The sequence below is a fragment of the Eleginops maclovinus genome, chromosome 15 (genome assembly GCF_036324505.1).
Source record: "Eleginops maclovinus isolate JMC-PN-2008 ecotype Puerto Natales chromosome 15, JC_Emac_rtc_rv5, whole genome shotgun sequence".
NCBI lineage: Eukaryota > Metazoa > Chordata > Actinopteri > Perciformes > Eleginopidae > Eleginops > Eleginops maclovinus.
The window spans coordinates 14,319,394-14,463,572 of NC_086363.1; the positions used below are offsets into that span (position 1 = coordinate 14,319,394).

Here is a 144,179-nt window from a genome sequence, read left to right on the forward strand (position 1 = left end):
TAATAATGGGTTGTGGAAAAAATAACTATTAAAAAAGGTTACTAAAAAGAGGCAAAAAATCTATTTCAGACAGGGTTGAGTAGAGTTCAATCCTTTCGTTTCTCCTTGAATGAGGCATCTTTTTTTGTTCTGGCATGTGTATGCACATTTGTGTGCTTTTTACATGCTTTCTTCGCCATCGACCAAGCTTTCTGCCTGGCCTCGGGAAGAAGTCGAGCACCATTATCCATCTTCAATATTTAAAGCAACGGGAGGGCAGTGTGTGTGCAGAACCAGAGAGAGTACGTATTTTCTCATGACTGAGGAAGAAGAGATGACAGCCTAATGAAAGTCAAGGTCAGGGGGAAGAAAATGTTTGAAATATTACAATCTCCCCTCAAGAATTACCTTTCTATGAAGCCACATTTTAACATGTTTTAACTGGATATGCAAGGCTTTGTGCATCACTTGGTTGGCAGCCAGAGGGGGTCTTGCTAAAGAGTGAAAGAGAGCACATTTCCTTTCTGCTACATATTTAATAAGGCTAAGCATGCAGGGAATTACTTTCCCTTTAGCTCCCACATTTCCTTTCAGAATGACCCTTTTACTCTTACAGGAGCCAACCTTTTTCATTTTGCACATTCCTCTTCACGCATTATCAGAAACATACCTGTTCTAATGCAGGTCATATGCCTGACTTTTCTACTGCGGTGCCTTTTTCATTGTCAGTAATGTGGTTTTGGTTGAAAGGCTTGCATGCTTGGAATTTATGCAGAGGTCTGGGTTCACCAGCCGAGGTCTCCATGACATGTTTGTTGTCATGCTCTGAGGAAAGCTTACTGTGGAGAGAAAGAGTCTGTATAAAAGGATCCACTTATGAAAGTAGAGGGGAAAAGCATGAAAAGCATGCAATATATCATGAGTGAAGACTGAAAGAAGAAAAGGGCCTTTTTTAATGAATGTAATATAACCAATAGAAGACCATTCATTTGGGACTTGTCCTTGGTAGAACTTCACTTTTTAATGTTTTAAACAAGCAAAAAACGAATTATGCAAAAGCCTATTTCTTCAAAACAAGTTTTGTATGCTAACCAGCAGAAGACCATTATTGTGTTATTAGTGATTTTGGTTCCACTTTAATGTATGACAAAGAAGTCTTTGAATATTTGTGTTGCACTTTGTGGACGGTCCCTGCGCACACTTGTCTCCTCTGGCTGCAGATATCCTGAGAACTAGCATGTTTTGATGAAAATTAGCTTGTAGCTTGTTGTCGACTACGGTTGATAAGAGACGTAGTTTGTGGTTAAGCACCATTTTGTTTATGAGTTATTATAGTTTGTGGTTAAACAACGTTTTGTTTACGAGGTAATAATCCCTCAAATTCGAACCGGTGAATAACTTTCTAACTACTGAAGTACTCAATTATAATCATGATGCAGTCTGGGAAATATACAGCTAGACGCTTGGGCGCATTTTTGAGTTATTTTCACACACAACTCTCTGGCTTTGTTAAAGAGATTATGCATACACAGGTAATTGTGAAATTATTAATTTATTGTAAACTCAACTGCATTTTAGATATTCCAATTGCACCTCACCACTTCAATGGAAAATAACTGACATGCACGACCGAAATATTATTCCACCTTTGGACCTTTCATACAGAGATGTGTCATTAAAATACCACGTGGTGCTTATTTTACTACTATATAATACCAAAGGGATGGAATATTGTAGGATTGTTTATCACATGAGATTAAAAATGTGATTTTTCCCCCTCTGTCACTACTATAAGCCGTTATGAAATATTATACAACAGTATTTTCGTTGCGTGGCCTCATTGCAATGTTTCCCCATCCACAGCACACTGCTGGTGTCAAACGCTTGCCTGCCATAATCTCCTCACAGATGCACACGCACATGCATGAATAGCCTACATGCATGCAGTCCGTTTAGTGTCATACACCGTGACGGCCGCTGCAGGGCGCAGCTCCGTACTGCACACTGAGCACACACAAACACACACACCGTCTCCATCCTCCGCAGTCTCCTTCTCATCCTGCCCCGTCTGGCTGACTGGCAGATCACCGAGCAGGCAGAAACTAACTTACAACCGCTGACAGCACCGGCTGATTTTTTCACCTACACGGGGTAAGAGCATACCTGGGTTTCCTCCTATTTTTGTTGATATAACCTTCAAGGTTCTGATAGGGTGTGAGTGATTGTTTATTGATGCACTTTATAGTAAAGCGAGGGAAGAATAGACACTCCTGCACGGGACATGGTCCCTGTTTTCTCTTTCTCAGCTTTAGTCTAATGCAAACTGTCCATTATAGTGGATGACGGTTACCAGAAGGAAATTTGACTTTAAGATGGTTATAAAAAAATGAAAAAATGTTTGCTTAAGGTAGAGTGTGAGCAAGTGTGTGTGGCTTGTGTGTGTTTTCTTAGCCTCATGCATCTGTATTCAACTGTACCAATGTGCATTGTCCTATTTATGTTTTTGTGCATGCTTCCAAAGTCATTGTCTGTGTTTATGAGCCTGCATTCTTCAGCTTGTATGTTGCAGTACATGCCCTTCATTGACTGTCAGTATGTGTGTGTGTGTGTGTGTGTGTGTGTGTGTGTGTGTGTGTGTGTGTGTGTGTGTGTGTGTGTGTGTGTGTGTGTGTGTTTGTGTGATTGTTTTTTTTTTTGCATATGTCTGACTTTGCCCTTCCCTTCCCTCCTGGCCTCTTTCCAGAGCAACAACAGCATGTGAATGGCGACAGAAAGTGGCAGAGTTGTCACAGAGGAGCAGCAGGAGGAGCTCCCAGCAGCCTCTGGAGCCGTCACTCATGTGAACCACCAGCACCACACACACACCCGGAGTCAGAGCCACATCCAGTTTCACCCTCTGACACACACCACCCAGTGGCAGCCGGCGGCTCCTCGTGCTCTCGCTCACACCAGGAGTCACAGTCACACTCACTTCAACACTCCCTCGCACACACAGCCGCAGAAATACGGCTGCCGCCTCACACACAGCCTCTCAGCCATGGCCAAGGGAGAGAAGGGAGCTCAAGGGAAGCTCATCAAACCCAGTGAACCGCTATTCCCCAAAACCCCTCAGCAGGTAAGATCATCAGCTTCTTATTTGGTATTGTTATTATCATGTGAGATGGCCGTATTTTACTGGTGCTAAAATCAGGATTTCCAATATCATCTGTCCATGTTTGCGGCACAGTTTGGCTGCGAGTGAATTCCCATGATTGGATGGAGGGTAAAAAAGAAGATGGAAAGTGTGATCTCTTTGGTCCCTTATCTGTCAGTGATTAACAGCTGCATTGTCTTTCCTGTGAACTGTAATCCCTCAGATAATAGCTTCAATGCCGGGGAAGTTGATTGTTTTCATTTGAGAAAGGTTGTTCCCATTGATGAGATGTCCTGCTACTGATGATTGCTTTCTTTTACCTGATCAGTGGACTAAAGTGATGAAGACGGTTGTATTCACAGCAGTAATAGGAAGCAATACAGTGAGTGCAAAGTAGATAGGGATGACTTACTCAAATTCTTCAAACACTGGGTGTTGACTTTCCTGTCTTTTTTGACTTATCTTAGATTATTCAGCTTTATTGGTGATTTTTGTGTGGGTTTGTTTTTGTTTCATACTATATTATGCAGACAGTGTTTGAAATATTGTCGTAATGCAATGCCATGGCAGTTAGTCATTCATTTTCAGTTTCTACATTGACTCAGATTGCCAATAAAACGACATGACATCACTCCATCTAACCTGTTCTGCAACTGTCTCCTCTCTGCGAAACCTCTGTGTAATCCAGAATGTATTTTTATTTTGGATGTCATTCAGACAAAGGATTGGGAATGTAGTTTTTCCTGAAGACGGCAAACCTTTAGTCATGGGAACTGGAGAAATTGATATTTACTATGAGCAGTCAGCTTCAGTCTATATCTGAAAATAGTTGGTGCTCAATTTGGGTTTAAACTTTTATTTTTTAATTGTAAATACATTACCGCAGAAGTTACTCTTGCTGGAGCCATTTATTGGCCAGAGCAGCAACAAACTAAGACAGAAGTAAACATTTACTTACATTGGTGTATCCTTTTTTGAATAGAATCTAAAGGAATACAACCGACATGTCTTAAATATACAAGAGCAGCTTTTTCATATCAAACTACAAAAAACCCACCATATTTGCCCCCAAACAATGCATGACAGAAAGCCTGCACATATACTGTATGATATCCATTTCACAAGTTAAATAAAGCTTACAAATGTGAATGTTTAAATATAAAAATTACCATTAAGACTTGGATGTTTATTCTGAAAGACTGTGACCACAAAATGAATTTTCAAGAAGTATGTATGAGAAAAATCACTCGAGGACTACTCAGTTCGGACATGGTAGATGAAAGCAGTTGCTCCCTTGGTAAATGGGACTAAATATTAGATCCACGGACAGTAATCTGCCACAGCAGATCTACAGAGCTCTGTCACTCTGATGTGCATGTGGAGCATTTTTACGTAGGACTAAATGCCTGGCTATGAATATTGTCTCTCGCTTGATGTTCTGGATTGACTCCCTGGGAGTTAAGCCAGGGGACTGTTGACATATTAACAGCCTGCTTCCATCACTGACATGACCTTTTCAATTTATAATCCATAATCTGACTTGAAAACACAACTCCTATAGCTATAGAACCCAGCTTAACATTAAAAGCTTGCAAACATTCAGCAAACACATTTATTTGGGGAATATAGCTTAACTAGCCCTTTGTTCCCCTCCTTTCTTTGCACTCGAATTATCTATTCTCAATCCTTATTTAAATCACTCGCGGTGCAGTGCAGACATTTTAAATAGTTTTCCCTCCAAGGGTTAAGGATTCATTAACTTTGGAGATTAGTCTTATCTGTCCTTGTCCCTGGCTTGTTGACAGTCTGAACTTTGCAGATGCTCCCTTAAGTCTGATCCAGTTTCTCCTTGTATATATGTGTGTGTGGGTGGAATTGTGCTGTTTTTGCATCCAGACAACAGTAGACGGGATATCCTGTTTATCCTCTCTGATGATAAGAACTCAGTAATGAAAGATTGAGTGTATGGAGGGAGAAAAAAGTTGAGAGGGATAGAAAGAAAGTAATTTTTTGCATATCATCAGCAAAGCAGCATTCTCCAGACACCAAAGACTTTAATTTCTCTCTCCAATTAGGGGTAATTGCAGTGAGAGTGGAAGAAAAGAGAGTTTTGAAGTCGGAACCGCCGCGCAGCCTTTACTTACCTCTGACCCGCTTGTCCTGAGATTGAATAATTACATAGCTCCCTCCTGGTAATTGTTGTTCTCGAACCCCTCCGTGTTTTGATGGGAAGAAAAAAAAGGAGGAAGAGAAAACGTGAGCCGGATAATAACAGTGTGTTGGTCGCAGGCTGTGGTTACTTTGGTGATTTCCCTCTTTCATAAAGCTTTGAGGGGAGTAGCTGTGGGCCAAGACTAGGCCACTGGATGTGGAGTGACACTGTTGTGTGGCAGTGGTGAAAGAAGTACTCTGATTATTTACTTGAAGGGGCCATATTTTGCTCACTTTCAGGCTCATATTTGTATTTTGTTCCTCTACTGTGACATGTTTACATATTTTGATGTTCAAAAAGCTCTTTTTTTTTCTCATGCTGCAGTACCTGTTTTTACCCTCTGTCTGAATCCAGAGCCCAGTCTGCTCTGATCGGTTAGCTGGCAGACTCCGTTGTGATTGGTCAACCACTTAGAGTTGTCCCACCCCTTACCCTATCATGTAAAATGTGTTGGAGCACTAGCCAATAAAATTGTAAGTATTACATAGTGATGTCACTATGGTACAGAAGTAAAAAAGGAGTACAATGGAGGCGTTTAAGGTGAGGGGGGGGACTCCATCTGGAGGAAACTTTGGGATTTTAGCCTTTGCAGTCCATTGACATACACAAAGACCTGTATAACACACTACAGGAGAGGGAAAACCCCAGAAAAGCATCATAGGGCCTCTTCTTCAATTAAAAGCCCGCAATTTAAAATGTTAATTGAGTAGAAGTACCTAAGTATTATTAGGAAAATGTACTTCAAATATTAAATGACTCTCTCTTTTCCTCACTATTACATTTTTACAAAATACTATATTATGCTGTTTTCATAACTAACAAATACATGTAGGAGCATTTAAATGTTGTAATTTAGCAATGTGAGGTTAATTTACTTTGTAAAATACTAATATTTGTAGTATAGTATTGTATCTTTATATGTAAAAAGCAACACGTGTGAAATAAATAGTAAAAAAGTACAATACTGGCCTCCGAAATGTAGAGTAGAAGTGTACAAGTACAAAAAATGACTTAAGTGCAGTACTTGAGAGATTGTGTGTGTGTGTGTGTGTGTGTGTGTGTGTGTGTGTGTGTGTGTGTGTGTGTGTGTGTGTGTGTGTGTGTGTGTGTGTGTGTGTGTGTGTGTGTGTGTCTGACACCAAAGGTTTTTCAAAAGAGGGGAACGTGCAAAAGTTGTGCAAAGCCCGGAGACAGTCGTAAATATTGGGCTCCCTAGACTGTGGTGTCTCGTCTTATTCATGTGTGAAGATGAAAGCTTGGTCACACACACACATACACATATGGCTTTGGAAGAGCAGGGTGAGGGGAAACGGAGCTGTGGAGGACACGGTGGGTTTCTCATGCTCCTCCATGTGCAGTTAAACCACAATGCAAACTCCCTCTGAGCCTCCATCTATTTAACACACACACACACACACACACACACACACACACACACACACACACACACACACACACACACACACACACACACACACACACACACACACACACACACACACACACACACACTCATATATTTTATACATGAACGTCTCTCTTGTCTGTTAGTGTATCAAGGGAGATGGAAATTCAGGAATATGGATTCTTCAAAACTGAGGTTATGAGACTATTTTTGTGCTTTAAAGAAGAGAAATCATACATAGGAAATGCTGTGTTACGTGGTAGATATTACTGTACTTCTCTTTGCATTCCACTGAATGGTTGCGACATAAAGATGAGAATAGAAGTTATTTTCAGAGTACAATTCTATTTCATTCTATTTCTAAGAATGATTACAAGCTTCAATATGTATGATTCATGTATCTTCTCTCATGACTTCATTTATTGAAAAGTGACACATCTTGCTTCAGGTTGTTTTTGTCTGGTGTCTTAAGTTTAGGTAGACGTTTTTTTGGTCCTTATGAAATGAAAATACAAAAAAGAAAGTTTGTTTAGTTGGGTGTATTTCAGAGCCTACAGTTTCAAATACTATACATAGTAACATAACCGCTCAGTTGAATCATCCATTCTCATGGGCCAACAAGGTGACACATTCTTTATATACACTGCTAACTTCCTGTTCCAGGAATGGGTCTGATGAAAATGTAAGGACTTCAGCGATTGAGGCCTCAACCAAGGCGGTGTCCATAAGTGAAAAATAATGAGTGTATTATGCTGATCCACTCCAAAATGTAATGGGTTCTTTCTTGGCCCACGCTTCAATCTTACACCAAGTTCTATAAAATGTGGCCAGTAGTTTTTCTGTTATCCTGCTGACAAAGAGACAAACAAACAATACAAACAGAAAAATAAATAAAAGCACACTCAATATGATCTATATATATATATTTTGTTATTAATTGGTAACATCCATTTGTAAGTGACTTGCAAACCCTATTAAAGTTTATATTTCAGCAGTTATAGTCCATTTTCCAGTGGTTGGCATCCATTATTTCCTGTTCCCACAGAGAATGAGAGTTGTTATCAGAATGCTTGCAGTGCTGAAAAGTTAATTTGCTAATTAGCAGCCTGACCTGCAGGGCCACCATTATCTTATTAACATTTTTTCTCCTCGCTTTTGTCATCTTTGTGTTCCCAGACTGTGTTGGGCCAGCAGTTAACATTAAGCAGTAAGCTGTGCTTCGCCATCGGTGGCGCACCCAAGGAGGTGGCTGCCAGCGCTACTGCCTTTTTCCTGCAAATCTACCTGCTGGATGTCGCTCAGGTAATATCTTTGAGGACAAATTGAATGAGAAAGTTGGTGTGGCTTCTGTATTTGAAATAATAAGTATATGTGTGCCTTCTCTTAACTCAAGTCTCTCCCTGTTCCACTCTGCAGATCAACGCCTTCCAGGCCTCCATGGTGCTGTTCATCGGTAAAGCCTGGGGTGCAGTGACCGACCCGGTTGTGGGCTTCTTCATCACAAAGAGCAGATGGACAAAGATTGGAAGATTAATGCCCTGGTGAGCTCCATGTTTTCATAAAAGACTGCCATCATTGTTATTTGTCTAATACAGTTCCTGCATTTCCACATTTTTTCATTGGTACAAACCTAGGACATCTGATTGCACGCACTAATAGAGAATTATTACTACTATCAAGATATTGGCACAACATAAAATTAAGCTTTGTTTACAAGGTCAAAATATTATATTGTTTAACCATAATGCAGACCAGTGAGGATGACATGTAGGGAAGTCAAATAAAAGATCAAAATAATATTTATTTGTTATCTAAACAAATTAACTTTGGCAAAATGATCACCTTCTCTTAATTAACACACGGATAACAGCTGCTGTTGACATCCAGCAACGCTTGTGTAAACGACTGCAATTTGTCGACGTATTTCAAAACTTGTTTTGGTCTGCTCCCACTCTCTCAGACATAATTATGGCCTGTACATCATGCTAATGTTTGTGCAAAAATCAAACAAAAACAAACAAACAAAAAAATTTGTGTGCTCCAGTTTTTGACGGTTTTGAAATTATTCAGAGCCTCTCACCTGAGGATTATACTGAATAAATATTCTCTGTGCTTTAATTACACTGCTCCCTGGAACCCTTACTGTGTCCTCCAAGGGCGTAGGCTCTTTTTTCTTCTTCCTTAGAAGCCAGTCAACAAAAGACATTCTTTCATTAATCATAATGCCACCGTTCTGCTCGTTGACATTTATTTTTGGACATTATCCAGCTGTCTTTGTATTCAAGACGCTCCTCATTATTAATGTTACATTGTGGGTTATATCAATCTATTACCACCATCCCATAAATCACCATTAGCAAGGATGATTTTATAAGCGGCTATGCGTGTTTGTGCGGTATATATCTTTTGAACAAACTAGCGTGACACTTACCATGATTACACATTCAAAATGTAATGCCTACTGCATTATAAACCATAGATTGCACACAATCTAAGCCAGAGTCCACTGGGGCCAGCCAGCCGCGCTGTACAGCAGACAGATGCTGATGGCTGTTAAATCAGCTTTGATTACACCCGGGAAGCTGTGTGTGTGTATGTTTGTGTGTGTGTGTGTGTGTGTGTGTGTGTGTGTGTGTGTGTGTGTGTGTGTGTGTGTGTGTGTGTGTGTGTGTGTGTGTGTGTGTGTGTGTGTGTGTGTGTGTGTTCTTCTTTATGGGTATTTTTAAATGTGTGTTCATCAGTATTTGTGATGAGATTGCAGGACACTCCCACAGTTTTGACCCTGTTTGGAAACTCCCCTCTGCCCATCCTGCAGGAAGTGTTTTTCCCCCTCCTGGCTGTCACATCCACAACCAAAGTGATTTCTATCTTTAAATTCTTGAGAATGGATTCATTTGTCTCAAAATGTACTCTTGGGTGTTGCCATGTTTATTATTTTGTGACTGTAGTGATGTTTTTTCTCAAAGAAGATTGTCTCTGCTAGAGAAAAACAAGGTGCAAATGAAAAGTTACAGTACAAAAATGTTGAGTTAAATGAGTTAACATTAAAAAATGCACTTAGGAACCAACAGAAGTAATAGTATAACAGTATTATTAAAGCATTATTAACAATGTATGTACATGTACTTGGTCCGTCGTGACTGAGCAACACATTCTTACTTCCAACTGGTCACATATGGACGCTTGGTCAAGACTTTATAAAGCATTGGTTGCAATGTGCAGTGTAGCCTGAAAAACTTTGGCAAGTGGTAACCGTTATTTCAAATCTGTGATGAGTATGTTACGATGCTACTTGGTTAAAATTAGGGAAAGATTATTGTTTTGATTAAAATAGATGTTGTTTTTGTTTTTTGTCTTAACATTAATCCTAAATGGAGCAAAAGTATGAATTAACATTAAATGTAAATACTAAGAATTACGAAAGTATTAAAATTGGAAAGTACAGTAGTTTAAGTACATCACTTGAACTACTGTTCTTACCAACACTAGGGTGTATGAACACTAACCATCAGCAAAGAAAGCATACTTTCACCCACCAGACCGCTTTCTAAAATCCTTTCTGTTTCACTACACATCATCTAATTACCATGCTGCAAGTGACTTGCCAGAGAGCAGTGTGTGCCAGCTACCTATCAATCAATAATTAAGAATGTGCAAATTACTGGAACAGATGTGAACGTGCATTCCTGCATTCCTGATGTATGAGAAAATGTGTGAGTGTGTTTTCTGCCAATGTTGCCTCTCCTGTGAACACAGTCATCTTGCAGGAACATTCTCACTGTCCCATTCATCAATCCCGGGGCCCTGTCAACGCTCCCATGACCAAGCGGTCAATACTGCAGCACCAGCGTTGTCCAGCCACCTTTGTTGAGCAAACAATCAGGAGGAGAGTGAGGTGGTGGCTGGGGGGGGGGGGGGAACTGGACGATGCTAGAAAGGACCATTCCCTGCCTCTCTCTGCCTCTTTCTCCCACTTTCTCTGTTTATTACTCCTGGTGCACTGCAGGGCAGGGGTCAGAGCCCCCGCAGGTTTTTGTCACAGTCACCACAATGTCCTCAATTCCCTTTTTCTACCTGTCGATGTGCTGGTATTATTACTGCTGCAGGCAACACACAGCATGACAAACACACTCCATTTGCTCTTTAAAGCATGAAAAAGAAGAAGGCGGATGATATATTGGTATTTGGACATAAGTAATACTGTTGATGGACCCTAATCCGCCCGTTACGTTTCATTTCCAAACACACAGCTGTTCACTTTAACCATAATGACATATACCAGTTGTTTACCTTTCCAGTGGTTTCCTAGAAAAGAACAACACAGCATAATTGCTTCCTGCTATGTGTGCTTGAGTGTGTATTGCATATTCATATATGTGTTGATTTTTGGGGTTTCAATTACTGTGGAATTGTCTTACTCTCCCTGTAAAACTTCCTATCATACTGACGACATCATCATTTAGCATACTGACGACATAATCATTTAGCAGGCAGCTAAGCTTCAATATAATCTGCCAGAAATATGTCCTGATTTTGACACTGCGCTGATATGTAATTACATAACCCAACCACTGCTTAACACACGGCTTAAAAATGGCATTGATGGCTGTTAAGAGATAGTTTGGGACCATAATTGCTTGAAATAAATGTGGGGTGTTATAAAGCTAACTATATATATTTAAAAAAAAGGGATATGAGTACATGAAATTCACAATTCAATGTTTAGTCTAACTTGATAACATATTTGCGTGTGTGTTTTTTAGGATGGTCGGATGCTCTCCCTTCCTGGTCGTGTCCTACTTCTACCTCTGGTTCGTTCCTCCTTTCCTCACTGGCAGATTCTTCTGGTACCTCTGCTTCTACTGCCTCTACCAAACCCTCATCACTGTAAGTGCAAATGCTCTTTTAAAAAGAACATTTCATGTTTCATGAATCCTGTGCTTCAGATATAGGCTACATCTCAGCAAGACTTCACACAGAGCGCAGGAGGGACGTCAAGTGAGATAAAAGCTGCTCTGATTGATGCAGCTCATGGCACATTCCATAATATATAGATAAAATGCTGCAAAATAACAAAGTGGAGACGATTACAGTCATCTCATGCCAGACTCCGACAGCTCCTGGTGGGAATTTCACTTTGATTTGTGAGACACGCAGCAGATTAGAGCCCAGAGCTCTTAGATGCCTCACCTCAAAGGGGAAGTGTAGTTATTTAGGCTGCCTTTTGTTATAATGGGCCAGACCATTCATCTTTCTCTCTCCATTTCGGCTCTGGGGTAACCCATATAACATGTGCCACAGAGCGCGTAGACCACTGCAGCCACACTGCGGCTAGCAGTAATGGCATGTCATTCTAACTACTTGATAAGTATACGGTCAATGCTGCCAGGAACCTCTCGCTGGCTAAATGCTGGTTACCGCTTTTAGCCTTTCCTTCATTGTCTCTGGATGTGTGTTTGTGTGAAGTAAGCAGGGAGAGGCCAGCTGTTATCATCCAGTGTCTGTAAACAGAGGTTAGCATGCAATATATCAATGTTTATGTTCCAATAATGGGCTTCCATCAGATTTATTAGTTCTCACTTCCATCTGTAGAGCACGGTTAATCACGCTGATTCTATAAATGTTTGCGTCTACTAAAGGCCCCATAAATGACATGCTGTATAGAACCAGTGGCTGGAGAAAATCCTTGCAGGGCCGCGTTTATTTTCGTCGTGACTTCCGCAGTGCTGACTGAGCCCTTGTGTAAATTACAAAGTGAAGCATTCACTGGGTTTGCTAGTCTATTCTCTGGGAGAGGTGGTGTGGAAGAAGAAGAAAACAGATAGCTGAGGTTGGCTGATGTTGGAAAATGCAGAGATTGCTTTTGATATATTTACACAGTTTTTGCATTTTCACAGGCAATATACATGAAAGATATCTAACATAACTTGGGTGTAACCTTTTATTGTGAGTAAAATCTTATACGCTGGCAATTCAATACGACTAGAAGCCTTGCTGGCAGCTCTGTGAGGCTAAGCTAAATGAACACAAGGATGCTAACACGCTCACAATTACAATGCTAATTACAATGCTAATTTATAGCAGGTAATGTTAACCCAGTTCAGCATGAAGATGAAGATGAAGATCAACTTTTATTGTCATTGCACAGAGTACAAGTACTAGGACAACGAAATGCGGTCTCTGCATTTGACCCATCCTAGTGTTAGGAGCAGTGGGCTGCCATTATGTACGGCGCCCGGGGAGCAGTGTAGGTAACCAGTGTCTTGCTCAGGGACACCACGGTGGCACTTGGTCTTTCGGGGACTTGAACTGGTGACCTTCCAGTTCCCAGGCCAAGCCCCTATGGACTTTGCCACCACCGCCCTTATCTTAGACTAAACGAAATGTCAGGCATTTAGTTAAAAAATCAACCTTAAGATGGCACTCGATCAAAGTTTTTGGTTTACTTACTTAGTTTAGCTACCCTCCTGAAATCCATATGCGATCAGGATTTTGATCAGACTTCACCAAAACATTAGTAAAGGTCTGTCCTAAGGTATTTTTTCATTTTTAGTCACTGGGAAAGTGGGAAAAACTGTCCCCCCCATGTGATCTCCTTCCAACAGTAATAATATTTTATCACTTCCATTCACTGAGCCTTCCCTAAACTGTTGGAAGCCCCCCCCCCCCCCCCCCACCCCCCCCCCCGGGGAGGCCTGCTTCCCACTTCTAAAATCTTTGCTAGATGAGAGGTTAAGTAATGACCAAAGTGATTACAAATCATCCTGAAGGAAACATGAACTTTAATGGTAATCCTTTCAAAAGCTGTTAAAACAGTTCACTCTAAACCTCAAATGTTGAATTCGTGATGGTGCTTGTGGAGACCCATGTCATTATGAATCATCTTGTGGGAACCATGAATGTCTGTACGCAGTGTCATAGCAATCCATTGAATAGGTGCTAAGATATTTTGGTCTGGATCAAATAGAACCAATACATTTTGATCAAGATACAAGAAAACCCCTGAAAATTTATTATTTTTCACCTTCTGAGACTGCACTTGTTTGACTTCTGCTGTGATAGACTTATCTTTCGTTTTTCTACCCGAGAAAATGACTGTCTTTCTGCTTCTTTGCAGTGCTTCCACGTGCCTTATTCTGCTCTAACCATGTTCCTGAGCACAGACCAGAAGGAAAGAGACTCAGCCACTGCTTACCGTAAGCTCCTTTGATTTGCAAAAAGCAGTTGTTAGGGCTGCAATGTGTAGAAATCTTTGGTTCTTTTAGTTGTTTTGCAACATTTTTGAATTTCTTTGAATACTGGATCCGTTATCTGGACTTTTTCTTGAATCATGCCAGGAATGACATTTGAGGTGCTGGGGACTCTCGTGGGCGCTGCCATCCAGGGACAGATTGTGGCCAGTGCTCACACGCTGAAGCACTGTCCGCCTTACAACATGACCACCGGTTACCTTGGCAACAACAGCGGGGCAGAGATTGTGAAAAAACTGGTGCGCTCCCAGGACTACCTGTCACACTCGGTAAGTATCAGTGAGCCAAACTAGGAACCCAGGTGTGCTCAAAGTAGGTCACAGAGTTGTTTTGAAAATAACTCGGACATGTCATCAACATTATCCTTTATAACCCGGAGTTGCGGTGTGTGCTCAAGGCAGTTTGCTAAATATCCCGGGGTCGAAAAAAGCAGCCTGAATGAAAAGGGGAATTGTTTGAAATTGGCTCCATATTTGCAGACTGTGTAAAGGTTACACTGAAAATGGCCTCATGTTTTAACCCGTGGGATAGAAAGGAGACGCCACTGTTTGATATGTGAACCCAACATCCTGAGCCGGCTCCCCTCTCGCAACCACAAAGGGGGTTCCTCCCTCACATCAGGCTCCAAACTGTGGCCCCCACTTCGAGGGGTCTCCACAGTCTGTAAGTCATTAGGCCTATTTATATCCCACCCTTTAACATTTGGATCAAGGCACTTCAATATGTTGGAAATAGTGTCAATATGTCAAGTTTGCAGAGCTGTGAATAAACTGCTGCTGTGATTCCATCATGGGAGTTTTTAGGAAGATAAAAAGAGTCCAAAGTGTCCTGCGTTGGATTTTGGTCGGCCGCAGCTATTTGGGTTTCAAAATGGTTCTTTTCCAATGGATTTTGGGTGAACCTGATCGGGGTGACCCACTCACCACGCCAAGCCTTCTTCAGCCAACCGCTAAATTCCTCCGTGGTCGCTGGTGAGGGTGGCACACCGTCTAGGAAAACTGGGTCTGCCCTCGGAAACAGGGAGTGTTTGATGTGCTTAAATAATAATGAACCGCCGGGCTGAGCCACACGGAAAAAATAGCAAACAAACAGAGGTTGTTTAAAGCACAGCAGTTCCTGTCAGGGTACACCATTAAACGATTTAGGCTGTATTTTGGGATACAGATGTACTTGAGGTTTCCTCTTGTTTATGCTTGTGTTTGTACACTGAAATGTGCAGTTTAGAGTGGAAAGCAACACCGCAAAGTCCCAGTAGATAAATCACACACAAGCATTGAAAATAACACAATAAATGTATCCTTCAATAGAGTAAGAAACAAACACATACTGTGACAATTTCTAGAATGAACGTATAGCATGTTGAAATAATGCACTTTAATTGCTAAGGCATTTGAGAACATTATGAATTAAAGATTGAGGAAAGGCTCAGAATAGCCTGGATTCTGCTGGCTGTGTGAGAGGAGGGGGATTGATGTTTCTACATGTGCGTTCTTTGTCTCTGCAGAAGGAGGTGTACATGATAGCTGCTGGTGTTATAGGAGGAGTGTTTCTCGTTTGCACACTGGTCATGTTCCTGGGAGTCAAAGAGAGAGAAGGTGAGACTTTTCCTTTGGGGTCTGAAAACTATAATGCTAAAATAACTACATCAATCTTCATTCGTTAGTTTTTCTAATCACAAAAAGTGCTACTATGCCTGTTAAAACAGTTGTAGAGTGTCGTCCTGTCGTTCCAAAAACCTGTTTTTTAATTTTTCTTTTTAATGTTTTAGAGTCCCCCGACATTATTGCAGTCCACAGAAAAGTGTTTAAATACCCCTATATATAATTCATAAAGCAAAATATCAGGTATGAGTTGATTTCTTACCAAAAGTGACATGATATTTCACTTTTCCTTTTTAACAGCAAAGTAAACTTAATGTATTTTGGTTTTGGATTTGGCTAAATAAAACAAACCATTGGTGAAATACAGTGGTTTATTCTGGCGGTAATATTGCAATCATTTATTTGAACAGTACATGTTCTTATTTAAACTATTCTTACATTTAACACACTTACAGTAAGCTTACAGTAGATGATATTACAATTGTTTTTTTGTATTATTCATTTTGTATACTGTTATATAATGTGATCTAGATATTCTTTTATATGTATTTTGTGCTATAATGTTGTTTGTTTTTTAAATACTTATTTCTTATTTCAAATATCTTATAACTTCTCTATGTTTATAAACTGAATATTTTTCTTTTATACAATGGAAGCAACTGCAGCATACCCTAATTTCCCCCCAGGGATCAACACAGTGATTTTGATTCTTTAAAGTCTGAAAAACCTTATTTTAATCTGAAGATGTCACCTTTCTTTTAATTACTATTATTTTAACATTTTATCTACATTTTATGAGATTGATTCAATAATGATCATCATATGAATAAAGAAAGACAATAAGTAGCCTTAATGAGCTATTTCACATTTGGTGATGAATTTATAATCTTGACCAGTATAGTTGGAGTAACCTGAGGGCATCCCTTTGGGTTAGTTGTGTAAGATGCATACCACATAACAGCAGTGTTCATTTTCCTTGCATTTTCTGTACTTTTCACACCCAGTGAGTGTCACTGAACTACTTGGAAATCTGACAGTTTTAGCTCTAATTCTCTGATCTCTATTAAAAAAACTGAAAAACAGCACCTACTGCAATGCAGGGGCAGTTCCAGGATTGTGAGATCGCAAACATTTTTCTTTTCTCATCCTGCATGTAATTCGATATGCTGCATACTCATAATTCTAATTCCTGGTGTAACTGTTTCAGATCCGTACGCCCCGAGGACAGAGAAGCAGATCCCCTTCCATCAGGGATTCATCCTGGTGATGAGACATGGGCCGTACCTCACTCTGACCGCTGCGTTCCTCTTCATCACTGTCGCCATTCAGGTAAAAGCAAATTTCTCCCATCTCAGACACTCAATGTTACAGTAAATGGAGTCCTGGCTGGGTCCTGTCAACGCGGGAGAATTGCTGGCGCTCGATGTTGATTCGATCAATATAAAGGAGCACTTACTGAAAGCTCCTGGTTTAAAGCAGGTTTTAAGGCTCTCCAGAGGGATAACAGTGCAGCACATTCCCGCTGATGTCTGTGACTTGTAGGCCCATGCTTTAGTTTTGGCACCTGGGATTTAGGCCGTGTAAATTATTGCAGACTCTTCCAACTTTTGCATCGTATCTATTTCTGAATATCTTCGCCCCCTCATCTCGGTGGAGGTGTCAGTTGTCATCCATGTGAGCCCCGGAGTGGGAATAAATCACTGCGAAATGCCGTCAGCAGCTTCTCCAGTCACTTCATTTGGCACTCCAGCGACAGTGCTGAGTAGACAAGATGTGACTGAATATCTGAATGTTTGATCTCTAATTTCTGCAGCTGGTACAGAGTAACTTCGTGCTCTTCTGCACTTACGCCGCCGACCTGAGGGATCACTTCCAGAATATTGTGCTGACCATCCTGGTAAGTGTAGCTTTATATCACAGATTCACCTCAAAAACACCCAAAGATACACTTATGTCATAAATCATAGTGGTATGATTTGAAAAACAACATACTTCAACATTGTTAACTTTTAAACTAGCAATTTTGCACATTAGACTGAATCACAATCAAAAGTTTTGTCTTTCTATGTGTAGCTCATTATCCACTTGCACTGGTTTACCAAGGTTTCTGCAGTGATAAGCATGCCGATGTGGCAATGGTTTCTGGAGAGGTTTGGGAAAAAGACAGCAGCTTTCTGCGGCATCACTGTGAGTATACTGTTTTTATTTTGGTTGTGTTTTAACGCTGACTATTACACTTCTTGTGCCACCCTGTGGACAAAGATGGGAATGTGGTATCCTTATCTATAAGACTTTTCCTTTCTCCCTGTCCAGTGGATCATGCCCTTCACCATGATGCTGGTCTTCATCCCTAACGTTGTGGTGGCCTACGTCGTGGCCGTCTCCTCTGGACTCAGTGTAGCGGCTTCGCTCCTTTTGCCATGGTAAGACTCCAGAGCACACTAAATTATATTTAACTAAAGAAGATCATCCCTTTTTTGTAGTTTTTGAAAGGCATTAAATATAATGAACTGTAATATTTACCTCCCACATCCTACCCACACTCAAGCTAGTTCCTCAACCTCGGGCCCCTTTAAATTATTAAGTCTAAAGGTTAACAGACAAACGACATATGGAGACATAGTAAAGTTAAATTATAATAAAAAAACTCAAACAAATTAGGGAAACAATACACAATAAGCAGTACATGCGATGAACATGAATGGGACAAAACATAAAATAATTTCCTCCAATTTTGGGAAACTCTTCCCAACTTATTCTACAAGACAAATGTCACATATAGGATCAATCCTGAAAAGCAACAAACACTTTCTGAAATACACGGTTTATTAGAGGGTTTATTGTGCTAAATGATCTAGTCTGATATCACATGAATCGTCTTCTCTGGCGCTACAGTTCCCCCTAGCAGTTGAAAAACAGGTCATCCTGAGTATTAAAATAAATATATTTCAGCTTAATTTATATTCTTAGAAAATGGATTGATGTAATGAAAATCCACTAAGCCCCTGACATTGTTTTTGTAACTGCAGTCCTGCTATAACTCTGTCGGTGGTCGTGCTGCTCGTGTTAGTTTCCCCCTTTGAATTGATGCAAAGTGTCATTAGTTAAACCACAACCCTGCTGTTAGTGGTGACTCCAAGTCTAGAGGCCCAGTCCTTTCACTTGGGTCATGTCAAGGTCATGAGAGTGATGTCATTTTTAAGAATTAAAGGCCGGCGTTCACTATAAATCTCCCATAACATCAGAGAGCTAATACACCGCAAGAGGTAAAGCAATATTCTTCTCCGTGTCTGTTTGTTTTTCAACCGTTTCTATGGACCTCTCTGCTCCTCACTCATCTCCCGTCCCCTCCTTCTAAACCCAAAATTACAGGGGCCTCCCTTGGGGGCATGTTTATTTTGGAAGGGGCCGTTTGTTTATCCTTTCTGTGGGCCGAGGCTGCTGGTACCGCCTGCTGCTCATCATCTAATCGTGTTATTAGCTCTGTCATTTAGCTATATGTAGACACAACATCAGCGGCTATCATATGTATTAAATAATTAAGTTAAGAGTGTGAGGGAGGTTTTAACCGGGCTTAAAAGTGTTCTAAATCTTACAGCGATATTAAGTAACAAAGACAAAAGCTTACAGAATCCTGCCAAAACAAATACCACCATTTGATGATAATTCAACTCTGATGTACTTGTGTGTGTTCAGGTCTATGCTGCCAGATGTGGTAGATGACTTTAGACTGGCCAACCCCTACTGCAAAGGCCATGAAGCCATCTTCTACTCCTTCTACGTATTCTTCACCAAGTTCGCTGCTGGAATCTCCCTGGGAGTGTCCACCCTGTGTCTGGAGTGAGTGTGCATTTTATCCCACATTAATTTACACACTTGTCATGATACCTGCAGGAATGCACTAATCCTCCGACCTAATGAATGAGATTGTTCATTTGCAGCGTCAGAATTGGATGTCGATTTCCAGTAACCTGTTTAAATTGGATCTCTGCGTTTGTGTGTGTGTGTGCGTGTAGATTTGCAGGCTATGACACCGGTGCTTGCAAGCAGCCTGCTCCTGTAGTGTATACCCTGAAGCTGCTGATCGGTGCTGCCCCTGTGGCCTTCATTGTGACGGGGTTATTGATCCTGCTGCTGTATCCCATCAGCGAAGATGTGCGGCTCAGGAACAGACTCCGCCTGGATGAGCTACGGTGAGCAGAAATTTAGAAGAGCACCCAAAAAAACTTGAACCATTCAGTCTTTAGAAGTGCACACCGTCAATGTAAGTCATTGATTTCAGTTCACTAGTCACAAGGAGTTCTATTCAGCCTGTAAAAACAGTGGTATAATGCCTCCTGTAGAAGTGGAGGGAGCTGTTTAGAGCAGCTTATTTTCCCTCAAATTAAATCTTTAAAGCCGTCAATAAAACAGCGCAGATTACTACCCATCTACTATTCTATTTAGTATGCTAGAAAAACATGTATTATGTCCAAAGATACAGTATGTCAAATGCAGCACGCTGAAATACCAGGATGTCCTACTGCATCCATTTTGTACTATGCAGGCCAGCATGCTTTTCTGTCTATTCTGACCCACAATCCTTTGCAAAGTGGAACAAGGTCGAAGTTCAGAGCAATGACTAAATAGTATGTCCCCATAGTATGCATACTACATGCAACAGTGTGTACTTTGTAAGGGCAACTTCAGTACGTAGTAAATATAAATATAAAAATATATGATTTAAAACCCAGCCTTCTAAATAATACTAATGATGAGACAAAATGAGTTGCATTATGGGAATTGTCCATGACCAATACCTAAAAATACAAATCTGGATAAGTCAGTCGCTGCTGGATCAATTCTGATTCTTCCTTTATAGTGACTTTAGTTTGTCCCCTTACATTTCTGGAGTGTCCCTTTAATTCATGACTAGTCAGTTCCTCTCTGTTTTATGTTACACAATAAAGATACACATTGAATAAGGAGGATTTCTACATAAAGGCATACTACATAAGTTCTGAGAAATGTTGCCTCTACTTCTTTCCTTATATATGAACCAGGGAACACGTTTTTATAAGCCAGAATGTTTAGCTGTGCCATAATGCTATTAATGCTATTTCATTTACTATTGATCAGTGGTGGAAGAAGTATTCAGTTGTAAATCTACAGTAGCAATGTTTTAGCAAATCCTCCTGATGTTTGGTCATGTGTCCTACAGGAAACAAAGCATCAGCTCCAGAACAATGGAGGACTTGAGTAACGTGTGACCTGGATCCTGAATGAAGTGAATTCACAAAGCCACGTGTTCCAGTGTTGCCGCTGGAAAGTTTTCCTTAGTGTATATTACACTGGTAATTAGTTCAATTGTTTTAATGTTAACATTTTTGTTTCCTTTTCACATGTACTGTACAGTCATCTTGAATATATAAAAAATATAATAAGATAACCTAATTTATATAAATGAATGTATATCATTTCTTGCTGTGTTTAGCTCTACAACACTGTTATTTATTTATGATATGTGATTATTGAGGGCTGATGATATGAAATGAATAAATGTTGTAGAGGTCGGTTGGTAGACCAAATGAATGTGGGTATGTGTTATTTTGTTGAAGTTGATTAAGTAACACAGACAAGAATGCACATGTTTTATGCTGATTTAATATCCAAAGTGTCAAAAATATATTTATATATATTTCTCAAGAAGCTACATTTACACTTATTTGGTCTTCTATTGAACACTAATCATTGTAACCAGTGTTTCTGTTGAGTGTTGCCCCCTCCAGTGGTCAGTTGTGATACAGAGCTTGGCATTACAAATTCAGCAGTGTTAATATTTGAAATATAATTAAATATAACCCAGAGTGTTGTGTAACAAGGTTAAATTACACTTGAGTGAAACAAATGTAAGTGAGACTACTCAAAAGCCAATCCAGAGATTAAATCTGAAGTGGGAATTCCTCTAGTTCAGCAGTTAACACAAATACAGACCAACAGAATTATACACATCATAAGTGAACCTCTATCAGTTTCCCTACCAGCAGCAGCATCCCTAAAACATATGAGTAAGTAGAGCACTGCATTCCGTCAACCAAAAATGTAAATAAAAAACATGGCATGGAGCTCAGACTTCTTTCAGGTAAGCTTTCATTTTAAAGCAGCAACATGTGGACATTCAATATGAATAGGCAGCGGTTTTTATGCAGAGAATAGAAAAATAGATTTTAACTTATTGTAAATGGACTGGATTTATAAAACACTGATTATCTGCATAGGTGAGGCAATAGCTCAATTTCCGTGCCATACCTACTGACTTTTGGATCGATTCAGATATATTTCAGAAACCATTATACTGCATTTTTAAATACATTGACGTGTGTGTTAAGAGAATTCTGTGATTGTGTTGTTGATCTGGAATGGGGCCGGACTGGATGGGACAGAGTTGTCTGGACTCCCAGGAGTACGTAGCGTATTTTTTCGCTTCCCATTGCGCACTGTGAGCTCCTCTTTAGGCTTGAACGTCAGAGGAACAAAGCCGTCTGCATCTGCCACAAGTACAATCCACAACGGACCTGGGAAAACAACACAACACTATTGAAATAAGCAAGGATTTCTACACATCTGAGATTATTTATCAAATGCAAAATGCAGTTTGTGCTTTTACTTACTAGTGTGTCACTTAAGGACAGATATACACTATGCTCATTAAAAAGTAGTAAGCTGCTTTTGTTTATACCTCGTAATCTCACCTAGGCTTTTAATCACTTCCAATTATAGCTAACGGATGCTAAAGGAACAACAACGCTAAAATGTTTTGTCAATGATTGTACAGGTTCTTTATTAGTTAAGATACATTCTGATTGGGTTATTTAAAGATTTAAAAAAGATTATTTTAGGCAAAAAGAAGCTTTGCATACCATATGTCATCTCAATGATGGTGAGGTTGAAGAGCTCTTGGAGGGCACGCAGACATAACTTCCCATCACACAGCAGCACTGGCCTCCGCTCATCAATGAACACATTTTCTGATAACTGCTTCTGTATATGCACAAATGAAAAAAGCAAAGAGAAACAGTCAAAGAAGTCAGATAACAGATCTATCTTGACATTGAAACACACCGTAATTGTGTTACTGGAGCACATTAAACAATTCCAGGTATTTACGTTGTCTTATCCTTAAATTCCCGCTAATTAAGCTCTTTAAGCCTATCATTCAAAAGCCGCTAATGGAAGGATTGCAGAAGAAAGGGAATCTACATCTCTCTAGCTGGGTAAATATAATCCAAACACTTACAAATACGCAGAGAAAATGTAGGTTGACATTTTAATAAAACCTTACCTGACATGTGACATTGACGTAGGGGGGTTCAGAAGCATGTGGGTAGACACTCAGGGCCTTCTTGCCATTCTGGGAATAGTCTCTGATTTCTCCCATGCACTGTTGTACATCTGCAAAGCGAGTAAAAAGCCTCTCCATGTTTTGAACGAGCTGCTCCAGTGTGCGCTCCTTGGCCTGGCTGGGTGTCTTTTCAGCCATTGGCAGCGTGGAGTCTGTGGGGAGTTTGTCCGCCGGCTCGGGGCGAGGAGAGTTGGTCCGGCTGCAGTCCCTGCTGGACTGGCCGGCCACAGCCAGGCTGGTCATGCGATTGACGTGTTCCATATCAAAATTCTCTACTGTGATGGAGGAGGCACTGGACGTGGCTGATGTCTGTTCAAAGAACTCAACAGAGCTGGTGACGGGGCTGGGCTCTCCACTCTTCACTTCCTCCACCAGCCTACGCCTGTTGCCTGGTGAGCGAACAACTCCCCCTCCAGGCAGAACCAAATCCTTTATCCCTCGGTGCTCCCTGTTATCCTTAGATTGGTGCTCTGAGTGCCTTCTAATCCCTGGGCAGAAATTAGATGTTGACTCACGGTTGAGAGCAGAGGGGGAAGGTGGGACAGGAGTTTCTCCATCAAGCATCAGCTCTTTAACTATGAGTCTGAGAATATATTTATCCGTGTTAGAGGATGGAAGAAAGGCAGGGTCGTTGGACTTCTGCTTGCCCACCATCAACAGCAGCATCTTGTCATTGAGGAAGCACACTCCTTTAGGTCTCTCATTTGTCTGCAGAGAGATCTGCTGAATGTTCGGCATGGCAGAGGCAGTAATGCAATACACAAGCACCATGTTGCAGGTGTTGGAAGCCACGGCGACAGTGGAGCCACGAGGGTCAAAAGCCACAATGTCCGGAACCAAAATACCCGGGATACTGACTTTGCGACTTGTGGTGACTTTACGTTCATAGGTGACCAGGATGAGATATGAGGAGTCCTGACCAGAGCCTGTCAAGGTGTCTCTGCGACGCAGGTGAATAAGGGGGCTGGGGTCAGAGCGACGATGCCTCGCCAGGAGGTGGGTGAGATCTAAGGGGCCTGAACAAGGGATGTAGGACCTATCTGAATCAAAAGATCTTCTTCTCGAGTCCAGAGGACTGTCTTCTTCCGACACATGCGACCCGTCACCCTGCACAGACTCTGCCTCTGGCTGCATGTCGAAGGCCATGCCTGCATTTAACCCACATATTTTATCCAAAGGCAGCTCTGTAGCTACAGCTACTTGAGCTTCTCCTGTGGCCTCGATAGCACAGATGTAGCCTCCTACATCAAAAATGGGGCAAAAAGAGCATGCAGCAAGACTCTTCTGGATGTCATTCCATATGTAAGAGTGTAGAGAACTTCCTATAGCCACTACCAGGCGCGTACCATCCTTAGTCCAACATGCGCAGTGGATAAGTCCACTACCTTTGATGTCCGCTTTAATTCTCCTGTTGTCCACCCTGACAGAAAAAAGCACATTAGTGTCCCTCTTGGTAAGCACAGCCAGGATGTCCAGTTTAGGATGCCACACACAGCCTTGGGAGAGCAAGGGGAAGGGCTCGCTCATCTCACAGGTCTGGGTGCACAGCAGCTTGTTCTGCTCCAGTGCACTGAGCTGCAGTTGCCACACGGTAACATGTTTCTTGTGCTGAACAGCCAGCAAGGCAGGAGAGTCAGAGCAGCACAGCGGGCCCCAGTAGAGCCCAAGGACATGCTCAAACTGCCCAATAACGTTAGTGTCTCCGAAATGCACCTCACCATTGACGAAGAAGAGAGATGTCAGGCAGACCTGCTTGCCGTCTGTCCATGCTATCCCGTGCACAGGGTGGATTGCTTGATGTAGAGTGTTGAGACCCGTCCGAAGCAGCTTTGCCTTACCAAGATCCATCCTGGCAGGTATGAAGAAGCTTGTTCAAAGAGAAACACAACAATTACTCAGAACATTGGTGACAACTGAATCTGGTGTGATCAGGTCCTGCAAAGGAGTAGCTATTGTTGCCTATGCCTTTACCTATGCAGATTAAGAAAAGCCTCTCGTGTCTCCTTCCAAGTACATGCCTTAATCCCTTCTGCCTGAGCTGAGGCAGTGGTGACGAACACTTATAGCTGCTTACGCCTGAATGACCTTAACAACACACTGGTCTTGTCAGGTCTTGAGGGCATTAACAATACAATGTGTTGAGAGGGAGTGCCTTGCCACAGCATTTCCTATTTTAGATGAGGTGAATCTGCCTTGATCGCTTTGAGTCAATTAGGTCGCCTCCTTATCAAATAGATTTTCTATATTATCAGAGGTCAATTCAGAAAGACAAGCATTGCATTCCAATGTACCTTTGCAAGTTAAATAGAATTGACCACTGATAACTACAGTATGTAAATATGAGTATAACAACTGTATGGAGAGGTTATAGGAAATAACTTAATACAAATTTACTAAGGCAAGGATATATTTACTTCACATAGAGGGTCAAAATGAACGGACACACCATTATGAGACGCAGTATAAAAAGTCATACCAATTGCAACTCATTATGTTGTTAACATGTAGCGTGCTAACTAATAATTGCAGCAAAAAATGACAGACGGACATGTTATTTTACTTTACGTACCTTATAAAACCACAAGCATTTCATGTGGAGTCTGCGTGAAACAGTGAAAACGACTTTCCCATCCTCTAAATCACGTTTTGCCGGTTGAAATGTGTCTGAAAAGTTGATATCAATTTGACCCGGAAGCAAAACCAGCAGACATTGTCGGTGCATTCTGGGAAATGTAGTTGGATTGTAGCTTATTATGTTTGCCACTTTGCCCGCTCGATGTCGCTTCTTGTCTTAATAAAAAATAAGGGACATGTAAAGGGGAACGAAATATTTAATGTGAAAATAATTCAGTTCAAAAATTGAAGAAGAGAAATAGCACAGAAACAACTGCTTAACATAAGCACACCCACCATGTGGCGAAAGTGTGTGCACAATGCTGAAGACGACGTACGTGGTGCAGTTGATGATCTCGACGCTGTCTCGCGATAGAAAATATCTTGGCTGCCCCACGGTTGGCTGCAGCTACGGGTCGGTAGTATTGGGTCAATGCATGGTTCCCAACGATACAGTCCGACTTGTAGCCGCAAAACGGATAACATTGGCTTCCATAACGGCGTTTACGGTTGCATGGTTCAGAGCACATTTTTGAAGTAGTACAATCATGGGCGTGGACGTCGAGACAATATCTCCCGGTGATGGTAAGTTGATTATTCCGCTTGTGTGTGCTTTGATGCGGGGGTGGTGGTGGTGGTCTCGGGGCTCTGTAGCTCGCCGGAATGTCTGGTTGAATATCAACAAGATTTACATTAAATATTAAGTTTAATGCAATAGCAGGAAACGTAATTCACATGTTAAATCTTCAGCAACATTCTAACAGTAACGTAGTATTCGGGATATAATAAGGGGTCTGTATACCCCATTTATTCACCATCACTGACGGCTGCATGACTCCTTTCTAGAACGCTCCATACTGGTCGTTGCTGCTGTTAAGCGAATGAACTCTGATAAGTATACCCTGCAAGTAATGTGAGCTATCTATAATTGGGCAGACAGGATAAAGGTTTGATCAGGTGCTAGACATGGAAGACTCCTCAAAGGTTATCTCTCTCTGTCAAACACACGAATAACCCATTTAGAGGCTTTAGATTGCCCCCTAAAAAAGAAGACTCCAGTGTTAAGTTTCAAAATTAGGATGAGACTAATAACAGATGCATATCTGACTTCAACATGTCTGCAGGCATGAAGAGAGAATGGCATTCCTGCCAGGGACACCTCACCAGACTTAACCCTGTCATTGTTAGTTCCAGTCTCCCAGGTGTACAGACAGACAATAACAAATGTTTCTCTTTCTTCTTTTTGACAGGAAGAACATTTCCAAAGAAGGGCCAGACATGTGTTGTTCATTACATAGGTAACACTTTCTTTGCTTCTGGCAACTGGATGTAGACGCTGCTCCTGTCGCCTTGTTGAGAAAATACATTTGTCGCTGAGTGTGAGTGTGTGTGTGTGTGTGTGTGTGTGTGTGTTGTTTTGAGAATACACACAACAACAAAACTAAGTTTGCAACCCACGTCTCACAGGGTATACATTCTACTGGACATGCATGCACCTGTTTGTCGCCTAAAGTTTCAAAGAAAGGTATGAGCAGCAACCGCTCCCAGGACATATTAGTTTATTTGGTTTTGTCGAGAAATTCAATGTCTCATTGTGTCAATACCATTTTACAGACTGTTAAAACTTGCACAATGCATATAGAGTAATCTAGTGTACACAAGCAGACACACACACACACAAACTTGAGATTGCCTAACTGTAAGGCGGGGCAGTTAGATGCTGAGATACCTCGGAAATACATTTGGGTTATTCAGTGCCTCAGGGTTGGCAGCCCAGACAACTAGGCCAGACAGAAACTAAACAAAAGCTCATTCACAGTCATCAGTCTGTCTGTGTATCAGTGTTATTAATAAATGTGTGTAAAAGTCACTGCACGCTTCCTGGCATTGGCTCTATAGTTTAAGTATAACAGCTTTAATTGTGTGTATGTATTGTTGTATTGAATGTTTGTGCATCTGACTTTAGCCAACTTTTGCAAGTGCCTGAAGCTGGGGCTGTCTGTCATTTCAAATGGATTCATGTGGATTTCCTAATCGGAAACCGTTGGAAATTGTACCTGGCTCTTTTTTTTTAGTGGCGAGTTGAATAGACAGATATCTGCTTTGTTTGAGTATTGTGTATCCACCACCTGTGGATAACAAATGTTGTGTTGTTGACTATTAAGGCTATTGGAAAAAGTAACCACATTTCCATTAAGGCCTGATCTCTTCTAAGATTATTTGCAGCCTACTCTGTACTCTTGTAACAGTTTCATAGTCTCTTGCCCCACTCTTGGAATCATTTTTTCTCTATTATCACAATCACATAATTAACATAATATTCCTTCCTGAATGGAATAAAACGGGTCAAACTGTCATGTCTGTTACCAGAACTTTTTTCTTTTTCCTTTTTGACTTAGTATCATGTTCGTTGAAGGCATGTAAACGCATAGTTAAGCCCGAGCAAGCACCTTGTCTATGGAAAACAAAAGGCACTATAAATATGTAATTGTATCAGAAAGGGAAATGTGTTTGCTGGTCATAGATCGAAAAGAATGCACCAGTGTTTACACATAGAGCTGTGTGGAAATAATACCTTATTGTTGAACTCAAGCCAGGAAATTAGCTTAAGAATGAGGTGTTGTTAAAGATAATTACAGCATTAACATCGTAATAACAAGTACTTTTAGACTGTATGCAATTGTAAGTAAGGCCCCAATCATTTGACGATGGTTTAAAGAGGTATTTCTCATTTATTAGAATTTTCATCAGAAAAAGTAAAGCCACATGAAATTAAATCTATTAAAGTAATCCTTATTGGTATTGTAATAATCAATGTAGTTAAATGATCAAGGAATATGTGTGGAAGCTATACTGAAGAGGATTTAAATGACTCGCTTATTTTCAGCACAGTAAACTGTAGTACAGACAGACATTTGTTGTTTTACTTTTAAACTCAAATACAAGATTAGTTGAAGATCATATAAAGCTAATGGAGGTTAGCAGTCGATCTGGGACATTCTTGCTGAACCCCAGACCTCACCCTGCCTTCTTAGTTTTCCAGACAGCAGGGCTAAGAGAAACATTAAAGGTAGAGAGAGAGAGACTTCCCAATATATAATGGGGTTAGAAACCACTCTGTAGCCAGAATTAAATATTAGGGAGACTCATTCTCAAAGAGGCTCTATTACACTTGCTCACTACCTTTTTGAACCACACTTTCACCTTCGGGATTTTAAACATGCAGATACACACATTGCAGAGACAGATATGTGAGTGACCCCCCCTTCCCCCACTTTCAGCTATGTTGCCCAAATTAGCAATGAGTGCTCATAGCCGCAAAGCAGGTAAGGGCTTTGCTCGGACAAAAATAATTGGGAAAGTTGCTCACTCTTCACACACATTCTTGTTCCTGTCGCACCTGACTGACTGCCAGTCTGCAGCTCTATCAGCGGTCAATCTTACTGCATTGTTGCACAGACAAGTGTCTGGTGTGGGTCAAAGACGTGGACGTAGACGAGTTACCATCTGTTGGATTATCTATCACTGGCCTTGCTACACCACCAACACATGTACACACTGTGCAGTTACCGATGTATAAATGGCCAGAAAATGGAAACGCTAATGGTTACTTCAATGCCTGATACAAGGACAGATCAAAGGGGCAGGTGGATGCTGTGAGGTAGAGTGGTCGGCTACCAATTGGAGGGTCGGTGGTTCTATTCCCAGCCCCTGCAGACAACAAATATATGTTTCCTTGGGCAAGATACTTAACCCCAAGGTGCTCACAAGGGCATGGTCAATGGTGTGAGAATGTCTGTCAATGTTATTCTCCCTGAGCAAGTGGCGCCTTGTAGGGCATATCCCTGTATGAATGTGTGTAGTATGAGTGAAGGCTGACTTGTATATGTAAAAAGCAGGCACGCAAAGACGAGAAAACGAAACATAAACACTGTTCATTTACCAGTCACATTCATAGATTTGAGAAGCTTTTAGGAGAGGCTTCTGTTCCCTGTTTGTGTGCCAGGCTGAGCCATCAATCCTGCCATCACAAGCTCATTTCTCTTAACTGCTGAAGAAAAATGGAAGCAGACCTGAAATCAGTCAATATGAAAAGAACTTCAGCAGCCTGTGGGTTTTGATGATGGATGGAGTATGGCTCTCTGCTACGATGATAAACAGCTTTGCCGTCCTCCACTGACAAGACTCATGAGCCTTGTGAGCAACAGGCTTACTATGATGACATGCCTAAATGTGGACGTCCTTCCTTACCATGTTTGAGCTCCAGACTTACCACAAAACGTGCTGAGACCTAACGGCCCTCGGTGTGTGAAACAGAAATAGATGGAGACTAAAACGTGGGGTTGTATGTCAGGAGATGCCTTACTCTCCTTTCAAGCGAGAATGTTGTGATTAAGTACCGTGGGAAGTGTTCAATCCCAACATTGTCAAGTTAAGGAAAGCAACAGAGGAGTTCATACAGCTTCTATATGAAGACAGAAAGAAATTAGCTTGAGCTTTTGCTGAATTATGGTTTCCATGAGCCCTTGTGCAGGATGCCACTTCATTCTATATGAAGTTGCCTTTTTGTTTGACCCTTTAACAGCTTGTCTTAGGTTAGAGGGGAAGAACAATGTCTGCTTGGAGAGCCCTTACAGAATAGATGGGCGAGGGATATAAGGAGAAATAGGACAGCGGTGTTATAGGGCATGAATAATTATCCAGCAAACCCCGCTGGTCCATGGAAGAACCGGGACACCCTGTAGCTTCTTTAGAATGTACTCTTCTTAAACAGGAAATTTAAATTGAACTGGGTTCAGTCTATAATAGTCACACACGTACACAGTTATGCACACACAATCAAGTGTAGGGCCCAGGAGGCCTCTCTCAAAGTAGCAGTTCCCTCTTCATACTTGGCCTGTTCTTGGACTTGAACCGGCGACCCTCCGGTTGTTTACAAGTCATTACACTGTGTGTCTAACACTGTGGTTAGCAGCACAGGGACTCCACAGGGAACTGTTCTTTCCCCCTTTCTGTTCACCCTGTACACCTAAGACTTTCAGTTCCTCCTCAGAGTCCTGCCCCTTGCAGAAGTTTTCAGACGACTCTGCAATTGTTGTGTCAGCGAGCAGAAGGGTGAGGAGTACAGGGGCGTCGTGGACTCATTCGTTGAGTGGTGTGAGACTAACCATCTGCATCTCAATACCACCAAGACAAAGGAGGTGGTATTACATTTCCGTAGGAAGAAATCTGCCCCCATACCCATTTCCATCAACTGTGTGACTGTGGATGTTGTCCAGGATTACAAATTCCTTTGGAGTACACCTAGACAATAAACTGAGAACACTGAGGCTGCTTACATGAAGGGCCAGAGCTGACTCTATTTCCTGAGGAAGCTCTGAGCCAACAAGATCAGTTGGCAGCAGACGCCAACAAGATCAGCAGGATCATCAGGAAGGCTGGCTCCGTCCTGGGGGTCCAACTGGACTCTATGTTGGTGGTGTCTGAGAGGAGGATGCTGAGTAAACTGCATAGTATCCTGGACAACAACGTTCACCCTCTCCACCAGGTGCTAACCTCGTACAGAAGCACCTTCAGCAACAGACTCATTCCCCCCCGGTGTAACACAGAACGCCAGAGAAAGTCCTTCCTTCCTGTGGCCATCAGACTATTTAACTTATCTACCTCAGGTCAGAGGGACAGTGGAGACACTGCGTCCTGAGGCCAAATGTCACTTTATCCAATTCCACTGTATCACTTTATTTAGTTTATACTATTTTTATATGTGCTGCTAAATTGCACAGTGCGTATTGTTGTATATTGTATATACCTACGTATTAACTGTAATTGCGTTGCATTTACTTACTTACTTAGTATATTTTATGTTAGTTTGATTTTACCTCTCACTTTGTATTACTTTCCCAGCAATTTCCCTCGGGATAAATAAAGCTTCCTGAATCTTGAATTACACACTGACTGCCTTCATTAACATGTGCAATGATATTTAAAGTAACGTTTAATCTGATTGAAGGGCTTTAGGATCTCTACTGCAGCAGTGAATTTGCTGTTTATCATCTTTTTGTCTGATGTGTATACACCAAATAACGCATCAATCTGGCACTTGATATATTAATGAATCATGGGCAAGATTGTAATCAGGCTTGCAGCTGTGAAACGCGGAGACACATTTAAGTTTGTTGCAGACGGATAGCTTTGCACGCATCTTATTTCATCCGCACTTGGGCTGGGGGGGTTGTTTTGCTGGCAGGCGTCCTAGACTGGGGGTGAGACAGGATACAGTAAACTTGAGTAAAAATAACCCCACCCCTGTGTGCCACAGATTTTTGCAGATCCAGCCAGAGCACTACCAAGTGAAAGCCTTTCATGAGGAGAGAGTGTGGGAGTCAGCCGCAGGAAGGGATTGGCCCTGCTTTATTTTTGCAGAGACCCCACCCATGCTTAAATAGTGATAACGGAGCACAGATACAAATGGGGAACCCCTACTACATATGTATTAAATGGATGTGTAACTGGCGCTACAAAAATGTGTAGGGCTGTCTAAAGTGGTATGTAACATACCCTTTAAGGTGCATACAATACTAGGTTTCAAAAAATAATCTAGATAGCCATAGCTTACTAATTGGCTGCAAAGTGATTAAACATAGGTTAGCTAGCTCACATGATATACATTACAATGATTCATGGGTTGTTGCTTTTTATGAAAAGGGTGACAATACCCCCCCCCCCCTGCAATCATTGGCTCCTGTTGAAGACCCATGGATTACCATTCTGCTGTGTATTTGTTTTCACAGGAAACAATGAGCAGGTGGTGTTTTCTCCACTGTTGTGTTTTTCTTTCTCAAACTGGTTTAAGCTAGTTGCCACTGTGCTGCTATTAACCCGTCGCTGCCTCCTCCAATACAATTTGAGTTTTTAACAGTAGCTGCTCCTTTTAGTGTAGACATGGAGAGATTTCACAAATAGTGTTAAAATATGTCACTTAACATCATCAGTTTCTATGCGGCCCCCCCTAAACTAACCAGTAGAATGAATTGTGAAGTGCAACGGCTAGGATATAATTCGTCACCGGCTTCCAAACTTTGGACATTGCCAGTAAGTGTTTCCATCCAAGTGGCACCGACCACTTCCAGAAACTGGGCCTGCTTTTCTGCAGTTGCAAGAGGGTTTTGCCTCTCTGATACTCGGGTGCCCTGCAGCAGGTGGTGTTGGCCTTGGTGCGTGCACTTGATGACTCCATGGTTGGACCGAGCCCACCGCACCAATGTCTGGGCTACTGTGGTTCTTGGAAATGATGGACCTATTAAGTTAAGGGGGAATGAAAGGGGAGAAGTACAGTACATACATTCATGTGATGAGATGACTTCAGTTAACGCACAACTTTCAATCCCAAGTATTCACACTTGCTGAATTAAGACAGGGAAGGATAAATCAAAGGACTATCCCAGAGCGAACTCCAAAACGCAAGTGGATGATCTGGACAGTTTTAGCATGACGCCACTTGGACTCCTGTTACGTGACTTGTTTTAAATGTATTTCATTTGCTTAGGCTTAACGTAGGATGTTGACAAACTATCATATATGTTTTTATGTAAATTGAGACTGATCATGTGAGAAACACAAGCATAACAAATCCATGCCTACGTTTGTAGAATATTCTGATTTTTTGGTTCCTTGTGTGAGTTGAAATCTTGCTTCATGTGGCAACAGTGGAGTTTTTTTTTATCAATTATTAAATATGCCGTATTGAACACGGTTTGCCTACAGTCTGATATTGCTTGTTGTCCACAGAAATGAATAGACTGCATTGTTGATGTGTCAGTAAGTTCACTCGAGGTATCAGTGCGTCAGCATTACTTCCATTGGCAGCTTGGATTCCCTCAAGGGAGAGTGGCTAAGGGAAGTCAATAGGGCATGTTAAAAAGCCTGATGAAGTGGGCCCAGTGCCTTTAGCAGTGTATAATGGCTTCAATGTTATTATCATGTCTGAACAAACAGTGGTTTAGTGTTCTGAAGTAGCGGTAGAGTCCTGCACCGCTCCGCCTTTCTTACCCTTTTCTCCCTGCAGTCTGAATACAGGCAAGCCATGGCCTAGTTAACTTTAAAAATAATCTGCTAAACCAGGCCAATGCTTCCTGATTCACATTCCCTTTGTCCATTTGCGTAATTGAAACAGACCCAAGACCCTGATAAGAAGCCCAGACCGAATAAATTCTCAGACTGGAGCCAGAGTTACTTTATTTCTTTAATGTTCAAATGTTAGCATTACATTAGCTACTGAGGAAAGGGTGTGTATTAATCTGGAATCCCACTGTGAAAAGAAACGATAATGAATTAAAGTTAGGAACAGTACTATTGGTCATAAGAACATTTAATTATGCAGATGTGTGCTTCGTTTTGTTTATTTTGCATCAGATTACCAAAATGCGTAGTTTCTTAACCACATGCTTGACTTCTCTCTTTGGCAGGTATGTTGCAGAATGGGAAGAAGTTTGACTCCTCTCGAGACAGGAACAAGCCATTTAAGTTCAAGATTGGTCGGACTGAGGTCATAAAGGGCTGGGAGGAAGGAGTAGCACAGGTAAGAGCAGACATTCAAAGCAGCGACAAAGAAAGAGTTAAATTGTAAGGCTTTTTACTTTTACTTAGATCTGTAATAATTAAAGGAATCATACCAATCAGTTTGTTACTGCTCAAATTCTTTTCAAACCTGTATTGTTCTGTGAAAATAAAGAAACGGAGACATCTGAGACTTAAGTGTCAGAGAGAATCTGCCATCCAGCATCCTTTTCAAAGTGATACACCTCCCATAACTTAAATTTGATACCACCTTTGAAACCTAGCTGGTACTGCTTTGGTATCACTTTAAACTATCAAACGTAATCCTTTTCTCAATGTCATTTCCTTCCATATTGTCATTCATCAGAGATTACATATCTACCGAATTTGTAATTAATTCTGTAAATGTGTCACATGTTTGACATAGGATTTCCCCTGAGGAACTGTTAACACACTCAAAACAAAAACTGTACTTGAAATGACATTTCCATGAGTAAAAACAAAAAAATAAAGACAAAGTTTGCTGTGATCTTTCTACATCACAAGCAAATGTAATGTTTGTTGAATGTTTTAACATGCTGAAAAAGAAAAGAAGGCAATTGTGAATAGGGTTGTAAACAGCATCAAAAAGTAATCAGCAACATGCAGGGTAATTTTTCCCTTTTTTTTTGATCATCAGATGAGCCTGGGCCAGAGGGCCAAAATCACCTGCACACCAGACATGGCTTATGGAACCACAGGCCACCCAGGAGTCATCCCACCGAATGCCACACTTATATTTGACGTGGAACTGCTCAAGCTGGAGTGATGCCAGAGGTTTAATAAAAGAATTGGAGCTTATTGAGGCTGCTTCGCCACAACCTGCTTCCACAGGGAGACCATACTCGGCTGCTGCCTCCCACCATCCACTTATTATTCTCTGAAATCTACAGTCTTCTTTAGTTCAATATTTATACATATTTACTGCTGCTTTGTTATTGCAATTCTGTCATAATAGATGACAATTCTAATCATGCAAGACTTTTTCACACACACCACAAGTAGGTTTTTATTTGTTAGTCAGATTTTTCTATGTTGTTTAATTTCAATTTCAAGTTGTACATTTCGTTGAAACCATGAGGAAATCAGTCATCTGATTAAAAAGCACTTCTACTTTGCAATCAAAACATATACTGCCTTACAGTTTCAACAACAGAGGAAGGGTACATCATGTTGAAAATAAATACCTTCTACTCTGTATCTTAACTGGGCATTATATACTACTGTCTGCATTGCCACTTTGATAAAGGTTTGTCCTGCTGAATGCTCTGAATAATGCTATGTGTAGTATATTTTATATCCCTCATAAACATTGACTGCAAGCATACCGTATCCAATCTAACCCAATCCAAAACTTTACAGAACTCTATGAGATCCGTTGCTACTATGACTATACTATATACTGACCAACTCTTGAATAAAAATGGCATGTATTGTGTTGAGAAGTCTGTGTCCTGTGTGTGACTGGTGAGTAAGTGATAATATAAACAATTGATAAATGACTTACATTATGTTCTATAACAGGGGTGTCCAAACTACGGCCCGGGGGCCAAATGTGGCCCGTTGTCCATTTGGAATCGGCCCTCAGCAATTTCTAAAAGTATAATGGAATATGGCCGAATCCTGAAACGTGTGCTTGTCTTATATTGTACTTCTTAAATGTATATTTAAACATACAGTAGCATTCATGTGTTAATAAACCCCCTTCAGTCAATTAAAGCTGAAACATATTCTAACAAATCTTAGTTTATAAAGATCACGTATTTACATAAGCTTGAAATTTACTCTTCATATTTCCCCTTATTTGAAGCAATCTGAGGCTTCCATTTTAAGGAATGAGCTTCCAACACTTAAAATGAATGTAGCATTTATTAGATATATAATTGACTTACATTTCATTGATTTTGCTAACTTATAAGGCAAAATACCTCACCTCTAGTGAGGGACCATCGTATGGTTTCCTATATGTGGCCCTCAGTGAAAAAAGTTTGGACACCCCTGTTCTATAACATGTTAGTCAGGTGCTGCTGCAGCAACATTGCCTCCTAGTGGCAGATGTTATTAAAGCAAATCCCAGTCTGATCACAAATGTTTATATTACTAACAATTCCGTATATTCTGTGAATGATAGTATTATCTAAACTACAAAATAAATTCGATTAAGACAAATCAACATTATATAGTATAAAATAACACATCACTGGTGTAATAATTGCAAATATACTGCAAACAGCTGAAGTTGCTTATCTCTACGACATTCAACAATCTTGGATGTAACATTTACTTCCGGTGTCGCAGGTCAAAGTTGACAGCTAGAACGTAGAGCGCTATTGGCTGACCGTTAATGTTATGAAACTTCATTGGATAGACCAACACACTCCTTACGTCAATCTGAAAAAGCACAACAGACGGCAAGGTCAGCAAATGCTCCTAAAATGTGTAAAAAATATCTGCTAATAAATGTACTTACGTGCCTTTAATGTGTTATGTTAGCGGACACCCATCTGGTTCCATACATTAATGCTAGTTGTCTAAGCTAACCTACATATTTAGGTAGAAGTAGAGCACTTCACATTATGTCAACAATAACTTGCAAGTTGTGCGTTTGTACTAGTTATTGAAACATATTTTATTATATTATTGCATAGAGATTTATTCATCCTATGACTTTTTGACATCTCTATTAAATGATATCTGTCCTAGTACGACAATGCTAAACTAGCAGATGTGCTAGCTTTCCAGTGAGACAACAATGTCAGCTGTAAAGTGTCGATATCACGTTTAAACATGCCCAACCATGTACTAAATAATTTGAACACAAGTGACTGACAAGAAAATCAGTAAAGGTAACTTCTGTGTCAGAGTATTCTATGTTAATGCTATCCAAGTTTCCACCAAGACAAAGTTAACTGTAAAAGGTGTTAGCTAGCAGACCAACACTAGCATTTCTCACTGTAAGATGATAAAGCAGCATTTATGAAAACATGCTGATAAAAAGGTTTGCCCTGTGACTAAAAAAAATATGATATAAGCAACATTACGATCACACAGTTTTAAAGGATTTGTAACACTATCCCCATAGGAGCTGCAATAGGATGCATAAGTCAATGTGTTTAGGCATCACTAAATCACCCCTAACCATGCTAACCATTACAAGTGTGTCACCTTCATACCCACCCTCTTCCCCAGCAGCTGGACAGACTGCTCCTTCTCTAACAGACTGCTCCAGCTCTGCTGTCACAAGGAAAGATACAGGAAACATTCCTGCCTACTGCCATAACACTTTATAATAACTCACCTCTGTCTGGCAGAGAACTCACTGCTCCATAATTTCTCTTTAGTTAACTGGGCTAATAACTTCACACTGAACATTAAACATTTCATTTAATTTGCCATTCCTTGCTTACTTAATGTAAATAATATCCTACTTTTATATTGTGTTAGCTGTATTTGGCCCCTCAATAGTATTTTATTTGTCTGATAGTTTTCAGAGTTTTAGCTTCGCGGTCAACTTTTATATGTTCACTGTTTTGTTCTGTTTTTAACTTATATTTTGACATGTTTATATTGCACAATTGTTTATTTTCTACTCTTTTTTATGTGTAATTATGTACAATACTTTATTTCATATGATGCTGTAATAAAAACATTTCCCAGTTTGGGATTAATAAATGATGTCTTCTTATCTTATCTCAGGAATTCCATGTGCGTCTGATTGTGTCAACAGTAAGCATGCTGACCGCACAGAGAGCATGTGCAGCGATGGCTGCCCGGCGCCTGGTTAGAGCTTCCGTTTCCTCAGCACACACACGCCACTCTCTCATCCACACTTCCATACCACGGCAGGACCAGGATGAGCTGCATCCTGAATGGGCCAGTCTAGCTAAGAAACAGCTGAAGGGGAAGAACCCGGAGGATCTAATCTGGCGCACGCCTGAGGGGCTCAACATCAAGCCTGTGTACACCAAAGCAGACTCAGCTGACAGGCCAGATGAATTGCCAGGAGTATTTCCCTACACTAGGGGGCCTTATCCTACCATGTACACCTCCAGACCTTGGACTATCAGGCAGTATGCTGGCTTTAGCACAGTGGAAGAAAGCAACAAGTTTTATAGAGATAACATTAAAGGTAAATGTGTTGCCTTGAATATTTTTGATCCTTTTAGGAAGAATGTGTCTTTTGTCAATGCACAATTGTGGACATCATGTTCCTGTAACACATCTGGACTCAACATAGTTGTAACATCTTCCTAAGACCTTGCTGTTTATTTATTCATTCATTGAGTTATAAGGTGAAACACAAACATCAATTGAAGAAGATGAAAAGACAAAAACAACATTCAGGTTGAGGAGATTTAACCTTGCAAGGGACAATCATAAACACATTTTATATTCAAACCTACAGTCAATAAAATAACAATGGAAAATAATGCAAAGCGAAAATATGACATTTTTTGCTGTCTTTCATCATTCAGTCTTGTTTAGGAGGAGGCACTAAACTTTTGAGTTTTAGAGCATGCAAACCTAACAGTTGAGAACAAAGAGTAATCAAAACTGAGTACATTAAATCCTCCCACCACTATTGTGAGCGGGGTCTGAAAGTCAGTTCTTTCCTCAGCCTTTGTAACACAAATTATTTGATGTTGTTCCAATGCTGAAATCTTTGTACAACACCTTTACCTTAATCCCTTTTAATTAAGGAATTATTTTATTCAAATATACAAATCTATGACTCCCATTCTTTTTCTGTATCTCCATTTCCTTATAGACCCTTACCATTTTCTGCTCTTTAATTTCAGCTGGACAGCAGGGTCTTTCCGTGGCATTTGACCTCCCGACGCACCGTGGCTATGACTCGGACAACCCACGAGTCCACGGAGATGTCGGCATGGCCGGAGTTGCTATAGACACAGTCGAAGACATGAAGATGCTCTTTGATGGAATTCCACTGGAGAAGATGTCAGTTTCAATGACGATGAATGGAGCCGTTATACCTGTGTTGGCGATGTTTATTGTGACCGGAGAGGAGCAGGGTGTGTCCAAAGCAAAACTTACTGGCACGATTCAAAATGACATTTTGAAGGAGTTTATGGTACGCAACACCTATATTTTCCCTCCAGAGCCTTCCATGCATGCCATCGCAGACATCTTCGCCTACACCTCCGAGGTAGGTACAACTAAGAAGTGTTCCTCACGTATTTGGGTAATCTGCTTATATGGTGGTCATCATATTGGGAGTTTGATTTCAATGACTGTAATGTTTTCAGAATATGCCCAAGTACAACTCCATATCCATCAGTGGCTACCATCTTCAAGAAGCAGGAGCTGACGCCATCCTGGAAGTAGCCTACACCATCGCTAACGGCCTGGAGTACTGCCGCACTGGTCTGAAAGCAGGCCTCACCATCGATGAGTTTGCCCCCAGGTACACCAAGCTTTACTTTTCTTTTAAATTAAAACTTTTTTTTTCTTTAAAACAGCACAAATTGGGATGCATTTGTGCCAACCAGACACAAAAAATCTAATATTTAATTTAAAAGAGGGGGATGCCTCTTTTAAATTAACAGTGAATCTACATTTCATTGGAATTAAAACAATTAAATTGAGGATTTTAATCAAATGAACTTACAATCATCACACATGTACACAGCACAGCACACAGTGGAATTTCAAATCTACATTTAGACCCATAAATATTTGGACATTGACACAATTTGTTTGTGTTATTTCCTCATTAGTTCATTTACAAGGAGCAGAAAAAAAGTCTAGGATTAATTTCAAGTGTGTTATTTGAATTTGGAATGTGTTGCTGTCAACTATCAATATGAAGTCCAAAGAGCTGTCACTATCAGTGAAGCAAGCCATCATTAGGCTGAAACATAAAAAGAAAAAACATCAGAGACTTACCAAAAACATAAGGTGTGGCCAAATCTACTATTTGGTACATTCTTGAAAAGAAAAAAATGCACTGTTGAGCTCAGCAACACCAAAATACCTGGAAGACCATAGAAGACCACTGTGGTGGATGACAGAATAATTCTTCTCCTGGTGAAGAAAAAGCCATACACAACAGTTTGCCAGATCAAGAACCATCTCCAGGACGTGGGTGTGTCTGTGTCAAAGTAAAAAATCAAGAGAAGACCTCACCAGGGTAAATCCACATGATTTAAACATTACTGATCCTCAAAAACAGGAAGGCCAGAGTTAAAACCCATCTAAAAGAGCCTGTACAGATCTGGAAAACATCCTATGGACAGATGAGACAAAGCTCAACTTGTACCAGAATGATAGGAAGAGAAGGGAAGGAACTGCTCATGATTCAAAGTGTACTCTTCCTCAGCGAAGCATGGTGGAGGTAGTGTTATGGCGTGGGCATGTTTGGCTGCCAATGAAACTGCCTCCCTTATATTTAATGATGATGTGACTGCTGACAAAAGCAGCAGGATGAACGCTGAAGGGTTTCGGGCAATATTATCTGCTCATATTCATCCAAATGCTTCACAACTCATTGTGTGGAACTTCATAGAGCAGATGGACAATGACCTGAATCATACTGCAAAAGCAACCAAAGAGGAATTTCTGCAATGGCCAAGTCAATCATCTGACATGAATCCAATAGAGCATGCACTTCACTTGCTGAAAACAAAACTGAAGGGAAACTGCCAAAAGAACAAGCAGGAACTACAGAAAGACAGCCGCACTAGAGGCCTCAGCAGGGATGAAACCCAGTGTCTAGTGATGTCTATGGGTTCAAGACTTCAGGCTGTCATTGGCTGGAAAAGATTTGCAACCAAATATTAAAAGTGACTATTTTATTTATGATTATGTTACTTTGTCCAATTACTTTTGGTTCCTTAAAAAGGGGATACCACGTATAAAATGTGTTGTAATTCCTACACCATTCATCTGATTTGGATGTAAATACCCTCAAAATAAAGCTGAAAGTCTGCACTTAAAACACATGGAGTTTTAGATTTCAAGTCCATTGTAGAGGATAGGTCCAGACAGAGCCAAAATAAGGAAAATTGTGTCAATGTCCAAATGTTTATGGACCTGACTGTACTGGCATAGGATGTTTATATGTACTCATTCATATCACCCCGCAACTATTCGATTTTAAAAAGGAAGATAAACCCTTAGCGCCAACTACAAATAAAACTTATAATTGACACATGGTTTAGCTATTTTAAACAGTTTCCCTCAAAGGCGTCAATCAAAGTTTTTAGTTTATTTGTTCTCTCTATTGTGTATATGTTGTAAACTAAGTTGATGTTGTATGGTAGGTTTGTTTATTCAGTGCAATCTTCTGCTTAAGTCTCATTTGCACATTTTTTTTAATTTTAATTTACATATTTGTATCTTTATTTAGTTGTTTTTTTTGGACATTGTATCAATTAATCTAGAACTGGCAGACAACAGATGAAAATACCAATATTTTGCTCAGTGTTTAGGCTGAATAAATGAAATACCAGAAAGTGATAAATGCTTTGTTGGGGAACATTCATTAAGGAATGTCATGAGGTAAAATTCAAGTCTGGTAATTTAATTGACTTCCAAGTATATAAATCAATACATATGGGAATAAATAATTACCTGATCCCATTTGGGTAAATTATGCTAGAAACTGCATCAATCCTAATACTGAAAAGCAAGCTAACACTCCAGAGATACAAGATGTCGGTCATTGACACCTGCGTCTAAAGTGTGGCTGAGCTCTTAGCACCATGAGTGTCAGAAAAGTGCTTCACTTGTTGAAATTGACAGGGACTGTATCCCATTTACACTTATACCCTTTAAACAGGAGTTTTGGCCACCACTCAATAACTACTCAGTACAGTATTCTCCTCAGCCTCAAAAGCCCAATGTCCTTTTAATGACAGCACTCCCAAATACCAAAACACTTAGCCCTGCTATCCATGATTTGTGTTTGTAACAAAATACCTTTGTCTCTGTTTGTTCAACCACCAGAGGGAAAAGCAGTTTGTAAAATCAAACTGTAAAGGGGTCACTTATACAAGAACGTACCATTAAGCCCAAAACACAAACTGTGTATTACAGATATAATGTAATGTTTTATCTAAGGAAATAGAGTAAAATCAGGTCAAGCTCTATGTTCAGCATTTTTGCCTTAATTTGCTACTATTTTCTTCTCAGACTGAAAAAGGTTTGGCAATTCTATTCTCACTGTTATCCCTTGTTGGGTTAGGTTTAGGGTTAGCTTTATATGATTCTGATTGACTCCGTACAATCACTTTTTTTCTATCCACTTCAAACTATATTGTCTTAATTTGGAGCTGATGTAGACAATAATAATTGTTTCAGTCAGTTACACAACTGTACCAATTCAACAACCCTGCCCTCTGCAAGCTCTGGTTCCCAGCATTGGACCTCCATTATCCGCTTTTCGTGTTCCAATTACTGGGACAATGGTAGAGTAACGTGTGCATGCAATTCCCAGGAACATCTCTTATGTGCCATTCTCGCTTTACCTTTCTCCAACGTAACAACTTCAGAGACGAGATTCGCAGGCAGCCACTTTGAATCATTATAGAGATGCCACTCAATTGTTTGAAATGGAAGGGTTTACACCCTAAGCTATTACCTCCTATTGTAGAGACTCACAAGCAGTAGTTACCCTTAGAATCACACAAAGCATGGAAATAAGTGTTGATATTGTGATTGTAGCATCATGCCTTTAGACCACAGTGGAAGAATTGTAATTTACTGTTTCATTGTGTTTTCAGAAAAAAAACAACGTTCTACGCATCAAAATTAGGTGAAGCTCAAAGGTTACTAAAATAGATATTCACACACTGTATCACTTACCTCAAAGCATTATTTATTGTCTTATTTGATACATTATGAAACATATCTACCTTGAGAGAATTATACAGAGCACATTTGTCATGATGAATTCCATCTGGAGTGTGCATCACTACTTTGGCCTGCTTTTTTTGTCCATTAAATTACTCGACTGACATTGAGATTATTTTTTATACTTATGAAGTGGTATTCGTTATATTTGTTTAAGGAATATAACTTTTATGTTACTCGTTAGGATTGTATTTATTTGTACTTTTTGCTGACAGAAAGGATTTGCTATTTGCAAATTTCTCAAGTAGAATGTATACACCCAGCTCTTCAGACTGGGATGCAGTCCATGTGGTTGGACAAATCTACATTGGGAAGCAATCATCTTTCACAGAATCTCCTATGTTTCCACATATCCATTGCTGTAGAGGATTTATTCTTTTGGAAATATAATTGTTTATTTTTGGCTTTGTGTATGTGTGTGTACTGCCAGGTTGTCATTCTTTTGGGGTATTGGAATGAATTTCTACATGGAAATCGCCAAGCTGAGGGCAGGCAGGAAGTTATGGGCCACGCTCATTAAAGAAAACTTCCAGCCCAAGAATGCCAAATCTCTGCTCCTCCGCACACATTGCCAGACCTCAGGCTGGTCCCTCACTGAGCAAGTAAGTATGTGTGAAAATGTCCAACTCATTCGTAGCAAATGAACAAAAGGAAATGAAGAACTTTCCCTTGTGAACCCTCCTTTCAGGATCCGTACAACAACGTGGTCCGTACAGTGATCGAGGCTATGGCGGCTGTGTTCGGTGGAACCCAGTCACTCCATACCAATTCATTCGATGAAGCTCTGGGATTGCCCACAGTAAAGAGCGCTCGCATCGCCAGGAACACTCAGATCATCATCCAGGAAGAGTCAGGCATCCCCAAAGTCGCTGATCCCTGGGGAGGCTCGCACATGATGGAATCTCTCACCGATGACGTCTATAACAAAGCCTTAAAGGTTTGTCATGGCGACAAATTGGACATTTTCTAACTCGTAACTCTTTTCCGCTAAAAACCCAATCGTACCACACACCTTATGGCTAATTTAGGGGAAAAGAAATACAGAAGTAATCTATCATCATTGAGTCACCAGTTTACAAGCTGTGTTTTCCTTTGTATAGTTCATTCAAGAAATTGAAGAAGTGGGAGGCATGGCCAGAGCTGTGGCAGAGGGCATTCCAAAACTTCGTATTGAGGAATGTGCCGCTCGCAGACAGGCCCGCATTGACTCAGGTACTGTATGATTCCATCCTCGGCTTATTGCCTTAAAGCCTGTCAATCTCTGATCTTTTGATATTCTTCCTCTTAATGGAAATCTTAAGGCTCTCTACCTCTGAACTTCAGAGTTGCAATGAAATGTCAAATGGAGATTTCTTTGTTTCTTTCCTCTGAAAAAAGATAGAAATCTATTGGATTAACTTATTCTTGGTCTTATTTGTCTTTTAAAATAGTACATTGAATGTTTTGTACTATGCTGAATCTTTTTGTTCAACCCAAAAGCAGTGTGAGTTTTCCCAGAGCTTCCGGTGTTCAATCAAGGTGATGCTTGTTTCTGCCTTTTAAAACCCCCTATCTACACTCTCTAGGTGTTCCCAACCTTTTGGAGATGGAAAGCATCCTGAAGGGTAGAGGGTGATATAAAGGGGCTACTTGTTTGGATATGATCTTCCAGAACAATATTAATTTGCTCAGAATGGTATATATTCAGATAGTCTATGTTTACCGCTAACTGTTTCATGTCACATTTGTATAATTTGTCGAGTTCACCAGAGCGTATTATCCCAACTGAAAATGCTAGACACCCTTCTGAACATAACCAGCTGTGAACCCTTTGGAGGCGCACTTTTTTTTTAGCTTAGGCGCTTTGCTTGCTATGATACTGAATATCTGAGGAAGTACAAATTACGGCACAAGGTACAGTGCATGCACTGGTCCTTGCACTTGATGAAGGGTATGCTTAAGGAAGAGGGCGGATACTAGGTACTTGCCACTCTGTGTGTTCATGAAATTATGTGGACCAGAAAACATCTCGCAGTTACGATTTGTTTGGTTCAAGGACCTGAAGTTTTACGAAGCTTGTTCTTTTGTATTTATCCCAGAAATCCAATGACAGTGGAAGACTGACATTAAATTACATTTTATAACTGTTTCTATCAAAAACGACTGAAAGAACTTAACCCAATGCCATTGGTTGAGATCAATATAACATTTTGCATGGTCTCATGGTGCCACGGGAAAGACTACAGAGTCTTGGTCAGAAGCTCTTCTAGCCGTTAAATCTCTTGCCAGAAGAAGGGGGGGTTAACCGAGGGGAGGGGGGGGCTGAAGATCACTCACCAGGGAGGGAAATAAGGGTACTGTGTACTGCCCTCGCAGCGCGTTTCTGTGCAAAGCTAGACATGTAGCTAACAACTTGAATCCTCCAATAATCACAACGCTTTGTCTTTTCTTGAAGTTTACTGTAAGATTCTCATTGTGAAACTACAAATACAATACAGAAATAAAGCATACATTAGTACATATATTACTGATATACAAACATTAATTCAATTAGTCTCCGTCTCATACACACACTCATACATACACAGCATCTGTATGTCATGCTATTAATTAAACCCATGTAACCAAACAAAATACAATTCACCATTCTACCATCAAAGGCATATGAAAACAACAGCTTACTGTAAATGTAGGTGCAATAAGCACGCCAACATTTAAATGCAATAAGCCTAAACATAAGCGTGCATTGACAATACTGCTACTACTAGCGAGCTAAATGTAAAGCTAGCTGCTAACTGCTTGCTAAATTAAGCATGTTCTAACAAACTCTACATACAGGGAACATTTTTCTACATTTTCACATTTTCTACAACGTATTAATGTTACACAGGTTAAACATTATGTTCTGGTACTTATAGATAAATAGTATCCATAGCAAAAGACGCAATGAACTCTGCAGCACCGAGAGCCCGCTGCATGTCTTGACGTCAACAGAATAAATTCCCCTATCACATGCACACATCCTAGGTACCGCAAACGAACACAGGGGGGCAGTATACACAATGCAAATCAACCTTAATGATTTATATTGAACAGTTTTACTTTGAAAATATTAATCTTTAAAGAAAGGCAACACATACTGAATACACTTATATTGTGTGTATGTGTGTGCGTGCATGCTTTTTTGCATGCATACGTTCGTGTGTGTATGTATATGTAAGTATATGTGCATGCATGTTTATAAGTATATAGGGTTAAGTTTTGTATATATATGTTCAGCTTTACGTCTGTATCTGCTTGTGCATGTAATGCCAATCTAAGTTAATGTATATATGGATATATGTATATAATTTGCAAATTACTGGGTGTATGTACATGCACAATATACCATGAATTTATTTAAGATTTAATTTAAAACGATATCTGCATGTGTATAGATGCTCTTTTCTGTTAACATTAATTAATCAAAAATAACAATAAAAAGTTGTTAACAAAAAAAAGAGATAGCCTTTCTTGAGATTAGTTTATGGAATAAAGATGAAGGTTAAAAATGTATATTTAAAAGGATTAACTTACTTTGTCACACATTCAGTATTATTGCTCTATATTAAGTTGTTATTTTAGTTTGAAGTTTATTATAATGTATTGATGTGCAGCCCGGCTCTTTAAACAGAACCTATTCGTGCAAGTCGATATGTCAATGTATTGAACGTCTCAAGTATTAATAGTTGTTGTAAGATATGCCATCAGTTTTGCTTACTTACTTAGGTAATCCTATGCTTTAATGCATTACCAGACGTCATCATGTTAAACAATCACATTGATAAAGATGAATTACTCACTATAAGACATTGATTCACCACCCAAGTTGTAGTTGTTCAGGCTATGTTGACTTAATGCGATGTTACAGTAACACATAAATCGGGATATTCGGAAATATAGTCCCCAATCATATTTCATGCTACATCTGTTTCCCTGGCTCTTCTTCTTGTCATGCAGATACTCGGAACCGCTATCAACGTTATGTTTGAATGCCCTGATCAACAAAATACAACACATCCATAGCGTTTATGTTTTTTCTCAGTATCAAAAAGGACGACAGAATAATGAATCCCAACTCTGGAGCTCTGGGTGATTCAAGAACCCATGAATGCACCATTAACCTGCTGTTCTATTGACTCTATTCTGATTCAAACAACTGTCCGTCATTCATTCAGTCCTGTTGGGCTTCTGCACGCAGCTTCCTACGTATTGATCAACCACTGTACAATATGTACAATCAAAGCAAGTGGGAAAAATGTTGGATTCATGAGCACTGGGTGCATTTGAGAGCCTGGTCCAAAGCGGACATTGAAAAGAATGATTCAGAAATATGTCTTACTTGATTTTTGCACATTCCAATAACCACGCTGTTCCTATGACCCGCTGACTAAAGAAAGGGCCATTTATCCAAACATGTGCCCTCTGAGCCCTGCTTGACCCAATTGACTGGAGCAAGGCTACCACAAGATGATAGCAAAGCAGCCAGATACACGCAAGATGGTATCTGATGATTTAAACTGCTGTGTGTATTTTGTAGAAGCACTAGGTCGTGTGTAGGCACTTGGTGAGGTTGTTATCAGAGTTAAACGGAATCTTCTTTGTGCCTCTTTGGAATAGATTTAACTTGCGTCCCATGAGGTTAGAAACAACTGCGATTGAGCAGAGCAGACAGTCATTGACTGTGTAGCTTTCCTCCATAATCCTCCTGATGGAGGCTCTCATTGATATTCATTGGCTTTCTGAGTCACCCTAGCAGCACATCTCAACCTCCAACATTTGTCTCCAAGTCTGAGGGGCATTGAATCCTAATCGACCATGTAGCTCTATAATATCTTTTGGTTTTCTACATTGAAGTAAAATTGAGAGGATTTAAACAGTTTGGAGAATATAGAGAATTGTAAGCGTCCTTTTGCTTTCTGTGTATTTTATTTTTAACACTATTTCAAGATTAGCAATTCTCTGTATTTTGTGAGATAGCGTGGAAATGTCTACATTTTAATGTGGCCAAGAAGAATATTCTGACTAGTTATTTTAACACCTAACTATCCCCGCTGTTGCCCCTACACAACTTGATGTTCAATGGGGGAGGGCTGCTACAAACGACTATTTTCATTATCGGTTAATCTGCCAGTTATTCTCTAGATTACTCATTTGGTCTAAAAATTGTCAGAAGCAGGTGAAACATGTCCGTCACATTGTTTTGTAAGTCCAAACCAAACAATAATCAGGTTAATATATAATGAAACAGAGCATTCAAGAAATATCTGTATTGGAAGTCTGAAGACTAGGACTACACAAGTATTAGAAATATCATCGCAATTGCAATACGGAGAAGTGCAATATCCAGATTGCAACGGACGCTAAATTTTATAGGCATAATATATGAATACTATTCTGAAATTAAGAATTGTGCGGCTGCAAAGGTTTCCTAGCCTACAAACTCAAGAAAATGTCTGAGTTTGGTACGAATCCTTGCAAAAAAATGACACCATAATCATTGAAATATATTTATCAAAATGTTTTAGATAACACTGCAAAAATGACATTCCATCTAATGTCATGAATCACACTGCAACTGAAATATTAGTCACAATCAATGTAATAACATATTATTTACAAATGGTTCAGCCCTACTTAAAACTGCATTATCTGCTATTTTTAAAATGACTTTAACGATAATGAATAACAATCAATTGCTAATAAAAATTGTTACTGTTATGGCCACAACATGACAACAACCCTTGTGGCTCACGTGGTGACCCGAAAAACAAATATTTTAGCCGATTTCAACCGATAGAGGTTACAACAACAGTTTGTGTTATTGAACAGTAACAAAAATTGCATGAGTATGGTGGGCTGGCCCAAAAATCTAAAAATGGAGGGAGCCTGGGCCAGCCACACTCCCCCCACAAAACAAAAATAAATGCATAAACTGAACCAAGAAAGCAAGCCGAGAAAATTGGGCTACCAGGTCCTCCACACCAAAACCAAGCCAAAATAAACCACAGAACAAATCGAACACAGCATGAACAAGGATTCTTTGTTAGTCGATAAACAAACCGACATGTCGACTTACCATTGCAGCTCTACAGAGAGGATAAGTTCTTAAGAGTTTTAATATATGTTACATATACCGGCAGTTTAATTGCTAAAGGAAAAGAGATGAACGGAGATGCGGTGGGATGGTATGTTGATTTCGTTTTTTCATTATGTTTCTGCTCTCTGTTATCTGTTGTGTTCAACAGCCTTTTATCCTGCTTTTGGGAAAAAACCCTGAAGGAAACTTTGCATTGTAATTTGATCCACTGATTAATGTTCCTGCATTCCCCTCCCCGTTCTCCTTCAGGATCAGAGGTCATTGTTGGGGTTAACAAGTACCGTCTGGAAAAAGAGGAGACCGTCGAAGTGCTGGCTATAGATAACACTACTGTGCGCCAGAAACAGATTGAAAAACTAAAACAGGTCAGTGCTCCTTTGAAAAGGAAAAAGACAAATATGCCGTACCTAATGGAAAACACTGCTGTTATCGCACCCTGAGGTATTTCTTCAAAGTGATGCATATTGAGCACCACGGATAGGAAAACATTGATACTGCTATGACTTATCTCACAGTAGGAGTGATGCTGCTATATAGTACACATACAAATCATCCATTAGTTGTGTGGTGTGTTTGTTTTGGTTTGTTACATTGTTGACAGTAAAGACACTGAAAATAGTGAAAGGAGTCACATGCAACAGAGGTAGAGACATTAGAAGTGAAAGTTGAATTACATGGAACACAATGTGTCAGGTCTTAACAGTTTATATTTTCAAGTGAAACTGTTTATTATCTTCAATCTACAAATAAATATACATGTACCATAATCTCTCAACATAGTATCATGTATATTTGTTTCAAATGATCTCAAGATGTTGATCTAGTGATAGTTAAACAATTGGAGTAATTATGAAATTTGACATTTTACAATTATTTTGAATGCTTCATCAGATATCCTCATATTCCAACGTCATACTTTTTAGGAAACTGCATGAAGTAATTAATATGCAAGAGGATTGTGAATTACATTTAAAATGGATGATGACAGGAAGATAAATTAACCATTTTGTTCTATTCTCTACTTGAATTAATACTTACAATTGAGAAATAATTAAGAGATATAATAATAATAATAATAATAATAATAATAATAATAATAGGTCTCAACAAATGGAGAAGGAACTCTGTCTCATCCTCTCTTTGTATTATGTCTTGTGTCAAATTCCCCAAGTAGAGTATTTTACACGTTTTTGGTATCCCATATCCTATTATTTTTTGTAAATCCCTCCATAGTTTATCCCAGTATCCTTTTAACTTTTGGCAGGACCAGAATATGTGTGTATGGTCAGCATCCATGTGACCACATGCTCTCCAGCATGGTTGTTGAATAGACACCACTCCTTTCCTAATCTTTGGAGTTATAAAAAATCTGACCATATTCTTCCAGTTAAATCCCCTCCAGATCCTGGAGCTAGTGGACGTGCACTGCATTTTACAAATATTAAACCACTCTTCCTCAGTAATTTGTTCTTTCAATTCCTTTTCCCATTTTTCTTTGATATAAAGAGAGGAAGACCTTCTGCATGACATCAAACTTCTATATAGGACTGAGATTACTCTGCATTTTTTACCTTCATAAGCTCTCCGAAATACCTCAACAACTTCATAATCAGTGTCAGTTTTTATCTCCTTCTCAAAATAGTCCTTTATTTGCAGGTAGCGATATTGTTCGTATTGATCTAATCCAAATCTACCCCTCAACTTCTCAAAACTCTGCAGCTTACCCCGTTCAACCATTGTACATATTGCTGTGATCCCTTTTCTCACCCATTGTTTTATCATTTATCCCGAGTATAAACCTATCATCAAACGTAAACCAACTCAAAATCTTTATTTCTTTCTCCAGTTTATACTTTTCAACAACAGTATTCCATATTTCAAGTGTAGTTTTGGTTATGGCGTCTAATTGGTTACCTAATTTTCCCAGTAGGCCTTTATTTGATATCAAGTTTCGTACTTCGGCGTCCATCTGCCCTATTTCTATGCTTTTCCATCTTGAGAAATACTCATTGTTGCACCAATATATCAAGGGTCTGATTTGTGCGGCATAGAAATACTCCTCGAGGTTTGGCAAAGCCAAACTTCCTTTGTCTTTAGGGAGCTGCAGAGTTTTGTACCTGGTCCTAGGTTTCTTTCCTCCCCATATAAACCTTGATAGCCACCTATCCCATTCCATAAACTGCTTTGGTGGGATCGTTACTGGCAGAGACTGAAACAAGTATAAGAGTCTCGGTAGGACATTTATCTTAATTATCTCTATTCTCGAGCTGAAGTCCAAAATAATAGCTGACCATCTCTCCAAGTCTCTCCTAATTTCTTGATTTATTTTAGTGTAATTTGCATCATATAGCTTGTCTATTCCTTTCGTGATATTTACTTCCAAGTATTTTATTGATTTAGCATTCCAATTGAGTTTATATGTATCCTTTATCTCTTGGGACGGGGAGTAGTTTATTGACAAGATCTGTGTTTTTGTGACATTAATTTTGTAACCCGAATATTTTCCATAATTCATAATTCAATCAATATATCATCCGCGAATAATCCTATTTTATGTTCCTCCCCTCCTATTTTCACCCCTTTAACTCTTTCCTCCTGCCTAATCATTTGGGCTAATGGTTTGATAAATAACGCGAATAGACTTGGAGAGAGGCTACACCCCTGTCTTGTCCCCCTTTCCAGACTGAAACGTTTTGTCAAGCTACCACTTATTTTGATCCTTGCCATAGGTTCCTGATATAAGGACTTAATGCAATTCACAGATTCCTCATTGAATCCAAATTTTTCCAATACCTTATACAGAAATACCCAATTCACACTGTCGAAAGCCTTTTCGGCGTCTATGCTATATGTTCTTGATTTTAATGCACAGCGACTTTGCAGGGCAGCTATCGAGCATACTGTATGTAAACTGTCAGCTACAATCCTGTACCGGTTGTCATGGAGTTAAATATCTCATGCTCACAGCTTTCACAAGTTTTTTCATGTTTTCACAAAGCTGACAAAACAATCTGCAGATGAATTGATCGCCAAAATATTTTATAGTGAGTCTTAATTTTTAGGGTTGGTAGACAACTGAGGTGCTTGAGCGCTTTCTTAAATGTATGGACCCAGTGATAGAGGCGTTTGTCTGGGAAGTGCAGATACTATACGTTATATTCACAGGCTGAATCACAAACAAGTCATCTTTATGTCGTGACCTACCTCTAAATGATTATTCAGGGGAGGTCTGTTGGAGTGTCTGGGTTCAGGGCCAATGGGGGAAGGGCTATAAAGTGTTGTAAGAGGGAGACATTATGACATGCTGCTGCATGTGCCGATGAGTCACACATATCTGGGCCCTTTCACTTCTACTATCTAACATTTTTTACTCAATTTCATAGTAAGTTCTCCCTTTGTATGTTCTTATTTTATAGTATTGTTAATGTGATGTTTGCTACAATTTTTACTTTAATACCAAAAGTTTCCCTTTCTATTATTCAGTTTTCCCTTATTACCATCTTCTTATATTTCCGTATTTATAATGAGAGTTTTGAATCAGATGAATCTTATGTCAGAATACCTTTCTACAGGGCAGCACAAACAGGGAAAATAATGTTTTGCTTTCCATACTAGTGATGCTAATAACTTCCATTAATAATAATGGCTGCATTCCACTCCACTCTTTCTTTACCAGTCAGTAACCTTTCTGAGTGTTGAAGAGTACTGAAACACATTATTTTATATCCCTTTAAACCTTCATACGCTATGTATAATGAATTCTATTGGTGTTATAACTTGTTTGTGACTCCTGTTTCTGTCGCAGGTGAGGGAGAGTCGTGACCCAGAGGTGGCAAATAAGTGCCTGGCAGCCATAGAGGAGTGTTCCCGAACCGGAGAGGGCAACCTTCTAGGCCTGGCTGTGGAGGCAGCACGAGCCAGGTCAGAATTCCCTCAGTCACTTAAGCCTCTATCTGTACTGACGCATCTTTTTGTCTTTGCATCTTAAAGATGATTCTGCTCATTATCAGGTTTGTATTTGTATTTTGTTCCTCTACTGGGACATGTTTCCATGCTTTAATGTTCAAAAAGCTCTTTATTTTTCTCCTACTGCCTGTGTTGCAGCATCTCTTTTCACCCTTTGACTGAAACCAGAGTCCAGTCTGCTCTGAGTGGTTAGCTGGCCAGCTCTGTTGTGATTGGTCAACCGTTAGAGATGTGTTGGAAATATCCCTCCCTTAGCATATCACATAAAATGTGTTGGAGCACTAGCCAATCGAAGCACGAGTACTACAATGTCATTATATTACAGAAGTAAACAAAGCAGTCCAATGGAGACATTCAGACATTTGGGGATTTTAGCCTTTTACACACACAGAAACCTACAGTGTAAAGGGAAACCTCAAAAAAGCAGAATAGGGGTTCTTCAGGCTTTTAATACTTAATGTTATGATGAATTCCCAGATCAAAGAACTGAAACACAAGCCGAACATTGGAGTGCCTTAAACTGATGTCAGACACTGAGGATTTATAACTACGGCCGGAGAATCGACTAGACATTTGCTTAGACACGGTAGTTGCATAGTCTTTCACCAACCAAGTGTGAGATCCTCTTGCCTTCTTCTTTATATTTAAATAATAAAACAAAACAAAAAATCAATATTTTATGACAAGCTACTGCAAGTTCTGTCACTCGCATAGAGTAGCTAGCTCCAGAGAGGTATCCACCTCAGGACTCCCAGAGGTCCCTTCTCCTCTTAGCCCCTCTGGGAACTTTGTCCTAGTATAATCTAAAGGAGAGATTGTTCTATGACTCTGCCTTCGGTCAAGCAGATCCTGGAGGAGTGAGAGGAGAGGGAAAGACTAAATAATTACGACTGAAGGTCCGTCCTGCTAAATAATTCCTTATCACCGTTCACTTGTGACATATCATTCCTTTCCTTCATCGTGCATGATACTTCACAAAGATGTTGTCTGATGATCTCTGCCCCTGTGAAAGAAAGTCCCCCTTTGTTTCAGTCTCTGATGCTGTGAAGATAGATAGAATCGGAGGATGAAACCCTCTTTACTAGAGCACACACAGTGAAATTAGTCCTCTGCATTTAACCCATCCTAGTGCTAGGAGCAGTGGGCAGCTATCGTGCAGCGCCCGGGGGGATTGGAGGTGTCCGGAGGTGAACTGGGACCTCTCCAAGTAGCAGTCCAATTTCCTTATTTCAAGTCTGTTCGGGGACTTGAACCGGCGACCCTACGATTCCCAGTCCAAGCCCCTACTGACTGAGCCACTGCTGGACACATATAGATACCTACTCACGCATGCTCCATGCAGTAAAACAAACTCCATCCTGATAATCATATTTTTACTTCAAAGCTCTTTTTGTTCATCCACCTCTGGGAACATGTCTTGGTTAATTTTCATAAAACTTGAGGCTGTCATGCGGAAAGTCACATCTGAGACAAACTCATCTGTGGCAATACCGCAATCGGATTTGAGTTAAGTAACTTTGAAATGAGATGTCTTTAGATAGCGATTTTTAATAATAATCAAATGTTTTTTTCGGTTGTATTTTACAAAGAACTAGTATTTCTATCCTGTAGTGTTTTGCTCACTCCTGACCAAAGTTATTGCAGGTTAACGCAGGTCACACGGGAAATGAGGTCTTATTGTACTATCTGACATGTGTGTGAGGCAAACACACACATGGATAAACTGACTATAACACTGACATGGTTGAGCTGTTTCCACAAAAAAAGACCTGGCAAAGAGCCCACCTGCTGATCACAACCCACAAGCTGTGAGGCGCTTGCAGAGCATGAGGCACATTCCCTATAACCACTTCAACATCCTCTGCTATTTTAATACCGTTGGACCTTTACTCCATCTAAATACTAAATACTTACTCCATTTTAAGTTCAAATGACTCACTCCTTTCTTATTCAGGAGCTGACATACCAAACACCAAAGCTTCTTGAGCATTGCTTTTTTATTACCCTTAAGGCAACACTGATAATGTGGGAAATTAGACTATTGTAAATCTTTATACCATTTGACACAGAAGGCACTTGTATAAATAATAATGAAGCATTCTGCAGTGAAATGAAAACGCACAGACATCTGCTTTCAGTCGAAATGATGTGGATGTCTTAAACTGAATTGCAACATATTGTCCTTGAATTATTGAGCATCATTTAGTGAAAACACACTGAGGAAGGTCTTCTTTTTTATTTCAGGTGTTCGGTTGGTGAGATAACTGATGCCATGAAGAAAGTGTTTGGTGAACACAAAGCCAGTACCAGGATGGTGAGCGGCGCTTATCGCAGCGAGTACGGGGAGCATGAAGAGATCTCCGGTGCACACAATAGGTAGAAAATGCACCTAATCAGCATCTCCACATTCATTATGCTCACACTGATTGCTGGGCTGGATGAGTTACATATGTTTTTCTCCCTATTTCTTTTGTCCTCCAATCACAGAGTTGAAGAATTTAAGAAGCATGAGGGCAGGAACCCCCGCCTGCTGGTGGCAAAGATGGGGCAGGATGGTCACGACAGAGGGGCCAAAGTCATCGCCACAGGGTTTGCCGATCTGGGCTTTGATGTGGATATTGGACCACTGTTTCAGGTCAGTGTTAGACGATAGAGGGGGGTTACACATCTGCTTCAGTACAACACCTCAGTTAAAATCTTTCCAGAAGCAGTTGCTATACCCAGATGCTACCTTTTAATCAAGAGTTGGTCGCGTAAAAGCATCAAAAACCTCATTGTATTTTAGCAAAAGACTTATAGTCAATATAAGATGTAAAGGGTAAATATTAGTGATTAAAATATATGCTTTGCTTCGAGATACTATGTAAAGATGGCCTTTTGATGTTTAATCAAACATCTCTTCAAGATACTTCAGTGATATTATGTAGGTGTCTACTAGAGTGTACGTGGTAGGATATTTAATCATTCTTTTACGACTGAAAGACATGTTTCTTCTCACTGGTTATTCTTCTAGTGATGTACCAATTATCCCCTTGTTATTTTCTGTAAGAATGTAAAAGTTGGCAGCTCGTAGATGCTGAAAGGAATCTTAATTGGACTTTATTGAAAACAGATGCACTGAAAAATTGAAATACTTCACCCTGTGCATAGTAAAAAATAAGGGCATAAGGTTTACTGTATGTTCACTCCTTCAGATCATTTTCATTAAATATTAAATATAAAACATTTCCTTTCTAGCTTTTATATTTTTTATAAAGGAGTTTTGAATGACTTTTAGATTTCTTGACATTTGGATTCTATGTATGTTGTGTACATGATGCCAGAATGTATACTACAGTAACAAGAATTTCTGAGTGTGAGCTTCATACATATAGTAAACTGCCCCACAATGCACTGCGTCTTCGTGCATCAAGGTTTCAAGGTTTCAAGGTTTCAAGGTTTTATTGATCAAGACCGGTCATCAGTCTTGTAAGATTGTGAGCGGTGGCAAAAGATTTTAAATTCTACATTCTAGTTTTTTTGGGTAGTAACGCCTGCTTGCAACGTTTTTGGCAATGTGAAGGATCCTTTGGATGCATCTTGCTTGTGTTTATGTCAGTGTGTACAGTCTGTGTGTAAAATCCTGATTAAGCATGTACGTATTCAGTCAGCAGTGAACATTATACTGATGGATGCACCTGCTATTTTGAGCACAATTTTAAACGTGTCATACGCAGGTGCAGCACATAAACCCTAATATAATTAATAATGAGTCCATTCCATTCAGGTGTGTCAGTGTGTTGTTCCAGTAATTGTGCATGTTAACTCACAGCAGAGCTTACAGGCACATTAAGATGGCACAAAGGCGTTGTTAATCTTATTAGTTGCACCTGTGCTTTCCGTTTTATAACCAATGAAATATTTACTGAAAGAAAAGTAGAAAAGCCTTTTTATTGCTTCCTTTCTCCACATAAAAGTATAATTAAATCCCCAAGAACATGCAACACATCTTTTGATGTCATACCAAACATTTTAATGTGCAACCTGAGCACAAAATATTCTCACAGAAATATACATTTTTTTAATTCGGCGAGAAAGTGCAAATTAAAATTCCCAATATGTGGTTCGATATTTGGAAATGTACACCAGTGTTTGGAGCTGCTGGGTGTGTGAAAGTGGCTGGTCAGCGCACAAAAAGCAAATGTTGATAATGTTATTGTAGTGACTTAATGGTAGAAACGGATCCAGACTGTGTTACTAAAGAGTATTTAATAAAAATACTAATAACATTTTTGACTAAGAGCCATACATTTGGCGGCAGAGCTAGTTAGATCACAGGCTATCGTTAGCTAGTTAGATACATAGCTAATGTTAACTAGCTAGCCTGTTAGACAGATGGTTAATGTAAGCTAGTTTTCTAACTGCACACTGACAAGTTTTATTTTGGTCTCCAGATTAATATATGTACATTTCAATACTGTCAAAGTTATTTTCTTCTTTTGCAGTGACCGTTATTACAAATGTAGCTTTAGTATGGCGCGTCCGTCGCGCTGATATTCCTTGTGCTTTTATAGCTTCCTCATATCTACAGGAATAGACACTACAAAGTTACCTAACAACATTGTTCTCACATTTTATTTCTGGCCATTTTTATTTTGTCGACATCTATAGAATGCTCCAATTGCAGCAAAAATATAATTCATTGTTTAGAAAGCTGTCAGTGCCAGCACAATTGCGTTTAAAGCTGCAGATGACAAAACGGGTGCGTGGCATAAGGTAAACTTTGGTATGATTTTCAAAAGCACATAGAAGGTGGGGACATGCCGAAGGGCGGAATTACATTGCTGAAATGATAGACACACTTGCATGCACAGACACACAGTCGGTTTCTTGTTGTTATGTGGATTCAATCATTTACTGGTTCAAACTACTTCTTGTGTTATCTGCAAATTCACCCCAGTAAGTTCAGATTCCGATAATGGATCTCACAGAGCGCAATAAAAAGTAAAGACTCGCTAAGCTGAAGTTGTTTTTCATTCTTTTCTGTGTTTCAGCTCACATCATTACCTAAACTGTGTCTGTTGTTTTGACTTCTTTTTCAAATGAATTAGTTAAATAATGAATGGAGCATTGGATAAAAATCTGACGAAATAAAACATTTATAAAGCTTGTTGATGTCTGTTGTTTATCTGTACTTTGTGATGTTGCTACTTTTTAAAAGTTTCTCTTTCTTATGTCTGGTGCTGCTCAATCAATGTTTTTTCTCTGTTTTTCCATGCTTGACTCTTGGGTAAACAGACTCCACTTGAGGTCGCTCAGCAGGCGGTAGATGCAGACGTACACTGTGTTGGGGTCAGCACGCTTGCAGCAGGACACAAGACCCTGGTACCGGAGCTCCTCAAGGAACTACGAAAGCTGAACAGGCCAGATATCCTGGTCATCTGTGGAGGCGTCATCCCACCACAGGTAACCTTTGACTTTTACACCAGATACCTCATAATGGGATATCTTGATACATGTCGTTTGACATTGACCCACCTTTTGTGTTTCATTGTCTCTTCAATTCCCTTCAGAAAGAAGGTTATGTTATCGGTTCGGTTTGTTTGTCTGTTTCTCAAAAGCGTTACGAAAAAAACTTCTGCCCACGTTTTGATTAAACTGACAAAGAAACAACCCATTAACTTTTGTTGAAAGTAAAACCATTTGATTGATGGAGACGGTCTTCAATGCTGTCTGCGAAGGGTATCATATAACTCTTAGCACCAAAGTGACCTAGGGTTCCTATGCCTACAAAGACTGATCAACACTGTATCCGTACATCTATACTGTACAAATGGAAACAGCCTTGGTGGAGGTTGGCGTACTGAACGTATCCTTCTTCTTTGGATCAGGTTTTACTCTTTCGTGCATGATTGAAATTGTAGTTCATGCAATGGTAACTGTTTTTGCCTGTATTTGGCAGGCTAATATTTAAAAGTCAGGCCTGATGTTTGATCAAAGTCAGTAAAAGCATCACACTTTCCCAGTACAAGTGAGGAATTTTCAATAATTAAAGCTGTATTATAATTATAAATAATTAAACCTTTTTTTGTATCTTCTAATGAGCCTTAGAAAGGCTTTGAGGTGCTCTTGTCTGTTGGAATACAACATTCCACACAGGGAGCTGGTAATCCTGTCAAAAATCCCACCACGTTGTACAACTTTTGCTGTGCCTTTTTAGAAGCTGCTGGAAAATATCTCGACAGCTTTTCTAGACAAGCTTAGTTCTTAAAGCCTCCGACATGATGAACACAATTTTGTAGCATTCCTTGGAAACCACATAAAATGCTGTCAACCCGCTGTCATGTTGAAGAAGATCCAATCTGATGATTTCTACTCTAGAGGATTTCCTTGATTGCACGCAGTGCTGTCTCATTTCCTGTCATCCCGTTGCTGGCAATCTCATTTCTCTGTAGACACATTTCATCCCTTTGCTTTTGAGGATACGTCTAGTTGAATCTGTGTAGCATCATTGACAACCTTATTACGTAGGGACTGTGCACGTTCTTTACATACATAGAGCTTAATATCTCATTCACTCCGGTTCATATATACTGTTTTCCACCTCTGTGTGTACGCAGGACTATGAGTTCTTGTACAAGAGTGGCGTAAGCGCTATTTTTGGTCCAGGAACCAGGATCCCACAAGCTGCAGTGGATGTTATTGACAACATCGAGAAGAGCCTGGAGAACATTCGACAGGCCATGTGAACTCGAGCTATAACTTAACAAATGTTCTGTTCATGTTGTATCAATATCAAATCAGCAAGACGCTCACACTTCTGTAAAGAATCAGTTGGACTTGTGGCATGGGATTGTAAATGAGTGACATTCCCTATCATGAGAACACAGCATACAGCATTAAAAAAAATCTGTTGGGGTGTCATGGTTGTATCTACATTGCATTCTATGTTTATGACATGTGATTTCTTGCCCTCACAGTTTGCCTTTTGCAGTCCAGTTACTACTACATCACTTTTGCATTTGCATCCTTTGCAGCATGCCTGTGTGTAAATTGCAGTGGTTGAAGGATTAATAATATCCTAGAGATTACAGAATATGAGAAGGAAGTACTTTTTGGTTAATACTATGGAGTTCAATAGGAAATACGTTAATATTTCTGATAGAAATTTGACTATATTAGGGTTTTTTATACCATAACCAATAGAAAATAAAACATTGTCTTTAACCTTTTTAAACTACATTTCATTGAAACATTTGCTTGAGATGAAATGAGCTGATTAGGTGATCTTTTTTCAACATTACATCAAAGCCCTATAAACCCAATTGGAACGTAATACTTTGAATCAAGGAATATTTGTGTTTCTCAATCACGTCATAGGGTGTTATTAGCGCAGTGGAGATGAAAAGATAGAGATTCACATCAAAACAAGCACTCATCATCACCTTGGGTTTTCTGCTTGCGGATATTTTCATCTTAAAAGTGTTTTTCTGTTCTGTCTTGATTGCCTGAAGCTCTACATCATTCATTTGACTTCTATTAAAAAATAAAACCACAAAAACAGTGCTGGTAATTTATTTGGGAAATAAATACAATTCTGTATTTGTGATTCTCAGTCAGATTAAGCTTCTTTGGTCGAAATAAAGTAATGGAAATGTCCCTAAATATCTATGGTATTAACACTATACATGTCACGTAATTAATAATTTTACAAGCTGGATAGCAGACAGACTTTTTATATGAATTGGTCCATTCCGTGCCCTCTATGTTGCAACACTCGCTGTCCTGTCAATCAATACTATCCAAGGATCTGAATAGAAATACTGTATATCCAACAAATCTAGTGGGATATTACGTAAATAAGGACGATTATTTATTTTGACACCGTTTAGACTTAATTGAAGCAATTGGCTCAACGGTGGTGAACCAAACGAGCACAGTAAACCATGATTCCACATCCTTATCATTAGCTTGAAATCACACGTGCCGGTATAAATGTCAAGAAAGTTATGTAACCTTCACAGAAAAGGACTTCTGCTATTTCTTCGGATAACACCCCCAGTTTAATATTTAAAATCCCATAATTATACTAGAACATTGGTTTCCCCAGCTATTCTGATTCTATTGGAACTGTTATTTTCAGCTGGCAGACATATCCCACCAATGATTCCTTGGCAAGAATTGTATTCACGTTGGTTATCCTTGAAAGAGTAATCCACTGATTTAGCAATGCATTGATATCATTTTTTATTTCCTATGCATTCCTCTTTGAACATGGTGCCTACATTACCCACAATGCAACTAGGCCACCATCAGCTTGTTTTTATAATCAGGTGTGAGGCTAATGCTAATGTAGTCTCGAGCAGCTAGCATTGCAGGCTGTAATTGTCAGGTAAGCTCACTTCTTCCCCACCACAACCATACATTATTATTTTTTTCTCACTTGTAGTCTTTAGCTCAAACCAATGTTGACATTTCGGGGGCCACAAATACATAGCTTTTTTTTAAAACCTGATTTGCTTCAACCAAATACTTATTGACTCAATGACCCATTAGCATCAGTTGTTATTTATGTTAAGCGTTAATTAGCCAATATTAGCATGATAACAGGGCTTAGCTAAGATGAATATGGTCAAGAATATACCTTATCGTGCAAGTATTGGTATTATGAGCATGTTAGCATACTCCCCATAGCAAACCATGCTATGTCTAAATACGGCCTAACAGCTGTTAGCATCTTGTTGCTGATAAATGATATAACTACAGGTTGGGGCAACAGCCTACTGCAAACCTCTTATGGATGTTCATAAGATGTAATGCATGTACATAATGTCCTACAGTAAATACATGAAAGGGCTTTCAACCCTCTGGACACAATGTTAGCTCTTAGCAATCAAGGAGGCAAGATTACATTTAAACTTCACCCAAGACTTCACTGGGGGATGTTAACCTCAACATGATTTCATAGCTGAAACAAATATTGTGAAGAATTTCCCAAGGTTGATGAGGCATGTTAAGGTTGGTTTTCTAACAGTATGGTAATTTTAGGATAAGGATTGTATGCATATTAAATCGGCGAGTTCTGACTATCCTGAAATTAGACATTTAAGCTCAACAACAGAGACTGACATGTCAGAATTGAAGAAAGATTCTTTCAAGGTACATGCAAGTCCCACAATTGTCAAGGTTATGGTAACAGGACCCAAATGCAGTGACACAAGGGGAGGCTGGTATTGGGGTTTAACGAAAAGCAAGCTTTATTAAACAAAAGCTGTAACAACAAAACCCGAAAAACGGTGCAAGCAGGCACGATCATCAAACGGAAAAGTAGCAAACAAAACTAAATCAAACCAGAAAGATAGGAGGATAGCCGAGGGGAATCCAGACAGGCTGACAGGACCGGGAAACAAACAGAACTGGACCACGAGACAAACATGGGAATGACAATGACACGACAAGGAACACAAAGGGAAGACAAGACTAAATACACAGGGACTAATCACAAGACAAGACACAGCTGGAAATAGAACAGGAAACAAAACTCTATAATCATGACAACAGTTGCAGTGCCAAACTGGAATCGAGATGTTTGGTATAGAAGTTAATCAGTTGAATAAAAAACTGAAAAAAAATAAACATTGACTGTCATTAAATGTATTATTGGAACAGGATCCACATAATTGTATTCAATTGGTTGAAAAATAATATTTAGAATTTAGAACCTATTATTTGGTATTGAAACTTAATATAATTGAGTTCAACTAACCTCACAACTAGGTGTCATCTGTTAACATAGTATATTTATTTAAGTCAACGTTTCAAATTTGTTTCAGTGTGAGATTTATGGCTGTAGCTCAAAGTAGTTCGCAAGGACTTCAAAGTAGCAGAATATTATTTAAGGCTTTGTAACTTTTGTTCAGGTCTGCACTGTGAGACACAGAGATGTTAAATACCTAATGAGCATGAGACAGCTAAGTAATGCTAGGGGCACTAGTCTCTCTTTTGGGCATTGTAATTTTTTTAAAAGACCCATGTAACGTCTGATCTTTTTTGGTCTTCCTTCCACTTGTATTCCCATGTCTTTGGTGAATGAGTTTTTATGTCAGTCTTGCATATTTCTTTCAACTGTTCAAAACAACACATTTCCCTGTTTGCATAATCTATCAACGTCATATGGTCTAAAGTATGCCTCCTGATGACACAATGCATACTGGATGTCTAAAATATTTCTGCAGTCCTCAAACCACCGACCATTACATAGATATGCCGGGAAATGTCAACATGTCTGAGGGTAGGTATATAAAAAAAACAGCATTGCAAAATAAAGCAAGAGTAGTCAAAATATACATTATTTTACATATCACTGATGCATGGTCTATGCAACACAACATTGTTATTGATACCATATGTGCATGGATCATGCTGGAAATCTAATATCATGCACTGTACAACCGCATGAAAGCAGACCTCTTCTTTAACCTTGATGTTGTCGTACCTGTAGAAATGTGGTTCGGGTTATGGACCGAATGACTTGCTGCACATGGAGAGAGCTGTAGTGGTCGAGGTATTTCTGCTTGTATGGTGTATTTAATACAACAAGACTCTACTACCCTTTGTCAGTTTTGAAATAATGGCTTGTTGGATGTAGCAGAAGAGCATAATGTTGTTCTCACATAGCTTACATATTTTTGTTGTTGAGCAATATTGACTACTTATCGTTCAAATTTCTTTCTATCGTGCTGACACTTAATCTATTTTTCCCTCAACATCTTGCCTAACGCATTCGTTTGTAGATAAATCAAAGTAATATCTGCAAGGTCTCAAATGGAACTATTTATTCATTTTATGTAGGAAAACTTTTCTTTTCTTAAAACAAGTTACACACTTTAAGTTTGATCTTTTTATTATTTTGACATGCACATTATCATTCAATCCCACAAAAACACAGTGTTTAGTCTATTCCTAACAAATGAAACAATGCTCAGGAATAAATGAGACAGTGTTTAAAATGCAATACACATTTTAAAAATAATTACAAGCTTTTCAATTTTCAATTACAAGCCAACAACAAGGCATTTAAACTCTATCTGAATGAGAAATGACAGACAATGTTAATGCAATCCATTAAAAAAAAATCAATACAAGCCTTTTTATTTTTACTTGTGTCACTATGTCATCGACGTCCCAATTTACCTATTCAGCTTCAAAACACACAGATCAATACCAAATGCAAACGCTCTCGTTGAAGTGATCATTGTTTTAAGGAGAACACTTACAAGAATGGTCGACTTTACATCTTATTGCCAAATGTTTAGCTATTTGTTAAAACTTTTCAATTACATTTTTTAATCAACACAACACTGTGTTATCTGCGTCATAGAGTTCATTATTTAATATGTTTTTTGACAACAACACACTCATCCTGTATTGGCTACGCTTCCAGTTCTTGGCGGTTTTCTGTGTTCTTTGACTCAAGGTGTTTAGAGATTCCTGTGTTCTTCCTGTCTTTCTTTCTTTTTTTTACCTTTTTTTTAAATTTAGATATTGTAATTTCATAATAAAAAGGAGGGTTGTCATCCACCGCTGTTGGACAATCAAGACTATATATTTGAGCAGTATGATTTTCATTCAAAAGTTTTTGCTTTGTTAGCGTCCAAGCATTAGTGTGTCAGCACATGTGTGTCTGTCTTTTGTGCAGCTCATGCAAATAAACACAATGTACATGTCTTTTTTTTATGCATTATATATTCAGTTGTTATGGCTCTGTTACCAATCGGCTACAAAAACGCTTCAACCTGGGTTTTTTTTGTAAGATATCTTTTCTTTTCCCAGCATCCTTCAAGGTAACATCATTTGCACTCTCATACATAGGTCTACATACATAAGTTTCATTAGGCAATGATCCATCCTCGTGTTGTGCAAACCTATTGGTGTTCTCAGCTCTTCACACATGTTGTTTCTGAAAAAAGCTCAATTTTAAGTAGGAAAAACAAACATTTGACAGTGTTGGTAGAAGAAATGGTTCCTTTGTATGGGATAAACTATTCCTTATCAAACAAGGAAAATGTTTCCTCATCCTGCAGGGACCGTGGATTTTGCTTGAGAAAATCAATCAAAACATTTATGATGTTTTTAGAAAAAAAGACACCTAAACTGATACACCACTATGGTTACAACACAGATGCTTAGAGAAAGCGTCTAAATGTCAGACAAATTATGCAGCAGTCAGCGTCTTACAGCCACTCTTTAAAACATTTACTATAAGTAATGTTCGAAAGGACATTTCCCACGCCTGGAAGTGTAAAAAGATGCCCTAAAATGTACTACTTATACCCTGGTGACATGAAAAACGGCTACACGCTAAAAGAGCCATTATTTTCACAGTTCTCAGTTCACAGAGTTGCAAGTAAATTATATAAGAGGATGGAGCTTATTTCTTTTTAATTATTAACAAATCCAATTATAGGAAAATAAATATTTATTCTACTAACAAGCGCTGACAGTATAGTCAAAGCCTTATTTCTTTGTGCTTCAGAAAAACCAGTACTGTGCACTTCAACTGTATCATGTGGTTTCTCAGTTATTTTCCCTGCATGTGTTTCATCCACTTAAAAGTTTCTAGGTCTATTGTAACGGAACAAACTCTTATCTCCTAATGAGGACTATGCGATACGGTCAAAAGCTCCTGAACAAAAGAGTTCCTTGACTGTTTTGTAAAGCACATGTCTATGAACTGTCAAACTGAACTGTCTAGGTAATCTGCATTTATGTTCAAAAACTGTTCAAACAGACTTTTAGCTTTCAAATTAAGAGTGAGATGAGAGAACTGACACCACTCTCATATAAGTCTACTTAATATGAAGCTACTACCAGCGGTTAGCTTAGCAAAGTTTAGCACAAATCTGGAAAAAAGGGAAAAAGCTACAAGACAAAAAAAGGAATGAAAAGAAAATCGTCCCACCAACAAGTATAAAGGTAAAAAATGAATACCAAACAATAAGTTTACCTTGGAAAGTAGCCAGGCATGCTTTTTGTCCCGTTTACAGTGTTTATGCTAGGCAAAGCTAATGGGCTGTAGCTTCATACATTATAGAATAGAATAGCATACGAAAGCGGTGTTGAATTTCCCATCAAACATTCAGCCGGAAACCAATTCAATTAGAAAATCTCGTGGCAAAAAAGCAAAAATGAATTCATTGAAATGAACACCACTGTAGATGCTATACAGCGTAATGCTTGCTGATAGAATAAATTACATGTTTGGTTTTTGGACCACATGTGTTGGTAGGAATGAAGATGTAGTTTGCTGCTTAAAATTAAAAGAGAAGCCAACACACAGTACATGCATCAGACAGGGTAAACAAGGAAAATAGGTGTTACTTTTGTAAACACTATAAGAGGCAAACTTATGAAACATGAGCAGCTGTCACTTAATTTAAACATTTAGCACGTACAGTAAACGGCAAATGTCATCCCTGAACTGTTATTCCTTTCTCTGGATTTGACTGATTTGGTGACTTATTTTTCCAACAAAGAAGTACATCTGTTACAGATTAAACCTGAAGTATTGGAGTAAACATTTCTTCTTCTATCTGTGCTCAAAATAAATGTTTTTGTTGTGTTCTGCTGTACAACCTTTGGTATGTGATGTGAAATGCAGACTTTTTATGATATGTGGGCGCCACTTGTCGCTTTAGCTTCTTTCACATCTTGCTGTTACTCAACAGTAAATAGCTCTTTTTTTCTGGGCTACATTGGTTTAGGGGTGTAAAGCACATGGTTAAGTCTTAACAATAGCTTAGTTGGCTCAACTTTCAGCATGTAACTCATTCATTGTGACCACACGTAAAAGAAGCCATTATTACCCTGCTTATTTTGTTACAACATCACACAAGTTGTACCGGAAAAATAAAATACAAATACAAGTGTTTTCTACTCGTAACATTTGTGACATCATTAGACCACTATTTTTCCCACATAACCAAAGCAAAGTCTTTCTTGTCTTTTCAACTCAAACGTTTTTCACTCCACAAACTACTGCAAAGTGGACAGTACTTCTACGTTGGTCTTGCCGCCAGCATGACTCATATCAATGGTGTTGTCATTGAGGGTGTTGGAGACATGGCATGGGCTAAAGCTGAGGCACCACGAGCCCAGCTGCTTCACCTCCCTTCTGAAGCTCTTGCTGAAGATGTAGTAGATCAAAGGATTGTACACAGTGGAGCTCTTTGCAAACATGCACGGGAGGAGACTGACTTCAGGTGGAATGGTGCTGCTGTCCCCCAAAATAGACCACAGGCTTACTGTGGCGTAGGGCGTCCAGCAGACTATAAAGCCAAAGCTGATGAGCACAGCAATCTGCAATAGAACAGAAGGATAGTGAAAATGTCATCCTGAATTTTGTCAGCTAAGTGCCCTTTATATGTGTTGTTTATTATAATAATTCAATTCCAGTATTTGACAAATGTTTGTCCTTCTCAGGGCAACAATATACAGCTTGTTTTTACATGAAATGCATTTACTAAGCAGCTCATCTGAGATTTAAGAATTTCATAAAACAAACAAGTTATTGTTAGCTATCCTTAGCCTGAGTGGCTTAAAGTCCTCTATACTATTGTTTTCCAACCAGGGGAAGGCTAATTGAACTCAAGAGTCTTTTTTCAAGGTTATAGAGTAGTTAAACTTACGTTAAAGAAAAAAACAATATCTTTACATATTGAGTTGGGTTTATCACTAGGTTTTACAGACGAGTGTGAGAAAATGTACCCCAAATTGACTCTCAACAATAGATACATTATTGAAATAGCTAAAAGTAATAAATAAACAGTTCAAATAGTTATCTAAATGGATGAAGTAATTGAAAAAGTTAGCTTAAAGTAATATTAGCGTAACAGTTCTCACAATGCACGACTAAGTTCAGACTTCTTTTGTTTTTTAAAGACAGGGCCATTACACAATAATGTGATTAAGTGTACTTGTATTGCATAAGCAGCCACTGGGACTGTTTGTGTGCATTTGTGAGCATGATGCTTTTTCTAAATATCCATATGAATCATTAAATAACATTCCACTGTTAATATAATATAAGAACTATTCAATTAAGGTATGAAGACAAACAGGAATCTGAAGTACAATGAGAGTTGTCTCATCGAGGAGAGTCACTTACCACCAACAGCCTTCGATGGAGCTTGACATTATTTGGAACTCGGTGGGTGTTGTTAATTGACCTTTTGTAGGTAAAAAAGAGCTTGATGGCTATGCCAAAGTAACAGCAGAGTATGAGGAGACTGGGCAGGACAAGGTTGAAGCAGAATAAAGTGACGACGAAGGTGAAACCCTCATCTTTCATTAGTCCCCAGGCAAGAGAGCAGGACAGGCCGAAAGGCTCCGGGCCGTAGCGTCCCCATCCCAGGATGGGGAACAGGGCCCAGATCAGACCATACAGCCAGATCCAGAGACATAGAATCTTCACCTTTCTCCAGCTGATTTTCTGATCTGCAGAGAAAAACAAAGGTGTGCTGTTGTTATTTGTTGCTTTTTTTCCCATTGTAGACAGGTAGTTCTTTATTAAGGCACTTTGTGTAGTTGTTGCATTTTATTCAAAAGAGGGGCTATGTTTCTGAATTTTCCAAAACTGCATGCAGACTGTAATGGACAAAAAGAGGCCAAAAACATTTAAATGGATAAACTGACTGACTATGGACACCCTTTGTTTTAAGACATGTAGGAAATGCTGATATAAGAGCGTCTCAACTTCATGGCAGTGTCTTTTCTTTTAACGCAGGCTGTTCAATCACACACATTTTCCTACCTTCCACCTGACTTGTCTTGGCTGTATTACTTGGTCCGGAAACTACAAACTAAAATTAGATTCTGTTTTAATGAAAAGCTTTTAGTATGTGTTCTAGAATGTGGGTATTTTCTATATAATAAGACTCTTCCACTTGACTACACCCACCTGGTACCTCTTCTTGGGAGTCACGAGCCTAAACCTTTTCACAGTTAATTAAGACATCTCTTGCAAGGTCAAACCAGTCTGTTAATCTCAGCCACCAGCGTGCACGTCAGCTTACAAAAAGGTCTGCTGCAGTGTGTTCTGATACATTTTCAAGTCTCTAGGAACAAAGATAATGGGATAACCTGACTAGGTAGAATCTCAGTCAAGTACAGATGGTTACCATATATTCTCTGACAGGATGCTCAAACAGATTTCAAAATGTTTTAAAAAAGGAAATAAGAAATTGAAAGTCTTTTTAGATATCACATATTGTCGGAAATATGAAGTAAAAGCAGCCAATCGTCATAATGAATACAAAGTACATTTGTTGTTTTCCTGCATGATTCCGTTGTCTCCTGGAGGATCTAAAATAAGGTCTACAGGGGTGAGGTAGTATTCCTAGTCGTGCTTCCAACCATGAATTACTCACTGGGTGACTGCAGATTGAGGGACACAATTAAGCGCACTATTGCCATTATAGTCAGGTTCATTATGCTGGCGATCCCGAAGAAAAACCCTGCCAGAGCGTAGTATAAACAGGAAGCATCTCCCCCGAGCCAGTGGTGGTTCCAGGCCGCGGCCACAGAGAGTGGGTACATGGCAACAGCTGCTCCCAGGTCTGTCACGGCAAGATTCACACTCAGCAGCTCTGGTGGTTTCATCCTTGATGACCTTTTGACTGCCATGATGAGAACAAGCAGGTTTCCCACGATGGAGAGAACAGCTGAGAGAGACCAGTGGAGGAACAGGAGACAGGGAGGGGAGAACAAGAAGGATACAAAATAGTTTGAGTGAAAAGTGATGGTCTATTCAATTCACATAATGCTTAATTTACATGTAATCTAGTTTATATTTCTTGTAGGGTATCAGATTGTGGTTTTGCTGTCCCTATGGACAAACCTTAAAAGGCAATTTACCAGACACAAAATAACACAAAGCCTTTTATTCCAGTTAAAACTCTGTAAAACTGTTACATGCTTAAACAGAATGGATTTGAGTGGAATGCTATGTTTAACAAGCACATTTATAATATCATTATTTGGGCCCCAAGAGACAGACTTCTTAAATGCCAGGGGAAGGTGAATCTTGTAAGCTGAGTAGCCCATCAGATTTCTCTTACCAATGTGACCTGCAAATGAATTACACATACTAAATCGTCTGAAAAGCCAACAAGGTCTGACTACTGCCAAAAGTCCCGGACACCATAACTAGGGCAACAGACGCTTGTAGGCCTAGTGAGTTTTTAAAACAGCATTATTTTCTTCTGGACTGATAAACAGGTGAATCACACAATGACGTTAACCAAACACGGAGATCAAGTGTGTAAAAAGGGTTGATTTGGTTGTGTGTGAGACAAAGTGTAAAACAAACACTAAGTGAAGGTTGCTTGGGAGCCAAGCAGAGGAGGCAACTCCTTGGTAACACACTGGATTTATAATGAAGGAAAAAAAAGAAATGTTTTGGCAAAATCCAAGAAATAGTCCTGACCTTAATCACCCTTAAAACTACAATTTGGTCTGATCAAACAAATCACATTGTGTTATTTAGCAGCCTTTAGAGGTTCCAGTATGCATTTTTTAGGTTAGTTGTTTCCCCGTGTCAAGTCTTGCTGCTATGCTAGCAGTATCTTGGCTGAAGCTTCAAAGAGCTGAAGTGAAATCGAACCTTATTACCCTGACATTTGTAAAAACAAAGACAGCTCAAATAAAAAAAATGTGTCGGTTTTAGGCGGGCTTTAACAAGCACTGCTTCCCATAAGCTCTAGAGGCAACTATAATAAAATGCAGCAGTCCATGGGGTGGAGAGGGGCAAGAGTTCAGACTCTTGGTGTTGGAGTTTCAATACAGCAGAGATTATAGCTTTGAAAAAAAAGAAAATGGCTTTAGAAGAGGCTTATAATACCTTTTTTAAATATGGAATAAATAGAGTCATCATGACATCAGTGCAGAGCAAGACTTCTTCAAAAAAAAGGTCAAATTAAACTATTGAGCTGGTTTCAATGAAGGTTTCAAGCTCTTATTGAATGATTAAATGAACACATACAGTGGCTACAACCTCCAATCCAATCTGATGCCAATCTGTTGCTGGGACCCTCCAAGGTGACACTATCAACAACAAAGGAAGCATATTATGATGAAGGAAAAGCAGAAAAAGGGAACAGGACTCAAAGCAGGGCTATAGGCTTCCGCGGAAAACCTTTTATAAATTTAAAGTGAGATTGTTACCTCTATTGGGTTAGAATGTAAAACCGGCTTAATGTGTTGCTTGGAAAAGGAAATGGGCAAATGTCTAACACTATTACTGCTATTACTTTTACAGTACGAACCCCTGACCTTGTTAACCCACCCAACCCAGGGAAGTTACAGTTGCAGATTAGTAAAATGCCAGGGACGTCTTGTAATCCCCTGAAATCCATATATCACACCAAATGTAAGAAAACTGTGAATTTATACAGTGACATGGTAAGGAGTGATGAATCTTTTCTCAATATCCTGAACCCTACTGCTCTGCCGTTTTCCCTACACTCACATTCTTGCTGAAACGACCTTGTTAACTCTCCTCGTGAAAGTGTACCAGGGGATATACAATACTTCTGCAGGTAGAGATTCACTCAGGGAGGTTGTAGGCTAACTGTCATTCCAACTAAACCTTTACCATCATTAGCATCACATCTGTGACGCTTAATTGAAAACTCTATGGTTAAATTAGATCAAATCGTATCAGCATACACAATACAAGTACATTTTCTTGTCTTTTCCCCCAGCATTGATAACCTCGGCTCTGCTCTTACATCTTCCTTTAGTGGGACTATTTAAGCGTAAAGCCCAGTGACCCAATCAACTTCCAGCTCGCTGATAATCACTTTCATGGAAGTGCTGCCTGGACAATTTCTCGAAACCACTTACAAAAACACAAAAGAATCAATGGTGACACCTCACTGCTTAGGTTTACAAGGAAAGTGGGTCTTTCACATTCACTGGGGAGAACAGGGATGCAAAATTTGAACAACCTCTGTTTACATGCAGCAATAGAGATGAAGAATGTTCTGAAATTTCGAATCTGTGACTTTTCCTTTAAATGCTGCATTAAGCACTGATCCTGAATTAAGTCTATGACTTCTAACATTCTACCCATTATTTTTAGGTTCGCAGAACATTTCAACGAACATTAAGTATATTTGACAGTGGGAGGCAGGCCACCCTCAGAATCAGAAAGCAGAAGTAATTTGAATGAATATATTATCCAACACTAAGCATAATCATGAATGTTTACAGAGGGCATCATGGTGTATGATAATAGGAGATTTTTAGGAAGGGGCATCTGCTTGCAGAAATACGTTTTTTACACTTAAACAAAGATTAAAGAGTCAGTGTAGGATGCTCTCTTCATTCTAATCCTGAAGGCTCAATAACGGAATAATGGTAAAACATTTAGTGAAAAGGGATTACATGTGAGTGAAGGGAGCTGTGGGGGAGGGTTAAGAGTGAATACAAAGAAGATAGAATACACCTGGGAACCTGCTGTCAGTCAAAAGCACCAACATCATTCTTTGCCATTCAAAATGAATCCATATCAATCAATATATTGTATAACTATTGCAACTGTTGTATGAGCAAAAATAGATATTGTTCCAAAGCAGCTTTTATTTGCTACTGAACATTCCAGCCTTAAATAATGGTCACATTAGGAGTTTAATTTGCATCCATGTGAGCTTATTAAACTGTTACCCCCAAGATAAATGTGGATGTTTATGTAACTTAATGACAAAAGAGATACGATGCATTATTCAAACACATTGCCAAAAGATCCCTATAACCTCTAACTCCCTCTGTGTCATGGCCCGAAATAGCCATGACACAGAATTAGCACCATTGGGCTAAGTCAAACACATTTATTTATGTTTTTAGTAATTACTCATGAATGTATCTATTGGATCTGTGTAGCCGCCAGCCAAGTCTTAACATGAATCAAATGTCCCCCCCCCCCCGCACCCCCGGGTCAAAGGCCTGTGTTTGTTTGGCAAATACATCCACTCCAACTTCCTCTCCACACCAACTTTTTACGGACTATTTTTGAAATGCTGTTTCATTGAATGGGACTGAATTTTTAGGAATCAAGGATGGGCAGGCAGAGATTTGTCACACTGAGCCTCATTATTTTGCTTTACAAAGACAGGGATAAAATCACTGTAAAATATTTACCCTCAGGGACTGTATGACAATGATTAGAAGAGAAAGGGCTCAGAAAAGGTGAAGGGTATTGTTATTTTTCCACTGTCCAAAGCGGGTTATTCTGAATTGTTTGTCTAGCAGGGAAGCGTCTTGTATTTGTTTCTCGTTGAATAAATCTGTTAGAATATAATATAATGTTTATTTTATTCCAGTTTAACAATAACTGGGTTCTTTAAAGAAAAAAAGGTGCACTTTTATGCAGAGGAGAACCGTTTTTACGCACATTGTTTATATAGAAATGTGACGTTCCATTTAGATATTAAGGTTTAATTTGTGCTAATTGGACAAGCTGACTAATTCAAGATAATATTTTTGACATGTTGGTGAACTTCAGTGAAGTGTAGTCAAGTGGATGATTCAAAGATTTACACAGTTGACAAAATATGTTGTACAGTTTTTAGATTTCATAGCAAGGGAAAAATATAATTGGTATGTGCACTGGCTCTCAGTATGCTACAATTTGTTGCTCTGTTGGGACTATTAGTTTCGTCATACTGCCTCATTTCTGTGAAATTTGTGCAAAGCATCTGAGAAGAGGCTTCCCACTTCCTAATGACCTAAAGCAGAGCAGTCGTGGCAGGTTCTGACATACCGCTCCATTTCCATGCTAATGGAACTAATGTACTAACACATATGTGTTCTTTCATCCTGTGCAGGTACACTGGTGTTGAAAGGCGACAGGATATGTAATTAATGTACTAACACGGCACAAATCTGTCTATATTTAAATGCAAGACTCACCTTTGGAGATCTCCTTTTCATGGTTAATTAACGTTGGGTGTTGTATATTTTTAGTGTCTGGTATCATGTGATCATTTCAACTTGTAAGTGTTTTTGAATGCTATGATAAATGCTCTATATAAAAAAAATAGTGTTAGTTATTGTTAGTAAAATAGTTGGTATTATAACCCCCTCTTACCTTTACCCTTCCCCCCACCTGCCACACCAAGAGTGCTTGAAGCGAACAACAACAAGAAAAAAAAGAGATTACACATGCCTTAATCTAAGTACCCATTATCCCAGAGCAAATTTTATATACAGTATATTATGTATGATATATACTCCTTACTGAAAATAAACCATTTACAATTTACAGCAACCTTATAAGCCAATAATTGGATTAAAAAAAACGATTTCCTTTAATAAAAAATGTGATAATCATACATTTTTATAGAAGACACTTAATTGCAAAGCGCTATAGAAAGTCTGAAATAACCAATGTGATGCATGCCTCTGTGAATTGTAACCACTGCATAATTTCATTTACACAGCAATAAAACTCAGCATGATAAATCTTCTTACAAAAGAATTCCATATTATTAAAATGATAAAATGTTTAACTTTAAAATGTCAAGTGGATTAAATTCACTGTCACATTAAAATAATTTATATTATTTTGTCATAAAATAGGGCAATGAGCAGGGGTGAACTGCAAATGTGAATGTCAACACTCAACCAGGGGGACTAAACCATCTCCTGTGCTTGACAGGGAACAAATCACTTCACAGTGCAGAGGATTTTATTGCACTGCCTCATTCGCTGCAGGGTCAGCCTTCTGTTTGCTTTTTGGCCAATATACACACTGTGTGTTTATCCAGAGTGATTATCATGCATCTTTCATTACACTCAGTGAATCTCTTTATCTTCCTCTGGTTGTACACTAGATGTACTGCCTTATCATAAAGACCGACAATGCTGGCTTTGCTGTCAGATATATACAAATGGAAATGAATGCAAAATAGGACCATAGCCAGCAGGATTACAGTTAAAATAACTCACAGCATGCTGAAACACCCTGCTGTGAATGGGCTCCCACTGAAATAATTGCTCACCAATGTGTCTTCTTTATAGTCAAGGTAAATGGCTTTAATGTACATTTCAATTTCACTAATTAACTGATGTAGCACTCTATATAGATCCTGCACTATACCTTTGTGTGTCATTTGAAAGGTTATGTATCCTATGGGGTTAAGGGCTGCTCTCTTACACAAGGACTCATCTTGTTTTGTCACTTTGAAGGGTATTGCAACACTTACAGGTTTTATGTGGAGGCATACTCTAACCTTAATCATCATCATCACCACATGTTAAACCAAAAGACCTAATTAAAGAGTAGGGCTTATAATTGAACGGGTACCATTGTGGGTAACCTGTTGTGTGAACAGACACAGCACGATGAGGTGCTCAAAAGCATATATATGTGTATATATATATATATATATATATATATGTATGTATGTATGTATATATATATATATATATATATACAGATGGATCTGACATATATATATATATATATGTCAGATCCATCTGTATATATACATATATATGTATGTATGTATGTATGTATGTATGTATGTATGTATGTATGTATGTATGTATGTATATATATGTATATATATATATATATGTATGTATGTATGTATGTATGTATGTATGTATGTATGTATGTATGTATGTATGTATGTATGTATGTATGTATATATATATATATATATATATATATATATATATATATATATATATATATATATATATATATATATATATATGTATGGGTGTAAGTGTCGTATGCGAGTTTTCATGAGTGAGGAAACACAAAATAAGAGAACCATCCTTCAGTTAAATGTGCTAAACATGGTTTACGGAAAAGTGAAATGTAGTGCTTTACGATTCTGTTTTGAAGTCTCCAAATCCTGTGGAAGAAATCAATCCAGTATTACTGAATTTTTCATTCACACTTAACTGAGCCATAGCAGGGATGCAGAGCCCCTCAGCGCTGTATAATCGTATTAAATCATTCAATCAAGTTTAAATGCAGATTTTAATTACCTATAACCAGCAGATAACATCCTGTGAGAATGTCCAGGGCCGGTGATAGCGTTGAGCTGTAGATATCCATTGCTACTTCAAAAGAACAGAAGTAAAACAGAGAAGAAATTATCCTTCTTTGGGATGGAGTAAAGTCAAAATGTGCCTCTGCTGATGCGTTCCGGTGTCAGATCCATCTGTCCTTAAGTATGAAACAGAGACGCAACAGTGGGTCCTCAGGGCGCAGCGTCGCGCGCTGGTGTTCCCGGCTCCAGCTGAAGTTTGCGGCAGCCAAGGTGCTAGAGACATAAGATTAAGGGGGGGGGGGGGGGGGGTCTCAATGCACAGCTGCTGCTTTTCCTGTGTGAATGCATCTTGTTTTCGGAAGCATCGAGAGGAACGTCAGAAATAAATGGTCCCCCTTTTGTTGTTGTGATCTCTCCAGCGTTTATGATTAAAGCACATTCGTGAGACAAGGATGAAACGTGTTGTCAAAAAGCAACATTTCCCCCCCTGGTCAACAGGTCAAAACCTTACTCTTTTTCCATGATACATGATATAAGATCATTGCTGATTGGGCAATTTTAAAGGATACTTGTTTTTTTCTATAGATACGGAACTTGACAATACCACTTGCAACTTGCAATATACTTTATGTACGTTGTTGTTCATATTTCTTGGAGAAATGAAAACTTCTTTGAAAATGGAGTAGCTCAGCCTCTTGTGGCCGAAATGAGTGTTACAACAACAAGCATAAAAAAGTTTATACTGTATATCTATTTATACTTTTCCCCACAGATGAAAAAAATCATATTTAGAAAGATTTTACAGCTTAACAACCCCTCCTCCTGTTCTTAAGTTATAGACAAAGGAAAGAAGAATTCAAACAAGAATTGATGGATCAAAGAATGGATTCTCACTTGCCTCGCAGGGCTGTAATATTAGCCTACTCAGGTCAGTGGAAAAAAGAATGATCTAAATGAGTTGATTCATCCTAAACTTCACATTTAAAACATAAAAAAGTAAATCAAAATCATCAAAGGCATTCATTCCTACGTCAATTCATTCCAACGTTTTTTAATACTGCTGCTGCTATCTCACAGTACGGTCCCAGAGCGGTATGGATAATCATGTTATATATATTATGCGTGCTGTATTATCTTCAAAGGGCCAGAGGGCAGTGTGCCTGCAACTTAGTGCGTGGCTAAGACAAGGTTTTGTAAGTACAGATCTTTGTACACACATTTCTAATTTGGTTTTTATTTCCCCTCACTTATTTCTTTATTTATGGGAATTATTATATATTTATTTGTCAAGGCACTTTTATAAACCAATTCCTAAATAAAAACACTCTAGCGGAATTGTATTTGTAGGAGTAGAGGACAGTTGCAGGGGGCAACAACTTGTTATTTTTTCTTGCCTTGACAACATAAGTCAAAATAGAGCCCTCCACTCATTACATCTATAAGTGCACTTATAGTGTCAACATGAGCAACTATTAGAACACTCATTATTCTTATGATGGTCATAATATATTGGAAATCCACTGCCTTTTGACCGACATGCTCAATTAAAGTTAAGCCACAGAAAGAAAGCACATTTCTGTGACAAATGTCAAAAAACCATAAGGCCTTATCTTTCGAGATAGAGTCATTGATTGAGGTTTTCTCTTTGAGCTGTCCCTGCATCATTTTTCAGCACCTGAAATCGAAAAAAAATCCATTGTGCAGACTCGGTGACCCTTGCTGTCCAGAGGGCCTGTCAGAAATGGCATTTCTGATTAAAAGCCAGGTGCAGGACGGAGCGAAGAATGTAAGGTCAACATTTCAGAAATCCTGGCTAAGTCTCTGTTTGATACTCAAAACGTTAAACATGATTGTTTTACCAGCATTCAATTGAGCAAGGCAAGATATTGCCCGGAAGGCAAGAAACTAATTTCTGCACTTTACAACATACAAATCAGATGTCACAAATGGCCCCTCCACTCAGGTGTATCCAGGTTACTGCAGGGTCACATCACTAAAAAGCTCTTTAGCAGCTGATTACTGAAATTGCTTCCTGTGTTTTCCCTCAGATCAAACTGATTTAGCGCTGTCACTGTAAATTGAAATCTCAATTAATTACATCTAGGGGACTGTAATTAACATTGCATCAATATGAGCCATGATTATGACACTAATTAATTTCATAATTATGATTATGTCATATTGGAAATCCACAGCCTTCCCACTGACATGATCAATCAAAGAAACATAAAGAAAGACTGTTTCTCTGTGAAATCTCCAGAAACCAAAGGTTTTACAGTGTTTTGTTTGTTTTTTTTGCTTTGAGCTGTCCTTACTCTTTGGAGGCTCTGCTTCATTGACTTTCAATAAGGTTATGAAAATTAAGAGTTGTTAATCATGGTGCCATTTCACTGCTATTAAAGAAAACGGTTTAACAATCCTGTGAAAGAAGATCAAAATACTTCTCACATGTGACTGCTGCAGATCCTCACAACCTTTTGAACCATTGACTCTCTTATTCACAGCCCTCCTGCCCCAAAGTGGTCTCATGTATTCATAGACACATCAGAACCACAATCCTGCCATCTCTGTTCATTCGAACACACAGGAATGTGTATTAGATGTATTATCTGGTATCCCAGTCAAAAGTATACTGAGCATGATACCATCTTTTTAACGTTTCTACCTTTTTGTCTCATTTATCTCGGGAGTTATTCCTCCAATATTCAAATCAACTTGTGTTTAACTCAAACTGAACAAATCTAAACTTGACACACCAACCTTCAAATGTAGGATCCATATCTAAAGGAGCCTTTCGAGGCAAAGTATTGGAGAACATTCACAGATATCAGAATTCATCATAGTACAGTAAATGCACTAACAAATGATTTAAATTACATAAGGAATAATTCAGATGATGCCTGCTTTAATGTTTTTGTAAAACCTTTCTTCTGCTTGTTTTTGATACAGTGAATCATGGAATATTAATAAGTCGTAGAGAAAAACGGGAAAGTGTGACTTAAATTGACAGCATGATTTCACCCAGCTGTCAAATTTAAAGTACGAAACAATTTGCAAACAATTAGTAAATGTTAGTTTTAAAGGTGTGAAGTGTTGATTGGAGTGTTGTTTGTCTGACAAAAAAAGCTGATATAGCCAGAGGGGAAGGTGTCAAAAGTATGGTACTGCATTACATTAACTATGATGGATGTGGACCAAACCTTATTTTGATAACACGGTGGCCTTTTCAGGCTAGAGGTGTCATTTAAAAACATCAGAAAGAACCTTCGGGTTAATGTGAAAACCCACCATGTGAAACTTTTGTTTATCTGAGATGGTAAACAGGCAAGAAAAAACAAATTCATAAGTGACTGCTTTTTCCATTCGCGTTCAAAACAAGGTCCATGTATACATGACTGTAAGCATGCAGCATTCAGCATTCCACCCTGTGGAGCTGTCACTGTAAATAAGTGTTTTTGTTTACAGTCTACAGAACCACAACGTGACTTGCATTGCATTTGGGACATTGCTGTTGTTAACCAGACCGAGTGTTACTGCCGTCTACAGTTCAGAGCATGAGCGAGATTGAAAACAAATGTGAATACAGGACAGGGCTTTATGCACCTAAATTAACACTGATTGACATCATTTTTTTTTGTGATCAGAGTAGTGTAACACCCTGATCACCTTTTGGAAGCTTTTATTCCTCCTCTGTAGTTTACGTTCTATACGGCACTATGGGGGAGAGCCCAGAACTCCCTCGAATTCAAAGAAACTCTGAGTTACCCAACGTGCTTGTGTTGTTGTAATTTGCTGCCGAGTTTGATGAAGCTACTTTTCTAACCATTAGCTTACGCAACCCAATTGTACATATTAGCGAGTGAAAGGGGCCCTATTATGCTCATTTTCAGGTTCATATTTGTATTTTGTTCCTCTACTGTGACATGTTAACATGCTTTGATGTTCAAAAAGGTCTTTATTTTTCCCACCCATTAGCCTATGTGGTGGAAATTTACCAATAGAAACTAACAAATAATAATGAAATGGTGAGGAAACCTTCCGGATACACTGAAATGAGGATACTTCAAAAATAAAAACTGTCATTAACAACTTTATTCTTGCAAGAAGGTAACAACATGTGTGTCAAGCAGACTGCAGCAAACTACAAAGATAAGGAAGTTTGCAGTGTGTCTTATATTCACAAAACAGGCAACGTAGTAAAAGAAGAGTTATATGACTGTTTAACACTCCAGCTTGCAACAAGAGACACAAAATGTCTACATTCCTCAAAAGGAGGAATCCCTAATCCTGACAGTACACATGTCTATCCTCATTTATGACTCTTGTAGGTTCGGACTTTTACTACCTGTTGTGTCTGTTTCCCGTTTTACTTTGAAATGTTTTCCCTCTGTTGTGTCATGTGTAGTTTTACTTCCTGTCTTTTGGTTTTCCTTGTGTCTGATTGTTTCATTGTTGTCACCTGTTGCCCTTCCTCCCCTCCCCAGCTGTGGCATGTGTTGTCATTAGTGTCTTTGTATTTAGTCCGGCTTTCCCTTGTGTTCTTTGTCAGTTCGTTATCGTCTTTCATGTATCAAGCCCGGTGTTTTTCATGTCCTGGATTTTCCCAAACTTTGTGTTTTTGTAAAACAGCTTTTTGGAATAAAGCTCGCCTTTTGTTTGTACCTATTTTGCCTCCCTTTGTTGCTGCACTTGGGTCCTATTTCCCCCACCCTCGACATTAACTTAAGAACACATGATAAGCTTTCAATGCTAATATTAAAATGTTAAAATATTCCATTTCACCTATCACGCACAATGTGTTGGGGTGCTAGCCAATACAAGCGCAAGGGTTATGTAGTGGAGTCACTGTCATCGAAGTAAACAAAGTGCTACAATGGAGTCGTTTCAGGCAGGGGGGGTGATGTGTGGGAGAGAAACTCCCTCTGGAGGGAACTTTGGCCCCTGCAGACCATTAACATGCACACAAACCTATAGATCACACTACAGAAAAGTAAACCAAAAGAAGCATAGGGCCTGTTTAAAAATAGTGAGTCCCCAGCTCCGTTAAATCAAATCAATTGATTGGTATTCACTTTTAATTGTCCACAATGAAGATGTTTATTAACTAGGTTTGTTAACCAGCTATCTAACTAACAAAAACTAAAAGGTACGGATCTATGAGTTTACTCTACGGCAAAATAACAGTTAAGCTGCCTTCATAAAATAAGCAAATTACTTTTTTCTCACCACAAGGTTTGGCACACAGCAAATGTTATTTCCGTTTCTGTGGTCACATTTGCCGCTCACATGCTTCATACGGCTGTAATGTCATTGGTTGTGCGTCCAAAGGTTAATTGCAAAAACGGTTCAAGTTTAAATAATTCGAACTTTGAGGAAAACAATGTGGGCGGAGAGCCTGGCATGTCAAGGAAGGTTTAGGCCAAGCAAGGCGGTCATTGGTTGCCTAGCTAAAAAACAAGGACGTAGTATGCAGCAATAAAAGCAGTCTTTTGAGTTAAAGCCTATCATTTAAATTAAAGAAAGCTGCCTCGTGCTATGTAAACTGCACAAAGCAATCTGTCTAATTGGGTTCTATGGCAGCATTGTTCAGAGGACATCATGTAACTCATGCAAATGTCCTTACAATGAACTACAGGAGGCATATGATGTGCTTGTATCTGTTTGTGAGGGTATATTCCTATTTTTATGGTCTTTTTTGTTTGATGACTATACATGATCGTATAAGGCAGTCTTTGCCATATCATATCTAAAGATCTTATCTAGAAGCACATAAATACTGGTAATGAAATCTACATACCTTTTATGTCCATTTGTGACAAAACAAGTGGCAATAAAAAATCAGCTGTTGATACTGCATTTATTTTGTATAACATTGAATATGATTCATGATGTTACGGCTATCTTGTCAAAATCCACCTTTGAGAACTCAAGAGTCTGTTTCTCCCCTCTCACCCAGAAGAAGCTCCTCCATGCAGTGAATAATTACGAATCTGATGATCCTCATGATCATGATCGTATTGAAATGAGAAATCTGAAGCATCAAGGGAGGTCTCAATACAGCACACACTAGGTGTGAGAGGCTTGATCTGTTAGTTCTATTCTTTATATGTTTCAAGGCCATATTAAGTAAATCCCTTCACATCCCTGCACACATCTGATGTGCAGAAACAACTGGGTTTTATGTTCAGCTTATTATGAGTCTTCTTTAACCAACATACACTGGAGGAAGTGTTCTCCACAAACTATAAATGAAAAGAGCGCCCATTGCCTAAGGTGATGCTCTTAAACCAAAACATTATTACATTATGCAAAGTGTTGACAGTCTGACAGTACAGCTGACCGTTCTTTGAAGGAGCAGCTACTGTAATGACCAGCTTGTCTTTCTTCCCCGGGGAAGAGAAAAACATTCTATTATTCATTCTGTCGTGTGAAGTAACACTGTTATCATTTGTTCTGTATTTAAAGGTACTCCTCTGGGGTTTTGATGACCTATTTTGAGTAGAAATCCTGCCATATATATATAGTCTGACTTTACTTTTGTAATATCTAAGATCTGTCAGAGATTTATGCTGCCAACCCAATACAATGGTGAGGTGAATAGAACTTGCTTTGTTGTGCTCAAAGAATTCAAAGCCTGATAGACAGACTGAACAGACTTTTCTTTTCATTAACTCAGCATGACATCATGGTCCTGTTTGCCACTTTTTTGTTAGTGTGGGCTCTTTTGTTTTGTTTTGCCATAGCAGTTGCTAGGAGCAGCTATTTAAACAAAACAAGAGGAAAAAGCTGTCAGTTGGCACATCAGCAGATGTATTTCAATCACTGAACTGAACTGACGGTCTTGATTTAGAAGGGGTCAGGGGCCAAGTCATGTTTTTTTGTGTTTTATATTTCCAATAAGGAGTATCCCTGCATCCCTGACTTCAGAATTACATTAGTGCAGACTGTAATAACAGCTTATTTGAATCATGGAATTTATTATCCCAACCTTTCATATGGTCTCAAATAAATGCCTAACCTAAAGTAAAAGAGACCGGAGAATGAAAGAATGAATTGAATGATAAACACTTAATCAGGTAGAAAAAATAAACATGACTCATCATGATTTGAAAGCAGTGAATGTAAATGTTTGTTTACAGTAAAGGCTCCACAGAGAACCTTCAATTACCACAAATAAAGCCTCCCAGCATTAATGGGCATGAGAGGGAGGGGAAATCATTTGTGATGCAAGCACTTACTTTTCAGGTTTTACACATTTTCCTGATGTTAGGCAGCTTTCTGCTGATGTGTTCCTGCCTCCAATTGGAATGTATTTCTGCAAAGAGTGTAGATGATTTACAGGACGGTCCTCAGATTGATCCCGGAAACAGCTTGTAACTTTGTCAGCTGCTAAAGATATGAGAGTGTAGGATCCGATGACCAAAAGAGACTGGTTTAAAGAAAAAACCCGTTGTTTGTTTTAGAAACTGCCCAAAAAATAAAAACATTTTAAATAAACACTGGAGAAATAAGTCCAATAAAGTCCCTAACAAATTCCTAAGAGTTTCAATAAATGAAGCCCTTTGTGGTACTGTTGGTGTTTTGCACATAATGTCAGCGCTCCATAAAGTTGTGTCGAAAATGCCAATGTTACTATGGTCGTACAACCCCTATTTATCCCTTTTAAGTTCACCCTATTTATCTTTGAAAGCATGCAATAAAGGTGTGTAGCATAATCTCAATACAGAACATTTTAATTTAATCACCCGATATTGTTTTTGTATGTTACAACGGTAATAGGTAACTAAATGATACACAATGTACCTTCCCCCGCCTCCGGAAGAAAATGATAGCTGTGTGTAACTGACCTTTTGGCCCCGATTTCAATAAGCTCTGATAATGCACCATAGTTTTGAGTCAAACCACGACCATGTGTTCAACTAAGATTTGGCCCCGAAATAAACACGCCCCAATAATGGCGACATTTCTGAGCTTTATTGACTTATTGTTTTTATATCCAGGATGTAATATAGATGAGATATATTTATTTTTTGCGAAAAGGTAGAGAAAATAGTAATTGCCACTAGTATTCAAAATACTAATAGATATCTGGAAGAGACACAGTGCTCATTGAAATTGTTGTTTTGGTAAATGGTTTGTGGTTTATCTGCTCACAGCTTCCTCTAGAACCACTCATCCAAACAATTTGGTACTGCCATTCTGGGCCTTAAACAATACATAAATTGTGAAGTGAATCGGATAGAAGGATGTTGAGAAATCAAAACACAAATGGACCCTTTCCATTTTTGGTATATAATTCTAAGCATTATTTTAAACTCCTTTTAACTCATCCATTTGTTCCTGGTCATGTACTTGCATGTAATGGAAAGATTTTGTATTTTTTCATCTAACTCTGGACAAGAAAGAGAATACACGTATTACCGAAATGTCAAACTGTTGCTTTATTAGGACTAATCTATGAATTCTAATTCTCAAACTCTTTTCACATAAAAATACATGGCAGTCCAAGGCCAACAGAGCACGTGTTACAAAACATTGAGCCTTAGAATTCAAAGCTTACAAAGCTCTGTGATAACAACATTCCCTTATGTGGTGCTGATAAAAGCATAGCATGAAGTTCTTTGAACCAAAGATGTTAGTATGCTTCCATTTCAGATCTGGCTTATTCGTTTACATTGTTTGTTAGGTCAGTTTCTAGAGTAGAACTCCTTATATTTATTTGACCTTATTTGCTCTCTCTTCCTCTTCCCTTTGGGTTACATTCCATAGTTTTAATCAGAAAACTGAATAACATTAAATATGAATCATAGGTATTCATATGTACTGAGCTGCAGGAGAAAAACATACAAACATAGAAACAGCATAGCTATGCCACCAAGACAGAAAAAACAGCTATTACAATCCATTTAATTATAAATAATTGGAGTTAGGGTATAACTTGTGGATCACTGAATAAAAAAGGAAGTAAATATATATTGCCTGTTTCTTCATTCATTTATGCACACACAAACACACGCACACCCACACATACTCACACACATTAGTTTTACCTTGTGATTTTTCATTTGATGTAAAACTGTGCTATGTAAGACCAATTAGTTTGCTCTGTGTAGAAAAGACAACCCATGCTGCCCTCATTATCCCGACCAACATTCACTCCAGTGTAGCCACCTTCATGTTTAAATCGCACATACCAATGCTGCAAGCTGTTGTTTTTCTCAACCTCCAATTAGCATTATTAGCTAGAAAAGTCAAATCATTATTTTAAATACCCAAAACTGTGAGTATTACAGTAGGTCCCTTGTGGCCAGATTTATGTGGAAGATTCTTCTGTGTGAGACAGACTCCATCTGTGCTGCATGCTTTATGTGTACCAATGTCATCATGATATAAATACAGGAAATTCCATGACATGAAAGCTGCAGTACCTACGGTTTCTCATTATGGTGAGGTTTGCATTATGATAACAGATAGAATTAAAGGCAAGTTTTATAAAAAGTGGCACAATGAGTTGCTCAAGTGTTCATGTCCAGAAGTCCCTGATATGTGTTCAACCATAATTAAGAGCTGACTACTATTCTTAGAGGCAGCCATTTGACCTTGCATTCTGGTGAAACGATGCAGCACATTAATATTTCACTTTCTGGGTTTCTGTCTGTCAAGCTAATTTAATACTTCTTGTTCCCTCTGTGTGTTTGAATTTAAAAACTGGCATTGATATTTGCCTTTTAATAAGATCTGATACCACTCTCATGTCTGTTCGTTAAAAATGTAGCTAGAGCCATGAGCCGGTTTGCTAAGCTTAGAACCAAGTCTGGAAATAGTGGGAAACAGCTAGCCTAACCAAAAAACAGTCTGGCACATAACACCCCTTTATATGCAACATATTGTTTTGAGGCTTTGCAGAATAATATTTTAATAAGTAAGCTTTAAGGGTGCTAGAAAGTGGATTTTGATCGCTTTAATAGGACTAGCTAGCTAGCCGTTCAGCCGCAGTTTGAAAGGGAACAGCTTGCTTGTAGGTTATCGAGTCGCAATGCCATATGCCATATCTGCCAAAACAGCAATAGTAATGAATACTCATCTACACAAGTTGAAATGTTTCCACTTTGTCAAGAAAGTATGTGACACTGTCACACTTTACATGAAAAGCAGTACAAAAATACATTTGGTGAGGACATGGGGACAAGTGAGCAAAGCCATAGTACTACAGGCTAAGTTCTGGAAATGTGTATTTGTTACTTGAGTGCAGCTATCAATTGTCCTTTGCTACGAAGGAAGCGTTAGTGTTTAAGGGACAATATTTTTGTAAATCACATGTATATCCCAAAACAAAGGTAAATGAATTTGGGAGTTGCAACATACTCCATAAAACATTTCAGCAGCTGTATCCATGCTAGTAAAAATCGAATTCCAGTCTTTTACCTAAGCTAAGCTAACTTTAGGCTTGCTCTATCTACATCTAATTAACCAAAGACATGAGATGGATAATGATTTTCATATCTAATGCTTGGCAAAAAGCAAAACAAATGTTGTTCGTTTAATGTCTACTTATCTAAAAGCAATAATATAAGACTGGAGTCTTATTACGGCCCAACGACTATCTGAATCCTAGTCTGTCTAAAGGGAGAATCTCCCATTATCCCACACAGGTTTCATCAGTCTTGTTTTCAAAGTTGTAGGAGTCTGAACCTTTTACCATTTGCTTTCCAAGTTTCCTGCCTTCAACAGGTAAATTCCTTCGATGAGAACAACAAACAATCAGTCTCTGGAGGCACAGAAGCTCTTGCCAGGAGGTACGCTGGAAGATGAAGTATATGAAAGGGTTGAATACGGTGGAGCTCTTAGCAAAGAGGCAAGGTAACATGCTGATAAAGGGAGACATGTGGCCCTGCTCCCGTGAGTGAAACATGCTCCAGTAGCTCACAGCCACGTAGGGGGTCCACGCAATGAAGAACCCAGAACTGATCATCAAAGCCATCTGAAATAAGAAGAACAGATCTAAACACAAGTGTAGGGAGGAATATAGAGAGAATAAAATGGTGGTTTGTGTGCAATATGTGGCTTCAATAAAGACAAGAGGGCTCAGTAAGAGATTAGAGGGAAAGCTGGGGAAAAAGCTAAAAAAAACGCCATCTTGCTGAGGGTTCCATAAGAAGATCAAAAACACTTTCATGTCTGTACTTTTACATATGTAGCTCCCACCAGCTGGTTGCTGACTTTGTTTCTCACGTGAGCTTTGTCCAGTACTAACAGAAACTAATTATTCAACATTATCTGCTATTTACAGCAGGGAGGCAAATAAGCGTAATCCTGAAAAATAATGAACTAACACCTTAAATTCTTTCAAGCCCTGGTGAAACAGTGGTGGTTGATGGTAAAAATGAAATGTTGTGAAGTCTGAAAGATAGAGGTTACCGCGTCACATCAAAGAATAAAGAACAGCTGGAATTCATTGCTTGAGTCCATTGTGGTTATGACGATAAGAAAAGACAGCATGTCATCATTCTGGCAGGTAATTGAAATAAATGAAGACTATTGAATTAAAGCAGTCTATTCGGCCGTGAGGGATTTGAATATCTGTCACATTATCTAAAAAACATGTGTATACAATTTGTAATGAGCAAGAAAGTGACAGGTTTATTTATTAGCAAATTCCCATTCCCAATTCCCCATTGCTTTTTATTAAGAGACATCATTAAAATATTCCACAAAATCAATGTTGTCATTTTCTGATCAAACACTGTGTGACTGATACCAAAAGAGTTCATTTGAACTAAGGAAGCTGCATGTCATACAGTTAAAATTATATATGCTTTCAATATGTGCACTCAAGTGAAGTACTTCAATTTGCTGTTAAATGACTTCAACACAGTACTAAGAGCGGTTTAGTGGCTGTAAAATAGCTGTTCTAAGATTAGAGCAATGTATTCCACTTATAGAACACTTAAACAATACCTTGTGAGGTATAAAGAAAGATTGATGGAGTGAAACGGATAAAAGGCCATCAGGTTGTTTTTTTTTATTCAAGGGTCTTTTTAAGTCAAAATGCGGGCAATCAAGCGCAACTGATGAATGCCCAGGATAAAAAAGCTAAAGTGAAGGACACAGGTTCAAGTAACACACTCACTCAAACACGCGCTCAATAGCCATATCCAGAGGGCATCTACACAATTAAACGTGTTGTGTTCACAGGAAACCAGATGTGTAAAAGTGATGACCAGTGGCCGACCCTGAGCACTTTGAGCATAATCTGCAGATCAGTGAGACACTTCCCTTCTAACCTTTGTCAATACCTCAATAATTTTTAGTCACATTGCTTGCAGCCTGACCAAAGATTCAAAGATAGAATTACAATGAAAAGAATTATGACTACGCCATTTCATATTCTGTACTTTCAAAATGAATTCAATGCACGCACTTTGACTCACTCATGAATATGCACTTACACACACTAGCAAATGCACACATGTGGACATGTAATTAAATCCTTGCAAAGGGCGCGCACTGGGGGCTTTTAGATTAGGTGAGGCACATCCAATCAACCTTACAATAAAGTCAAGCCATTTCGAAGATATGATAAGAGATAGATTTCGGCAATTATCACACAAGAGACCACTCTTTACCATTGTTTTCTTTTTTGTAGCACAGTGTTGGTGATTAATATAGTGTGAATCCCATATAGACATTTTCTACTGCCTTGTGAGAGGTGTGAATTCAATGTAAGTTGATATTCTATATTTCTTATAAAAGAAAAACACATTAAAATACCAAAACGAACACTTATGTTACATCTATACATTACATATGACATATGACTCTTAAAAAACAGCCATATCGAATGTAAGGTAAACGAAAAAATAGATCCAATGAAATACACTTTACTGCATTTGCTCCTGTTGGAGTAATGTAAGTTGTGTTCTCAGTCCAAGGTAATTACTTAAAACCAAATGGAAAATGAAAATACACATACATATGACTTATTCCTATGTACTGCCTTTGAGCCAAAGGCTTAAGGTAGCATGGAGACAGAAAGCAGGCGTAACAGCCAGCATGGCTCTGTCCAAATTAACAATGATAATAAAACTGATTGATTAGCACGTTATGTAAACCACGACATGTTGTGTATACAACAAATAGTTAATTGCTGCACCCCTTTGTTGACTGAGCTAGTGACTTCCTGGGGTCGTTGCTGGTTGGCTAGCAACCTTACACTGATGACAAGATGATAGCTGCAGAAGGGAATTCTAAAATGTCCATTAAGGATAAAGTACAGGACTTTTTAATTTGAGAGAGCCTGACTTGCTGTTTCCCCCTAAAGTCAACTAATTGTTCTCGTAATCATTGTCTCTAGCTTTATCTTAAGTAGAGACACATGAGAGTGTGGTTATTTTTGTATCTATATTTTTGCAAAAGAGGGCGAATCATTTCTAAAATTGTCAAACTAATCCTTTACAGTATTACCTCCTAAGTGGGAATGAATGAGCTTGGGGCTGAGTGCCACTGACAGCATAGTGAGGTCATTATGTGTTGATGAATGGGTGCTGATTACATAAGAACATTCTTTTTATTAATCTTAAAAAAGGCAGTATGCAAATATCTGGATTTTGTGAACGCGAGAAATTTGCGGGAATTTCTGAATATCAGACATGAGCACACATGACATACTCAACTGCCCCAAAGTTCATTCATTCACAATGAACTTTGGCAGCCTGTAAGGCATAAGGTGAGTGACTAGTGCTGAGTAGGGAACAGTTGAGGGAATACAGAGGGGAGCTCAAATATACAATAAAGTTCTTTAGTAATAATATAAAACGCTAAAATATACAATACTGGAAAACCTGAAATTAAGTTGGAGGATTCTAAGCCCTTGGTTACAGACAAGCATTAGACCCCACTATATTAACCTACATATCAGCAAGTTACTTTCACTTTGTTGTCATTCTGAGTTTCATTTCAGTTTATTTGTTTCTCTTTGTATTTGTTTGTATCTCTGTGTAGTTGCTCTGTGTCTCTTTAGTCATTTTGGGTCTCTTTCTGGTTAGTCTCTACGGGTTCCCTTTGAAGTGTTTCTGTGTCTTTGTTAGGCCTCCTTGTGTCTCTCTGTAATCATTTAATCTTTATTCTTGGGTAATTTTGACGCTTTCCTTAGGTAATTTTTTGTGTCTCTGGGAGAAGTTTTGCAGGAAAAGCCAGTTGGGGCCCTGACACGTTGGGCCTGTTTCTCTGGTTGGCCTGGACAGTCATCCATCCATGTTGGATAAGGGGGATGTTGATTTACATTTTTGTTCATTCAACGTTAGTTTGAACCTTGAACGTTGTGACCAATACAGTCAGGTACCCCAGAAAATAGACATTGATTAAGTTTACTTGAGTGTCAACAGTCTGCTGGTAATGGCATATACTTAGTCTTAATTTAGTAGGCTTAGTGATTGTTGGGTGAGGTCTTTTCATGGGATTTTTGGTTCAATGGGATCCACGGGCAAGAAATCCTTGGGTGTACGTTAATTGGCCTATGTGTGTATTGACTAGAAAAATAAAGCCGATAGCTGGGAATCATCAACAATATGTATGAACATGGTCCTGTTGTGGTGATTAGTGCTACATTTTACATTGCAAAACTGTTTTTCTATACTGTATGAAATCGTCACGTAGCGGCCACGCTAAAATAACGGCTTGATCTTTAGAAGAGTGCTGTTTCAGCTTACTCTATGAGTGAGCAATCTATATATTCTGTCTTTATCCAGACAATTAATAGTATCAGAGTAATAGAAGCTGCCCTCCTGTCCATCATTCTTCCACACATCAAAGGGTTTTTATCTTGTTGGTGTCTGGACCAGCTCAGTTGGCTAAGCAATAAGGAAATATACAGAAATGCAGGCCACATCCCTTTAGCCTCCTTCCCAGGGGCCTTCACATGCAAAGCTATAATTTATTCTTCATTTGTCTTGGTTGTTTGCCTAAGCTGCTTCATGTGATGGCGGAAGCAGAATCAGCAGGTGGTTATTTACACCAACTAAATTGACTGTGTCAATGTTGTCAAAACGATCCAGCTTATTCGGAAATCACTTTTATGTCAACATTCAAATAGATGTGTTCGCCTGTCAAACATTATCCTTCGCCCAGATAGATCCTGCACAAACCCTTTGGTTATTGACAAATGATTATCCCCATGGTGTGATGGGATGATGATAAATATTCAGCTATCTATACATATTGAAATAATATAAGATAACAGGCTGAAGATTTATAGTATTTTTAATATATGCCTTCCTTTGACAGCAGACACAACAGGAAGAAATAGGCAGGGCTGCTGTGACAAAGCTTACTTCGTTATATGGAGTTACAGCTTTGGGTCCTGCTGAGAAATTGCTCCCAGCTATGAGGATTATTCCTAGGGAGTTTTCAGTGAATAAATGTATCTGCATGAAGATACAGTATACATAATATATATATATATATATATATTAAATGCATTTGTTCCATTGTTTTTTGTTTTTTGTATTTCAATTAATTCAGAAAGTGGAAGAATACAGTTGTGATTTCATTTGGGTTTCTGTTTCTTTTGCTTTGTTTTTTTTGTGTCTATTTTTGTGTTTTGCATTAATTTGATTTAAAATGTCTCTTTCCCTTACCTTTGTTAAGCATATAATTATTTGAAAATGACCAAAGTGTGTGTTTCTTAGAGTATGTGTAATAATATAGTCCCGCACAGCTTTAGTCTTTAACTACCGTTAAGGAATAAGGCATTTTTAATCACTATTGGGATTTCATAAATTAATGTTGTGTGAGATTTTTTGCTTCATCACGATTTTCTATTGAAAAAAAAACTGACAGTGTCATTACGTAATTGTTTGCCTTATACTTACCAGAGTTATTCTCTTCTCAACACTGCGATATTGCAAATCGTTGCTCTGGATGGATTGGTAGGTTCTGTGCAGCTTCCACGCAATACCAAAATAGGTGAAAAGGATAACTAGACAGGGGAGGAATGTGCAGAGAACAGACATAGCAATGATGAAGGTGGAGTGGTTCAGGGAATCCCCATAACCGGTCCAGTCTATCGAGCAGGCCAGTCCAAACGGCTCCGGCCCATAGCTGCCCCATCCCATCAGAGGTAGCGCTGCCCACAGTCCGGAATACAGCCAGATCCCGCTGATCACAAAGCTGATGGTTCTCCTTTGGAACTTGACACCTGTGCACAAGTGAGGACTCCATTACTCGCTGAAGTGTAGCGGTGCAGAAGCATTATGATTTAGTTCAGTCGGAGACAAATCTATCTGATGGGAAAGGTTCTGCTCTTTGAGATTAAATAATCCAAGCATAAAACAGATTATGGGAGAGCTAATCCCCACACAAACAGAACATTACGTTTTAATTAAAACAACAATGCAAAGCACATGAGGAGATTTTTGGGAGGGAGCTGTGGCAGTATTAGCAGTTAGGTGGTGAGGTTGTTTACTGTTACATATTGACAGACCAGGAATGTCAATATGTAACGGAGCATTTAAAGTGAGTCATTAAGTAATGGATAATGTGCAGCGACGCAGTCATTCTGGGGAAAAGAACACATTCTACTGCCTAGCAACAGCTGAAACTGAGGCAACTGCAACATTACGTTAAATGACGGCTTAGCTGATGGAGGTTTTCTGAACGTTAACTGCCAAAATCTGTTCACATTTTCTTTTTCATTAACCGGTCTTTAAACACAGCCATAAGGCAGTTGCAAGGCAAGGCAAGGCAAGGCAAGGCAAGGCAAGGCAAGGCAAGGCAAGGCAAGGCAAGGCAAGGCAAGGCAAGGCAAGGCAAGGCAAGGCAAGGCAAGGCAAGGCAAGGCAAGGCAAGGCAAGGCAAGGCAAGGCAAGGCAAGGCAAGGCAAGGCAAGGCAAGGCAAGGCAAGGCAAGGCAAGGCAAGGCAAGGCAAGGCAAGGCAAGGCAAGGCAAGGCAAGGCAAGGCAAGGCAAGGCAAGGCAAGGCAAGGCAAGGCAAGGCAAGGCAAGGCAAGGCAAGGCAAGGCAAGGCAAGGCAAGGCAAGGCAAGGCAAGGCAAGGCAAGGCAAGGCAAGGCAAGGCAAGGCAAGGCAAGGCAAGGCAAGGCAAGGCAAGGCAAGGCAAGGCAAGGCAAGGCAAGGCAAGGCAAGGCAAGGCAAGGCAAGGCAAGGCAAGGCAAGGCAAGGCAAGGCAAGGCAAGGCAAGGCAAGGCAAGGCAAGGCAAGGCAAGGCAAGGCAAGGCAAGGCAAGGCAAGGCAAGGCAAGGCAAGGCAAGGCAAGGCAAGGCAAGGCAAGGCAAGGCAAGGCAAGGCAAGGCAAGGCAAGGCAAGGCAAGGCAAGGCAAGGCAAGGCAAGGCAAGGCAAGGCAAGGCAAGGCAAGGCAAGGCAAGGCAAGGCAAGGCAAGGCAAGGCAAGGCAAGGCAAGGCAAGGCAAGGCAAGGCAAGGCAAGGCAAGGCAAGGCAAGGCAAGGCAAGGCAAGGCAAGGCAAGGCAAGGCAAGGCAAGGCAAGGCAAGGCAAGGCAAGGCAAGGCAAGGCAAGGCAAGGCAAGGCAAGGCAAGGCAAGGCAAGGCAAGGCAAGGCAAGGCAAGGCAAGGCAAGGCAAGGCAAGGCAAGGCAAGGCAAGGCAAGGCAAGGCAAGGCAAGGCAAGGCAAGGCAAGGCAAGGCAAGGCAAGGCAAGGCAAGGCAAGGCAAGGCAAGGCAAGGCAAGGCAAGGCAAGGCAAGGCAAGGCAAGGCAAGGCAAGGCAAGGCAAGGCAAGGCAAGGCAAGGCAAGGCAAGGCAAGGCAAGGCAAGGCAAGGCAAGGCAAGGCAAGGCAAGGCAAGGCAAGGCAAGGCAAGGCAAGGCAAGGCAAGGCAAGGCAAGGCAAGGCAAGGCAAGGCAAGGCAAGGCAAGGCAAGGCAAGGCAAGGCAAGGCAAGGCAAGGCAAGGCAAGGCAAGGCAAGGCAAGGCAAGGCAAGGCAAGGCAAGGCAAGGCAAGGCAAGGCAAGGCAAGGCAAGGCAAGGCAAGGCAAGGCAAGGCAAGGCAAGGCAAGGCAAGGCAAGGCAAGGCAAGGCAAGGCAAGGCAAGGCAAGGCAAGGCAAGGCAAGGCAAGGCAAGGCAAGGCAAGGCAAGGCAAGGCAAGGCAAGGCAAGGCAAGGCAAGGCAAGGCAAGGCAAGGCAAGGCAAGGCAAGGCAAGGCAAGGCAAGGCAAGGCAAGGCAAGGCAAGGCAAGGCAAGGCAAGGCAAGGCAAGGCAAGGCAAGGCAAGGCAAGGCAAGGCAAGGCAAGGCAAGGCAAGGCAAGGCAAGGCAAGGCAAGGCAAGGCAAGGCAAGGCAAGGCAAGGCAAGGCAAGGCAAGGCAAGGCAAGGCAAGGCAAGGCAAGGCAAGGCAAGGCAAGGCAAGGCAAGGCAAGGCAAGGCAAGGCAAGGCAAGGCAAGGCAAGGCAAGGCAAGGCAAGGCAAGGCAAGGCAAGGCAAGGCAAGGCAAGGCAAGGCAAGGCAAGGCAAGGCAAGGCAAGGCAAGGCAAGGCAAGGCAAGGCAAGGCAAGGCAAGGCAAGGCAAGGCAAGGCAAGGCAAGGCAAGGCAAGGCAAGGCAAGGCAAGGCAAGGCAAGGCAAGGCAAGGCAAGGCAAGGCAAGGCAAGGCAAGGCAAGGCAAGGCAAGGCAAGGCAAGGCAAGGCAAGGCAAGGCAAGGCAAGGCAAGGCAAGGCAAGGCAAGGCAAGGCAAGGCAAGGCAAGGCAAGGCAAGGCAAGGCAAGGCAAGGCAAGGCAAGGCAAGGCAAGGCAAGGCAAGGCAAGGCAAGGCAAGGCAAGGCAAGGCAAGGCAAGGCAAGGCAAGGCAAGGCAAGGCAAGGCAAGGCAAGGCAAGGCAAGGCAAGGCAAGGCAAGGCAAGGCAAGGCAAGGCAAGGCAAGGCAAGGCAAGGCAAGGCAAGGCAAGGCAAGGCAAGGCAAGGCAAGGCAAGGCAAGGCAAGGCAAGGCAAGGCAAGGCAAGGCAAGGCAAGGCAAGGCAAGGCAAGGCAAGGCAAGGCAAGGCAAGGCAAGGCAAGGCAAGGCAAGGCAAGGCAAGGCAAGGCAAGGCAAGGCAAGGCAAGGCAAGGCAAGGCAAGGCAAGGCAAGGCAAGGCAAGGCAAGGCAAGGCAAGGCAAGGCAAGGCAAGGCAAGGCAAGGCAAGGCAAGGCAAGGCAAGGCAAGGCAAGGCAAGGCAAGGCAAGGCAAGGCAAGGCAAGGCAAGGCAAGGCAAGGCAAGGCAAGGCAAGGCAAGGCAAGGCAAGGCAAGGCAAGGCAAGGCAAGGCAAGGCAAGGCAAGGCAAGGCAAGGCAAGGCAAGGCAAGGCAAGGCAAGGCAAGGCAAGGCAAGGCAAGGCAAGGCAAGGCAAGGCAAGGCAAGGCAAGGCAAGGCAAGGCAAGGCAAGGCAAGGCAAGGCAAGGCAAGGCAAGGCAAGGCAAGGCAAGGCAAGGCAAGGCAAGGCAAGGCAAGGCAAGGCAAGGCAAGGCAAGGCAAGGCAAGGCAAGGCAAGGCAAGGCAAGGCAAGGCAAGGCAAGGCAAGGCAAGGCAAGGCAAGGCAAGGCAAGGCAAGGCAAGGCAAGGCAAGGCAAGGCAAGGCAAGGCAAGGCAAGGCAAGGCAAGGCAAGGCAAGGCAAGGCAAGGCAAGGCAAGGCAAGGCAAGGCAAGGCAAGGCAAGGCAAGGCAAGGCAAGGCAAGGCAAGGCAAGGCAAGGCAAGGCAAGGCAAGGCAAGGCAAGGCAAGGCAAGGCAAGGCAAGGCAAGGCAAGGCAAGGCAAGGCAAGGCAAGGCAAGGCAAGGCAAGGCAAGGCAAGGCAAGGAAAGGAAAGTTTATTTATATAGCACCTTTCAACACAAGGCAATTCAAAGTGCTTTACAAACATAAAAGACATTAAGAGCAGTACAAAATAAAGGGACAATGAGTCCATACCGTGTTCCCTTTAGTGTTTACTTCCTGTCTATATTCTTCAGCTGATTTCTCTTTCGTCCAGCTCACTGAGTGTTCAACCGCTTTCCTTGTCTTGAGTTTTGTTCTTGTTCCCTTTTTTATTTATTTATTGGGGACAGTTTAAACATCATACCCAAAGAGTTGTGCTCTCCACAACAACAACAAAAATGTTTTAAAAGTATTCCACAGTGTTTTCAGATTTTTTTCTCACTGTTTTTGGGCCACAGCTGACGTTTACCCGACTTCTTTCTGCGGATTGATATGACAGCAGTCCTTAGCAGCAGTCTGCTACCAAAAAGGAGCAGACCGCTGAGTGTCCAAATCGACCAATCATAATCGGCTTTTCAACTACGCTGTGTAATAATAAACGATCAATTCTGGAATATATACATTTTTACGTATCTTTTTCTTTTTTCATGTGCAAATGTTTTCAACTAATACTATATCAAGCTAATGCAAGTGTGGTAATAGTGCTCCATCTTACTGTAACACAAAACCAAAAAACTAAAACTTGTACAAAACTTCATTTAGTTTGCTACCCAGCCCATGACCTTTAACAGCTGACTATAAGCACAGAAAAACAGCTGACTATAAGCACAGAAAAACAGCTGACTATAAGCACAGAACTTGTTCTAGATGTGGCTGTCACCAAATTTTATTTTAGCAACAATAAAAAGGCCCTCCTAAAAAAAAATCACTTTATGTTTAGATGAGCGCTTTATTCCAAAGGATTCCAATGCTTTACCGTGCGTTCAGATCCCAGTTTCCGACTGAAGCTGCTATAAAACGGCCCTTTATGAATTCGGGCCAACCTCCTCAACAACCTTTCACGTTTCAAATTACTACCCTATATATATAGGAACAGTAAATCATCAGTTGTTCAGAGCATTATTTATATAGAATACCAGTGGATGGTTTGATAGGTTTTTCATAGCTAATTGGGGAGCTGTACTGTAAACACTGCTTCCTACGTATAATCAATTGTGTCAACAATAAGAGCTCAAAGCTCCGATTTGTATTCTTCCAATCAGCAAGCAACCTACCTCCAGCTGATCAGATATAACCATATGGATTTACACTTCTATCTAAGAATTCATTTCAAGCAATCTGGCTGCCATTTAACACAAAGCTCAATCCAGCGCTGACTGTTCCACTTCCAGCACAGCCACTTTATTCCTTGTTGTGTCAATTATCGTGGCAGGCTCTTATGTAGGTTTTTCTTTTTTTATATTTCATTTTTATTATGTTATTTTATTATTGTTGACTACTGAAGGCTCACAAGGAAATATATCTGCATTAAATTTGCTTCAAAAACTGAAATGTTGACTTAAGTTAAATGTGTCAACAGATTTCACATAACTGCATTAGATTAGTTGAAAGCAATAATAAATTAATAGGTTCAACTTAATATTATTATTTATTCTCAAAAAACAGTTTTATTTTTAGTATTTAGTTTATTCAGTGTATATAATATATACATATTTATATATGTCGTAATTGTGTGCGTTAGGAGCTGATATTTAGGTGTTTATTTTACTTTGTCTATTTCTGTCTGTAGATTTCTCCTAAATTCAACAGAAGTTATATCATGCCTACATTTTGCAAATATATTAACGTTACCACCAACTGGAGGATTTCATGGTGATACCTATAATTACATTTTTCTACATTCACCTGTTCTGTCTATATTAGTTTCTTAATTATTGTTTTCAAACCTTTTAATGATGATGAACAGCTGGCTGTCAGCTGATTACAGTTGGCCCTAAGACTAAAACCACAGGACCTTGTCTTGCCTAAAATACGCAATGCCGAAGTTGCCATTCGATTGTTCTTACAGTAGGTTCAATGTTCATTCATTACATTATCTTTAATTCATTCATTTCAAGCCTCAAAAGGCCTTTACGAGAACCGAGGACAGTACACATGACCAACACGACCTGGACTTTTGATCAGCTGCTTTTGTAATGCATTCTTAAATAGACCCTTTCACTGCTGACGTCATGATCCTGTCACAGTTTTCACTGCAGTGACAACAAAGGGAATACTGGGGGCAGAAAAATGTTTACCCCTCTGCTACCACTGCTGCAGCGTTGAGCCTCTGGTTGACGTCAGTTTCTTTCCATCACTGTATCGCGACCTGCGTTATTATAAGAGCGTCTTTTTTATAACTCTTTCTTTCTTTTTTTGGTTTAAGCTATAGTCGTACAAAGAGTTATACACCCTCAGTACTTCTTTAATATTCTCACTTTGTTTCTCTATTGGATGTGTAAATCCGGAAAGGCCATTAAGTACTGTGTAGGGGTTAGCCAATCTGGTCCAAGTAAATAGTCTTTAACTCTCGTTCAAGTTATTGACCGCACATATTGCAAGAAAGGCACAATTTCTGTAGCTATTGTTCAAATACAAGCCAACAAAACAAACCGCTATTGGCTAAGGTTTCCAGATAATTATTCTGCCAGCGCATTCTGAACACAAATATACATCACTGTGTTTACTTAAAAGGCTTTATGGTATTTGAGTAAGGATTTGCTATAGAATACTTGTAGTTGGCTAATTGTGTTTGGCTGATTTCATTCTGTTATTTGCCTTCCCACTTTTATACTGTACTTTTGCAAACACCCAGACTCATACAGAGAGGCAGGCTGTTTTTAAAGGTTGGGAGGCTGTTGCCTAACTGATTCAAGCAACAAGGTCTAATGTGTTCAAATACCTACAAAACAGACTGAACAAACACGAATTACACTTACATTAATTTGTAGCTTTCTAGGTAAGACATTAGAAACATAAACATTTAATTTGACTGCAAGGTTATTTCCTGCAGTTACCAGTATCATACTGGATACCATTAATTGGATACATATCAGTTAATCAATTAGTTCTAACAATCAGTGTCCGAACTACGGGGGGACTCGGGGGATCCGAGACCCCCTGAACTGACACGAGATCCCCCGAAAACCTGATTTGGGAAATGTTGGGGGGGTCTCTAAAATAGTGTTTTCGAGATCCGCGCTCTGAGTGAAGCGCAAGAGCAAGCGCCCCCCCCCACAATTGATTGATGAGTTTCTGTTTGTTGTTGTATTGTTTTAGTATATATACTTTTTAAATGATATGAATCATATTTTACCTATTTGTGCAGCTTCATGTTTATTTTATGTTCATTTATTTTTTGAGACTAATGCCTTTTATGTATTCACATACCTGGGCATAAAGCACATTTTGATTCATGCAAACTGGTTTTCAATAGAAACGCTGTGCTCTTTGGATTGAGTCCCTGCAAAAATGTTTCACCTGTTTTGGGGGGACTTCCTGCTACCATGAACCTGATCATCCCCATCACAGCCAGAGTCATGATACTTGTAATGCTGAAGATCATGCCCATCAGGCCGTAGTAGAGGCAGGTTGTGTCACCTCCAATCCAGGCATGGTTAAAAGATGAAGAAATGGACAGAGGATACATGCTGAGGGCCATGCCGATGTCCGTCAAAGCCAGGTTCACTGTCAGCAGCTCGGGAGATTTGAGCAGGGCGAAGCGACTGGCTGCGCTTACTAGAACTGCCCCATTCCCAAAGAGAGACAGGACAGCTGCAGTGGAGAATAGGATGCAGAAAAATGGCATTTTAAAACAATACTTTGATACTTAATGATTCAAGATATGGTCAGAAATGTACACTTAAACATTCAACATTTTCATCAGAAAATGAAGAGATACAGTGTTGACGTAGATGTTATTTTTTGTAAGACATCTACTGAAATAAGCATGCTACCCTCTGCCTGTTCTTTCTTGTAATACCACCTTTACTTCTTTAGTTGATAATGAGTTATTGTAGTGTCAAGTCGAATACATAAAAGTCAAGCTGTTTGATGGCTTGTCAATCAAAGGCCTAGTCTTTCTACATTTTGATAGTTTCTGGATACCATAAACTTAAAAAAATAACAACTCTGTAGTAAGCAAAAGTCCTGCATTAAAAATGCAACTGAAGTAAAAGTAAATATCACCAGCAAATGTACTTATCTTACATTTAAAGTATTACATTCGTACCTAAGGCATAACAATCTAAAATAAATAATAAGAAACAAACAACCCAAAAATGTATTTAAAAATGATTACAAATTACATAGCTGTTTATAGATGCAAATACATTGTATCTCAATCGGCTAGTTGATAATCAAATAAGTTGGTTTTGTTGGCTTAATTTATTCATTTTCAAAAAACATCATATTGATATTATGCAAAAATCTTTATTTTTAAAATAAGCTGTAAGCATAAAAGTACAATATTTCCCAATGAATTGTTATAGCACAGTACATTCTCTATACAATTCGAACACCTGTCTCAGCTGAAGTCAAAAGGCAGCGTTAGCAACAGTACAACCGCTCAGCTTGAGGTAAGGATGCTTCAGAGGGAACATTGTGGTGGTGTAATTAAGCTTTGAGTAGGGCCATTGAACCCTTGAGAGAAGATGTTTACCAGCTTCTCTCTATTTGTGTTACTTAAATACACACTGTCAACATTCAGCAGCTACTTATTTAAAAATGTACATCTGACCTGAATAGCAACAGAAAAATGAACACTTCAATTCCTCTTCACATTATTATGCTCTCCTACTTGTCCCCTTTTTTTCCCTGTGTTTTTAATCGTGAAAGCAGTAATTAATTGACTCATTTTCAGTGTTCATCACATGGAAAAAAAGATTACTTAATGTTATGTAAAGCGAATGTGCTTCAGTTATCTTAACAAAGACCTTCAGCTGTGATTTATTGCATGCAGCATCCGAGAGAGTGTTGTGCTCTTGGCACCAGTCTCCATTGTGATTCAATATTATTCTTAACAAATAAACAACATCAAATTCTCGCATTCTTACAAACATAAGGATTTGTCAGAGCGTATCTGTTAGATTCCCCATTGAGCATCACATGCTTACTTTCTATATACTGTATATTTTTATCAGACAGCGTAAGGACCTAGTTGTGTTTGAGATGTTCTGGTTGTTATTATTTTAAGGTCTGTTGCCTTGAGCTGCTTGCCTTGGTCCAAACCCTATTACAAAGTTGACATTCTGTCTGATACCAGGCAACTGAGGCCCTATTTCAGTACTTGTGACCTCCATTTCCAGTAAACTGAACAATTATTGCTGTTCTTCTGATAGCGGTTGCTCTTTTTTTTTTTTTTTAAACCCTCACGCACACTTCCGTTATCATAAATCATGTGGTTTAACTCCAAACACTGAGCTCAAGATAGTGCTGAGGCTTGCTCTTTATAGGATGTTGAGACAGGTATACCAAATATCATAAATACACTGCTCTTTATGTTTCCACTGCTGCTGCCATGCAACAACTGACACATTTAACAGATGCGCATGCATACAATTTCCCCCCCAACAACAACGTTTTTTCTTTCGTAAATGTTTGTCTGGATGTATATGAGAAGAATGATACCACTCTCATATGTGTAAGGAAAACGTGAAGCTACAGATAGCATCCCGTTGGGAACAAGGGAAAACAGCGTAAATCTTACTAAGCAAAGAACAAATACCAACCAGCACCTCAAGAATGAATGAATAAACATATTACCTCTTGTCTGATTTAATTGTACAAAAAAATGAAGAGTAAAAGGCTCTTGTGTTTTGACAGGAAGCTAATACGACTACTCACAAACAATATGAACTGTGTTAATCATTGAGTGGGGAATAGACTGCTTTAAAGGTTATAATGGAACAACAATGGATAAAACCCCTCAAACAATGAATTGGAACATATCAATTCAAACACTTTGGTTATTAATTCATTATCATCAGGTATTCATAATAAAAAGTGAATGATCTGATTAATTGCTTCAACAAATTTAACTAATCGTATATTCCATGTGTCATGATCCTAGTTTTGTGTCTGTTGTTTCCAGTTTTATTTTAAATGTTTTCCCCTCTTGTGTCAGGTTTAGCTTCACTTCCTGTCTGAGTTTCCCTCCTGTGCCTGATTGTGTCATTGTGTTCACCTGTGGCCTCTCCTCCCCTCTCCAGCTGTGTCTTGTCTTGTGATTACCCTTGTGTATTTAATCCATGTTGCCCTTTTGTCTCTTGTTCGTTTGTCGTCGTTTCCAATCTGGTCATGTCCATGTTCTGAGCCTTTTCCCGTCTATGTATTTTTAATGTCCTGTTTCCCCCTAGTTTAGTATTTTCGTGAACAGCTTTTTAATAAAGCCCGCTTTAAGTTCAAACCCCCATACTTGCCTCCCCTTTGTTTACTGCACTTGGGTCCTATTTCCCCAACCTTGACACCATGTTAGGCAGGTAAACAGATATTATGTGACATATTGCAGAATACATGTTTACCCCTTTGCTGCAAAGTGCTTACAGAGTATTAGAGTCTTAAAATAGAATTTACCATTAATTCAGATTTGCTGCTATGATAATGTAATAATGTCTCCTCCATTAGAAAGATTGGTTGATGTATTCTGGGTTTAGCCTGCTTTATTTAAAATGTTTCCATTACATAAGCTTATGACAATTTGAATGACATGCATGCATTTCTTTTGCTGATGTATGTTTAATTATTAAACAGACCTTTTAATGGTGAAAAGGCAAGCAAGATTTTTGTCCCAAAGTAGTACTAATTGGCTCGACTCTCCCTGAACCTTCTAGAGACATTATTGAACTTTCTGTCACCATTACAATAAAAACAGGCATCAGGTCAGGAGTTTGTGCAAAAGATAACATCCTCTCCCTAAACCCATCATGTGCTGTCTCTACGGAAGCATCATCTAGTGCATTATGACCAGCTGCATTACTATGTGGTTTGGGAGCTGCATCTCCTTCAACCGCAGGATCCTACAGCGCAAAGTAAATGTTGCTGGGGTGATCACTGGTCCCTCACTTCTTTTCCTCTTGGACATTTACAATACCCACATAACCGCCAAAGCCACTAGCAATTTAGTGTGACCCCATCCCTCACACTGTCTCTAAGGTCTCCTCCAGGAGGGCATAGGGAGCCTTCGCACACTCCGCCAGAGCAGGTAAATCCCTTACACATCATCAGGGTGCTGAACTCTCCCCACTCTGTCTAAAAGAATGTTTGTAGCCTGCTCTTCATCCCACACAATCACACAACATAATATTTGCACTATTATATATATTTGTATCCCTGTTTTTACTATATTTTTCATATTTTGTTTTTTATTCAATTACTTTTTTTAAACCCTTGTTGTATTTGATTATAATACTTGTGCAGAACAACACTGTGGTTTGAGTGATTCAGCATTTTAATGCTCTAAATGCCCTGTACACATATGCAATATAAACCATAAACAGCAAATGCATTGATAGTCAGTCTATGCATTGATAATGCGTGCATGTACGTTTCCTTGATAGATCGGTATTATTATTTACAAATTATGATGTCTTGTGAATCTGTAAGCACATCAATATTATTACACATTTTAGGCCAAATGTCATAGTTTAGGTACACACTGTCCTGTACATTTAATCTGAGTAATTCTTATACAACTTCCAATGCTTGGATCTGAAATGGGGGGGACACAGCAATTATTATTTTAATTATTAATAATTGTTTTCTCTAGGAAATCCCGTGATGCCTGCAGGTTCTTTACAAAAAAATGTCAACAAACAGAAATGTTTCTCAGAGGTTACAGTGATAATGCTCCACGTTATTAAAACTATAGCTGACACATTAAAGCAAAATGGTTCTGCAGAATGTGAAATTTAATTTGAATCAAGCTTCAATCAGACTACAATTATAGTTTTCTTCTTTACTTTAAATATTTGTATGAGGATCATTTATCTGAGGTATTTAATTTGAAAAACAAAAACAAAGGTGAAGGAAAAAAAGCAATGAAAAAAAATGCATTATGATCTAAAAACAGAGAAAAAACTGATTGTCAGGAGGCTGTGTTTGTCTCTGCATTTAATTCCAAGCCTCTTCACTCGATTTAGGCGCTTAGCACTTAGGTTCCTTGTGTGCATGCTTATGGGTATCATTATACTAAAAATCACTAATTCATTTGCCTTCAACCATTATTCAAGGATGAAGTGACAAAACATGCGGTGGATTGTCTCATAAGGACAGTCTGCTTAAAATCATCCGTTGCTTCAGGCAGGAAATAATCTATTGTGGTTGTGTGGGAAGCAACACTTAGAGCAGAGAGCCATCTCCAATGCATTATGAATGAACGCCAATCACAAACAACCGATATTTTCATGCCTCTAGTTTCAGGATCAAGTCTGCTTCCTTAGACAACTCTTAAAGTCACATTAATTGATTTTTCTGTGGCACAATGGGTGGGGGGAGATCCACAAGTTGACTGACAGGCTACACAGCCAGATGTTTTTTGTATTTGGCAAACACATGTACAACCAGAACATTGGGAGCTACATTTGCATCTACTACAGGTGTTGGAATTGTCTTTATGTATATACGCTTTATCTAATTAATTATACGCTAAATTATCTGGGTCTTAAGTGAGTGCCCCAGCTCTGGCAAATGACTAAAACAAAGAGAACACATATAGATCTGGTTATTTGAGAAAAAATAAGAGCAAATCTCAATTATCATTACCAGCCTCATGCTTAAAATTAATACGTTGATGCTGGGCTTGTAGCGAACAGTGGGTTTTGATATTTATGTCTGTCTATATTACAGAGGAAATAAGGTTTTGTTAGTATTTAAATAGTGTTATCTAAAATTGTATTGCCTGATATCTATAGTGTTTGAATATTCTTTTACTTTTTATGCTACACTACTTTACTATTGCAGACTAAAGCTTCCATCATAAAACATGTTGAATAATAAATGAAACAATGTATGTATGGTAATGTATAAACAAAGGCTAAATTGTCATGAGTAAATGTGGAGATTCATTTGAAATAAATACATCAGCGAAGACATATGTAATAATGTATGCATTTCATTTCGCTATTTAATGATATCCTCGTCTGTTCATTTCACTGTTCATTTATCTCTCATTTCATTCATTTATGTATTCATCCATTCAAATGTGTATTTTAGAGGCATTTCGGAATGCCACCGATAGGGGGAGCGTTTAGATTTTGAGCTGCATTGGGGAACGCAGCTGCAGTCAATTAGCCTCATTAAAAACATTAGCTGGCTGAGAAACTACTCCGTTTTTCAGGTAGCCCCGATAATTATTGTTTATGTTTATTAGAGAGGTAGGTCAATTCCTACATTCGCTAAATACACGGGTTGTCCTTCAGCTTTGTATTTTTTGGAGTAATAAGGCAATGTCGCTTGCTAACTCCGAATGATAACAGCACGGAGTGACACTAGCTAGCTACTAAGGAGTTACCTCGAAGGTAAAATACAATGTAAATTAAGCTAGCTAGTTTGCTGTGGTTGAAATGTGTTAAATGTGAGTTATGTCTATTTTGACTTACTCAGACCATACGTTATGTTAAGTGTGTTAATATTTCCACATTATGCTGAAATAATGCAGTACATAGTTATGACGGATATTTTGTGACCAGTTTCATTGGAAATTGTATTTTTAGGAAGTCTACTACGTCTTGCTTTCTTACTGGTATGAGTGTAGGCTAGTTGTACAACATATAACTGACATTTGGTGTTTTTTATTGTCATTTCTCCCTTAATTTTTTTAATAACTATTTTCCATAGCATGGAAGTTGTTCTGTTTTGTTATTTGACAGTATAGAGGGCATTTTTGAAGAACAACAGACTAAAAGCACTTCTCTACATGGTAAAATGTTTACCTGACTTGGTTGGCTTGTGGGTTTTATTCTATATGACAGTTGCTGTTTCTGTATGACTAACGTTATTGTATATGAAATCAAAGCCTCACCACCTGTAGGGATTTAATCTTTGTGATGTGGTTTTCACAGCAGGTGGCGAGCGCACAGCTGTTGAATTTTGACTAAGGAGGATATTTCATAATGTAATATTCTTCATTTTCTTCTAAAGACTGACTTAAACCACAGCAATGTACTAAAGCTTAAAAGACCATTGATTTGGGATCTCTTTGACACAGTATGTGTTGAGTTTCTTGATTCATATAAAACATCGATGGACATTTGAGGTAAATCCATTTGCTGAGTGAACATGTGTCCCCAGTGACAGTTGATCCCTATCTTACCCTAGATCTCCTAACAATGGCCTTTGGACTGATGCTTTACCTGGAAACTGGATTATCTATTGTGGTTTACATCATGACATCAACACCGAGACAGATGGCAACCCAGATGACCAAGTCCAGACATCGTTAGATCAATGCAAAGTGAAACCAGCAGGAGAGAAGTTTATGGAGCTGTCGTATAGGAGGTAAACATATACATATTCTCCCATACATGTGAGGGCACAAAAGGATTTAACAGCATTAGGTCCTACTTGAGTCATTCTTTACATTCTATATCACCAAAGTAGATAGTTTCTAGTTTGGATTATTATTGTGTATGACAAAAAAAGAGCATGGGTACAACCGACCAATATATTGATAATCAATAACTTTGAATCAATTTCTTGTTCTACAGATTTAATCGTTTGGTCTTTAACTTCTAAACTTTTAATTAAATTTTGATATTAAACCGAGAACAGAAATTGTCAAAATGCACGGGTTGGATCAGTTTCTGTGCAACCACTGAGTGCTATCTGATATATTGAGCCAGATCCAATCCTACATTTTTCGTCAGCTTACGCACGGCTGTTTTCTTTTCAGTGAAACCTTCATGCACAGTAACACATCAACTGCAGCCGTGGTTAACTCTCCTCTGTCTTGCTACATACGTCAGAGATGGTCTGTGTAGGAGGAGGGGTTGCGCACCCCACCTGCCAAAACAAAACGCACCATAAACAGTGAAATGCAATGCAGAGAATCTTATATATTATTTACCTCATTAAGGTGCACTCTTTCAGTTACATCTGTGAGAGTGTTTTGCTTTCATGTATGGTGCAGGGTTTCACCGCTTAAATTCGTTCAGGCTAATTAGCCTGCAGCGAAGCAACTGACAGTGACAATTGACTTAAAGTTAATTGGGTGGTTTGAGTGTCAGCTTTTTAGGAGGAAAGTAAATCAACTCAAAACAGTAGGGAACAGCTTGGATGCATGGCATTTTTTCCTTATTGCAATGCAGAGCTATGTAATAGCTGTAATTAAGAAAATAAAAGATGGGATGCGATGTATATATAGTTCCTTAATGTCAAATGACTGAAATAGAGATCAGGGGCAACAAATCTTTACCAGGACTCTTTTAAATGTTTTTCAATGCATTGGTGTCAAAAATCAACAATGTAGTTGCTTAGAAGAGACATTGCCCACTTAAATACTATGTTTAAGGTCCTGTGTAAACACACTCATGCCCGGCTGTTTCCTTATCCGTTTCAATGTTATAGGAACGAGGATTAAAGCAAACAAAGGAGCAGTTTAATTAAGTCTTCATTAAGTGCTTCTCTGTCACAAGTTATTCATGGGTTTAAGCTTCATCCCCACTGACATTTCAAAGTGAAGCCTAAAAATAAATCCATTCAAGCTCAAACTATTAATTCTATTAGACAAGAAAATCAATTAAGTATTGTACTCACCAACTATCACCAGGTAAATCCCTGCACATAAATCTACAGTAGGGGACAGTTTGGACATGTATTTCTCATCCATGCTTCTCCAGTCTGTGTGGTAAAAACACACAGTGAAATGACTTCCAGTAGAGAAAAAACCCCCCTCCTTTTAACAGTTTCTCCAGCCTACTCCCTTTTGTACCTGCACTGAATTTTGGAAAGACTGAGCTATTTGTGTGCTCTCTCCTCTGACAACCCTCATATTAGTTCGGTGCGATGCAGCCTCTGACAAGTGTTATACATGGATTAACCTGCCACATGGACAATTTACTACACAATATGGTACACAGTGGCACACATAATCTCCTCCACCCTGACACATGTGTGCCACCCCCCCCCCCCCCCCCCCACACACACTCACAGTCAGACAGAAACCCAACCATTGCTAATTCAACAATCCTTGCATGTGACATGTTGTTCATCACATTCACACACACACACACACACACACACACACACACACGCGTGCATATATACACAGAGCACTTGGACACTTGATTTTTAAAAGAGAATTACACATAATGTGTGGAACAATCCTTTCATCACTTTCACTTTTTATCTGTTACATCATTGTATGAATCACACCCCAAGTAAATTAAAAACCAAATTAGGTTGTACTCACAACAGCAAGTCTTAATTATGAGGAACAAATAAGGCGCTGAAGCTCTATTTTCTATTATGTTTTTGAGTGAATTGAAGATAAAATGGAATGGGATTAATATCTTTCCCGGGGGGATTTATGGTGGAAATCAGGCCATTGTCCAACAATGAATATAATGACTGTGTGTGTGCATCTTAGTGCATGGGGTTTGACATGGATTACAATGTGCCTATTTTATTGATGAATTTTAGTTTGTTGTCTTTCAACACTCGGCCGAATATCTGCATCATTTTGAAGTTGCAACTTTTTCAAGCACTGGAATTAGGAACATCAAAGTTGTAAGGCTGTGTAACAAACAGAATATTGTGAATTCCCTTGAAGTTTTAACAGTCTTTTATACCCACTCAGGGATAACTGAACTGTTGACCGTAGTAAATATAGACTTAAGCATCTTTAACTGGCACCTTCTCCGCATTTATCCCTGAGAAGTTCACACCTATGTGTGAAAAGGCCAGTGAAAACACTTCACTTACTTTCTCCAAGAGTTATAAAAATGCAGTTCATATATGCATGATTGCTGTGACCATGCACGGTGAACATACTGTTCCATATTATTCCACGCTTCACTATGGAAGTGCCATATTCATCTCTGGATGGGCATAAACATGTTAGGAGAGTCTTTCTTTAAAGAGCTGTACATAAAGATTTTGTTCAAGTCTAATGGACATTTTCCAGTAAAGATAATAAAAGTGCTGTCCTTTATTTATGCTATTTTTGTTTGTATTAAGTGCTTAGTCCTACATTTCTGTGTTCAAATAAGATGGACGTCATATCCCTGATAATACATTTCATTTTTTGTAAAATGATAGGTTTCATGTATAATGATACGTTATTTCACTGTACTGTTGTTTGTAAAACATTGCAAAAGGTTTGGCTCGTTATATTGAAATCTTGCATGAAACATTCCATACAAGCCTTGATTATATAAAATGATTCTGTATGGGGGAGTGCTATTTAAAAGAATGCGTTAAGAGCAGGCCCCAGCATAGAGTGTCACGTATTGCTAATGGAGTGGGTTCAATGTGAGAAAAGGGAATGCTGTCAGCTGTGTGCATGGATGAGTGTGTGACTGCAAATAATTGTGTTTGTGAGTGTTAGTCAATATCTGTATTTGCCTGTGTTGTCTGCATTAGCAGTTCTGTTTGCTGTCTTTGAGTCGTCAAATTAATAAAAGGAGGAATATCAATCTTTACTTTACCAGCAAAATGAGTAAGAAACAATGTAAAATAATGCTCTTCTGTAGCCGCACACAGTCACTTACTTGCATAAAAGCTCACCTGCACTTAAAGGTCGATAAATACAAATAGGCCACAAGAATGTCAAATGTTGTTTTATTTTTCTTGGCATGGCAATATAAATACAAACCCCATGGATCCATGTGGCGATATTGAAAGAGTCATGTGGTGATATTGATGTGGACGCCAGTGAGTTCTGGATAAACCCCTCTGCATGATATTTTTACACAAAAAGTAAGGAAGATTATTTCTATTATAGCAATACTTATTGGCAATAAATCTTATACGGTTGGAAAGCCTGTTTTCTTACCTTTCAAATGGTTCCACATTTGTGAGGAACATGCATTTGTGGGAGGAGCAGCTGAGTATGTGGGTTGCGCCCATGTCCTCTGTAGCGTGGGAGAACTCATGGAGGTTGAAGACCAATCCAGCTGCTGCTTTCTGCAAGCTGCAGAGGCCTTGAACTAAACGTGTGTGTAGTTCTATTCTGATACAATCTTCAGAAGTTTGCATTGGTTTAGGTTATTACTTCAGTGGAAAATTGCTTATACAATTTTGTGCTTTTGTAAACCATTTCTGGTTAGTAATTCTGTACTTCACATTGCATCTGTGGCACATCAAATTCATTTAAAATAAGTTATAAAGGCATTTCAGAGGTTTTCTGAATTTGTCCTTGGTGTCATGTAAATGTAGCTGGTAGATAGAGCATTTGCTGCTCTTCAGAGACTGATATATAGATTCATAATATTCTGTTCACGTTACACCCTTTTTGTATTGACTGTGCGTGTAAAGGCATAAGAAATGCAAATATTGTAATGATGGCGTGATGGTTCATAAGTGATGCATGCAATTATGCATTTTCCAATACTAGACACTTGTACCTAAAAAAAGAAACACCATTGAACGTGTTCCCTATAAATGAACAGCCCTGAGGCTAGTATACAATAATTTCTTGGAAGAAAGACGTTCAATAAAATTATACTTTCCGTTTTAAAGATTCCAGATTCCGACAGGCATGCTGTAATCATAACATCTATAATCATATCTAACAGGCTCCTGCTGTCATGGGGACCGATGAATAACGTCAATTTTTGCGCTCTAATCATGACAACAATACACTTTCTGATGTAATTAGCAATACAATAATTTTAGGAGGGAAGAACAGCAGGCAGCAGCTTAAATAAACACAGCCGTCTAGTTACTGCTGTGGGCATGGCAACCGAAGCTGTGCAAAGCTGGTGTTAGCAATGTTACTTGCTTTTCACTAATGTGGTTCCATCTATAAATATCATATTGGTTTATACTAAACTGATTAGTGAAATTATCATTAGCTCAATAAAATCATATAGTCTGTTTATTGCTCCTAAATGTGTACTAAAAGTCTGTTGTTTTAATTGAAAGGAAATAAGGCTTCTGTGACGTGTATGAACAATAACAGTTTAATGTCATTAATGTCCTTTTCACACATTTTTTTGTCAGAAGAGGAATCAATAACATCCCCGCTGGGATTTGCTCACCACTCAGACTGACAGGGAGTTCATTATCTTGCTGGAAACGCGTATCTCTGTTGGCTGTGGTGTTATTCAATCAATTATAAAATAATAAATAATTCATGAACGAAAATAAATGTCAGTACACACAGGTATAAAGTAGGGGTGGGCGATATGAGGTAAAATTCATATCACGATATCGATATTATATCACGATATATGAGGGGAAAACAATCTGAATCACATTTGAATAGCCCTTCTTAGTTAAATGACATTGGTCGAGGCAAAATATGTATTTTAACCTCATACATCGACTTGGCTTACTTCGCCGTAAACTCTCTCCCGACATTCCAAGTAAAGTTGAGGCAGGCATTTCTGGCTGAAGTACTTGTGGCTCGGATCTCGTACCTTGGGTCCAGAGTTTGAAGTAACTTTTTGAAACCCACTTTCTCCACAGTTTGGATGGGTACCATGTCCTTCGTAATGTGATGGGTTATAGCCTCCGTGATGTGTCTCCATGTCTTGCTTGTCCGCTCATAGCGAGTACCGGCAGCGAATGATGTTTGTAGTGATTGCTGAAGCGATTGAGGGGAAGTCTGGCTTGTCTATGGTCGAGCTCCTGGGCTGATTGCTTCTCGCATTTTGATGCAATCTGCATATTCTCGTACATGCATCGTTTTAAGGTGATTTAATAAATTGGTGGTGTTTCCACCTTTCGCTAAAACAGCACGGCGACACAATTTACATAAGATATGTTTTTGTTCGAGGTCGGAGATCTTAAAACTGAACCAGTTCCACACGACAGAGGTGCCCCCTTTCTTTTTCACCAATTCGTCATCCTGCACCTGGGTATTCTTTTCTGCCTGTTGACTCATCTTTATTCTCAGCCTTTATTTCTTGCTTACCTTCTGTTGTATTGTATTACATGGAGACACATGCCACCTGCAATGGCATGTGTCTCCATGCCATCTCAGATGGCTACATCTGGATCTACTAACCTTTTTTAAAAATAATAACACATGCTTTAAAGTTGGTATCACAGAGGAGATTAGTGTGAAACTTATGGCTATCTGAAGAATCACTTCAACTGGTACAAACATGAGATGCAATATTGAGTATGGAATAGATTTAGGCAATCTGATTGTGAGACAGTGGAAATCCATCTGTATCTGGAGTTGGGTGACTTTGATGTATCACAGCAAATGTCTACATGGATATTCTTTTGTCTTGGCAGGATGGTCAGGCGGTCCTCTTTTGAGTACAGACGGCCCTCTAGTGTTCACTCTATGACTTGAATGCAAACAATAAAGTATGCTCCTCCCTCTGCCTGACCTTTATGGACACTTAATCATTTGTATCGATCAGGTATTTCTATAAAGACCTGCCACAATTCATAAAGGAATGCAATGTCCATGAGGAAAGCCTTTTTTCCAGTCTGGTCAGGTAACAATAAAAAGTAGAAGGAAGGAAGACAGGTAGAGCAGGAAAACCTCTCCTTACAACCATTCCTCATGAATGATACATTTAAGGCTACGCTTCTACAGCAGCAGAGTATGGTTTCCCCCTAATCCTCACTTTAATAATGCAGGATCTTCAGAAGGCCTCTGTATCATTTATTCAATAGCTTTGCACGGGGAGGAAAAGTCGTTATAAGAAAAACAAATCAAAGGAATCCTAACGGAGTGTCATCCATTATGCATTGCCCTGTCATCTCAAATAGAGACACCGTGCTACTAAAGACATTGTCTGAATGTGTCAGGGATAAATGGTGAGGAGATACCGCTTATTTGGATGTCTACAATTGCAGCCTGCAGGAAAGAAATAATATGAGACAATAGACTTCAAGCAGACCATCAGCTCTAGTTTTCAGGGAGGTGTAAAATGTGAAAGAAGCATTATAGGCTATTTTAAAAGTTTGTTTTTAGAGCATATAAAGCAGAAATCTATCTGTTTCAGGTGTTTTCAGTGTATTTCTTTTGAGCTGTGAGCTTCAACCAGGTAAAGGTGTCTAATGCATTTAGCAGATTTCATATAGCTATGAAACCTGAATGGTTTTTTCATCCAGTGAACAAAAACTATTCCATTCAAAGCTTCCTTTTTCAGAAATGTTCTCAATGACAAACATCTAGGGTTGAAACTGACCTGCTTGTTTTTTATATTTGAATAATAGGTTAATTGTTGAGACTATAACATGTCTACCAAGACTATTTCAGTTTTCCAGAACCCAAAGTGACTTTTTTAAATGTACCACTTTTTTTGTACCATTTCTCGCCCACAGTACAAAAATCATCCAAGTCAACCAAATATTCAGATTTGACAAGCTTGAACCAGAGATCTTCTTGGACTTTTGCTTTAAAATGTATAATTAGGATAAATAGATGATCTACATTTTATGCTGAATCAAATAATTGTTTCAGCTCTGAACCACTGAGTGGGATGGAACAATTTTTTAATTAAAGTGCAAGGCAGATTATTACCACTAGAGTGCAGGATTGCTCATCTCATTTATTTTGTTCACTCACGGTACATGATCATGTGAAATGCTACAGTTTGATATTGCTCATTTATATATTTGAGGTATTTATAGAGTTAGTGTTGGGCAAAAATGTGTGACATAAATAAATGGTTGAGGAAATAATATGCAGAGATGTTGAAAACCTAATGACGACTATATATGAAGCTCGAAAAACACCCATGTGTTTTATACATTTTTAACATAATTAAAAAATGATAGTTCGATAGTAATTTGTCTAAAGGACTAGGCATTAAAGTAACATTTTCCCCTTCCTGAAAACTTCCTGAAATGGTGTTTAATTTGTCAAGTTCTAATCACTAATGTTGGGCTTGTTAAACGTTACAAATCCCAAGAGTAAACCACAACAATCCTATTTCAAACACGACCGTGGCACTGCAAATAATCTCATGCTCAAAGTTATTGGTGTCAGCATTCTGTGACCACTAATGCAGATAAAGTTTCAGTGTTTATTTTTCACATAAATAATCTCACTCATTTTGTTTAAAAAAAAATCCTGAATGCTCAGGAGAGGCATGATAAATTCACTTTCCATGTGAGAGAGTAAAAACAACTTTGACAGCAGCGATGTTTTAACAGGGTAAGTGAATTTTGGCACCACCAAAAGCACTTTCCTGTACTTCTTTTTCAGAGGGTACATTCAACTCAGCTTAATCAAGGCTGCGGCGCACAAAGGGGGTATTTGTTTAATCATTTGGGCTCTGACAGAGGTATGCACGGACAAACTGGACAACATGTGTGTTCCTTCAATGCAGTTTTGTATACTTGTGCTGTATGTGTATGTATGTATGCATGCAGCACTTTTTTTTTTTCCCCTTTTTTTCTCTAAGGAAAGCTACATTATGCATAGAGAAATTAAATGATCTGATAATCTGATTTAGTGGAAAAAATGTCAGATCTTTATCTTTATCTTTATATAGTTTTTCCTGAGAATTGTATATGTAAATAGTCCATAGGAAATAACAAAATAATCAAGACTATTTTTTCGGGCTCATCTGTAAATGATATACTTGTCAAATAAAAGATTCAGTATTTTGTCTTATATTAAGTATTTACTTAACAAAGCAGTTACAAATGAAATTTTAGGAAAAACAAATAATGCAGCTATACACAGGCACATACATACAGGTTAATGACATTAACACAATAGAGGTAACTTTGATCAAGTTTTGTTAATTATATTTTGCTTGTTAATATCCATTTAAATTGCATAATTATGTGACATTATATTTTGCGATATATTAAAGATGATTAATTTAACCTGGTGGTGACACTTGCGGGAAAAACAGTCGATCACCAATGTCCGTAGGATTCTTTCTCCTTGCACCATAGATATCTGAACCAAATTTCCTGGCAATCCATCCAATAGTTGGAATGATAATATCACCAAAAAACCAAAGGGGTGCTAGAGGAAAGCGCATCACCAAAGTCCAACTGAGACATTTCAGCATCAACCAAAATGTACAGTAGGTCCTACCAACAGACATCGTATTCTTCAGAGCTATGTGTCATTCATAGGTGTCAGAATACATATTAAAATAATATTGTTCTCTATTTCTGTTCAGGGAACTTAGACGCTTTATAATAAATGTCAGAAATCTCGTAAGCCATTGATCCAAGGTTTTATTTTACTCGCTCTGTATGTCTTTCTGATTTAAGTGATGGATAGACACTTTAGAGGTTAAGTTACTGGCCTGCAGACAACCATTTCAAAGCTGTTACTCATGCTATTTGCTGCACACAGTCCCCAACAAAGGCCTAACCATACCCTGTCAGACGCAAATTGAAAAGTGGGGTGCCATAATGACCTGCTGCGTAAAATATCCACTCACTACCTGAGGCCCTGACAGCACACTGTCAGCGAGATGTCCTCTTCTGCTGCACGCCACCAGCCTTTGAGTGAAAGAGAACCATGAGAGGAACCCGATCCCTGTTGACACAGTGTTTTAAATGACAGTATTCCACAAAACACGGAGGCGCTGGGCCTCCTCTAGGGACTTGTACGATCCCACAGCTCCTGTGTACAGTTCAAATAGCTTGTAGATGATTAGAAGGATCAAATGGTCAAGGGATGAAAAACCACAAGAGGTGCTCTCCTCCGTGTGAAAACATTAAGGTACTCATTATGATTACTTTGATTACTCAATTGCTGTGAAATTGGCCTTACTGTTGAGGAATGCTGCGCCCAGACAGACAGTAATTGCATTTCCTGTGAGTCTCCGAGTTCCACTCTGTGTGTGTGTGTGTGTGTGTGTGTGTGTGTGTGTGTGTGTGTGTGTGTGTGTGTGTGTGTGTGTGTGTGTGTGTGTGTGTGTGTGTGTGTGTGTGTGTGTGTGTGTGTGTGTGTGTGTGTGTGTGTGCCTCTTTCAGCTGCCCTTGATCATAGTGTGTTGGCTACAGTGACTGCAACAGACAGTCAAAAGAAATGAAGCGATATTCTTTTTACTCTAGTTACAAAGTGATGTTGATGGGCTTTCTGTGTAGGGAGTCCCAGAAGGACTCATTTAGACAAATCCTAGTGTAGTGTTGAACTTGTGTTTGATGTTATGTGGGAACAATAATCATAATACTGTATTTGTGCTTGTTTAAAATGTATTGGAAAATAAAACAGATAACATCCCAAATCTTAAAATATTTTTAAAAATGTGAAGAATGTGAGGTATAAAGAAAATGAATTGATTTAATAATTAAGTGAAAGTTTGATAACAAACATGGAACTAAGATAGTTGTAAAACCTTTTTTTTCTCTGAAAGTCTTGCAGACATACAGCCACGGAAAGAAATTAAGAGACCGCTCCAATTTTTTCTTAAATCTTTATCTCTACATGTATGGCAGCCATTTCAGTGTCTGTTGAATTCCAACACAGAGAAAAATTGCCTGTAGTTTATAGAATACAATGAAACATAAAAAAATCATTTAACTCAAAAGACTATCAAAAATAAAACACCAGAAAATGATAATGCTGAAGTGGTCTGTTAATTTTTTCCGTGGCTGTATAGTGTACATGGAGTGTGGTTATTAACAAAGGATGGGCATTTGGCCTCACCATCTTTAGCAACTTTACACTTCTGTCCTGTATAACAAGGGTAGATGGTGAAAGCACCTTGTAAAGGCCAGCGTTGATGCTTGCAATACTACTGGGAAAAAGCGGAAAAGGCCATGTTGAAGTGCAATCCACGTGATGACATCATTAGTTGTTACGCAAGATATGGCTACATCCTTTTTGTATTTGAATGTGCAAGAGAAGCAGACTATCAAAATCACTGGTCACGTCGAGTGAAAACCCTTCAGAGAATGTTTCTCATTAGGATTTTATCACTGTAATGAAAACAACTTTGCCAGGACCTCACAAATTGACCCGACCCTGTAACTCGACTTTACAGGATTTTGTGATGCCATTGATTGTCAAGGCCAGCATTCACCTTTACATTTTTAAATGGTTGACTGCACCCAGGTCTCCTAATGGCACCGAACTGAGAGAACAAGCTCACTCCTCCATGTCCTGTTCGATAAAACCAGGGTTTGGGTGTGCGCCATCGCTAGGGGCTTGGCAGGATGCAGTGACTCGCTGAGGTTTGAAACCCCATTAAATATTGTCACTTTATTTTAAGCAGCTGCCACACTTGTGAGTCCCACATCCTTCTGGAAAACTAATCAGAACCCCAGAGCTGGCTGGGGATTGGCCCAGCGACGTTTACACTGTAAAGGTCTGAGCTGTTAAAGTGTGCTCCCCCTAGATGAGTTAAAGGTAATGAAGGCCTTTCATTTTCTTGTCAGGTCAATTAAAGGCGTCTGTCCGGCTTGTTGTTATTTTGAGAGGCTTGGAAGATTATTTACGAGACTTTCCCTGCATACCTGACTAGACCATGATGGTTGTGTGTGGGCTAACCCAGAATCCCAACTAGATTTAGCGAATTTGCTACAGCTAGACATTTTATAGCACAAACTGCCAGTTCTCAAGGTAACCCTGTACAGTGTACAATTCACTGAGTGATTGTTCGTCATATCTGCTTTTTGAAACAGAGATAATCAGAGATGGTGATGAAACGGAATGAAGAAGAGGATGTGGATACAAGCAGCATATCCAATGGGTCTGAGCCTTGGACAAGACATCATGTGATAGAGGTCAGTGGCATACAGCTGGGTTACGTTATCAGTGTGAACTGCATTGGAAAGAATTGTTTTCATTCTCCGATATAAATCATAGGAAAAACAACCCTGTACTGTGTCCGACTTAAATGTGCCATCCTTCGACCATTTTTGGGCAGCAAGCTCTTAACAAAACATACAAACAAACAGTTGTTATGGTGAAGGTATATGGAAACAGATGCCTATTTACACAACCAAGGAAAATAGAACATGATTCACTAGTGTTGTCCACCAACTCCTACGGAAAAAGATCCAGCGCTAATTTTCCAAAGGCCCATTGTTCACCAGCTACAACTTTGTCTTCCTGCTGTTTGGTGCTGAGAAGGTAGTGGAGAGTTGCTTTTAGAGCTGAAAAGAGTGGCCTGCTTCAGCTGGATGCAGCCCTATAAACCGAAACCATAAGCCGATTGACTCCGAAGGGCTCAATATAGCTAGGGAGAACTGGAGTCAGTCATCATTTTCTGCTGGTTCATCACCGTGAGTGACTCCTTTCACATTCTTTATTTATTTTTCAACAGTCAAAAGATGATACAATGCAAAGACCTATACTTACCGGTAATACAAAACATACCAAAAACCACAGAACAAAAATAGCAGTCTCAATGTGAGTACAACAAATAGTAATTATTTCATTATGTGATTACATTCTAACAGGTAACTTTAATCCATTGTTGATGGCAACAAAGAGCAGCTTTAACTTAAAATAAGGCAGTAAAATGGAAAAATGACCAAACATTAGGGTTTTTGTATGAAATGGCTACTGTACGGTAGTCTCTGTCTATGCTCTGTCTTAATATTTCTGTCTCTGTCTGGTCTCCTACACAGCCATACACATACATACACAAAGTCACACAAACACACACACTCTCATGTATGTGGAACGGTTTTGTCTCGCTTGCTGGACATCAACCTGGCAATTTAGTCCTTATAGCATGCAGATGGTTGGTGTCACTCCAAGGTAAACCTGTGCTCTGCCAGACAGAGTGCACACTACCTGCCAGCAGCCTCCGCTCTATCATGGTCTAGTAGCATCCACCAACCCTATGCTTCATAGTGGGCGTCTGCCTAGCAAATCCATACACACAGTCCAGTTCCTGTTGTGCCTCTGTCCTCAAATGGCTAAAGATGAGTAAAAACAAGCCCAGAAACACAACCGTTTATTGTTCCAGGTATATGCAGTCAAGGCCTAGTGACAGGGGTAAAAAACTCCACTGTTTATTTTATATCCAGTTCTGAAGTGTGCCTGGAGACACACGGAACAGGATGAATAACACATTTAGGAGGAAAGAAAAGACAAAAAGCTAAATAATCAACACTGGAGCAGAAAGAAGGAAGGGGTGAGTGGAGGAATTTTTTGGCAGCATTTTGCAACAGCAGCACAAAATCGCAAGACCGAGAAGTACTAGAACCATGTCCTTTCCAATGTGCTATGAAAAAAAATATTTTTGGGAGAAATGGGGGAAAGAAAGGCGAAACGGTTTTGTTTTTGTCTATGAAAGTTAAAATGTTTGGCTAGGCCGAGTGCCAGCGTGGAGGACGGCCCGCTGTAGTTCCCCTGTTCTGGTGGGGCATGTAGCAGAGGTCAGCTAAGTCTGCTGAAATCAAATCCGGTGTCTCCCACCCGCAACAACAATGTGGCAGAATGGCCCAAGGGCAATGACATGATTATGTTGTTGTGATCTGGGCTAAATCTAACGAGAATTACGAGCCCTGCCCTCGCTGTCTGTCCGGATTACAGAGACATGCAAGGCCTGTCTAAGCAAAAGCCAGGTGCCTTATCCTATCGCCTTGTGTGGCGCAGAAACAGCTGAATTAGCAGAACCTTGGCAAGTCTTGGCAGTCTAAATTAGATCTCATATCCTCTTTCATGTTTGAAACCTGTTCGACATCTCTGTCAAACAGTCCTACAGTATTCAGACCTGACGACAAAAGCAGATATACTTTACTGATGGTAAAATCCCTTTTTCAAATGATATTTTTCCTGCATAATGCTAATGCAACAACTTCTGACATTCAGACAGGCTCAGATAAAGTAAAAACAAATCTGTTTCAGACACGATAACAAATCTGCTCATTGCAACATGAAATTTAACTCCACACTTGAACGACCGCTTGGTTGCAAACAGCAGATATACAGTAAAGGGGCCTACACACGACGGTGGATGTAAAGTGTTTGAAATGCTACACTGTTACAAGACCTTGCTTAATCAGAATGAGCCATGGTTTTCAGATGGTATTTAGATATGTAATGCTAACAAATGAGACTTTGCTGTTATAGTAACAGGCTCTTAATGTTATTTCAGCAGCAAAGTCTGTCTCTTTCTAGTGGTAAGGGGAGCTTAGACAGTTTCCTGAGGCATGGACTTAGCATGTTTGGGTATGCACATTCTCTTCTCAGCGCGTAATTGCGATAATATTGCCATGAAATATTGGTATGCAAAGTCCACGAATTCAGCATCCGTCATGGCAGTTTTTTTGTGTTGAATACGTCTTTGGTCTTTGGTTTAATTTTTTTATGTAGAGACTAATTTAGCCGCAGGTCTGGAACTTCTTAAAAACTCATCTTGACCACAGTAGTAATTTGGAACAACATATTAAGAAAATTGCCAATGACTGCTATCAGTGCTCAGATTCAGAAACTCAAACTCTCAAACCACTTATGATTTAATCTCAGTCAAAAGTCTCGATATTCTACCTTCTTTATAGATTAAATCTACACCCAGCGGTTAACTCTCTATTTGTTTCTTTTTTCAATTTTTTTTTCCACCTCACACACCTCTCGGCTCTACATCAAGGAATGCATTTCTTCAGTCACGCCCCTGCACTCCTGACAGGTAGCGACTGCATGAGAGGACAGTTTGTCCTGCAAAGCTATACAGGCTGCAGGGGCCCATGTTTGGCTTGGATGCCAATGAATAACATTGTATGGAGAGAGGAAATTAAAAATGCAGGGTTGTAATTTACTGGAGAGTGGAACTGATTTTAAAAGCTTTTTTTTCCCTCTTCTCGTTGCTTTGCTTGAAGTTTTCCAAATATGCCACAGCTGAGTGTGAACTGAGCTTCGTTGTACTGGCAATAACAAGCCAGGCAACGCTGCCAGCTCTTCCTATCGTACCCCCTCTCCCCCTTTGCATCTTGGCAAAGACAGGACCATGCTAAGGTAAGCTTTCATGAAATCCAAATGCTAGACATGCCTAACTGATTTCACATCTCAAATAAAATTCAGCTTTCTGTTATCATGAGAAATGTGAATATATTTCCCCCCCGCAGTGTGGGTACTATATGAGCGATGACTGATGTCATGAGCAACATGTTTTTCGATTATTGGTCTCACTCTGAGCATGTGTTGCCTGCTTGCTTGCCTGCGGTCGCTGTGGGTGGTTCCCTGGAGTGACACAGGTAACAACAGATTAATAGTGTAATGAATCTAACTTTACGAGGCAATCAAGCTCCAATGAAATTGGAACTCCTGCCTTAGTCTCTCGTTGTAAGCTCGCCACTAAATCATTACGCTAAAAACGGTACTGTGCAACGTTCCTTCTCCATTGTCTCTGACTGTGTTGAGGGGCAATCTTCAGTTGGACTGATGACAATGTGAAAATTAAGATTAAGACAAAGTACCTCGCCCTGGCTAGCTGTGAGTTAAAGGAAACTGCACTTGGATTTTTTTTATGGCTTGCTCCCTTTTTATAAACCTCAAATTTGCTGCTGGGTAACTCAACCACTTCCTCCCTTCCTGTGAGATCAGGCAGTCAAGCAGGGTGAAGCCGAGCAGTGCCTGGGCTGCTGTGGCTTTCAAACAGCTGGCAAGGTACTCACTATACCTTTGGCACCTGTGGGTGGGCGTCAACACTGTTGGCTAAACACACAAGGCCATCTTCCAGCTCTTACCGCATAGTCTTGAGCGGGAAAAGGAATCGGAGCGCCACCTGCAGCTCACGATGATAAGAAAGAAAGTCGATTTTTTCTTTAACTGTTAATTAGAGCCTAATGATATCAAAAAGTATAATATTGCTGCTCCTTCAGTAGTACTGTTGGTAGCGCTGGAAGCAGTAGGCTTGTTTTTCTATTTGGTTTAATCCTTTCTGCTCTCCTGCAGATGGCGATGTTGTCCTGATTTGAGGCTCTGCCTGGCAAAGCCTTGGCCACTATGTGTGAGGCCTTTTTCCTAATTGGTGACTTTTAACAAGCCTATGCAAATATATCCCTGTCTCCATCTCACATTCCCTCTTGGCTTGGAGCCTCATATCAAAGACTTAGTCCTGTGATGTTGAAAATAAAGTGCTGTTCAGGGAGGGAGGTGACTGGTTGGCGACGTGGGGGTGGGGATTTTTTTCGGCCAAACGCCCACTCCAGCGTCTGGTAGAACATCAACTTTCAGAACAGAAAAGTAAACTAGATGGATGAAGTGGCAACTGATCTGTTTGCCTAAAACAAACATGAACTGGAAATTTGCCTCCGTGCTGGTCACATGGAAGACGTTATGGCTGCAGGGGCGCACACCATTACCACCAGCAGAATTTTCCTAAAACAAGACAAGAAAGTAAAGGGCCAGATAGACCGATATAAAACGAGCTTAAAGAGAAGAGGAACCTCCAGAGAGGAGTGAAACTTTCCACAGGTTGGCCACGTTTATGTGCTGGCGGGACAGTAACTGAGCAAAGGATGCTGGGGGAGTCATACTTGTTGCTGAGCAAAGTTCTCTTTCTCTGCTCTTCTGACTTTACCTACGTTATCTTTCCATCTATGTCCTTACTCAATGTCTCCTTTCTCCCTCCCTTCTTCTCTTCCTCATTTCCTGCTCTTCTCACACACTGCATGTGATGTTGTGTGTCCAGGAAAAGAAGGCATTAACAGTACTAGAGGGCACGCCTGAGATTTCCCACTTTGCTACCTCCTCTCTGATTACACAGCTTTTTTTTCATTTATTGCAGTCCAGAACATTAGTGAACAAAGCTGAAACGAAGACATTTTTGCTAGAATAATAAGCATTTCATGGTGGTAATAGTAAAGCACACATTACAGTAAACATTTTTTTTTGTCAGAGAACTGATGTATATTCTTATTGTAATCGCATTGCTGTTCAATTTACTTTTAGAGATCATCGGTAAGTTAGGCAAACCTTTGTACAATAGCCACAGTGTGCCTATGTCACCATCGCCTCATCTCAATCAGCACACAGACGTTTACTCCTGTGCTTTCCTGCATCAGTCTCAGGGATGACAGGCACACTTAGAACTTTTGTATATGATAAACTAAGTGATAACTAACCCCCACCAAGCACCCATTCACCTTTTTCTGCTTTCCCTTGGCTCTTCACATCCTCCTCCTTTCTTTCCCCCTTAATAAATCCTCCTCTCCGATTTCCCCGTCTGCCCTTCATGCGTCCCCCTCAGTCTTAACCCTAGCTCCTGGCTCTCTGCCCACAGCCGAGGATGTCAGTGCCCAGCGTCGCTGTGTGATCTCCGGGGATTGGGAGCCAGCAAAGCAGGGGGGGGCAGCTGGTGGTGGTCAGAGCCTGAATGAGCTGAGGGGCCGCAGGAAAACCACAGCGTGTGTTTGTGTTGTGGCGTGTGCGATCATGTGAACCCCCGTCCCCAGGGTCATCATACTATGTCCTGCAGAACCTTTCTTTATGAACACACACACACACATACACACTCCTTTGTGTGTTCATGTCTGTTCAACAGCTCACAAGCACAAGGCTGGGCAGTGCTGGATCACTGCTGGTGAATGCATTACATGTCCAGCCACTATTAGTAAGAAGCAGCTTTCATGAAGAGATTCCCTTGTCTTTTAATAAGGTTTGTTAAGTTGGGCCTAACAGAGCCTTAGCCGTGCACTGTTGTAATTCTCGACCACTAAGTTGAGCAAATGCTCACGTTAAAAGGCAAATGCAAAATAAAAAAAAGTTAAACCTTTTTTTAATACATTGCGCATAGAGACTCGTCAGTGTGAGCCAACGGAGCTTTGAAATAAAATGAATGTTGGACTAAAAATACATTACAATTCACAGAACATCTTAAACTTTAAAATCAATATGCACAAAATGAATTTGTGTGAAAGTTAATGAAAGTAATTTGTTGTACATGTTTTTCCATATGCTGGATTTAGGTCCATTGCTGGAGACAATTTCTTTCACAACGTGTTTGTTTTTCTATGCATTTTAATCAACAGCACAGGCCACAGCATTATCACACCTGCTGCAGGAGATGGTTTTTATGACTGAATCTAATACACAACATGTTTTAGATTCTGCACAGCCTTCCAGAACAAATGCTGTGGATTTGTTACATGTGCTTTGGGAGGTGACAATGAGAGGAACATTACTGATATCACACTTTGATTTGCTTCATTTTCCAGTGGTGCAAACAGTGTAATGTTGTATGGTTTGAGGTTTGGTAGCGTCGCTTGAGTAATCTGGGTGATTATCCTCTGTATGATCGGCATGCAGCAAACTACTGTTCTGTGTAACGTTTGCAGGAAGTGTTTTATAGGTAAAACATAGAAATACAGCTTCATGTGATCACTACGTAGCAATGCATGTTGTTCCCATGATGTCTGCAAAACAGTGTTGATCTTCAGCATTTTCTAGTATCCACTGAAAAGGGCTCTGATTATAAGTTTGCCATCTTGAAACATAAAATAATGGGCTCCTGTGATGTTGATAGGTTTTTAACATTGTAATTGTAAGACCCACAAGTGGCCATATGACTGTTTTCAGTGGGTCCCAAATTAAATGTGTGGTGTTTTCTATGTGCTTGCAACTTGTTTCTGGTATCTTACCAAATATGAAAATCAATATATATATATATATATTCTTTAGAAGAACTGTATTTTTGAGGATTAATCCCAATTATATGATTGAGACCATGAACAGTTTATCTCTGTGACTTCAACACAGATGTGTTGTTGGAAAAATATGGTGTATCCCCTGGACCTGGTCAAAAGGTAATATTCTGGGTCCTTTCTGATTTGAATACATCAGAGACACAGAAGGTGTACCTCACTGGCATCTTGGTGCATCATACACCATTCCTCCACTCTTTGAATAGTCTGGAATGGTTCATGAGGGTTTGACATTAACCACTAAAGAGGCAAACACAGTATTTGTTTTTCTCCTGTGTCAACACCCCTGATCTTGGGGATGTTGGAGGGGTAGCCGTGGTGGTTTTGACCTGCCTTTGTATTAGTCCTGACAGGTCTTAACAGGATTAAAAGCCCTCAGCCTGAACTAACAGATCAACAGAGAGGAAGTGAGGGCCATCGAGACATAGAGATGTTGTGCTTGTCATAGTAAATGTGTGTGAAGTGGACTGGATAAAAGTCTGACACTAGCACAGCCTTTTTGCGAATGTATAGGAGTGTGTATACGTTGCTGCAGAATGTGGTGAACAGCGCCTCTCACCCCTATTCACAAACTTGCATGCTGTTTGTTGTTACAGTTGCATTGTGGGACACCATTGCCCTGCCTCCCCTGCTCCCAGCTGTCAAACAAGATTATAGGGGTTGCCCCCTGCTCTCTTCCAGTACTGGAGATAACTAAAAAGAGCAAGCTTCCTCAATAGCTCACACAATGAGGCACACTTGCACCCACAGTCAGACTACAGATTTACCCAACACCGCAACAGAAATAGAGACATGAAGCCATAACAAATGAAAGACTTTTTTAAACAAAAGGTCCACTATTTTGAGTACAAACATATCTGAGAAAGACTGTTTCCTTTCTTCAATGACCGAAACAAAGATTCTTTAAAATGTGCCCTTTTTGGTTTTGAGTTGCACAGAGAAATTGGACTGGGGTTCAAAGTGAACTCATTGAATGTCTTCCCAGTACAACAAGAACAGTAAAGCTTGAGAAATAGCATATGGCCTGTGACAAAAAAAGCACAATAAGTGTTTGACTGGTTACTGATGTTGAAATCTATGAAAGTACAAGAAGTATATTAGCATGGCAGAAGTAAATAATCACAAAAAGGACCTCAAATTTGCAGAGCAGAAATACATGTCAAGCGTTGGACATGTTGATTCATTACTACTGATCTGGAAAATGCATCATGTGCATGCATTTTCATCACTATCAAAAGCAATCGCTCATGATTCAAAGGGAACAGTGCCAAATGTATATGCAAGCCCATGTTCCCAGCACAGGCCAGGGTAGACTTGATCCAAAAGCAGGATTTGAGACAGAGAGAGATTCTCCAGTGTCAGCGATCAGGCAGAGATATCAATATCAATGAGGCGCACACACCTTGGCTTTCAGGGTTGTTGTACTTGATACTATACTGCTTTGTAATCTAGCTTTATTTTAAACCCAACTCCGTGGCAGGTTTGAAAAATGTCCCTGAAAAACATCCTACCATAGAGAGTTAAGATGTCACAAATTACCCTCAGTCAGCTGTAAATGATGTCACAACCTATTAGCCCTTCCTAGAAGTAGACCTTTTTCTTGTGTGTGTGTGTGTGTGTGTGTGTGTGTGTGTGTGTGTGTGTGTGTGTGTGTGTGTGTGTGTGTGTGTGTGTGTGTGTGTGTGTGTGTGTGTGTGTGTGTGTGTGTGTGTGTGTGTGTGTGTGTGTGTGTGTGTGTGTGTGTGTGTGTGCTAGCTGTGTTGCTAAGTCAGAGTTCAGACACCTGGAGAGGAAAGAGTGAAAAAGAGAGTTAAGGGAATAGTCGCTTAAGGGCTAAGAGGCAGGGGGGGTATACATGAAGATAAAGGATGAGGATAAAGTCTGCTAGAATTTGTAGCCGTAAATCAGCCTGTCTCTAGCTTTAAAATCGCAGAGGATCGACCAATTTGATTTATGAAGTCTTTATAACCAAGGGAGGTGGCATTACGCGCAGCAAAGAGTTACAAATTGAGAGGCTTTAACCTCTACCTGTGCTTGTCAGATTGATACAGTTTCCCCCTTTGCTTGGAGAAACAGCACCATCTGAGCCTGAGCAATGAGCTCCAGGAGTTATAACCCTCCATAAAAGTTAGATATCCTGTACAGTCAAGTGGAAAAAAAAGCTACTTGTTGCTCTCTGTCATCTCAAGTTAACCTATTTATTTATTCTCTCTGGAAAGGGCTGTTGGAGATGTTACTTAAGTCTTTTAAGGGAACTTCTAAGCATATTTTATACTGCAGTGAGTAGGAGTCCTGTAAAATGAATATGAAAAGTTTTGCAGCAGGAACAGCCTGTGTGTTCTTAATGATGAAATGAGGCGACGGAGTAACACCAACAAAAGTGAAAGTGATAAATTCGACAGCTACGCTGTGAAAACACATCAAACCAAAAATCCCTTATCCAAACATTCCAAGCTCGTTTGAGCACCTTTGCATTTATTTGCTTTTTAATCCGTTCTCATGCATTTTAATAGATCCATTACCTATAAATATCCGAACATACACAGGGACGTATCCTTAACGACGACCAAGAATAACAAGCCCAGGAAGGCTCAGATAGAAGGGGCTGTGTGTTCATTATGATATGCAGCATTCAATTGCCACATTAATTAAGCAGCTTGAGGCAGCAGTGGCAGGATGACGGACAGGCCCAGTCACTAGAGGCTCGTCTGATACTCTGCCAAGTCCGAGCCCCGCTGTCCGGCTGCTGATTTATGGACGGAGCCAGAAGTCGGAAAAGTATCCAGGAGTCATATTTTTAGTGGGTGGTAGTGCTGTGCACATGTGCAGGGTCTTAAGCCGGCCCCGTGGGACGCCATTCATCTCTCATCACTGCCATGTTGATAACATCCTCCTCTATATGATACACACATCCCATCCAGAATATGCTCTTGGTGGTGGTCAGCTTCCTACAAGTGGAGTCTCATAAATACACAACCAGTGTTTAGATGACACCAGGTCTCTGGTATACTCTTTTTTTAAATTTTTATCCTTTTGTGAGATTGTGATTTGCGGATGTTTAACAGGAAGTTATTGAGGAGTGTATAAAGCCCAGTTTCCTTCCTGCTCAGACAGTCGTGTAATTTGGCCGTGTTTTAACAGCTCTGCAGCTCCCTGTGTTTGGCCTCTTTCCCCCTTAATATTTCTTCCTCATGCCTCATTTCTCTCCATTTTAATCTCCACAACTTTAAACTAAAAAAATGAGCCTGTTTTCTTGCCAGCTGTCCCCTGATATATTCTGGTCATCAACTGCACATGTGTGAATAATGCTTTTCTCTACTTATTTGAATATAAGAAGGCTGATTATGAGGGTGGCATGCATGAGCACAACCCTTCAGGGGCAGAGAGTGAAAAGAAAGGACAGGAAGATAAAAGGAGGCTGGAGTTAAAAGGCACGGGTCTGGCATTGCATATTGCACAGTAAAAACGCTGGTCTGTAAGGATACATCATCAGTAAACAATGCATGTTAACAGTTACAATATTCAGTAGTTCCGTCATTTTCAAGTCAGGGGAAAATCATTAAATGATTGGCCATGAGGTCAAAAGCAAATGCTCCTCCAGATTCTACTGTAGTTTGAAACTGCAGATTTCTGGGATTCTGATATACACTGGTTTTGTTACTTTTATAAACAATATACAATATTTAAGCAAAGTTGGTCAATAGGCCATAGAAATTGAAAATATGTTAACAGCTATTTTAGTCTTGGTAAAGTTGTTGGGAAATTTTACGTCAGAACATTTAAGGTCAACGGCACTTCCACACGCCTCAAAAGTCACACATGAAAATTTGAAATATAGCCCTATACATAATTTAATACTTTTTGTCGTATGTGCTGGGGTATCTGTGTCCAGGATGCCCGGAGATATCCATCCTGAATATTTTGTTGTATTCCTCTGCATTAGTAAACCCAAACAGGGCCTGCAAGTAGCAATACTGCAGACCAAGCACTCGGCGCTTTCCGAACAGGCACGTTTTGAACAGGCACGTTTTGAACAGGCACTGCACATCTACTATAATGAATTGTTAAAGCAACTGCAGTCTACCCAAAAGAGTAAGAGAGAGAGATACAGCACTACATTTATCATACTAGATCAACATGACGGAGACATCTGATCTCAACATATAGAGAAAACAGAATAGTAATATTGTGGACATCGAAATCCGCTGCATTTTTCCTCCGTGTCAGATACCGGCAAGTGACAGGAGACTGGAAACTGGAAGGAGTGCTTGGCTCCATAACTGCACAGTAATGACCAGATCAAATGTATTCATGTATGCTGAAATGCTGCTGCTTCTGCTCACAATGTGTTGCTAAACCAGATGCTATTTGCTTGCATTTCAACCTCAGCTTGAGCCCTGAGGAACATTGTAAATGCGAAGGTGTGTTTTGAAGAAGATTTCAATGATAAAGTGATTAAACACCCACAGTAGGGTCAAGATACGTTATTACAAATACTTCCACTGTACTTGCTACTGAGGGAACCCTGTTAACTGCTTTCCTGTTCAAACCATGCAGATGCAACCATGCCTGCTTTACCAGGCTGGTGCAATCGCCTTATTGCGTCTTGTAAAATGATATATGCTCTAATTTCCGCGTTACACAAACACTGAGCAGAATTATAATCAAATCATTTTGTGCCCAGCCCAATTTGAATAAATCATTTTGAAGTGATATCAGAATAAAGCCAAAGAAGTAATTGAACCCAGCTTTCATATTGACAAATGGGGAAAAAAAGGATACTGACTTTATTTCATTTGCCACTGGGATGGTGCCTCTTTAAGAATGAAAACCACAAATTGCTCTCAACAATTCCTATACCTCTGGAGTTGACCACTTTAAAATTGGCCCGTTCGGAGATTATAAATATGGCTATTTGATGGCTCTGTTATTATGCCTGAGAGGGGGGAGGAGAGGGAGGGCTTGTGGCTGTAAGGCCGGATGGTTTCTCTTGATGTGGGCGAGAGCTTTGAGCTTCCACACCACACGCTTCTGTGCTCTGCAACAGGAAAAACACAGGAGATCACTTCCAAATGAAAATGCACGTGCACACGCACATACACACTCCATATGCAGTCGATGGAGTGAAGTGATAAACAAAATAAACAGCCTTTCCCTCCACCGCACGACACCCTAAGTGTTAGGTTGATGACAATGCCCGGGTCCATTTTTCTATAAACAGTAGCTCCATAAATTATGTGTTTGGATGGTTGTGTTTTAATAGGCATACCTCTTTTCATATGCACACACCTTATCCTATTAACCTACATTTTTTAATGTGGGTTTTTATTGCCATTTGAACTGCAACAAGAAAAATGTTAAGACATTTCTTCATTAAAGAACGGTAAAGTTTGCATCTATTGCTTTAAAAATGACTCAATCCTTCTATCTTGTAAAAAGGGACATGTGTATTTTGTTAACCACCTTTTTCTATTCCTATCTGTGTGTACGATAGACACGTGCACTTGTGGCTATGGGAGTAACATTAGGCCACAACAGCAAAAGGTCGGCAGCAGCCTTTTATGCATCATAAGTCTTTATTGTCCCTGCTGAGAAGCATTTCCAGTAAACAGGGCCATTATAAATTCGACTTTTCCCTTTGTGTTTGTGTGCTACGAGGTCAAGAGTGGAGTCTTGGAGTCAAACGGTGAATGGCAAAAACAGTAAATCCCACTGCAGGAATCCTTAACAATCTCGTTTTAACAAGAACCTCGGGTTGTTTTCTCTCTCCCCCTCTTTCCTCTTCTTTCCCTTTGCATCTGGCCATCTCACAAGTACACACATTTCTCCCTCTCCTTCCTTACTGTGGGTAGCTGCTGCTAGGCTGACTCAGCCCTCTGCACTATTCTTGGGTCCTGACGAACAGTGTTGATGTAGCCTGTCCGATGGCCACACGCCATAAACCCGTCTTTGTTCCCCCTGCCACTTCTGCTGAGCCGTTCGCCTCTGCCTCTCCGCCCAAAACTGCTGCTTGACCGACCGACCAGTTGATGAAGCCTAAGCATAGCACTCTAGAGCAACAAATGGAGTTTATCTTTCGGTAAGTGAGTGGGCCACTGCAGTGAAATGTGATACTACAACTACTACAGGCGTAACATACAAATCTAAATGACCGCAGGTATCTCAATGTCTTCCCAAGGCCATTGGGGTCAAGAGAATGTGTTAAGATGTTATTTAGTAGAAGCCTGGGGCGGATGAAGATCATTAATCACTTTATTATCTTGAACGCCTGAGGGGCAAAGAAAAAAAAATCCAATATTCTTAGAGGCAGGATAGGCCTTTGGTTCCTGAGGGAGAGGCCCTCGTTTTCCAAAAGGAAATGGGATGGTTTGATAGTTCAGATCACTCTGTGATGAGGTTTATTATCAGACAGACAAGCTTTTGACAGCTCTCACGACCGCAGTCTTAACAGTTAAATGCGTGCCTATTCATTGGGGAGCTCCTACCCCTCTCACTTTCTCTGTCTCTTTCTCACAGGGGCCAGTTTGCCCCATTCCTCGAATCCAGTCAAATAAATACGGTAATAAACAGAGGGCGAGAGGAATGGTATGGCAGTTTGCAAACTGCCTGTCTGCCCCGTCGTCCATTAAGATGTGAGATAAATTCAAAGCATGTCTGATATTAGTGCTCAGCGGCAGGGCTCAAATTCAAACCATCTGTCTCTGTGTAATCACGCAACGCTCAGAGAGGGTGAAAGGTACAACCATCATCTTGGAAGGCAGCTTATTATAAGCGATGAGGCACAAATAAAAGACTGCGACAATAGCGTAACCGTCATCAGATTATTGCATCTGAGAGGAAATTCACGCCGCTCCCACTCTCAAAGGTACAAAGGGACCTTTAAACATTCCTGTCTCAGCGCGGTGCAGATGCAAAGAGAGATTTGGGGTCGGGAACAATAATGATTGATGTGATGCCTGAGGACAGTGAATAGACAGAATTGTTAGAGCGACAGAGAGAGTGACAGAGATGTGCTGAAAGAAAAGTCTCAATCTGACAGCAGAGAGATCAGTAGGTGTGTTTCTGGTCTCTCTCTATGACCCACATGTCTGGATGCTGGAAAGAGAACACGCACATAGATCTGGCTACCATCGCTCTTCAGTCATCTCCGTAAGCAGACTCTGCTTTTTGATAGTTGACATGGCTGCCATCAGCTGGATATGGAAAAAGCAAACGAGACTGAAGAGTTTGAAACCCTACGCTCCATAGAAAGAATAACCGACTTCAGCACATTGTGTGGAATGTTTGAAAAGGAATGCAATCCTTTAAATAAGAGCAACAGACTACTTTTATCAGTAATATAAGGCTTAACAGATGCCGGCCACTAATCTAATGATGAATATCAAGTGCAGACTTTGTCAAAAGCTTTTATATTGAAGGTGTTGTGATTTTAGCAAATCTCCAGATCATTTTACCTCCTGAAATTGAAGGAGCTCTGGATGCTGGTCATAATAAATTATGTCACATAAATCAATCCGCTGAAAAGAAGAAAAAAAGACCTGTGGAAGAAAATGTCCATTCATGATGGGAAGAATGAATGCATTGTCTGGGCAGCACTGTACTTCACTGTACGGCGTTCTGCGCTAAAGAGACAAATCACCCCAGGCCTTCATGAGTGAAGCATAGTGGGAGGCCAAGATGAATTCAGTACATTTCCCCTCTCTGTTTCCCTCTCAGCTAAAACATGGCAATTAAAAAGTCCCCATAGAAGCAGAGCCAGCAGCTCAGTCAGAGACACAGACCCCGGCCTCTGCTCTAATTGAAACAGGGCCTAAAGTCTAACAGCAATACCCACATTTATTTATTTTCAGCCATTTAACATGTCTGAGATCTTTGTCTCGGGGAGCTAATTGCTCCTTCCGACAGGAAGACAGTGAGTCAATGGGTAGTTTATGTACAAAGAGATTTTAATCTGATCCCTCTCCTTGTTTTCAGCTTCATGGAATCAGCAGAAAATATGGAAAGTATGAGAGTCTTTTCTCAGTGTTATAACAATACAGGATAATCCCCAACTGTTTTACTAAGGTTTGTAAATATTTAAACTGTTTGCCGGGGTGTAAACTTTTGGTTATTGCTATAGCAGCAGAGGGGAGTTTTGTTTTCTTGTTGCTTGCATCTCTCCAAGACCATTACATCATGAGATCATTTGTTTGAAAGTTTGATTAGGGGTCTAAGAAAATCCACAAAAATGCACATAATTGTCTGTCCTTTTCTGGCCTGGCACATGCTCAATAAAGGCAGGAAAAAAGAAAGCAATGGGTGAAAGGAATGTAATCATGGCATGTTCATGGACATCGGTGCACTGAGTGATCTTTTTAAAATCCCATCCGATGAGTCTCCCAGACCACTCCAGTAAAGTAGAAAATGGGAAATGTTATACTTTCTCTCTCATCGACCACACACTCGCTTGACTAGCTAAGTAACAGAGGAGCAGAGGCCACTTCTAGAGTAACCAGAGCTTTTGATTTCTTTGTGCTCCTCCCCACCACATTTCTTTTCTTACTGTCTGCATTGCAAGAACACTTGTGTGTCTTTTCAGAATGTCTGCACACAATTTTACATGTGCGTGAACTTTTCTTTTGCTGCTCGCTCTTTGTTTCTCCTTGCTGAATTAGCTGAACATCAGGTGAGCAGAGAGGAAGGAACCAAAGACATGGTCACTGGCTCTCGTCTTGAGCACATCTGCTTGCCAGCTGTGCATATGTTTACACCTGACCCCAGCCAAGTCACCGTCTGGGTCGCTCCTTCACTCTTCCCTTCCCATTACCTCCATCCACCCCCGTCTACCAAAGGTTTTCCTTCCTACTGTCGAGGAAAGTCTTCAGCTACGGATCAAATCAGCTACTGCAGCAATGCTCAGGGTCTCACCTCAATCACACACGCCACCAAGTAGGCCTGGGCAGAGCTACCACAAACTCTGAAAATTGGTTAGATTCAAAGGTGATTAAAGTAATCAAAGCAAACTGAGGTTATGAATAGAGGGGATCATGTAAAATTTGTGGCAGCGAGCTAAGCCAGAGAGTGGTGGAAAAACTGTGATGGGATGGGACGGATTTCACAGAGAGTAAAGGCCAGTTCATGGTGGTCATACAGTATGTGTCATGGCTCACATATGACTGATACTACAATTACTGCGTTTTTCCCCCCATAAACACTAGCATTGCATCATGTGCTTCTGCTTTAGCAAACAACACAAAAAATATACCATCGCATTTTCTGCCCTTTATTTATACAAATGAAGCTGTTTTGGGAAGACAAGTGTTTACACTCGCACGGACATGGGGAAGTCTCGGTTTGACTGATTACTAAACAACGCTAATCGCCATGATAAAAATGGCGCATTAAAATCAGCGTTCGATAAACACCAGTCAGGGAGTCACCAGAAGATAGCCTTTGATACAAAGGGGTTTTTCCCTCGTCTTTGTTATTTTTCTGCTGTTCCGTAGGTGGCCAACCACTGGGCCCAGTTCGGAGCGTAGAAAGACTTTGGTTTAGAGAAGGACTTGGGGTTTGAGCTGTCATTTTGTAGAAACAAACAAATCTTGGTAATCAAAGTCACTGTTTGGAGCAAGTCAAAGTCCCATTCCAGCTTGTCTAACAACCATGGGTTGTTTCATTAAAGGCATTTGTATTGTATTCTAAGTACTCTTTAGCTTCTTCTGTTTATAACCCTTGGTTCTGCTACAGCTATTGTCTGCCCTTTTTTTTTTTAAAGATCCAGTGAGTTCACAGCTTACATCATTTGAAAAAGCTCAGAAATTTAGTAAAATTTCCCTTTAGGTGGACCAGAAAGAATGAACCATTATGTTAAAGTCGATACATTTTTTAATTGCATTTGATACCACTACTCAGCAATTGCCAATTAATATATTAACATTTTGTTATTCCCATACCATACTGTAGTTTTTACTACATTTCCAAGCTTTTATTGTGAAGCAGTAACAGGAAACATTAAAGTCTTTGTCACCATGGTTAATGCTTAATGCTGTTGATTGAGTCTTATCAGAAACTTTAGCCATGATTGTAAATTATGAGATAAAGGCCTTCAGATTGCAATCTGTGAGCATATTTAAGTTGTTGCGGTTGTGGTAAGTGGGGACTGTTGGATTCAAGAAAATGATAAACAATTAAGAAAATGTGTTGCAATGTAGGCTGACCATGGTATGTAGGATCAAATGAAATGAAAATGAATGTATAATGGAATCATTATCCGCTCTGACTCTTTGTTAAAAAAAATGTGATCATAAAAAACAATATTTATAGTTATAGCTGACAACACTAACTCCTCAACAAGACTGTTCCTCAGAGAACACAAAGAAATATGAATAATGATCAGTTATTAAACTGCAGTGTATACAGATGTACCAGCTTATTTGTATTTCTGACAAAAGTAGCTGCTCAACACGTGTTATCCCCCAAACTATATTAAAAAGAAAACATCCCAATAAATACACCATTATACTGCCAGTGTTATTTTATAAGGGAATTGTGCCATTTTTTCATCACTCCCACGTATGAAGAGGCCTAACAGCCTGCGTCAGGGCTAGGGGGCCTACAAGAGCCAATGGGGGCCACATGGATGAGCACGGCCTGGTGAGCCAGACTGTTACGGATCGCTTGCTTTTAATTAGCGGCTTCACATGCAGTTCGTGTGGAGCTGCAAGCCCACCGCAAACGCATGGAAGATGTGACAGTTCCCCCTTTGGGAGACACGGCGCGGGGAAAGGCTCCGGCATTACTGCAGCGTCTCGACTCAACACAATGCCCAATGTGCACGCCAGACCCACGGCAATTAGCTTCTAAGGTTCCCCCCGGTTCTTTGCCTTCTCTCTTTCTTTTTAATGTCGGAGCTTGGAAAGGCTCAATATAATCAAGTCAAGAAAAGTTTATTCTGTTTAGAATTCCATCTGGTTCCAGGGGGGCTCATTTTAGCGGCGCGCAGAGCGGTATGCAGTGAGGCTGCATGTACCATCCTACTTAGAGCGGTGGGGGGGAGAGCTCAGTGCAGACACCCAGGCTCCTAGGCAATAGACTGGCCGACTGGTGTTTCTAAACACTGCTGTAGCCGTTCTCCCATCACTCAGCACACCCCGTGTTCCAACAAAATGTGTCCCTCTGGCACTTACCACAGGATCCAAGACTCTTTCACCCCCGATTCCCTCTTGCCCCCTTCTCTTTCCTCACCCTTTCTTTCTTTGCTCCGTATCGGTAACTTTTACTGTGTTTCAGCGGTTGAGTATCACCTCAGCTGAGGGCCCTGCAGAGAGAATGACTGCGCTCCAAGCTGTGATGCTTTGTGGTGATACTGCTGATTGGATGTGGCACTTAAAATTACCTCGGTCTGACTACGCAGTCATTACGTACGCCTGCATCATTTACAAGCAAGACAGAACGGCAAAGTTCAATTCACAGGGAAAGTATCGTCTTTGTTTCACTATATGATGATTGCAGGATTGTGACAAAACATAACTCTGTAATTTCAAGGTTAAAAGGCGATGTCTCTGGCCTCACAAACTGAACACGCACACATGGATTTTCCATTTACCAGTACATTACACATCATACCGGTACATGAGTGGAATTTTTGACAACTTATTTAAATGTATTCGATTTTGTATCAGTCTTTTTGTGCACATTTTTGCCAGCTGCGTATGCATGGTGAGGAATCACATCTGACTGAACAGCTCTCCTGATAATGTAAGGATATTTTTAAGTGGAAAATTGTTGCCTCACTGTCTGCCTCATCCTTTTCGGTTTGCATTTGACTCTGTTGAGACAGGGAATAGAGGGAGACTTGTCCTGTGTCAGGCTTGCATTACACCAGAAGGGAAGCCTTTTCACGCCTAGCTGAGGAAACTTGAGAGAGCTTATATACGAGCTCTGTGGGACCCGCAGAGTCCAGTAGTGATTCAAACTGGTAAAGAATAACACACTCTCACCTACTAAGTACTATTTGGGCTAATATTTTCTCTTTGGAAAAAAAACCCTCTGGTCAGAGCACTGATTTGTTCTCGTCTCTAGACTGTCATTTGTCATAGCACATTGTATGTCAGCATTTTGCCCTCTATGAAAACATTGTTAATCCCCACTGACCATAAGTAGATTGTTTATGGTTTCAATAATTTAAATTTAGGATATTTTATGAATAATGGACAAGAGCAGGGGGCACATAATCACTGCATTGATGCATTTATACCTTCCATAATTAACACTCTTATAGTGAAAATATCATACCTGTATAACCAGGTCATTATGTTGGGCCTGCTGATCAGAGTAATGTTTATTCCTCTCATACAGCTGGGAGGATATAAATAGCACATATGTTTCTATTTCATGTTTTGGTAATAGCAGTTTTACTTTCATGTAATTAATCAAATGTAATTTGTGGGATACGTGTAAAAAGCCTTTTAAAGACAGAATGAGAATTGCAGGGAGAGAAATAATACTTCATGATTGAATAGTCGAGTGACTTAGAAACCTCTAATTGCGTGGATAAAAATAGGGATTTATCCTGAATGTCCAGTTGTTCCTGCTATTTTTTTCCATTAAATTACCCAGGCAGAGGTATGGATTGATCATCAGAAAATGCTGTTATTAATCTCTGTCTGTAGTCTTAACAAATGAAGGCTACAATCATATGGAAACAATCTGGCCCTTGCCCTCGAGGAGACAAAAAACAGAGCCAAATGAAGAACATCCTTTCTCTTAAGACCTGTAATTTGTTTTTATTACCTATTAGGTAAAACACCTCATTTATCAATGTCAAGCACCTCACAGAATGATAGCTGTCCACATGTAAATCAGCTAATGCGATGTATGGTTCAGAATTAAGTGGGCTCTTTCTTATGAAATGCTCTACTCTGTGGGCTCAGTGACCCAGCTAAGCCACCCACGACCAGACGTTTTTCTTTCACAGGGCTGTGCTGGAAAATCGAGCAGAGAACACTTAAAAACAGAGCTGATTAAGCACAGACCAAACTGTGTTTCTTTACCCCACACAGGAGAAGCCAGGGAAATGTCTGTGTGTGCGTGCTACAAATCCAGGAATTAACGCTGAATAACATTAAACACGAAGTGGCTAAAGAATGGAGAATAATCTCTAATGCGATGCTCTTCACACTCAGCCTATTTTGATACATTGATTGATTGCCTATATTTCATAAAACATGGTCTCAGTACAGATTAGGGATGTAATGGTGAACAAAATTCCCTAATTCTGTGGTCACGGTTTTGCATGCTTTCGGTACTACAGGGAAAATAACCCTCCCTAATTAACAAACATTCAACAGTGCGTCACTGACCTTTCTGTTATAGTGAAAGCTCTCAATTACTGCAATATTGTCAATAAGCAAATATTCATTATGACAAATATCAGTAATAAGGCTCTGACCTGTTGATAATTCCTGTTCTGTGCTGCCACTTGCACTAGTTTATACAGGGCAGGCACAAGAAAGGCACGTTGTAACGTGCTCAAGTTGTTTAAATATAAGCTCTATTTTGGTTTTCTCTATGACTGAGTAAGGTCACATAGCCGCAGTGGAGAGAAGGACTTGTTTTGGTTTGAATAACAATTCAACACATTCGGGTGATAAGGTCATCAATTGATATTTTGAATTGTATCCACAGACATGCCCGACTGTAGTTGAACAATTTCGACTTCCAGTTTGCCACAGTTTGGCTCACCAAGCTTAGTTGTCTAGCATGCTATGGCTAAAGAGAGCAACTACCTCTGCAAATCTTTCCAGAGAAATGTTATCTTCAGAATTGCTGTTCAACTTTTGCAAGAAGTAGACAAAAATTGTCTTTGATAGTCATTGTTTGGTTCACAGTTTGAACCCAGCCAAGGTTGTCATACCGAATCGAGCGTCCCGTATCAAAGTTTATTGATAAAATGTCTGTGAAATAAATCCATGACCTTGAAACCACACAAAGATGTTCAATCTGAGCTGTGTACCCCCTACTGCTTGGATTCACTTTGAATGTAATCAATAAAACCTTTGATTTGGAGGATATTCAGTCAGTCCACTGTAAACAACTTTATTTCTCTGACATGTATAAATATTTTTATGTTATATATCAGTACCTTCAGTTACAAAATACCAGTCAAACTGGAGGATTTGGTCATTTCATGTATGAGTTCTCAGAGGTGGAGGTGAAATCTCCCTGTGTGCCACTATCCACAAGCGCCTTTACGATTACTTATTCAACATTTTGCACACTATGCCATCATAAGCAACTCGGACCACTACTTTCAGCTCTGCAAAAGCATGATGAATGACAGGTCTCATCTGTGCCTTGCCAAGTAACACAACTCAAAATACATGATACGGAACCATCCAATACTACTGTAGAGCATATCTGTCATTCTGGCAGACCTCTCCAAAACAGGGACCACACACTCTTTATTACAGCCAGTAAAATGTCCCAAAGACGTGGCTTGCCGAGCTTTCTGCCTTGCTACTATGAACAATAGTAGGATTGTGCAGCTACTCTCTTTTTCTTTTTGTAGGCCTATTATTTTTTCTAGCATTTGTTATTCTCACTTAAACTACAGGCTGGCTCCACGAGTGGGCCGCAGCGTCTCAGAACCGGGCCTGCTCAGGCCAGGAAAAACCCGGCGGAGCCAGACGAATAAAAAGCCAAAGCGCCGACGCCGCGCGGCTCCCAATCTGGTTCCTGTCAGGGGGACATCAAGGGAACACCCGCAACGCAATCTCCAAGCGTCTCCCCTTCCTTTTTCCTCCCTCCCTACTTCTCTCCCTCCCTCTCTCCCCACCCTTCAAGCGATACGTCTTACAGATGACTGAACCATCGCCAATAGCTCCCAAAATGCTCCTTTTTTTTCCCTCCTCCATCTCTCTTTTTTCCCCTTTCGTGTCTCTATGTTTGGAGCCAGCCCACATGGATTGGGATCAATTTAGGATGAAATGATAATTACCCTGTCAGTTTCAATTCTGAAGTGATGAAGTGAGAAACAGGAAATGTAATAAACATAAATGGAATCTCAAGCGCTTTTGATTGGGCACGGAATCGAATCAGACTCCACAAACTTGGTGAAATTGTCAATTCCGTGCCATCCCCGCTGAGAGTCAGTTATGCATTTATGCCTCGCCTAACACCGAAATGCTGGATAAAGCATATTGCTGCAGATAATTACCAAATTCCACATTCAATACCGAGAATATAAGCCTGTAACTGTTTAGTTTGGAACTTCATACATAAGAAATGATTTGTGTCACATCTTTCAAGAAGGAAACTCAGGAGCCTTTTCCCTCCTTGAAAAACTCTCAGCAGAAGCCACATATCTCAGTTTTTTTGAACGCCACATCCAGCACCTGAACTAAAGTGAGTTTGTCGTTTTCAAGCATATTTGGCGTTGCGAGATCAGTGATAGTGAGCAGCTAACGGTAGCCGGCTCTAACCCTGTCATGTTGGCTGTTCTACAGCTGATGTATGGAGCTGATTCCTGGCGGGCCGCGTTGCCTGGATTTGTTTAACCCGGCAGATCAACCTTCAGACAGGAGCATGTGTGCAGGTAATGGCTGCCAGATGAGGTGAGGCCGCCTCTTAGAGGCCTAGTGGATGCTACAGCCGAGCAACGAATAAAGCACACACACACATTTATACACAAACAAGTACTGAGCCGCTGGTGGAACTGTTATGAGAGACAACAACAAATGTGCAAATAAAACAAAGTCAATATTTAATAGCATCCCAACCTCCTCCCTATTTAGGTGGTTCATTGAAAGTTTCAGTTTTGGATTTTTTAAATGTTGATACAAACTAATTCTGGGCCCAGTTTGCTGCTATGATGCCAGTGTGGCTTTGAGCTGAGCCCCGTTGTGCTGATAGGTGCCAAATAGTATCTGGACACAGGGTGAGAAGTGAATGGACCGGGGGTAACGGCGAGGTTGCCAGGCGGTGTCTGGACTTCGGTCTGGAGGTGCAGCCGCCTGACCAACCACAGTCTAGCAGGATGAACGGCCCCCTGTAATGAGGATACAGTAGAACTAATAGATGTTTCCACTGTGCATATTCATTCACAAAGCAAACAAATAAATGTTGAAGATTAAACACGGCGGGGGCATGAGCCACGGCCACCCAGGTGGCTACAAGGGCTCGCAATGACGAACTTAGCCAACAGCCACTTAAATAAAAATAAACCAAAACAACACCCTCTTACTGAGGATGCAAATAATTAATTTAGGAGTTCATATTCTCATTGAATGTGTCTTCAGATTAAAAAATATATATAAAACTGTCTAAGCTGTAGGTGATTTTAGAGTTTGCAATTCTGGTATCTGGTTTCATGTCTTTCACACTGTTTTACAGAGTGGCTTTAAGGGGCAAGCTAAAAGTAATTCTTTCCCCCCGACGTCATCATGTTCTAAACTGGTCAGCGTGACTGTAAATTAATTTGTTCCCTTCGCTGTGCAGACGGTGAACTTCGGCAGTAAATTTCCAAGACTGAGCTCGTAAAGGATGAAGGAGATCTATCTTACAGGGAATCATTAGTGAGCGTGTCTCCCCTGATAAGTCAAATAAATTGAAATCCACTGCTTACACAAACCATCTTTTCCCCTCAACATGGTGATTAAAGATCCTTGGGCAACTCTGTAAAGACACACAGAGAGCAGCAAGGGAAGCGAGATGTGGAGAAAAATACCAAAACTGCACCACCCCGGCCCACAAGGCTGCGTTTACTAGCCGACTTCTTGTAATTAAAAAAATGAATGCTGTAGCTGATATTTCGCTTGACCCTCTGTGTGATGGATTCAACTGGGAGCTCCCCACGTCTCCTACAGTGTAATTTATAACGGCAACCCACCAAGCAGCAGCAACAGGAGAACAAACTAGACCCAGGGGTTTGATAAAGAAGCCTGGCGATGAAAAGGCCTCGGCTACCAGCAGCCACCCTCCTGACTGCTCAAGCCAGAAAACGAAGGGGGGAAGTCAAGCCAAGCTCTGCACCTGGCCTCTGCAGAGTCCGCCAAGTCTCTTTCCTGTTCCTGTTTCCTGTTATGACGTGCCTTTTTTTATTATTCTTTTTTTATTCGGGCTGTGTAGTTTGAAGCAGGTAAAAGAAGCATTGAAGCCACCTGGGATAGCAGGTTGAGCAAAGCACCAGGGAGTTGTGCTCTGGAACATGTCCGCAGGCAAATTACTCTGCCTTTACTGATTAGTGCTGCCAGCCTCTCACCTGGCAAACACAATATCACCATGTGACAGCGGAACAGAGGAAATACTGTCAGTTAAAATATGGGAAACATGCTCATGTTGTTCTTTGACATTTTAGGTGTTATTGTTACCATTATAATTAGCAACGTCAGTAATTAGTATTAGAAGTAAGTAGCAGCAGTTGTTCTTAGTGATGGATGTTTGAGTCTACAATGTGTTGCATACAAAATCTGTCTCTTTAAAACTTCATCGCAGCCTTCCATAAACCAACATTTATATGTTTATGTCATAACCAACAATTATTTACAACAACAAGCAAATCCAATTTGTCGTAATTCCTATTCTGTATTTTTAACACATCAATAAAAAGATTTGACTTTTCAGACATTATAAAATAAACATTTTGTGTTTCTCTGTTGTTCACCCTAGTGTTTTAACTCCTTTAACTTAATGTGACATATGTAAACAAACGTGATGAAATGTATTCAACAGCCTCTGACAGATGTTAGATAGAGTTTTGGTAAAGTTTCTGTTTTGTTTTTGAAAAGATCATTTTATGCGAAGTCCTCTGTTGCTTATATTTTCTTTACAGCCTTTTATTAAAACAGTAGAGAAGTACAACAAGACTTATATAAACAAAATTCTAAACAACCTTTTTTAAATAATCAGTTATGGAAAATAACTAACAATTGTGTACTTTCCCACACAACAGTTTTGGAGTACAGGTATTGTATTTTAGATTCTTATTTTGTCATTTCTCTGCTTTCTACTTATTTTAATTCTGTACTGAAATATTTTTAGAGCAATATCTTGTATTTTTAATTCACCACACTTCATAGATATATGATGTGCGAAAAATTACCCATTTATTTTCCAAAATAAATCACCAAACAATGTTAGGGAAGACCTCAGAAAGTCTTGACTAGGGAATATCTCAATCCATTAGAAAAGGAGACAAAATATGACAAGGGAAAAACACAAATACTAGACATCCACTTGCAGCTATCCAGTACACAAATGCATAAATTAAAAGATTAAAAGGTTTATTAGTTGGCAGGTTCCACAGCTATCTTAATAAGGATACATTGAGGAGATAGTTTCGAGTTCATTTATAATTTAAGACTATGCCTACAAAAAATCAGTCTATAACAAATGCATCATACAGACTGAACATCTAAAGACTGGAACATTAAAATACTGCTTCCAATTTATGCATCAGTAAAAATCAATCATTAATGCAACAGTATATTACTCACAAGGGTTACTCTACATCATAAATATTACTTTTGTTATGCTTTTTATTGCGTGGTTAATGCAGTATTGTCACTCATACCGGGTTACATTTACAGTAGAAAATGACGTATTTAAAGTAAATGACAAGAATATTTCTCCCACCATTGATTAATACTATAATTAAAATCTGTCATTGTTTATGCATATTATCTATTTTCTTTTTGCTTTCCAAAAGCCCCATTATTGAACACTGGGTGGCAGTGTGCAGACTGATGCTGAAATGTTGACAGCAGCACACCAACAAAGCCTGAGGATGGAGAGAAAGTGAAGCAGCCAATCTAACCAGTGGTCCACCCTCTCACCATCCTCCTGCATCAGCATAACTCCGGCTGAGAGCTGGGCAATATTTAGCCATGAGAAAATATCAAACCCTGTTTCTATGAGTGTAGGCTGAAGTACACAAAAATCTGGAATAAAAAAACATTTGGGGAAGAAATACCCCCCCCCCCCCCCCCCCCCCCTGGTAAACGGACTCACATTTCAGCAGCAGAGTACATAATAATTAGTCTGACCACTCTTTTCCTCCTCTCTCTTCCTCGTGTCCTCATCCTCCTCCAAAACTCAGGAATAGACGGGCAAATTCCCATATAGGGTGGCTCTGTTTTTTTGTTTTTTTTTAATGCAGGATGTACTTTCACTGCTTTTTCTCCAAGTGCTCCATTTATAATGCTAATCAAACATTTATAGAAAACTCCACAAACACGAGCTGTGCATCTTTTTGATTTGGAATAAGTAGAATATGCATATGCATCTACTTCTAAACCATCCATGTGTGTGTGTGTGTGTGTGAGAGTGTGTGTCTAATAGTGTGGGGTGTTAGAAAGGCTGCTTATTATTGAATGGACTCTCTGTGAGGTTTCCGAGGCAGGAGGACATCTATTAGGAGGTTAGCAAAACACTATCAGCTAATACGACCTGTAATTACAGCAGCAGTGAGGAAACGCAGCAAGCTAACACCAGTATGGAAACAATCCGACAATGCAAACACTGCAACTAAGCCACCGCGTGTGTGTGAACGTACTTTTGTAAGCCTGTATACGGGTGAGCGAGTGCACGTATGTGTG

At 39.8% G+C, this 144,179-nt stretch overlaps 6 protein-coding genes across 10 annotated transcripts; 3 read left to right on the forward strand and 3 right to left on the reverse strand.

The window, feature by feature from the left end:
* The first annotated feature begins 1,992 nt into the window (after positions 1-1,992).
* On the forward strand, positions 1,993-21,151 carry mfsd2b (MFSD2 lysolipid transporter B, sphingolipid). Its single transcript, XM_063902490.1, has 15 exons — positions 1,993-2,130; positions 2,723-3,094; positions 7,906-8,031; positions 8,146-8,270; positions 11,493-11,616; positions 13,847-13,925; positions 14,067-14,248; positions 15,484-15,574; positions 16,788-16,909; positions 17,394-17,477; positions 17,684-17,767; positions 17,894-18,003; positions 19,277-19,420; positions 19,597-19,773; positions 20,781-21,151. The coding sequence occupies exons 2-15, from the start codon at positions 2,741-2,743 to the stop codon at positions 20,827-20,829; spliced, it is 1,851 nt and encodes a 616-aa protein (XP_063758560.1). The 5' UTR covers positions 1,993-2,130; positions 2,723-2,740; the 3' UTR covers positions 20,830-21,151.
* A 54-nt stretch (positions 21,152-21,205) lies between these two features.
* wdcp (WD repeat and coiled coil containing) lies at positions 21,206-25,658 on the reverse strand. 4 transcript variants are annotated; one of them, XM_063902487.1, is made up of 5 exons: positions 25,531-25,658; positions 24,680-24,828; positions 22,902-24,381; positions 22,480-22,600; positions 21,206-22,134 (listed from the first exon to the last, which is right to left on the reverse strand). In XM_063902487.1, the coding sequence occupies exons 2-5, from the start codon at positions 24,727-24,729 to the stop codon at positions 21,944-21,946; spliced, it is 1,842 nt and encodes a 613-aa protein (XP_063758557.1). In that variant the 5' UTR covers positions 24,730-24,828; positions 25,531-25,658; the 3' UTR covers positions 21,206-21,943. The 4 variants fall into 4 exon arrangements, with proteins under 4 accessions (XP_063758557.1, XP_063758555.1, XP_063758559.1 ...); XM_063902485.1 differs by having other exon boundaries at positions 22,902-24,828; XM_063902489.1 differs by lacking the exon at positions 25,531-25,658 and having other exon boundaries at positions 24,680-25,485.
* A 229-nt stretch (positions 25,659-25,887) lies between these two features.
* On the forward strand, positions 25,888-35,614 carry fkbp1b (FKBP prolyl isomerase 1B). 2 transcript variants are annotated; one of them, XM_063902491.1, is made up of 4 exons: positions 25,901-26,159; positions 26,825-26,872; positions 34,040-34,152; positions 34,810-35,614. In XM_063902491.1, exons 1-4 carry the CDS (start codon positions 26,123-26,125, stop codon positions 34,936-34,938), a joined length of 327 nt encoding a protein of 108 aa, XP_063758561.1. In that variant the 5' UTR covers positions 25,901-26,122; the 3' UTR covers positions 34,939-35,614. The 2 variants fall into 2 exon arrangements, with proteins under 2 accessions (XP_063758562.1, XP_063758561.1); XM_063902492.1 differs by lacking the exon at positions 26,825-26,872 and having other exon boundaries at positions 25,888-26,159.
* Positions 35,615-36,462: 848 nt separating this feature from the next.
* On the forward strand, positions 36,463-60,667 carry mmut (methylmalonyl CoA mutase). The gene is made up of 13 exons (XM_063902484.1): positions 36,463-36,585; positions 37,866-38,298; positions 38,969-39,336; positions 39,437-39,594; positions 43,474-43,645; positions 43,732-43,980; positions 44,144-44,255; positions 49,411-49,526; positions 52,967-53,082; positions 55,372-55,503; positions 55,615-55,762; positions 58,405-58,572; positions 59,727-60,667. The coding sequence occupies exons 2-13, from the start codon at positions 37,902-37,904 to the stop codon at positions 59,853-59,855; spliced, it is 2,265 nt and encodes a 754-aa protein (XP_063758554.1). The 5' UTR covers positions 36,463-36,585; positions 37,866-37,901; the 3' UTR covers positions 59,856-60,667.
* A 6,473-nt stretch (positions 60,668-67,140) lies between these two features.
* opn8b (opsin 8, group member b) lies at positions 67,141-76,295 on the reverse strand. The gene is made up of 4 exons (XM_063902761.1): positions 76,168-76,295; positions 69,534-69,827; positions 68,273-68,601; positions 67,141-67,464 (listed from the first exon to the last, which is right to left on the reverse strand). Exons 1-4 carry the CDS (start codon positions 76,235-76,237, stop codon positions 67,141-67,143), a joined length of 1,017 nt encoding a protein of 338 aa, XP_063758831.1. The 5' UTR covers positions 76,238-76,295.
* Positions 76,296-86,587: 10,292 nt separating this feature from the next.
* On the reverse strand, positions 86,588-107,870 carry opn8a (opsin 8, group member a). Its single transcript, XM_063902381.1, has 4 exons — positions 107,656-107,870; positions 99,385-99,678; positions 92,042-92,367; positions 86,588-87,153 (listed from the first exon to the last, which is right to left on the reverse strand). The coding sequence occupies exons 1-4, from the start codon at positions 107,726-107,728 to the stop codon at positions 86,812-86,814; spliced, it is 1,035 nt and encodes a 344-aa protein (XP_063758451.1). The 5' UTR covers positions 107,729-107,870; the 3' UTR covers positions 86,588-86,811.
* Positions 107,871-144,179: the final 36,309 nt, after the last annotated feature.

Coding starts and splice junctions, on each gene's coding strand:
- fkbp1b (XM_063902491.1), top strand. CDS start 26,123: ATGGGCGTGGACGTCGAGACAATATCTCCCGGTGATG. Junction 26,160..26,824: donor GACAATATCTCCCGGTGATG/GTAAGTTGATTA, acceptor TCTTTTTGACAG/GAAGAACATTTCCAAAGAAG. Junction 34,153..34,809: donor GGGAGGAAGGAGTAGCACAG/GTAAGAGCAGAC, acceptor TTTGATCATCAG/ATGAGCCTGGGCCAGAGGGC.
- opn8a (XM_063902381.1), bottom strand. CDS start 107,728: ATGGATGAGAAATACATGTCCAAACTGTCCCCTACTGTAGATTTATGT. Junction 92,368..99,384: donor AGGAAGTCCCCCCAAAACAG/GTGAAACATTTT, acceptor ACTTGTGCACAG/GTGTCAAGTTCCAAAGGAGA. Junction 87,154..92,041: donor TTGAGAAGAGAATAACTCTG/GTAAGTATAAGG, acceptor TTCTTATTTCAG/ATGGCTTTGATGATCAGTTC.
- mfsd2b (XM_063902490.1), top strand. CDS start 2,741: ATGGCGACAGAAAGTGGCAGAGTTGTCACAGAGGAGCAGCAGGAGGAG. Junction 13,926..14,066: donor AGACTCAGCCACTGCTTACC/GTAAGCTCCTTT, acceptor GAATCATGCCAG/GAATGACATTTGAGGTGCTG. Junction 17,478..17,683: donor ATATTGTGCTGACCATCCTG/GTAAGTGTAGCT, acceptor TGGTTTACCAAG/GTTTCTGCAGTGATAAGCAT.
- wdcp (XM_063902485.1), bottom strand. CDS start 24,809: ATGGATCTTGGTAAGGCAAAGCTGCTTCGGACGGGTCTCAACACTCTA. Junction 22,601..22,901: donor ACGTCAATGTCACATGTCAG/GTAAGGTTTTAT, acceptor GTGCATATACAG/AAGCAGTTATCAGAAAATGT. Junction 22,135..22,479: donor CATCATTGAGATGACATATG/GTATGCAAAGCT, acceptor TTGTTTTCCCAG/GTCCGTTGTGGATTGTACTT.
- mmut (XM_063902484.1), top strand. CDS start 37,902: ATGCTGACCGCACAGAGAGCATGTGCAGCGATGGCTGCCCGGCGCCTG. Junction 39,337..39,436: donor TCTTCGCCTACACCTCCGAG/GTAGGTACAACT, acceptor TAATGTTTTCAG/AATATGCCCAAGTACAACTC. Junction 55,763..58,404: donor ATATTGGACCACTGTTTCAG/GTCAGTGTTAGA, acceptor TTGGGTAAACAG/ACTCCACTTGAGGTCGCTCA.
- opn8b (XM_063902761.1), bottom strand. CDS start 76,237: ATGGATATCTACAGCTCAACGCTATCACCGGCCCTGGACATTCTCACA. Junction 69,828..76,167: donor ATGTTATCTGCTGGTTATAG/GTAATTAAAATC, acceptor GGTCTCTCTCAG/CTGTTCTCTCCATCGTGGGA. Junction 67,465..68,272: donor TCCATCGAAGGCTGTTGGTG/GTAAGTGACTCT, acceptor GTTCTATTGCAG/ATTGCTGTGCTCATCAGCTT.